The following is a 144,179-nucleotide window of genomic DNA, read 5'->3' on the forward strand; positions in this document are numbered from 1 at the left end:
TAACACTGTCTGTCTATCTAACACTCTGTCTGTCTAACACTCTGTCTGTCTAACACTCTGTCTGTCTATCTATCAAACACTCTGTCTGTCTGTGTAACACTCTGTCTGTCTATCCAATACTCTGTCTGTCTAACACTTTGTCTGTCTGTCTGTCTATCTAAAACTCTGCCTGTCTGTAACACTCTGTTTATCTAACACAGTCTGCCTGTCTATCTGACACTGCCTGTCTGTATCTAACACTCTTTCTGTCTGTCCATCTGTCTATCTAACACTCTTTCCATCTGTCTATCTAACACTCTGTCTTTCTGTCTATCAAACACTCTGTATGTCTATCTGTCCGACACTCTGTCTGTCTGTCCAACACTCTTTCTGTCTGTCCAACACTCTTTGTGTCTGTCCAACACTCTGTCTGTCTGTCCAACACTCTGTCTGTCTGTCCAACATGCTGTCTGTCTGTCCATGTAACTGTCTGTCTGTCTAACACTCTGTCTGTCTAATTGTCTATCTATCTAACTGTCTGTCTGTCTAACTGTCTGTCTGTCTAACTGTCTGTCTGTCTATTTAACACTCCATCTGTCTAACACTCTGTCTGTCTAACTGTCTGTCTATCTAACTGTCTGTCTGCCTATCCATCTGTCTGTCTAACACTCTGTCTATCTAACACTCTGTCTGTCTATCTAACACTCTGTCTGTCTATCTAACACTCTGTCTGTCTATCAAACACTCTGTTTGTCTGTTTATCTAACACTCTGTCTATCCAACACTCTGTTTAACACTCTGTCTGTCTGTCTGTCTGTCTAGCTACCTGTCTGTCAATCTAACACTCTGTCTGTCTATCAAACACTCTGTCTGTCTGTTTATCTAACACTCTGTCTGTCTATCTAACACTCTGTTTAACACTGTCTGTCTGTCCAGCTACCTGTCTGTCTGTCTAACACTCTGTCTTTCTGTCTGTCCGTCTAACACTCTGTCTGTCTAACACTCTGTCTGTCTATCTAACACTCTGTCTGTCTAACTGTCGTGTATCTAACTGTCTGTCTAACTGTCGTGTATCTAACTGTCTGTCTAACTGTCTGTCTGTCTAACACTCTGTCTTTCTGTCTGTCTATCTAACACTCTGTCCATCTAACACTCTGTCTGTCTAACGTTCTGTCTTTCTAACGCTCTGTCTGTCTATCTAGCGCTCTGTCTGAATGTTTATCAAGCACTCTGTCTGTATGTCTATCTAGCACTCTGTCTGTAAGTCTAACACCCTGTCTGTCTATCTAACACTGTCTGTCTATCTAACACTCTGTCTGTCTAACACTGTGTGTCTGTCCAATTGTCAGTCTATCTAACACTCTGTCCATCTAACACTCTGTCTGTCTGTCTGTCTAACGCTCTGTCTGTCTAACACTCTGTCTGTCTAGCTAGCACTCTGTCTGAATGTTTATCTAGCACTCTGTCTGTATGTCTATCTAGCACTCAGTCTGTATGTCTAACACCCTGTCTATCTAACACTGTCTGTCTATGTAACACTCTGTCTGTCTAACACTGTCTGTCTATCTATCTAACACTCTGTCTGTCGATCTAACGCTCTGTCTGTCTGTGTAACACTCTGTCTGTCTATCCAATACTCTGTCTGTCTATCTATCACTCTGTCTGTCTGTCTGTCTGTCTATCTAAAACTCTGCCTGTCTGTAACACTCTGTTTATCTAACACTGTCTGCCTGTCTATCTGACACTGCCTGTCTGTATCTAACACTCTTTCTGTCTGTCCATCTGTCTATATAACACTCTGTCCATCTGTCTATCTAACACTCTGTCTCTCTAACACTCTGTCTGTCTGTCCAACACTCTGTCTGTCTATCTAACACTCTGTCTTTCTGTCTATCAAACACTGTCTGTCTGTCTCTCCAACACTCTGTCTGTCTGTCCAACACTCTTTCTGTCTGTCCAACACTCTGTCTGTCTGTCCAACACTCTGTCTGTCTGTCCAACACTCTGTCTGTCTGTCCAACACTCTGTCTGTCTGTCCATCTAACTGTCTGTCTGTCTAACATTCTGTCTGTCTGTCTAATTGTCTGTCTATCTAACTGTCTGTCTGTCTAACTGTCTGTCTGCCTAACTGTCTGTCTGTCTATTTAACACTAGTTATCAGTCCAGCCCTCCTTCTCTGCATTCCTAAGCTACTGAATCGCATCAATAGTTTCTGTCATGGTCTAGCCTTTATGTCTCCATGTAAAAGAAATACTGTATTAATATTCATAGAATATTCCTCGTACATGCAATACATGTAGAATTATGCACGCACCAGTCTTAGTGTCTAGTAGCCTTTGCCCTGATAACTTTTGGATTCTATCAATATGTACTCCAAACACCAGATACCAGATATGCCTTAGGTACATGTCGCTCTGACACTCCAGACTTTAGTCTCCTCTTCTAGCACAGAAGTCATAGCCCCCAGTTCTCTCTGGTAACACGTCATTGCCCGTTTTCGCGCACCACTAGGTTAAAGGTCCCAGCTGCTCAGGTAGCCCCCTCCATGTTTCCGCCCCGTTTATGACACTTCTGTTACGTTTACATCACATGTCTATGTATATGCCCTGTACACGCCTTCTTGTTACATCATTTTGCCCTTATCTTTCGCGACTGCTACGAGTCACGCCTACTGCTACGCCTACTGTATTGAATGTAATGCAATTGTTTTGATATATATATATTGTGCACTGTTACAAAAAGTTACCCATTACCGCCTGATCCCCAGTTTCCCTTGTCCCTTCCCTGGCAGCTGCCATCCCGTACTATTGCAGGCTGTCCTGTTCCTGTCCTTATGCCTGATTAAAGCCTGTCGACTCAAGATACCTCAAATCCTGACTCTTATTTATTGAGCTACCTGTTTTATTGATTATATGAAAAATAGTACCGGTAATTAATTATTTATTTACCACATAATGGCGCCCGAATAGGGACTTGCCCTTTCCCCACGCGCCGGCGAAGCCACGCAGGCCCCCTGATCCTCTGCAGCCGTGACGGAACCATACCGTGCACGTGCAGATATTTCTGCTTCAAGTATCCCTCAGGCCCACGGAGGAGACGGAGGTTGCGGTCCAGCATCCAGACGAGGCGGTGAGGAACGCGGCGAGTCCCGACCAGAGCCCAAGCCGAGAGTCCAAGGTCCGAGGTATCCGGAGGCCCACCTGTAACTGAAGTCCGAAGTTCGTAGTCCGTCGTCGTAGCAGTCCAGTCCAGTCCGAGGCCTTCCGTTCTTGCTGCCCGGTGAGTACCGTTGCTGGGGTAGTATCTAGACAGGGTCAATTAATTTGTCTCTGGTCCGTGGGTTTGGGTACACAGATCCAACACGAAGTGTCCACCTAGGTGGATGCGGGTCCTGACGTGTCTCTTTATGGGACCGGTAAGTTTCGTACTGTTTAGCAGTGCATCTAGTAATTCTAGTAAGTTCCGTTCTCGAGAAATTCATGTGTTCTGTTCTCAGTATATCAGGTAATATTCTGTCCGAACTGTTATTTTAAATGTTATTCCATGTGTTTTCAATGTCGTGGTATGAGTGATTTGTTTTCCCAGTTATTATTGTGTTTATCGTGTATTGTATTGTGTCCAGACTCCAGCCTAAACTATGCCTCTATTCTCGAAGTTACGTCAGTTAAAAACCAGAAAAGGGTTATTAGAGGAAGCAGTTCCTGTCCCGCCTAGGGACAGTCCAGGTCATTTTATGTATCATAAGCATGGCTTAAGTGCCATATTATATCTAGACTTATGGGTGGAGTATACCAAGGAATTAGACGAGAAATATAGATGGCCCGTATCAGGTACATGGGATGCCGAGTGCATCATGCGAATAGAAGAAGCATTATGGAAAAAGAAATCCAGACAGTCCCAGAAAGATGCCATCGAGTTATGGCGCAAAGAATCTCATAGAAGAACCGAAAAAGAAATCAGAAAAACAGAATTAAGTAGAGAATCCTCGGAAAGAGCCCAAGAAAGGGAATTAATCGAAGTAGGTGAACGAGTTAAAGCCGAACAGTCAGACAGACAGAGAAATGCCCTTATTAAGGGGTATGTATCCTCTTCTGGCCGAGGGCTTGCCGAGAGCAACCCCAGAAGCACCATGTAATTTTCCGCCGCCATTAGTTCCGATTAAGTTACGTCACAAACCGACCGCAGCTGATATTTTTCTCTCGTCCTATTTGGACGACACAGTCCCAGCGTATGCAAATCCTGTTCCGCCGGCTCCCGTAAATAATGTAATTCCTGTTCCTCCAGCCACCGGGGCACCCGTTGCAGCATCTGTTACGGCACCCCCGGTCCAGCCTACAGTACATGTACCCGCTACATCAGTCACTCTCCCAGCACGTACAATACCCGTCGACGATTCTAGTCTAGGGGCCACGGGGGGAAGTCCTCCTGGAACCCCGCCTCAACACAGACGTGTAACATTACTCGAGCTACATGCATGAGCGTTACAGCGTTCGCCCAAACTTCAGTCAGTCGCAGATATCAAGCGAGCACTTACCGAATGCCGTTATGATCCGGTCCCAGGCGATGATGATATGGTCCTGTATTCATTACGTGTAAGACGGGTGACCGAATATTTGGACACCCTACCGAATATGAAAGGTTATCTAGACAGAATATATTGTTTCATCCGTACAGGAGTAGATCCAGGAAGTATTGGCGACGCCATGATTCAAAGAAAAGTCGAGATTCAGCTCATGCTTTTAAAGTTTCTAATAAATTGTTTAATAAGAGAACAAGATTATCCGGATAAAGATCCGGAAGAAATGAAAGTTCTGACCAGGTGGAGTGACCATATAGCCGAGGGAAGACACAAGACACAGAACTGTATAGAGAGTATGTACAAGAAAATCCGTAAGGAAATAATAAAGATACACGAGAAACGAGAAGCAGCACAAGTAACCGAGAAAGAAGACAACTCTTCTACTGAAGAGGTAGACGACGAGAATCCCTCCAGAATAGCGTATGTAGGTAGAACTAGACTTCCCGACCGACATTCACGCCTAGAATACAAGAAAGTTTTCCCTCCTCCAGCACCAGAACAAGGTTCTCTTGAGCAAGTATTCCAAGCTACCGATCACATTCTGAAATCACGAATAGGTTATAGTGAGCTTAGTACCATGTATGAACAAGAATTAGTCCGATCAGCAGTCCGGTGGACTACTGATTCTACCACTTTTCCAGACGAAATAGTGGCACAAATGTTTCTGAAACTGCCCCCAGCCGAGCAGCGACTGGTGGGTATGTATATGATCCAGCACCTCATTACACTGTATGAGGGACAGCATTCTGATCCAGGTCCGTTACATGATGTATTGAACGAGTTACTCCAGTATAGATGGAGAGGTCTAGGTACCGATTTAATTAGTATCATTCTAGAACAGCGCCACAAATATCGAACGTTTTTGAATCCGCATTTTGTTCATGTCTCACCTCCAGAAAGTAAATCATTTTACATAGATAGACAGCATCCGTTACGAGAAGTACACCCAGTTAGGACAGCGGGTGGTGAACTAGAACGAGTATTTGTCTACACCCCTATCACAAAGATGGAACTCTTAGAGATGAAAAAGTTAATTCCCTGTCACGACAAAGATCCAGCAGGGTTCCATCGAGAATTAAAAGACATGCTCTGTATGGGAGAATACACTTATCCTGATATCATTAAAATGTTAAAGGTCCTGTTGCCCGCAGGGGTATATGAAAAACTCAAGGAAAAAGAATGGGAGGTGGGAGAGAAAAAGATAGATTGGACAGCTCTAGAAGCTGAAGAAAATTCACGAGTACCAGGTACCGGTCTTGGGGGTAAAGTTAAAGAATTGCCCGAGTTATTGATACAGGTTTTGCCAAGGTTACTAGCCATGAAAAAGGAAGATTGGGATGCAATCTCAGCCTGTAAACAGAAACAAGATGAAGATACTAGTGATTTTTATTCTAGATTCGAAAAATGTTTTATTATTAACAGTGGTCTGAAAACAAGTAGTGAATCGTACCCTCATCTTTTTGTTACCAAACTAGTCGAGAATTCAAGTCCACAAGTTAAAAATCGAGTATTGAAAGTCGAAAGTAGTTGGCAAGCTAATACTCCGTCACAGATGCTTCAAATGCTCCAGTATCACCAGAACAGAATCAGGGAAGAGCAAGAACACGAAAGGAGACGTATGAAAGACACGAAAATGAAAGTATTAGTTGCACAATCTGTTCCACAAGACAGTCAGAAGAGGGGTCCGAATCAAGCCAGTCATCCTACAGCTCCCGTTAAAGGGACCTGCAATTACTGTAAACAGCCAGGTCATTTTATAAACGAGTGTGCAGTTCTGAAACACAACATAGCTACTGGTAAGACTAAAGAGAGACCACGTCCGCCTAGACAAGAACAAGTTTCACAGACTTCTCAGTCACCACAGAATGCACAACACACAGTTACAGCACCGCAGCCTATAGCTGCCACACAGCACGTTACACAGCAGATGTACCAGTATGCTCAGACAGAGTATCCAGATTATCAGCCGTATTCATGAAACAGCCTAGAGAGGGAGGTAGGCTTGCCTCTCATCGAGATACCTGTAGATCAAGAGGGTCCCTATGTACACAGTCAAGTATTAGGGAAAGACAGAAAGTTTTTGATTGATACAGGGGCAAGTAGGACTACTATCAGTCATGACGAGGTTCCAGGGGCTCCGCTCTCAGGCTCTAAAAATGTTTCCCTTGGATTTTCAGGAAAGCCGATTGTTAATGAAATTTCGAAACCAGTTACTCTAGAAGTTGGTCCATTGTCCCGAACTACTGATTTGTTACTCACGAAATCATGTCCAGAAAATTTGTTAGGCATTAGGACACTAAAAGAATTAGGAGCGGTAATTTGCTGCTCCCCAGAAGGGGTCCGATTGTTTTTGAGAGATTTTAAAGGTCACTATGTATTACGTGATTTTGATCCAAGATTATTGAATGTACCACAGCATTTATGGGCGCAAGGTCCAACTGATGTAGGTTGTATGCATATCACACCCCATCGTGTGACTCTCAAGCAAGGTATAGTTTTGCCACGAATCAGACAGTACAGATTGCCACCTGAGGCTGTAGCAGCCTTATCCAGAATTATTGATGAACTTATTGCTCAAGGAGTGGTTGTAGAAACTGACTCCAATGTATGTAATTCTCCTATCATTCCAGTCTTGAAACGTACTGATCCAAATGCGCCCCCAGTATATCGATTAGTGATTGACCTTCAAGAGCTTAATAAATGTATCATTCCTCAGTATCCAGTAGTCCCAGATATTTCATCCCTTTTGACAGTCCTTGATTCTGAAGCTACATTTTTCACAGTTATCGATCTCAAGAATGCATTTTTCAGTGTTCCCGTTCATCCAGACAGCCAGTACCTTTTCGGTTTCTGTTTAAATGGAAGAAGCTATAAATTCACACGAGCTCCTCAAGGTTTTACAGAAAGTCCTAGTATTTACAGTCAAGCACTTAAGAGACAACTAGACAATATCCGCATGCCAACTGACACTGCCCTGCTCCAGTATGTCGATGATCTACTGATCACAGCCCGTTCTGAACGTGACTGCGAGCGTGCGTCACTTACAGTTCTGTATTTTCTGGCCGAGCAGGGGCACAAGGTGTCCCCTTCCAAACTACAATTCTGTGTCCAGCAAGTGGTATACTTAGGACACTTACTGTCCAAGTGGGGTAGGCAGTTGACACCAGACCGTATCCAGTTAATAGCGAGTCTTCCACAGCCCAAGACACAGAAGGAGGTACGAGCTTTTATTGGCCTCACTTCTTACTGCAGACAATGGATTCCACAGTATGCATTTCTAGCCAAGCCACTGATACAGTTAACGACACAGGAGGCAGCCGTATCGACTGTCCTCCCTTGGACCCAGGAACATACACTTGTATTCAATGAATTAAAGAAAGCTTTATGCCAAGCACCTGTTCTAGCGACACCGAACTACAGTAAGCCTTTTACACTTTTTGTTACAGAACGTGATGGTACTGCATTATCTGTTCTCACACAAGATCAAGCAGGACAGTACAAGCCCTGTGCTTATTTTTCGAGCACATTAGATTCAGTGGCCCAGGCTCTGCCTGCGTGCCTCAAGTCAGTTGCAGCCACAGCTCTAGCTATCAGACAAAGTGATTCCATAGTGTTAGGACATTCCCTGACAGTACAAGTTCCACACTCCGTGGAAGTTCTTCTAAACCGAACACAGACTCAGCACTTGACAATTGCACGTTTAACAGGTTATGAACTGACACTGTTCCAGCCACACATAGAAATCAGACGCTGCAACATTCTAAATCCTGCTACACTGTTACCGTCAGTTACTTCAAATCCTGCCACACATGACTGTGTGGAAGTTGTTAACACTATGACAAAACCAAGACAAGACTTGACAGATATTGCATTACCTGATCCTGACCTGACACTTTATGTGGATGGTTCATGTATGAGAACAAGTACAGGAGAACTAGTAGCCGCGTATGCAGTGACTACTGAAACCGAAGTTATAGAAACACATCGTATTGACACCTTGTCTGCTCAAGCAGCAGAGCTAGTAGCTCTGACCCAAGCCTGCATACGTGCCAAGAACCTGAAAGTAAACATATATACAGATTCACGTTACGCATTCGGAGTCGTACACGACTTTGGAGTGCTCTGGCAGGAGAGAGGTTTCATGACTTCTCATGGAACCAAGATTCAGCATGGTCTCCTCATTCAAGCTCTGTTAGATGCAATACATTTACCGACAGCTATCGCTATCATGAAGTGCAAGGCACATACGAAAGTCACTGACATCATTTCCCAAGGTAACGATCTAGCAGATCGAACAGCCAAGCTTACAGCTCAGATTCCAGACATTCCAGTTAACACGACACAGACATTCACTCAAGATCAGACTACTTGTATGACAGTTAAGGACCCTACACAAGATGTCATAGACATACAGTTACATGCTACTCCCGAAGAAATCAAGAAATGGTCCGAACAAGGAGGGGTCCAGACAGATCAAGGATGGTTGACGAAGGGAAAGGCCACATGGTTTCTCCCCGACTCTATGGTTCAAGTCATTATTAATACCGCACATAGTCCAGCACATCTAGGAGAAAAAGCTATGTTAGACAGTATCCAGAACCTTTGGTTCAACAAGCATTTACGAGCTGCAGCCAAGCAGAAAGTCCGTACCTGTATGATATGTTGTCAGTTCAACCCAGGTAAAAGTGTCCCGGTGGAACAAGGTGGATTCCAACCTCCTGACCACCCTTTTGAAGTCCTCCAGATGGATTATATTCAGATGGAGCGATGTCGAGGTTTCAAGTATGTCCTCGTAGTTGTATGTGCTTTGTCCAGGTGGACAGAAGCATATCCAGTTCCAGACTATACAGCCGCGACCACTGCCAGGCAGTTGGTTCGTGAGTTCTTTCCCCGCTATGGACTCCCTAGGGTCGTGTATTCAGATAACGGCCAGCCATTCTCATCCGAGCTTATGAAACATGTTTCCCTTCTGTTAGGGTACCAGTGGAAGTTCCATTGTGTACGCCATCCTGAAGCAGCCGGTCTCGTAGAGAGACATAATCAGACTCTGAAAATCCGCATAGCAAAAGTATGTAGAGAAAAAGGTGTAGACTGGCTAGTAGCTCTGCCAGTTGCTTTATTTTATATGAGGATGGTTGCACATTCCAGATCAGGTCTGTCCCCGTATGAGGTCGTATTCGGCCGCCCCCCAAACATGTGAGGTACACCTAGACCCCGCAGTATTACAGATGTTTCCAGTAATATGTTGACAGATTACCTAGCTTCCTTGATGTCTGCCCTACACTCTTGTCGTTCACAGGTTGCCGCCGCATTTCCAGACAACACCGAGGTGAAACCGCATGAAGTCGTCCCCGGTGACTTCGTATTCGTCCGAAATTTTGATCGTTCAAGTCCGCTGGAGCCCCGCTGGAAGGAGCCTCGGATGATCTTACTAACAACAAGGACCGCCGTAAAGCTCGAGGGCAGGAAGGGGTGGGTCCACCTGAGCCACATAAAGAAGTTCCATGGAATACGTAAACAGACTTTTGCTAAGGACTGCCTTATTCCGAAAGACTGCCTAAAAACAGACTCTGAACTTGACTCTGAACTCAAAGTTCCCCTGTTAGAGAAAACTCCGCAACAGGAGTATAAACAGAAACTCCGGTCTAGTAAAATAAGTCAGCCAGTTTAATTGTCTAAGTCCCTCTCGGGTGAAACGATTAGACAGGTTCCTGACATGTATGAGATAGACCCCCACAGTGAGAGAGTTAGTCGAAACTCTAAAAGATGTATTATTGTTCTATGTTTCCTATTATTTTTGAGTCTTATGGTTACCTGCACAAGTTATGCTTTACATTTATGTTTTCCAGTTTCACATGTACATATGTTTTCTAATGATACAGTAGAGCACACATTTAGTGATCTGCCTCCTCACGAGCTATCCTATCGTCTCGCTATGCGTAATAACACATTCATCCGAATGTTACACTATTCACACCAGACCAGCAATGCCACTAATTGTTGGGTATGTGGTCGACTCCCCCCTTTCCAGACACCGAAGGGAGTTCTGCCACTCTTTCCCTATCCGTTTTCACATAATGGTTCGTGTGGAGCATGGTCCACTTTAACGTCATCCTCAACTGATATGTCCCTTCTGAATAGAACATGTTTTCCAGACAAGCAAGGTCTTTCCCATAGAACAGGGTTAGATCTAGAAAATGAAGTATATGATTTAGGTAATTATTCTTCGAATTTCATGGTCCTGAATGTTCAGTCCGATACTACTCCAGATTTGCCTGCTATTTCAGTACTACCAGTCAAAGGCGAATTATGTGTCAGAAAGAATGGTTCCGCACATGTAGGACATAGTGATTGTACTACTATTGTCGAGTATAGTGACAGTGGGAAATCTATTTTCAAAGCCTCACGTCATTCTTATTTTGTTTGTGGTCAGACCGCATATGTTCGTCTGCCCCTCGATTGGGATGGAACATGTTACATTGCCTTCCTACTGCCACCAGTTTTTCTAGCCCCATCTGATTATCACAGAAACACACATCTAGTGCACACCAGACATAGAAGGGAGATCGAGTCCCCGATTGTCGATCAAACTGAAACTACTCTAGAACAGTATCAAGACTTCAATAAAGGTTTCTTCTTTTTTATAGGACCTATCCAGAATAGTAAGTTAATACGTAGGTTAACCAGAACCCTTGAAGCTGTAGTAAATGAGACTACTTCTGCTCTAGGTAACTTAACTGAAGAGCAATCTGCTATGAGATTTGTCGTGCTCCAAAATCGTCTCGTTCTTGACGTCATACTGGCCGATAGAGGAGGAGCATGTAGAGTCATCGGATCTAGTTGCTGCATTTTCATTCCTAATAACGCGCCGTCTGTTTATTCAGCTATAACCAGACTTCATAAAATTGCCCATCAGTTGCACCAGAATCCAGGCACCTGGACATGGTCCGGTTGGCTCTGGAGTATCATATCTGCCTGGGGATGGAAAGTATTGTCATTCCTAGGTATTGCAGTAATGATCATATTCAGTTGCTGCCTCTGTATACAATGTGGCCCTGCGATTTGCGGCATGTGCGCTACCTCTTGTATTCCTAGTCCTAAGTCCCGTTCCAAGACAATTCGAGACGAGCAAATGATGCTATATGAAATGATAGATGGTATCATGAATATTGATGTTTCCTGATGGAAACGTAGGGCACAAGGAGGGAATGTGGAAAAGTAAATTTTGCCATGTTATATGTGCCTACGTGTTCCCCATCTTATGCTATATGTGCATGATCGATATGCATGTATACCCCTCTGATCGATTAAAGACGCAATTACAGTTGTGTCCATCTCTAGTATGCCAGTTTCCAGTCCTTGTGAAGGCAGCGAATATTAAGCCTATGTAAACCTACGTTGCCACATTTTACAGTGTGCACGTTAACTCATTGAATTGTCCCCGTTTCTAGGCCTCAAAAGGGCCCGGACACCAGATTCAGCTCCTGTCTCCTGAACCCTCTCTGAGGAGCGATACAGCCCCCACCTGCATCCCTGACCCTTCGCTTACTTTCTGCCTCACAGTGCCCGGCTCGGCCTGGCTCTGCCTGCCAGTCTGCCAAGAGTATGTTATGCTTCTAGTTATCAGTCCAGCCCTCCTTCTCTGCATTCCTAAGCTACTGAATCGCATCAATAGTTTCTGTCATGGTGTGGTAAATAAATAAATAATACCCTATTTTTGACTAAGCATATAGCATAACAGATAGCTCAATAAATAAGAGTCAAGATTCGAGGTAGTAGGAGTTTCTGCAGGTTTATTACAGCATAAGGACAGGATCAGGACAACCTGCATAGGAACAGAGTGAGAGTGACAGGGCCCGGCAGCTGCCGGGGCTAGGTCTGGGATGAGCGCGCTAACTTTTAATAACAATACATCAACTTATATACATAGCGCAAACACATAGCATTACATTGCAGTAGGCGTAGCAGTGGGTGGAGCAGAAGGCGTGACGCGTAGCAGTCGCGAGAGATAACAGTAAAAGTAGGTGTAACTGGGAGTATACATAGACATGTGATGCAAACGTAACAGAATATGTCATGAATGGGCGGAAACATTGGAGGGGGCTACCTAAGGAGCCGGGACCTCTAACCTAATGGTGCGCGTAAACTGGCAATGACGTGTTACTAGGAGAAGCTGGGGGCTACGAACTCTGTGCTAGGAGCAGAGACTAGAGTCTGGAGGGTCGGAGCGACATGTACCTAAACCCTATCTGGTATCTGATGTTTAGGGAACATGTTGATATAAACTAGAAGTCATGAGGGGAAAAGCTAACTTGATTCTAAGACTGGACCATACATTATTCTACATGTAGTGCGTGATGAGGAATATTAAATGACCAGTAAATACAGTATTTCTCTAACGTGGAGACGAGAAGGCTAGACAATGACGGAAACTATTGATGCAGTTCAGTAGCTTAGGAATGCAGAGAAGGAGGACTGAACTGATAACTGGAACTATAACATACTCTTGGCAGACTCAGAGGCAGGGCCAAGCTGCACCGGGCACTGCGAGGCAGGAAGTAAGTGAAGGGTCGAGGATACAGGTGGGGGCTGTATCGCTCCTCAGCGAGGCTTTCAGGAGACAGGAGCTGAATCTGATGTCCGGGCCCTTTTGAGGCCTGGAAACGGGGACTTTACAATGGAATAACGTGCACACTGAGAAACGTGACAACATAACTTTACATAGGCCTGATATTCGTAGTATTCACGAGGACTGAAAACTGACATACCAGAGGTGGACACAACTGTAATTGCGTCATTAATCAGACATGGGGAATAACATATGCATATTGGTCATGCACACATAACATATGATGGATGAGGCGTAGGGACACAGAACATGGCAAAATTTACTTTTCCACATTCCCTCCTTGTCACTACGTGTCCATCAGGAAACATCAATCTTCATGATACCATCTATCATTTCATACAGTATCATTTGCTCGTCTCGAATTGTCTTGGAACGGGATTTAGAACGGGGCTTGGGACTAGGAATACAAGAGGTAGCACAAATGCCGCAAATCGCAGGGCCACATTGTATACAGAGGCAGCAGCTAAATATGATCGCTACTGCAATACCTAAAAAGGACAGGACTTTCCATCCCCAAGCGGAAATTATATTCCAGAACCAACCGGACCATGTCCAGGTGCCTGGATCTTGGTGTAACAGATGGGCAATTTTATGGAGTCTGGTTATAGCTGAATAAACAGACGGCGCGTTATTTGGAATGAAAATGCAGCAACTAGATCCGATGACTCTACAGGCCCCGCCCCTATCGGCCAGTATGACGTCAAGGACGAGACGATTTTGCAAAACGACAAATCTCATAGCAGATTGTTCTTCGGTTAGGTTACCTAGAGCAGAGGCAGTCTCATTTACTACAGCTTCAAGGGTTCTTGTTAACCTACGAATTAGTTTACTATTCTGGACAGGTCCTACGAAGAAGAAGAAACCTTTATTGAAATCTGTATACTGTTCTAGAGTATTTTCAGTATAATCGACAATTGGGGACTCCCTTCTATGTCTAATGTGTACTAGATGTGTGTTTCTGTGATAATCAGATGGGGCTAGAAAAACAGGTGGCAGTAGGAAGGCAATGTAACAGGTTCCCTCCCAATCGAGGGGCAGACGGACATATGCGGTCTGACCACAAATAAAATAAGAGTGACGTGAAGCTTTGAAAACAGATTTCCCACTGTCACTATACTGGATAACAGTAGTACATTCACTATGTCCTACATGTACAGAACCATGACTACGGACACATAATTCGCCTTTGACAGGTAGTACTGAAATAGCAGGTAAGCCTGGAGTAGTATCAGACTGAACATTCAGGACCATAAAATTCGACGAATAATTACCTAAATTATATACTTCATTTTCTAGATCTAAACCTGTTCTGTGGGGGAAACCTTGCTTGTCTGAAAAACATGTACTGTTAAGAAAAGACATATCTGTTGCGGATGACGTTAACGTGGACCATGCTCCACACGAACCATTGTGTGAGAATGGATAAGGAAAAAGTGGCAGAACTCCCTTCGGTGTCTGGAAAGGGGGGAGTCGACCACACACCCAACAATTAGTGGCATTGCTGGTCTGGTGTGAATAATGTAACATACGGATAAATGTGTTGTTGCGCATAGCGAGGCGGTAAGAATATTCGTGAGGAGGCAGATCACTAAACGTGTGCTCTACTGTAGCATTAGCAGACATATTTACATGAGGAACTGGAAAATACAGATAGAATGCATAGCTGGTGCAGGAAATCATTATGCTGATGAATAATACGAAACTCAGAAAAACGATACATTGAATTGAGTTATTACTGACTCTCTCACTATGGGGGTCTATTTTATACATGTCAGAAACAGTCTAACCGTTTCACCTAGGGGAGGACTTATACAATCAAACTGACTGACTTATTTTACTAGACCTGAGCTTTAACTTATACTCCTGCTGCGGAGTTTTCTCTAACAAGGGAGGGGTTGTAATAATGTCTTTTGCGGGACAGTCCTTTAAAACAATGTTCTGGCAATCTTTCGAATCCTGGGAAATGTTTTTAGAAACGGATTTCAATCCTTTAAAAAGTTTAATATGAGAAAGGTGGATCCATCCTTTTCTGCCTTCCAACTTGACGGCAGTACGGGTGGTCAAGAGGACCTGACGTGGCTCCTTCCAACGTGGTTCCAGCGGACTTGATCTGTCAAAATTTCTGATCATCACCAAGGAGCCTGGAACGATCTCGTGCGGTGCCACCTCGGTATTGTCTGGAAATGCGGCGGCAACCTGTGAACGACATGAGTTGAGGGCAGACATCAAGGAAGCTAGGTAATCTGTCAGCATATTACATGAAACATCGGTAATACTTCGGGGTCTAGGAGTACCCCACATATTAGGGGGGCGGCCGAATACGACCTCATACGGGGACAGACCTGATCTGGAATGTGCGACCATGCGCATATAAAACAAAGCGACTGGCAGAGCTACTAGCCAGTCCACACCTTTTTCTTTACAAACTTTGGCAATACGGATTTTCAGGGTCTGATTATGTCTCTCGACCAGACCGGCTGCTTCAGGATGGCGTACACAATGGAACTTCCACTGGTACCCTAACAAAAGGGAAACGTGCTTCATCAGTTCAGATGAGAATGGCTGGCCGTTATCAGAATATACGACTCTAGGGAGTCCATATCTAGGGAAAAACTCACGAACCAACTGCTTGGCAGTGGTCGCGGCTGTGTAATCTGGGACTGGATATGCTTCTGTCCACCTGGACAAAGCGCATACTACTACAAGGACATACTTGAAACCTCGACATCGCTCCATCTGAATATAATCCATCTGGAGGACCTCAAAAGGGTGGTCAGGGGGCTGGAAACCACCTTGTTCCACCGGGACACTTTTACCTGGATTAAACTGACAACATATCATACAGGTGCGGACTTTCTGCTTGGCTGCAGCTCGTAAATGCTTGTTGAACCAAATGTTCTGAATACTGTCTAACATAGCTTTTTCTCCTAAATGTGCTGGACTATGTGCGGTATTAATAATGACTTGAACCATAGAATCGGGGAGAAACCATGTGGCTCTACCCTTCGTTAACCATCCTTGATCTGTCTGGACCCCTCCTTGTTCATACCATTTCTTGATTTCATCGGGAGTAGCATGTAACTGGATATCTATGACATCTTGAGTAGGGTCCTTAACTGTCATGCATGTAATCGGATCTGGAATATGTGTCAGGTTAACTGGAATGTCTGGAGTCTGTGCTGTAAGCTTGGCTGTGCGGTCTGCTAGATCATTACCTTGGGAAATGATGTCTGTAACTTTCGTATGTGCTTTGCATTTCATGATAGCAATAGATGTCGGTAAATGTATGGCATCTAACAGGGCTTGAATAAGGAGACCATGCTGAATCTTGGTTCCATGAGAAGTCATGAAACCTCTCTCCTGCCAGAGCACCCCGAAGTCGTGTACAACTCCGAATGCGTAACGTGAATCTGTGTAAACATTAACTTTCAGGTTCTTGGCATGTATACAGGCTTGTGTCAGAGCGACTAGCTCTGCTGCTTGAGCGGACAGGGTATCAATACGGTGTGTTTCAATAACTTCGGTGTCAGTAGTCACTGCATATGCGGCGACTAATTCTCCTGTACTAGTTCTCATACATGAACCATCCACATAAAGTGTCAGGTCGGGATCTGGTAATGGAATGTCTGTCAGGTCTTGTCTTGGCTTTGTCGTAATATTAACTACTTCCACACAGTCATGTGGGTCAGGATTTAAACTAACTGATGGTAACAGTGTAGCAGGATTCAGAACGTTGCAGCGTCTGATTTCTATGTGTGGCTGGAACAGAGTCAATTCATAACCTGTTAAACGTGCAATTGTCAAGTGCTGAGTTTGTGTTCGGTTTAAAAGAACTTCTACTGAATGTGGGACTTGTACTGTCAGAGTATGTCCTAAAACTATGGAATCACTTTGTCTGATAGCTAGTGCTGTGGCTGCAACTGACTTGAGGCACGCAGGCAAAGCCTGGGCGACTGGATCTAGTGTGCTCGAAAAATAAGCACAGGGCTTGTATTGTCCTGCTTGATCTTGTGTGAGAACAGATAATGCTGTACCTTCGCGTTCAGTAACGAAAAGTGTAAAAGGCTTACTGTAGTTCGGTGTAGCTAGAACTGGAGCTTGGCATAGGGCTTTCTTTAACTCATTGAAACTAAGTGTATGTTCAGATGTCCAAGGGAGGACAGTCGATACGGCTGCCTCCTGTGTCGTTAACTGTATCAGTGGCTTGGCTAGAAATGCATACTGGGGAATCCATTGCCTACAATAAGAAGTAAGGCCGATAAAAGCACGTACCTCCTTCTGGGTTCTGGGCTGGGGAAGACTCGCTATTAACTGGATACGGTCTGGTGTCAACTGCCTACCCCTCTTGGACAGTAAGTGTCCTAAGTATACCACTTGCTGGACACAGAATTGAAGCTTCGAAGGTGACACCTTGTGCCCCATCTCGGCTAGGAAATACAGAACTGTAAGGGATGCTCGTTCGCAGTCACGTTCAGAGCGGGCTGTGATCAGTAGATCATCGACATACTGGAGCAGGGCAGTGTCAGTTGGCATGTGAATGTTGTCTAGTTGTCTCTTGAGTGCTTGACTGTAAATACTAGGGCTTTCTGTGAAACCTTGAGGAGCGCGTGTAAACATATAGCTCCTTCCATTTAAACAAAATCCGAAAAGAAACTGGCTGTCTGGATGAATCGGAACACTGAAAAATGCATTCTTGAGGTCAATGACAGTGAAAAACATGGCTTCGGAATCAATAGCAGTTAACAGGGAAGAGATGTCTGGAACAACTGGGTACTGAGGAATAATACATTTATTAAGCTCTCGTAAATCAATCACTAATCGATATACTGGGGGTGCATTTGGATCAGTACGTTTCATGACTGGAATGATCGGAGAATTGCATACATTGGAGTCAGTTTTTACAACTACTCCTTGAGCTATGAGCTCGTCAATAATTTTGGATAAGGCTGCTACAGCCTCAGGTGGCAATCTGTACTGTCTGATTCGGGGTAACACTACACCTGGTTTGAGAGTCACACGATGGGGTGTGATTTGCATGTAACCTACATCAGTTGGACCTTGCGCCCATAAATGCTGTGGAACATTAGACAATCTTGAATCAAAATCTCGTAATACATAGTGACCCTTAAAGTCACGTAGGAACAGACGTATTCCCTCTGGGGAACAGCAAATAACTGCACCTAACTCTTTCAGTGTCTTAATGCCTAACAGATTTTCTGGACATGACTTAGTAAGTAACAGATCAGTAGTACGGGACAATGGACCTACTTCTAGAGTAACTGGCTTGGATATCTCATTAACTATTGGCTTTCCTGAAAATCCAAGGGAAACATTTCTTGAGCCTGAGAGCGGAGCCCCTGGAACTTCGGCGTGACTAATTGTGGTCCTACTTGCCCCTGTATCGATTAAAAACTTTCTGTCTTTCCCTAATACTTGACTGTGAACATAGGGACCTTCTTGATCTACAGGTATCTCGATGAGAGGCAAGCCTACCTCCCTCTCTAGGCTGTTTCATGAATATGGCTGATACTCTGGATACTCGGACTGTGCATACTGGTACATCTGCGATGTAACGTGCTGTGTTGCAGCAATAGGCTGTGGTGCGGGAACTGTCTGTTGTGCATTCTGTGGCTGAGGAATCTGTGAAACTTGTTCTTGTCTCGGCGGACGTGGTCTTTCTTTAGTCTTACCAGTAGCTATATTATGTTTCAGAACTGCACACTCGTTTATAAAATGACCTGGCTGTTTACAATAATTGCAGTTCCCTTTAACGGGAGCTGCAGGATGACTGGCTTGATTCGGACCCCTCTTCTGACTGTCTTGAGGAACAGATTGTGCAACTAGCACTTTCATTTTCGTATCTTTCATACGTTTTCTCTCGTGTTCTTGCTCTTCCCTAATTCTATTCTGGTGATACTGGAGCATCTGGGACGGAGTATTTGCTTGCCAGGTGCTTTCGACTTTCAAAACTCGATTTTTAATTTGTGGGCTTGAATTCTCGACTAATTTAGTAACAAAAAGGTGAGGGTATGACTCACTACTTGTCTTGAGACCACTGTTGATACTGAAACATTTTTCAAATCTAGAATAAAAATCACTAATATCTTCATCTTGTTTCTGTTTACAGGCTGAGATTGCATCCCAGTCTTCTTTTCTAGTTGTCAATAATCTGGGTAAAACTTGAATCAATAATTCTGGTAAATCTTTACATTTATCTCCAAGACCGGTACCTGGTACTCGTGCCTTGTCTTCAGCTTCTAGAACTGCCCAATCGATCTTTTTCTCTCCCACCTCCCATTCCTTTTCCTTTAACTTTTCATACACCCCTGCGGGTAACAGAACCTTTAACATTTTAATGATATCTGGGTAAGTGTATTCTCCCATACGGAGCATGTCTTTTAATTCTCTATGGAACCCCGCTGGATCTTTATCATGACAGGGAATTAATTTCTTCATTTCAAGAAGTTCCATCTTTGAAATCGGAGTGTATACAAACACTCGTTGCATTACGCCACCCGCCCCTTGGACTGGGTGGACTTCTCGTAACGGATTCTGTCTGTCTATGTAGAATGGTTTACTTTCTGGGGGTGAGACATGAACAAAATGCGGGTTCAGGAACGTTCTATATTTGTGGCGCTGTTCTAGAATGATACTGATTAAATCGGTACCTAGACCTCTCCATCTATACTGGAGTAACTCGTTCAGGACATCGTGCAACGGACCTGGATCAGAATGTTGATCCTCATACAAAGTAATGAGGTACTGGATCATATACATACCCACCAGTCGCTGCTCGGCTGGGGGCAATTTCAGAAACATTTGTGCCACTATTTCGTCTGGAAAAGTGGTAGAATCAGTAATCCATCGGACTGCTGATCGGACTAGTTCTTGTTCATGCATAGTACTTAATTCGCTATAACCGATTCGTGATTTCAGAATGTGATCAGTAGCTTGGAATACTTGTTCTAGGGAACCTTGTTCTGGTGCTTGATGATGGAAAATAGACTTGGGTTCTAGACGTAAATGGCGATCTGGAAATCTAGATTTTCCTACATACGCTATTCTGGCGGGATTCTCGTCGTCTTCCTCTTCAGGTTCAGAGGTACTTTCTTTCTCGCTTACTTGTGCTGCTTTACGCTGTTCGTGTATCTTTATTATCTCTTTACGGATTTTCTTGTACATACTTTCCATGGCACTGACGGTCTTGTGCTTACCCTCGGCTATATTATCACTCCACCTTGTCAGGATTCTCATTTCGGCCGGATCTTTAGACGGGTAATCTTGTTCTCTTATTAGGCAATTGATCAGGAACTTTAATATCATGAGCTGGATCTCGGCTTTCCTTTGAGACATGGCATCACTAATACTTTCTGGATCATCCCCTGTACGGATGAAACGATATATTCTGTCTAGATATTCTTTCATATTTGGCAAGGTGACTAGATACTCGGTCACTCTCCTTACACGTAAGGAATATAAAACCATATTATATTCGCCTGGAACCGGATCATAGACACATTCGTTAAGGGTTTGCCTGATCTCTGTAACAGACTGATGTTTGGGCGTACGCTGTAACGCTTGAGCATGTAATTCGAGTAATGTTAAACGCTTGTGTGGCGGCGGGGTTTGAGGAAGACCTCCTTCTGCGGCCCCTAAACCAGTATCATCAACTGATGCTTTCCGACCTGGCAGGGTCGGTAATTGTAAAGTGGGCTGGACTTGTATGGCGGGCTGACCCGGGGGAGCTGTTAAGGGCACCCCGGTGTCTGGAGGCGCAGGAATTACCTGGTTTACAGGGACTGGCGGAGTGCGAACAGGATTTGCATATTCAGGGACTATATCGTCCAAATAGGACGAAATAAAAATATCAGCTGCGGTCGGTTTGTGACGTAGCTTGGTCGGAACTAATGGTGGCGGGAAATTACTGGATGCCTCTGGGGTCGCTTTTGGCAAGCCCTCGGCAAGAAGAGGATACATACCCTTAATAAGGGCATGCCTCTGTCTGTCTGACTGTTCGGCTTTGACTCGTTCACCTATCTCGATTAATTCTCTTTCTTGGGCTCGTTCTTGGGATTCTCTACTTAACTCTGACTTTCTGACTTCCTTTTCCGTTCTTCTATGAGCTTCTTTACGCCATAACTCGATGGCATCTTTCTGTGACTGTCTGGCTTTCTTTTTCCATAATGCTTCTTCTACTCGCATGATACATTCGGCATCCCATGTACCCGATACGGGCCATCTATACTTTTCTTCTAACTGTTTGGTATACTCTACCCATAAATCTAGATACAATATGGCGCTTATGCCATGTTTCTGATACATAAAATGACCTGGACTGTCCCTGGGCGGGACAGGAACGGCTTCTTCTAATAAACCCTTTCTAGTTTTTAACTGACGTAATCTTGAAAAGAGCGGCATTGTAAACTTGAATCGGAACACAGTACAATACACAAAGAACAATAACAATTGGGAAAACAATTCAGGCATACCACGATATTGGAAATACATTGAACAACATCATAACATAACAGTTCGGACAGAATACTACCTGAAAATACTGAGAACAGAAACAGAACAGATTTTCTCGAGAACGGAACAGACTAGAGTTACTGGATGCACTGCTGTAACAGTACGGAACATACCGGTCCCATAAAGGGACGCATCAAGACCCGTATCCACCTAGGTGAACACTTCGTTTGTGAGTCTGGGCACCACCAACCCACGGACCAGGAGTCAATTTAGATTGGCCCTGTCTAGATACTACCCCAGCAATGGTACTCACCGGGCAGCACGGAACGGAAGGCCTCGGACTGGACTGGACTGCTACGACGACGAACTTCGGACTTCAGTTACGGGTGGGCCTCCGGATACCTCGGACCTTGGACTCTTGGCTTGGGCTCTGGTCGGGACTCGCCGCGTTCCTCCACCGTCTCGTTCGGATGCTGGACCGCCTCCTCCGTCTCCTCCGTGGGCCTGAGGGATACTTGAGCAGAAATATCTGCCACTGCGCAGAAGAGTTCCGTCACGACTGCAGAGGGTCAGGGGGTCGGCGTGGCTTCACCGACGCGTGGGGAAAGGGCAAGTTCCTGTTCGGGCGCCATTATGTGGTAAATAAATAAATAATACCCTATTTTTGACTAAGCATATAGCATAACAGATAGCTCAATAAATAAGAGTCAAGATTCGAGGTAGTAGGAGTTTCTGCAGGTTTATTACAGCATAAGGACAGGATCAGGACAACCTGCATAGGAACAGAGTGAGAGTGACAGGGCCCGGCAGCTGCCGGGGCTAGGTCTGGGATGAGCGCGCTAACTTTTAATAACAATACATCAACTTATATACATAGCGCAAACACATAGCATTACATTGCAGTAGGCGTAGCAGTGGGTGGAGCAGAAGGCGTGACGCGTAGCAGTCGCGAGAGATAACAGTAAAAGTAGGTGTAACTGGGAGTATACATAGACATGTGATGCAAACGTAACAGAATATGTCATGAATGGGCGGAAACATTGGAGGGGGCTACCTAAGGAGCCGGGACCTCTAACCTAATGGTGCGCGTAAACTGGCAATGACGTGTTACTAGGAGAAGCTGGGGGCTACGAACTCTGTGCTAGGAGCAGAGACTAGAGTCTGGAGGGTCGGAGCGACATGTACCTAAACCCTATCTGGTATCTGATGTTTAGGGAACATGTTGATATAAACTAGAAGTCATGAGGGGAAAAGCTAACTTGATTCTAAGACTGGACCATACATTATTCTACATGTAGTGCGTGATGAGGAATATTAAATGACCAGTAAATACAGTATTTCTCTAACGTGGAGACGAGAAGGCTAGACAATGACGGAAACTATTGATGCAGTTCAGTAGCTTAGGAATGCAGAGAAGGAGGACTGAACTGATAACTGGAACTATAACATACTCTTGGCAGACTCAGAGGCAGGGCCAAGCTGCACCGGGCACTGCGAGGCAGGAAGTAAGTGAAGGGTCGAGGATACAGGTGGGGGCTGTATCGCTCCTCAGCGAGGCTTTCAGGAGACAGGAGCTGAATCTGATGTCCGGGCCCTTTTGAGGCCTGGAAACGGGGACTTTACAATGGAATAACGTGCACACTGAGAAACGTGACAACATAACTTTACATAGGCCTGATATTCGTAGTATTCACGAGGACTGAAAACTGACATACCAGAGGTGGACACAACTGTAATTGCGTCATTAATCAGACATGGGGAATAACATATGCATATTGGTCATGCACACATAACATATGATGGATGAGGCGTAGGGACACAGAACATGGCAAAATTTACTTTTCCACAATGGTCTAGCCTTTATGTCTCCATGTAAAAGAAATACTGTATTAATATTCATAGAATATTCCTCGTACATGCAATACATGTAGAATTATGCACGCACCAGTCTTAGTGTCTAGTAGCCTTTGCCCTGATAACTTTTGGATTCTATCAATATGTACTCCAAACACCAGATACCAGATATGCCTTAGGTACATGTCGCTCTGACACTCCAGACTTTAGTCTCCTCTTCTAGCACAGAAGTCATAGCCCCCAGTTCTCTCTGGTAACACGTCATTGCCCGTTTTCGCGCACCACTAGGTTAAAGGTCCCAGCTGCTCAGGTAGCCCCCTCCATGTTTCCGCCCCGTTTATGACACTTCTGTTACGTTTACATCACATGTCTATGTATACGCCCTGTACACGCCTTCTTGTTACATCATTTTGCCCTTATCTTTCGCGACTGCTACGAGTCACGCCTACTGCTACGCCTACTGTATTGAATGTAATGCAATTGTTTTGATATATATATATTGTGCACTGTTACAAAAAGTTACCCATTACCGCCTGATCTCCAGTTTCCCTTGTCCCTTCCCTGGCAGCTGCCATCCCGTACTATTGCAGGCTGTCCTGTTCCTGTCCTTATGCCTGATTAAAGCCTGTCGACTCAAGATACCTCGAATCCTGACTCTTATTTATTGAGCTACCTGTTTTATTGATTATATGAAAAATAGTACCGGTAATTAATTATTTATTTACCACAGTCTGTCTAACTGTCTGTCTGTCTATCTAACTGTCTGTCTGCCTATCCATCTATCTGTCTAACACTCTGTCTATCTAACACTCTGTCTGTCTATCTGTCATGCCTCGAGGTTATCCACACACTGCCCCTTTAATTGTGAACACTATTTAAGACCTCCTCACTTCTGGAGCGACGCTTTACGTTCTTGCGTCTAGCTCCTTGGTTTCCAGTGTTCCGTCCTGTATCCAGTTGCCTGTCTTCCTGTTTAGCAGTTCTGTTTCCGGTTACTGGGTAGGAGAGACTCCAGCCCTCGCGCTCTTGTGCGAGCTCCGGTCTTCTTCTCCCCCCTCTGTTTCACGGAGATTCCTGAAGTCCATTTCCCAGGCGTCCTCCGGTGTCTCGTTGCTTTTGCCTAACCACAAGAACGCTCACCGATTTGTGGAGTCCCGCCCGGCGGCCGGGTCTTTCCCCGCCATCCGGCTGGGCTCAACTTCTGTCCTTGTCCCCCATTGTTGCTCCGCCCGGCGGCCGGGCTTGGTCTCCGCCGCTCAGCCGGGCTCATCACTCCGTTCCTTCTTCATTCCGTAGTGGCTCCGCCCGGCGGCCGGGCTTGGTCTCCGCCGCCCGGCCGGGCTCACTGCTCCGTCCTTCTTCCTTCCTGAGTTGTTACGCCCGGCGGCCGGGCTTGGTCTCCGCCGTCCGGCGGGATACACTGGGACCACTTAGTTAGTTAGAGTCCCTCCCTGCTCCGGATCCGTCCTCCTTAATTTATGTGCTCCACCCGGTGGCCGGGCCTGTTCTCCGCCATTCGGCTGGACACCACATTTCCCTACTTGGCATTCCTTCACGCTATGCCAATTGCCCATTTGAGCACATCATCATTTTTTCTTATTCTTTGACAAGCCTCACATGTGTTCTGGGGTTCTTGCGTGGACCAGAGTGGGGCGCAGATTACAACCTTCACGACGTAGAATCACGGTAACAGCGCTCTGCGCTGCCTACATATATATATATTGATCAATGTTATGAGTATAATAGCAAATCTAAGTGTATGTTTTATCTCGTAGATCTTCAGGCAACGTTCATTGGTGTTGGCAGCAGCTCAGTGTTAACAGAATAGGGGATGTTGTCCAGTAGTCTTCTACCATATACAAAGTGAGAAGTCAACAAGTCAGATATTATATGTTTATGTGTAAGAAGTGAGAAAAACCGTGCTTATTGTTATTTTCTTTGTAACAGCTCAAGACGAAATCCTACCATTTTCTCACATACCAGTTCTACGACATAGACAAAACAAAAGTGGTATGTAGTAGTCGTACACATAAATAGACAGGGTATATGTAGGATTGTGTTCGATCTAGAGAGATTGTATGTTTACTTTTCTTACAGCCCATCTGTTGCCAAGTGTCCATTCTGAGTTGCCATCCATCCATTCTGAAGAACCCCATCAAGATCTTGTCTTTTGTCCCCTACCTTTCCTTGTTTTGTCTCCCTGTTTTCCCCTGGCGAGCCATTTGTACTCTAGTGTTTGATAGAGTCGTAAGGCCGTAGGGGAAGGCTGTGGAATATTCTTCGGATTCCTGACGCTCCTGCGGAACCAGCCTGGACATCATTACACTATCTAACACTCTGTCTGTCAATCTAACACGCTGTCTGTCAATCTAACACTCTGTCAATCTAACATTCTGTCTGTCTATCTAACACTCTGTCTGCCAATCAAACACTCTGTCTGTCTGTTTATCTAACGCTCTGTCTGTCTAACACTGTGTTTAACACTCTGTCTGTCTCTCTAGCTACCTGTCTGTCTGTCTAACACTCTGTCTTGCTGTCTGTCCGTCTAACACTCTGTCTGTCTAACTGTCGTGTATCTAACTGTCTGTCTGTCTAACACTCTGTCTGTCTAACACTGTCTGTCTATCTATCTAACACTCTGTCTGTCGATCTAACACTCTGTCTGTCTGTGTAACACTCTGTATGTCTATCCAATACTCTGTCTGTCGATCTAACACTCTGTCTGTCTGTGTAACACTCTGTATGTCTATCCAATACTCTGTCTGTCTATCTAACACTCTGTCTGTCTGTCTATCTAAAACTATGCATGTCTGTAACATTCTGTTTATCTAACACTGTCTGCCTGTCTATCTAACACTGCATGTCTGTATCTAACACTCTGTCTCTCTAACACTCTGTCTTTCTGTCCAACACTCTGTCTGTCTATCTAACACTCTGTCTTTCTGTCTGTCTATCTATCAAACACTCTGTCCGTCTGTCTGTCCAACACTCTGTCTGTCTGTCCAACACTCTGTCTGTCTGTCCAACACTCTGTCTGTCTGTTCATCTAACTGTCTGTCTGTCTAATACTCTGTCTGTCTAATTGTCTGTCTGTCTATCTGTCTGTCTATCTAACTGTCTGTCTGTCTAACTGTCTGTCTGTCTAACTGTCTGTCTGTCTATTTAACTGTCTGTCTGTCTAACACTCTGTCTATCTAACACTCTGTCTATCTAACACTTTGTCTGTCTATCTAACACTCTGTCTGTCAATCTAACACTCTGTATGTCAATCTAACACTTTGTCTGCCAAACACTCTGTCTGTCTGTTTATCTAACACTCTGTCTGTCTATCTAACACTCTGTTTAACACTCTGTCTGTCTAGCTACCTGTCTGTCTGCCTAACACTCTGTCTTGCTGTCTGTTCGTCTAACACTCTGTCTGTCTGTCTGTCTAACACTGTCTGTCTATCTATCTAACACTCTGTCTGTCGATCTAACACTCTGTTTAACACTCTGTCTGTCTAGCTACCTGTCTGTCTGCCTAACACTCTGTCTTGCTGTCTGTCCGTCTAACACTCTGTCTGTCTGTCTGTCTAACACTGTCTGTCTATCTATCTAACACTCTGTCTGTCGATCTAACACTCTGTCTGTCGATGTAACACTCTGTATGTCTATCCAATACTCTGTCTGTCTATCTAACACTCTGTCTGTCTGTCTATCTAACACTCTGTCTGTCAATCTAACACTCTGTCTGTCTATCTAACACTCTGTCTGTTTATCAAACACTCTGTCTGTTTATCAAACACTCTGTCTGTCTGTTTATCTAACACTCTGTCGGTCTATCTAACACTCTGTTTAACACTCTGTCTGTCTGTCTAGCTACCTGTCTGTCTGTCTGTCTAACACTCTGTCTTGCTGTCTGTCCGTCTAACACTCTGTCTGTCTGTCTGTTTAACACTCTGTCTGTCTCTCTATCTAACACTCTGTCTGTCTAACTGTCGTGTATCTGACTGTCTCTCGGTCTAACTGTCTGTCTAACACTCTGTCTTTCTGTCTGTCTATCTAACACTCTGTCCGTCTAACACTCTGTCTGTCTATCTAACACTATGTCTGTCTATCAAACACTCTGTCTACCTATCTAACACTCTGTTTAACACTCTGTCTGTCTGTCTAGCAAGACAGTGTGTTAGACAGACAGACAGGTAGTCTGTCTGTCTAACACACTGTCTTGCTGTCAGTCCGTCTAACACTCTGTATGTCTGTCTAACACTCTGTCTATCTGTCTATCTAACACTCTGTCTGTCTAACTGTCGTGTATCTAACTGTCTATCTGTCTAACACTCTGTATGTCTGTCTAACACTCTATCTTTCTGTCTGTCGAACACTCTGTCCGTCTAACACTCTGTCTGTCTGTCTGTCTAACGCTCTGTCTGTCTAACGCTCTGTCTGTCTATCTAGCACTCTGTCTGGATGTTTATCTAGCACTCTGTCTGTATGTCTATCTAGCACTCTGTCTGTATGTCTAACACCCTGTCTATCTAACACTGTCTGTCTATCTAACACTCTGTCTGTCTAACACTGTCTGTCTGTCCAATTGTCGGTGTATCTAACACTCTGTCCGTCTAACACTCTGTCTCTCTGTCTGTCTAACGCTCTGTCTGTCTAATGCTCTATCTGTCTATCTAGCACTCTGTCTGAATGTTTATCTAGCACTCTATCTGTATGTCTATCTAGCACTCTGTCTGTATGTCTAACACCCTGTCTATCTAACATTGTCTGTCTATGTAACACTCTGTCTGTTGATCTAACTCTCTGTCTTTCTTTGTAACACTCTATCTGTCTATCCAATACTCTGTCTGTCTATCTAACACTTTGTCTGTCTATCTAAAACTCTGCCTGTCTGTAACACTCTGTTTATCTAACACTGTCTGCCTGTCTATCTGATACTGCCTGTCTGTATCTAACACTCTTTCTGTCTGTCCATCTGTCTATCTAACACTCTGTCCATCTGTCTATCTAACACTCTGTCTCTCTAACACTCTGTCTGTCTGTCCAACACTCTGTCTGTCTATCTAACACTCTGTCTTTCTGTCTGTCTATCAAACACTCTGTCCGTCTGTCTGTCCAACACTCTGTCTGTCTGTCCAACACTCTTTGTGTCTGTCCAACACTCTGTCTGTCTGTCCAACACTCTGTCTGTCTGTCCATCTAACTGTCTGTCTGTCTAACCCTCCGTCTGTCTGTCTAATTGTCTGTCTGTCTAACTGTCTGTCTGTCTAACTGTCTGTCTGTCTAAATGTATGTCTATCTATTTAACACTCTGTCTGTCTAACACTCTGTCTGTCTAACTGTCTGTCTGTCTATCTAACTGTCTGTCAGCCTATCTGTCTGTCTAACACTCTGTCTAACACTCTGTCTGTCTATCTAACACTCTGTCTGTCTATCTAACACTCTGTCTGTCAATCTAACACTCTGTCTGTCAATCTAACACTCTGTCTGTCAATCTAACACTCTGTCTGTCTAACACTCTGTCTGTCTATCAAACACTCTGTCTGTCTGTTTATCTAACACTCTGTCTGTCTATCTAACACTCTGTTTAACACTCTGTCTGTCTGTCTAGCTACCTGTCTGTCTGTCTAACAGTCTGTGTTTCTGTCTGTCCGTCTAACACTCTGTCTGTCTGTCTAACACTCTGTCTGTCTATCTAACAATCTGTCTGTCTAACTGTCGTGTATCTAACTGTCTGTCAGTCTAACTGTCTGTCTGTCTAACACTCTGTCTTTCTGTCTGTCTATCTAACAATCTTTCCGTCTAACACTCTGGCTGTCTGGCTGTCTAACGCTCTGTCTGTCTATTTAGCACTCTGTCTGAATGTTTATCTAGCACTCTGTATGTATGTCTATCTAGCACTCTGTCTGTATGTCTAACACCCTGTCTGTCTGTCTAACACTGTCTGTCTGTTTGTCTATCTAACACTCTGTCCGTCTAACACTCTGTCTGTCTGTCTATCTAACACTCTGTCTGTCAATCTAACACTCTGTCTGTCAATCTAACACTCTGTCTGTCAATCTAACACGCTGTCTATCTAACACTCTGTCTGTCTATCAAACACTGTCTGTCTGTTTATCTAACACTCTGTCTGTCTATCTAACACTCTTTAACACTCTGTCTGTCTGTCTAGCTACCTGTCTGTCTGTCTAACAGTCTGTGTTTCTGTCTGTCCGTCTAACACTCTATCTGTCTGTCTAACACTCTGTCTGTCTATCTAACAATCTGTCTGTCTAACTGTCGTGTATCTAACTGTCTGTCAATCTAACTGTCTGTCTGTCTAACACTCTGGCTGTCTGTCTGTCTAACGCTCTGTCTGTCTATTTAGCACTCTGTCTGAATGTTTATCTAGCACTCTGTATGTATGTCTATCTAGCACTCTGTCTGTCTATCTAACACTCTGTCTGTCTAACACTGTCTGTCTGTCTGTCTATCTAACACTCTTGTGATGTATTCCTATAGGTTCTGAATCGATCCCCCTATTCCTGACCCTATTCTGGTTAAACAAACCAACAAGTTAACTAGCAGTCAGCCCATGAGGCAGAAAACCCCCATGATGCAGATACCGTTATCTGACGCAGTCACACTACGGCACAGGAACGTGTTATCTGATTAGGTCATAACGCTTGCGATCTAATTAGACAAGCGATATTCCTCCAGCCCCTGATAAGGCATACGGAGTTCTCATAACAAATCAAACCTATGACAACCTGGGCAAAACCCTGCGGCCATTGTTTTGATTTCACCGAGAACTTCAGTTAAAGAATGTGCTAACGCGCAAGTCATATGACATCCTTATTGACGTATCTATGTCCATCCTTACGTCAATCTCGGCACCTTAAAGGTATAAATATTACCGATCTTGCCCTATGCAAACACACGCGTGGTGACGAGACGGAGCAGCCATACTTGCCGAAGCCAAGAGCAGAGCAGACCCCGCTGGCAGCAGCCCCGCCTTCCTGACGCGCTGAGAGACGCGCTGCTTTCTCCTGCCGAGAAATCCAGCCCCGGCGTTTCGCAGGCAGCCTGGAATATCGAGACCAGGGAAAGAGATACCATTCCTCATTCATCCTAAACTTCCAGGTACAGAACTGAATAACCCCTCACAGAGAATTCTTTAGTTATTCACTTGGCAAAAACAAACTTAACTTAAACTGTAACTTTCTATTCCCGCCCACGTATTAGATTTCGGTCAGGTACACGGGGTAGGCGTATTTAGAAACACCAGTTGAGTACGTTTAGTCAAATGTATATGTGTATGTAATATATTTTATTCATTTTAAAACATCTTATGGCTTAGAAACCATATCAATGTTTTTACAGTATTATTTTATACTATTGCTTTTAATGTATGCACTTTACTTAGCTATAAGTATTGCAATAATATCGATCCATTTCTCTTGTATGAGAAAAGAGACTGATCAATAAATAACACCTTTTTATTGAACACGCCCGTCTCTTCCTTTTCTCTACAATCTGATGAGACTAAGAATGCACGTACTGACTGAGTAAAATAATTTGCCTTTTGTTCACACGACTCTCGAGATTTACTCTTGATTAGGGGAGAGCAAAGTTGTCATGTTCTATGGTTGTCAGAAACTAAATCCCTTCTTGTCTAATCAGGGAAGTTAAGTCCTTCCTGAACATTCGAGAAAGTTTCTAGTGAACTCTGAGCTAAGCTGGCAAACCCAAAACTTTAAGTCTAGTATCGACAGTAGTAGACCTAGTTAACGTCTGGTCTAGGCCTTTACTGCTGTAGGTATTATTCCAATGCGCAGAGCCTATTGGGATGATAGGAACTACACTACATGGCGCCCAACGCGTTTGGAAAGGGCGATAAAACTAACGTAAGACATTTAGAGTAACTCAGTCGTGCTTTCTCACTCAGACCCCTTTTCCCACAATACTCCAAAGACGTCTGGAGTGGGTGAAAGGTTATATCCGCCAGACCTCGCAGGAGGGAACTCCTATGTATGGTTCTTGGTATAGTCAACGTTGAAGGATAAACAGTTCCAAAATATTGTGCATCTAACCTTTGTTTCCATAAGAAACCTGATCTGCAAACAAAAGAAATAACCATCCTGTCAGTAAAATGTCAGACAATGAGGATGAAAGAGAGGCAGTTAGATTAGCAACTGAACTCGCAGCAGCTGATGCTACCATGCAGGCAGCAGACCAGGATATAATACTCATCCCGGTCATCAAAAGGAGATCTATAACTCTAAAACTTATAGAAAATGGACTGACACCTAGAGGTGGCACAGTCATATTCGTAATTGAGGCACACGAATATCGGCAGACAGAGGTATACTATTCATGGATACATTTTCCAGCAGCAAATGCTGTAACAAAGTACTTCCACTATTACAAAATAGAGGAACCTCCAAATGAGTACACTCCTTTCGAGGAGGTGGAAGTACCACTCAAATTTCAAGAGCATTTGCTCTTATTTGATGGCGCCCTAAAACATAATAATCACATCACCAGGCTCGGTCCTTTAGGTAGACCAGGAGCAACGTGGCCGGTCCTAGCCGGATACACACCACATCCAGACATCAATGAGATGCCAGCAGCAGAGCTGTTAACACAGCTAAAACAATTAATAAAAATACATAGACAATTAGTCCAGTATGTGATGCGGACTTCAACAATTCAGCCAGCGATTAAACTCCCACAGCTGACCCCTCACCAGGGGAACACAAATAAAATTACACCACAGAACATCCAGTCCTGCCTAGGTAAAGTACCGACTAAACGGGAACAAATACCATTCTGGCTAGCGCAAAAAATCACCCAAATAGAGGCGGTGTTTCCTGACACCACCCTGCTAGAAAAACACAGGATTCTGACTATCTGTCTTCCAATGGGAATCGCACCACACATTGAGGACTGTGACACTTGGGGTACAGTCTTTGCTTCCATCTACACAAAAACGCACGGTGTTCCATCCATTTCGGTAATACCAGATGTGCTAAAACAAATTCAAGATGAATATGGTCCTGAACCCGCTTTAACTCTTGGTATGAAATTACTAAAAGACTTCAAGCAGGTCTCAGCTATATTACTAGCCAACATAAAAGGTGAAGCAGCAAACGTGGCGATCCGCCAGAGGTTAAAAGAGACAGATATAGCAGACCAACCAGCTGAAATTGCCAGAATCATAGAAAAATCCTATGAGGAACTAGGTAGAGATAGTTTAGGTGGAATACCAGTAAAACCGCAACTGATTGAAAATCAAGAAATAATATTTTTTAATAATAAATCTACATCACCAAAAAAGAACTGGGATGGAAACAAACAATCCAATCCCAAAGAAAAGAAATTCCAGTCCAGAGGAAGGTCTCCTAGGCGAAGAGAGAAATCTCCGAACCAAAGACACAGGTCACCCCAGAGTGACCCCTCTGGGAATAGATATAACCTTAGAAATAGGGATAATATAAAAAAGCCTGATAGATATCAAGACATTGATACACGTCCCTCTCAATCTTTTCAGACTTCCTCGCAGAAATCGGAAAGAAGAGGACGATCAGAACAAAGAGAAGAGCACGCCAAGTCCAAAGACAAGGAACCTGCTCAACTAAAAAAGAAATTACAATTTCCAAAAAAGAAGGTAGCCAGTATCAAGGTAGTTAACAATGCCGAGAATACTGAGGACACAACTGAAAAACGGAGAGTGGGCTCAGACAATGCTAGACAGTGCAGCAGAAGTGAGCATAGCTCGCAAAGTCCTTATGAATCATCTGGAGACAGTGGACACGAATGAATATCTTCAAGTGGAAACTGCGGACACCAGAGTTAGCAAACCTCACAAAATATACGAAATAACATTGCGTATAGAGGGAGATAAGACTAGGAAAATAAGGGGACTATTTTGGGATAATCTCTCCAAGGGCTATGATATCCTTCTAGCTGAAAAAGACTGGCCACCAGAGTTTGTCAGGGAGTGCCCTCATGGCGAAGAAATAATTATGCCTGCCTTCTCAAATCAAATTCCAATTCATAAAAAATACACACTTGCTAGAAAGTGGGCAGTGGCTCTAGCTCCTGCTTTATATAAAAATCACGTGGGATGGGATGAGGATTCTCCTCCTCACAAAATCCAGTTAAAATCACAACCAACTGCACAAAGGCAGTACCCAATTAAGCAAGAAGCTAAAAAACAGGTAAATGAAATACTAGATCAGCTAGAATACCAGGGGGTGATTGAAACTTGCACCTCACAAATGAACAACCCTTTGTTTCCGGTCTCCAAACCAGACAATTCATATCATCTAGTTTTGGATTACCGACACCTTAACACATGTTGCAAAACTTTTGCAGTGCAAAACTCACATAGTGCTGCACTAATGAATAACATAGTGCGCAAAAAATACAAAACAACATTAGACATCTCTAATGGATTCTTTTGTCAAAACATAGCACCAGAGAGCAGATATTTAACTGCGTTCTCAATAAATGGCACTCAAAAACAATTCTGTCGGTTAGCCCAGGGGTACAAGAACAGCCCGGGAGTATTCTCAGCGAGAGTAACAGAATTACTACAACTATATGATGATGAAGCGTTATCTTATGTCGATGACATTTACTTAACAGATGATGACTTGGAGACTCACTTGAAAAGAGTGAACACCATAATACTTGGGTTCGCTGCAGAGGGTTACAAATTCAACTTTAAAAAATCCAGAATTGCCCATCTAACAGTCTTGTACGTAGGATATGAATTATCAAGTATAGCCTGGCTGACAATTTTCTAAGAACTAGAAGAAATGGAAAATCTAGAATATGAAAAAACATACCCTCTGCCAATCGACATTCTGCCTTTACGACATTACGCCTGTGTAATCTATACAGACGGACATGCTCAACCCTCCGTTTGGGGAGAACAAGCATACAACCCCACATGTGAGATTACAAAAGAAGTGTGGCGCGGAGGTAAACTAAAACCTCTATTAACAAAGACACACTCAGTAGAAAGTAATTCAGAACAACAAACTGAAATATTAGCTTTGAAAATGGCGCTAGATAATGCGGATCGCGAATTCCAGACACTTATAGTGTCAGATTCATATTACTGCGTCAAATCATATAACAAGGATTTGCAGACATGGATTCAAAACGGTTACAAAGATAACACAGATGCACCAATAAAGCAGAAACTGCTCTGGGAACAAATAGCTCTTTTACAAAAAGAACTACCAAAGACTCACGTGACTCACTCACTGAGTCATCAGCGTGATGGCGTTCACGTTGCAGGGAATTCATTGGCTGAAACAGCTGCAGCGGCAGCCACTAAATCGGCTCCCGTAGTTCGAAAAAAGCGTACATTAAAATACATTGACGGTGAAACAGTGCTGGCGGTGAAAACGTCATCAATAGGCGACTGCTCAGCGTTACCGATCAACTATCCACTCAATTATACATACATAATCGATGCAAACTCCGTCCCTTTTGCTCGAATCCCTGGAGTGGGGGATAGAGTGATTCCAAACATGGACAGGAGAAACTTGTTAATCGCAGACGCACATATGGGCGAGGGTCTCAGACACCTCAAACTAAAAGATTCTCTGGAAGAATTACAATCAAGGTACTGGTGGCCAGGCATGAGACTGCGTCACACCATGTTTGTAAAAAACTGCCCAAACTGCAACAGAGATCGCAGTGGGGAGAGAAACAGTTTAATACCTCGTCGTTCTACTCCAGAAAAAATCAGGAGTAAAAAGGAAGGGTTGCGATTAACATATACAGGCTAGTTCCACTTATAATGTAGATCACCAGCACTCGGCTGACGTCCGGACTGTTATACAAAGATTTGCGAGTCTAAATGGCATATACGCTAAGAGCATGCTACGTTTGACCATTGTCTCCACTCTAGCCCTCAAGCCTGAGGGGAAACATGACCAAATGAGCATAGCCCAGCGGGAATCTTCTCACTTCCTTCCTGAGGGTACGGGATGGTGTAAAGAAAAAACCAAGGCATAAAGCAATCTATAGCGGAAAGGATATTAGGTTCGGGAGCTGGGTGGGTCAAACATCTAATAAGTGTCCAACGTAGTCTCAATAACTTGCCAAGAAATTCTCTGAAGGGATTCAGTGCGTACGAATTATTATTTGGAACTAGGATGATGATCTCTGACATTGATAGTCAGACTTCAGTGGTGAAAGAAAAAAGCTTTGATATCAAAGACCGTTTGGCTATTTTGCAGGACTTAAACAAAACAAGAAAAGACCTGAGCAACATAAAATTGAAACAACAGCCAACAACCACTGAAGAACCACCACCTGTCCCAGCAAGACCTGTCTGGATTCCAAAAGTCGGGGATCTAGTCAGGGAGAAGATCGCGGTAAAGAAGGAATTTGGGCCTTCTTACAGAAAAGCAGTTCCTGTCTTGTCTGTCAACGGGACAAGATCAGTTGTGCTACCGCCACTTGCTGGAAAAAAGGAGAACCGAGTTGTATCCATCGACCTGGTTAAACCACAACATGTGGCCGATAACAAACAGTAGGCCAAGTGGACTCCCAATAAGTAGCAGAACACCAAGGTTTGCTACCAGTACAGAGGTCCTAACAAAGAGGCTCATCACATTCGAAACGCCTACAGAAGAACAAGAAGGACTATGCAACAATGCAATAGAACTCAGACCTCTGAAAACCCAAATAAAAACATTTAGCAGAGACACACCAATCTACAATGAAGTACCAAGTGAAAATGCAAGAAACAAAAATGCTGAACCGATTGGAACAATTGACAGAACTGCATCCGGCTACTTCATAAACTTCGATGATTCCTCTGAAGGCTTCAGTGAATCAAAGACACAGCCATCATCAAAAACCTTTAAAGAGAAAGCTAAAGAACTTTTGAAACAACTGAAAGAAACATATCTGATTTCTCCATGGATTGAATTTTGGGTGGGTTTTGGTGCATTTATCCTCATACTTTGGCTCATCATGGTACTTACTTTGGGACGCTTCATTGAGGGAAAATATGCTAAAATGGACACAGCAAGTCAGAAAATCAACTTGATCCTCAAACCACACACATCTTCACACGTCGAGAAAAGAGAACTTTCTTCAGCCAACTTCACAGCCAATCCGATACCTGGTGGGGTAGCTTGGGACAACACTGACTATGAAATTTATGGTCCGGTCGAGATCCTGAAATATCCACACCAAATTAAGATCTCCTTGAGTGACTTTGTAAAACCAAACTCATTTGCTGATGATTGGGACTTCGAAAGCATTAATAATATGATGTCTGACTTAGTAATGTCTGCTAAATTTACTAAACATGATTATTTGCAGGGTTCTACAAATTATGATAGTATGTACTGTTATAACCACTATGGTAACCATTTTCTACATAAATCTGCACAACCTAGAAATGTTTTAAATTATAATCAATGGGAACATTGTGCAACACCTCCAAAGGGGAGCTCAAGAACCATCTATGACAAATATTCATACTTTTCAGGTTTTAACACAAGTAATGCTGAAGCATTCTATTTTAAATTGTCAAACAAGACAGGAACTAAAACCATGATAACCAACACAAAATTGATATATTCAGACTCATTTTTTGAAAAGATGAATACCTTTGGTTTCGATTATTGGGACAAAAATGTTGAATTGAAAAGTGTTTGGGGTACAAAAGAATGGCAAGTACAGGGTATAGAAGCTTTGTTTAGAGCCTGCATGATCCCAGAACAAATGATATTTTTAAATGACACTGTTCAACAAACCACCTGTCTTGGCCTAGCCAAAATCAAAGATTTAATTAAACCGTCTATTCCGAAACCAACAATGTTTAGCAACACTTCTACAGATGAAGAGATAGACGTAAACCATATATTAAACCAAAACAGAACACATCCTGATTGGAAACAGTGGTTGATCTGGCCCACAGATACTAATAACTGTCAAGACAGATTCCTGAACAAAACACAGGGGTTCAAAATGACCAGGCCAGACCCTAGATATCCCCAAAGACATCACCCAGGGATAATAACAACCTACAGTGTGGGCAAATTATGCCTTCAATGGCTACAAACTTCCACACTGGCAGAAATTAAGCAACACCTAACTTTACTTACTGATGGTGCTGACTTGCGTGATTTCACTTTGGGACCACGCAAACAGCGTCAAAAGCGTTTCATAGCAGCCTCTGTATATGCAGCATACAATGAGGCCTGGAAGGTTACTCAAATTGAAACAGCAGAGAGAATACGGGAAATTGACCGTATTAATTTGGAAAAATCACTTTCTGTAGTGGACAATGGGTTAATGACTCTGTCCTCCAGAATTTTTTCTTTGGACAGATTGTGTCTTCAGCAATCGACATATTATCGCAAGACTTACTGTTATTACAACACGGTCAGTCACAATTGCTCTCTATTGTACAGCTTGGCTGGACGTTACAAAATCTGCGTTCAGGCTATGTGCCTTGGCGTTTAATCAACACAACGTCACTATTCCAAATCTTTAACCTTACTGATAGACAAATCAGTATGGCACAAAAGGGTGCTGATTATACAATCCTGAGCATTGAGAAACTTGAGAGATTACCAGTGACAATGTCAGAACGACCTGTCAGTGAATGGATAATACATGGGATAATAAATATTCCAATCTCAACCTTCAGGTTTCAATACTGCCAAAAATATATACAGGCTGGCATGTACGAGAAATTGGGAAAGGGGTACCTTAAAACAACTTGGAACCTGCCCTATTCACATGCATGTGTCAGTAATAAAGGACAGAAAGTGTTTCTTAGTGGCAACAATTGTGCGATGTCACTAAGTGGCACACTTCTGTGTAACGGAATTAGTTTGCATGGAGCCTGTGAAGGGAATTCATACAACCTTTCATGTCACCAGCAAGGCGCACCTGCAACAGAAATAGAACCATTCTTTCAAAGACTCTATAATGGGAGTTACATTCTTATTGTAGACCGCAGATGTTGTAGTCTTATGCCCGGGACTCCTTATCTAGTAACTACGACTGCGAAGGTCAAGTGCTGTGGACGCTCGTTGTTCCCCAGCTCCTTTCCAGACAGGGAGGCAAGGGCATGGCCCAATTTGAAAATTACTTCTATTCGAATAGATACTTTAAGCAGAATGAAAACAGTGCTTCTTCAGACGCCTACCAGGCTCTCGTCTTCAAAAGAAACGTATGATCTACAAGTCGCAAGGACGACTGCAGAGATACATACATTATTATCAACTAATTCCCCCGTACATTTCGCGGAAATCCTGAATGAAATCTTAAATATTTCTGATACCAATGGGGTCTCAAAGGTATTTAAGACAGTATTTTCGATGGCATTAACACCATTCAAAGCCATACTGGGTATTTTTCCAGATTTCGTCCATTCGATTTTTGGCGGACTTCCCCTGATCCTGGGACTAATTGCAGGAATCCTATTCTTAGTCCTTATTTTTCGTTATGGCAACCCATGTCACAGACAAAACTTTTGCGACAAGGGAAGAAACAATCCTAGCCATTGGATACCGGGACCGGATATCAAAAATCCTGGGACTCTCCCGGCTTAGAGACCTGAACATGACTTGGTTTCTATAATTTCGACCAATGTGGCAAAGATGTGTTTTACCTGTATTGAGGTGTCTGCTATGCGGAGAAGAATGCGTGTTAGACACCTGTCTGACGCTACAATCGGATGCGCCAATGGATGCAGAAACATTGTTGAGCCCGATCAAGGTTCATGCTTTGTGCTGCCCTCAAAGGCTACCAATCCTGATGACGGCATTCGTGGAAGCTTCACCACTACGATTGATGGGTAGTGAGGTTCAAGATGAAAGCAGCATCGAACAGGTACGACCTTCTGTCAGTAATGCAAATCAGAATGTCAATGGAGACAATCATGCGCAAGAATGCATGATTACACCTATTTCCGAGTTAGTGGAACTTTCCCAGGAAGCTGTTGACAGTTTTTTCGAAAGCCTGAATGATATGATGTTCTCTCCAGAACAGAAATAGAGACTTTTGAGCAAGCTCGCACACGGCGTTCCCTGAATTCGGCCTTCAACTTTAAAAATAAAGTCACATGAACAGATTTTCCCTCCAGTTCACGGACAGCAATTTTTCAGCAGCCCCAAATATTTTTGCATATTTTTTGGGACACTATCTTCTGCTTAAAGTAAGAACTATTCTTAGAGAACTAAGGTTTCTAAATTTTAGATAGCTTATAGACATTAGCTGCCCGCTGATACGTTCATAAATATTTTATTCTGTGATGGAATGGTCTCGAACCTTTTTTCTGTATTAAGAAGCCATTTCATGTGTAATTCTCATATACCAAATAAGCAATAATGTATACAAATGCGATTACTTTGGCATTATTCTACAGCTTGAGTGCATACAATACATTTGTCTGCAACTTTTTCCGTATATTTGAAAAATTTCAAAATGCATTTATGGATTTTGGGGTGGTAAGGTATACACTATACTCTATAGTATGTTGTACTATGTTATACTATGCATAGATTAGTAAATATGTACATAGTTAGCGTGGAGTGGGTGTGATGTATTCCTATAGGTTCTGAATCGATCCCCCTATTCCTGACCCTATTCTGGTTAAACAAACCAACAAGTTAACTAGCAGTCAGCCCATGAGGCAGAAAACCCCCATGATGCAGATACCGTTATCTGACGCAGTCACACTACGGCACAGGAACGTGTTATCTGATTAGGTCATAACGCTTGCGATCTAATTAGACAAGCGATATTCCTCCAGCCCCTGATAAGGCATACGGAGTTCTCATAACAAATCAAACCTATGACAACCTGGGCAAAACCCTGCGGCCATTGTTTTGATTTCACCGAGAACTTCAGTTAAAGAATGTGCTAACGAGCAAGTCGTATGACATCCTTATTGACGTATCTATGTCCATCCTTACGTCAATCTCGGCATCTTAAAGGTATAAATATTACCGATCTTGCCCTATGCAAACACACGCGTGGTGACGAGACGGAGCAGCCATACTTGCCGAAGCCAAGAGCAGAGCAGACCCCGCTGGCAGCAGCCCCGCCTTCCTGACGCGCTGAGAGACGCGCTGCTTTCTCCTGCCGAGAAATCCAGCCCCGGCGTTTCTGGGTAGCCCTCGCAGGCAGCCTGGAATATCGAGACCAGAGAAAGAGATACCATTCCTCATTCATCCTAAACTTCCAGGTACAGAACTGAATAACCCCTCACAGAGAATTCTTTAGTTATTCACTTGGCAAAAACAAACTTAACTTAAACTGTAACTTTCTATTCCCGCCCACGTATTAGATTTCGGTCAGGTACACGGGGTAGGCGTATTTAGAAACACCAGTTGAGTACGTTTAGTCAAATGTATATGTGTATGTAATATATTTTATTCATTTTAAAACATCTTATGGCTTAGAAACCATATCAATGTTTTTACAGTATTATTTTATACTATTGCTTTTAATGTATGCACTTTACTTAGCTATAAGTATTGCAATAATATCGATCCATTTCTCTTGTATGAGAAAAGAGACTGATCAATAAATAACACCTTTTTATTGAACACGCCCGTCTCTTCCTTTTCTCTACAATCTGATGAGACTAAGAATGCACGTACTGACTGAGTAAAATAATTTGCCTTTTGTTCACACGACTCTCGAGATTTACTCTTGATTAGGGGAGAGCAAAGTTGTCATGTTCTATGGTTGTCAGAAACTAAATCCCTTCTTGTCTAATCAGGGAAGTTAAGTCCTTCCTGAACATTCGAGAAAGTTTCTAGTGAACTCTGAGCTAAGCTGGCAAACCCAAAACTTTAAGTCTAGTATCGACAGTAGTAGACCTAGTTAACGTCTGGTCTAGGCCTTTACTGCTGTAGGTATTATTCCAATGCGCAGAGCCTATTGGGATGATAGGAACTACACTACACTCTGTCCGTCTAACACTCTGTCTGTCTATCTATCTAACACTCTGTCTGTCTATCTAACACTCTGTCTGTCAATCTAACACCCTGTATGTCAATCTAACACTCTGTCTGTCAATCTAACACTCTGTCCGTCAATCTAACACTCTGTCTGACTATCTAACACTCTGTCTGTCTATCTAACACTCTGTCTGTCTATCAAACACTGTCTGTCTGTTTATCTAACACTCTGTCTGTCTATCTAACACTCTGTTTAACACTCTGTCTGTCTGTCTAGCTACCTGTCTGTCTGTCTAACAGTCTGTGTTTCTGTCTGTCCGTCTAACACTCTGTCTGTCTGTCTGTCTAACACTCTGTCTGTCTATGTAACAATCTGTCTGTCTAACTGTCGTGTATCTAACTGTCTGTCAGTCTAACTGTCTGTCTGTCTAACACTCTGGCTGTCTGGCTGTCTAACGCTCTGTCTGTCTATTTAGCACTCTGTCTGAATGTTTATCTAGCACTCTGTCTGTATGTCTATCTAGCACTCTGTCTGTATGTCTAACACCCTGTCTGTCTATCTAACACTGTCTGTCTATCTAACACTCTGTCTGTCTAACACTGTCTGTCTGTCTATCTAACACTCTGTCCATCTAACACTCTGTCTGTCTAACACTGTCTGTCTATCTAGCACTCTGTCTGGATGTTTATCTAGCACTCTGTCTGTATGTCTAACACCCTGTCTGTCTATCTAACACTGTCTGTCTATCTAACACTCTGTCTGGCTATCTAACACTCTGTCTGTCTATCTAACTGTCTGTCTGCCTATCTGTCTGTCTATCTGACTGTCTGTCTAACACTCTGTTTTATTTATTTTATTTATTTTATTTAAAGAGTTTTATATAGCGCTGGCTAGACCCGGAGGTGTCAGAGCGCTTTATATGAGAATCAACAATGTAACAGAAAAAGTTCAACAATTACACAATAAATCCCAAAAAATAGGCAATACAATATGGAGAGGAGAGAAAGGAGAGAGAAATGTAGTGGAGGGGTCAGGGGAGGTGAGAAAGGGAGGATAAGGGAAGAGACAATACGGAGAGACGAAAATAAGTCGGTCTAAAGACCGACTGGGTAGGTGATGACCAAGGAGGGAATCCACGGTCCATCTCACCTATAGCTAAACCAGGTAGCTCCATCGGGCATCAGACAAAAAAGTTCAATCTCAATACATTGAGAGAGGGGAGAAGGAGAGACATAAATAGAGGGAGGATGCGGGAGGAGATGACTGGAGGGACAAAAGGAAGTGCAACCATGTAGTTTAACAGTATAACAGAAAAAGATCAACAATTACACATTACATCAAACAATCAGCAATACATTAGGAGAGAGAAAAGAAGTGGGGGGTAGGTGAGGTGAGAACGTGAGGATAAGGGAAGAGACAACAGTAGAGACGAGAGGAAGTCTGTCTAAAGACCGACTGGGTAGGTGACGACCAAGGAGGGAATCCACGGTCCATCTCCCCTATAGCTAAACCAGGTAGCTCCATCGGGCATCAGACAAAGTAGTTCGGTCTCAAGTGTCGAGGGAAGAGGTTCGCAGAAAAACAGGATGGGAAGGAGGAACGGCAGAAAGACAAAGGAAAGTATGCCCAAAGACCGGCTGGGTAGGTGACGGTCGAGGGGGAAGTCCCAAAACCCATCTCCTCTATAGCTATCAGGTAGCTCCACCGGGCTTTGGCCAAATAGCTAGGTCTCAATGGGAAACATTTAAACAACATGGAGGGCAAAATAAATGGAGCGTAGAGGGGAGGGAACAGGGAAGGTGAGAAAGGGAGGATAGGGGAAGAGACAACAAGGAGAGACGAAATGAAATCTGTCTAAAGGCCGACTGGGTAGGTGACGACCAAGGAGGGAATCCACGGCCCATCTCCCCTATAGCTAAACCAGGTAGCTCCATCGGGCATCAGACAAAATAGTTCAGTCTCAATACATTGAGAGAGGAGAGAAGTAGCGATATAAATAGATGGAGGAAGCAGGAAGAGACAACATAAGAGACGAAAGGAAGTCTGGCTAAAGACCGACTGGGTAGGTGACGTCCAAGGAGGGAATCCCCGACCTGTCTCCCCTATAGCTAAACCAGGTAGCTCCATCGGGCATCAGACAAAATAGCTAGCTCTCAAATGACGCGGGAAATTCACAGGTAAACAGGGTGGGGACTAGGGCAAGGACAGGTGAGGGAAAAGGTTAGTAGCAAGAAAGAGGAGAGGAGGGGTAGGGGGTAGGTACTTCAGTAAAAGTTCCTATGGATCTGCTGCGAGGCATTCAGAAAGCAGGTCCGTTTCTTCACAGGCACCACACTGGAGTTCTCCTTGCGGTGCCGCTGAGCGGGGTCCGGTGCAGACACTTCCAGGCTCCCCTCCTCCTCGGGCCGGTTCGGTGTTTGAGGCATTGCCCGGGGGTGTGGGGGGGTAGGTTCGGTGTCTGAAGGGGTGCGGGAGGTTTTTTTTTGGTGTCTGGGGCGTTGCCCGGTTGAGGGGGTTGGTAGCGGTGTGTGAGGTGTTGCCGGGGGGGTATGTTCAGCATTGCCCCCCCCGAGGGTCTTAAGATTCCTGCACGAGATGACGAAGACCTTCCCCTTGAGCCTCAAGCAGGACAGAGAGTGAAGACCGTGGTAAAGAGGGAGCGACGGCCATGTTAGGGTCAGGCACTCTGGATATATGTGTATCCAAACGTAGTTCTTCATCCGGTGCCCCCGATGCTTTCCATAGCCCTAGTGAGCCTCTCTCTGCCTCAAAACTCCCCTTTGGTGGTTCTATATCCCCCCACAAACATCGCCGTTATCAGTCGTGTTGCTCATTCGCGATCTCCGCCATGTTGGGGACAGGCGTTGTCACAGCAAGGCACTTCCATCGTCCACTTACGTTGGCATCCCCGAGGCCCGGTGAGTCTCCTCCAGCAGTGTTATGCGACGCGGTATTAGCCCAAGGAAGGATCGGAATATCGGATCTTCGTCAGCTGTAATCAGCCCCGTAACCAGTCCTGCAGGGAGACATCTCCGCGCCACTCAGAGGCTAAAGGTAGGGTTTCTAGCAAAGTTCTCTTTTTTTTTTTAATCTATTATTGCAGTCCGCCTGTACCGAACTAGAAGCTGAGGTGGCTTGCATTCAATCACGCTGGCCCAGGCATGTTCAAGGCAGGGTTTTTGAATCGCTGTGAGACTGTACATGGCGCCATTTTCATAGTCCGTCTCATCCTTGAGTGATCCTTCAGGTGTTCTCCCAAATGCAAAGTTACTGTTTAAGGGCACTTCCTGATGGACTACGACAAAAACCCTTTAGACGAGGACACTTCGAAAGTCAAGACCCACGGGAGCACCGGAGTACTCGTGTTACCTCACCCAGGGAAGCCGGGTGCATAGGTGCCTTTTGGTGTCGGGTTTCGTCGTTGTTTTCAATGGAGATCTGCAAAGAAGTGCTGCAGGTGACCAGAAGAAAAGTGTCCGGGTGGATCCAAGGGTGGATCGAAGATCTGAAGAACCTGAAAGTAGAAGGGACATAGTTTGGGTCACTAGCCAGTGACCAGGAAGAAACCAGGAAGGAACCAGGCGATGTTGCGATGATCTCAGGTGAAGAGGTGAAGCTTGTCTCTGCAGCCACGAGGTCCAGGAGGTGTCGACGATGACCAGGAGTCGGATTCCAGCTGTGCTATAAAGAATCTAGTTGACTGCGGTGTCGGTATCCGGATTGGACCCAACAAGCCTTGGCAAACGAAATCCATGCAGGAAATGAAGATTGGCTTTGGTGCAGACCAGCAAGGTCTGTGGCGCTTCTCCTTTGCAGGGAAGCTGGAGCAAGCCTGGAGCAACCAGGAAAGCAGTTTAAGTTCAAAGGAAAATCTTCAGGGGGCTCACTAGCTAACGGACTAGGAACTGGGAACAGGCATCAAGCTGAAATGCAATAGCAGGCCACACGGGACACTCGTGGAGTGTGGAGGGCTGAGCTTCAGTGAAAATGGTGCGCAGGTGTGGGTCTTCTCGTACCCCAATCCACAACTGCGAGTTACCTCAGGAGTCGCTGCAGTTAGCAAAATGCAGGATGTCCAGGAGTTCCGGTCTCACGTCTCTCGTGTCCGCCAAGGGCCTCAGTTTTGCTGGGATCGTCGAGCAGGGTCAGAGATGTTTGGAAATCTGTGTCCTGTGTTTCAGAGTGTTTGAGTTCCGGCGGGAGCCTCGACAATGCAGACTGGCAAGTTACTGGTGGTGCCTGTTTGCACAGGGTGGTCACTCCTTGACCACAAGGGAGATGTCTTCTGTCTTCCAGTCGAAATGGTACGTCAAAGGTCCAGGATATATCTTTTCAAAGATTCGTCCAGGGTAATCTAAAGTCCTAGGGACACAGCTCCTATACTTATACTAAGTTTAGGGGTTGGGCTACCTGGAAGGTCCCTCCTATGGGTGGACCTGAGAAGAGGGTGGCTACACCCCTTTCCCTTTGTCCAGTTTCATGCCGCAATCGGAATATCGGATCTTCGTCAGCTGAAATCAGCCCCGCAACCAGTCCTGCAGGGAGACATCTCCGCGCCGCTCAGAGGCTAAAGGTAGGGTTTCTAGCAAAGTTCTCTTTTTTTTGGATCTATTATTGTAGTCCACCCGTACCGAACTAGAAGCTGAGGTGGCTTGCAGTCAATCACACCGGCTCAGGCATGTTCAAGGCAGGGTTTTTGAATCGCTGTGAGACTGTACATTCGTTTGCATTTAAAACAGATGAGGCTGATCGAATATATGCTCTCATTAGGGAGGAATTTTCGCAAGAGTCTACTAAAAGGTCTAAGGAACAAAACATAAAACAACTTATATACCTCAACAAAAGACAAATCAATCAAAAATTGCATGCGAGCACTCTAATCAAATATCACAGGAATCTTCGTATACCTAGAGGCCTAAGGATTGCCCTAAAACCTTCCCTGTGCAAAAACTCAAAAACTTTTCAGGACAAATGGTATGCCATCTTAAATAAATGTTCGCTGGATCTGATGCTTTTAATAATAGAAGAACTATCAGGAATACTCGACGATCTTTCTAAAGAAATCTCAGAAATATCAACAGAATTATCCGACATGATGTCTGAAGATGAATTACAAAAAACTTTGGATGACATACAACAACAAATGGAAAAACAAATTCAAATTCAAAAGCTTTATTCGACAGCATTGTCATAAAAGCATTAACACCCTAACCTATACATCAATAAATACTATTCTAAAATACAGGCACATTTTAAAACACGCATTAAATACAGAATGCTGACGAATCATAACTAAAAGGAATGCACTTAGTACTAAAAGCTCCAGTTCACCAAACATGATTGATTAAATAGTTAATCTACATGAAATCACGATACATTTCTTCTTACTCCACTGGCTAAAGTGCGAGTGCGAATAATCCATGCCCATCCTAGATATTTTGCTACTGCAATTGCTAAAGGAGGGGAACTATTTGATACCAAGATTCTAAGTGCTTCCTGGCACCTACGTGTCCCTAAATTCTGGCACGCTGGTTTTAACCACCTCCTTCTTGGAGAAGCATAAAGAGGGCAGACAAACAAAAAATGCGAGATGTCCTCAACCAAGTCTTTACAATGGTTGCATACATTAACATTACCAGGCGACCACTTTTGTGTAAAAGCGTTGAGGGGCAAACTACCAGCTCTAAATTGGAAGTACAATTTTCTATCCATGGGTTTTGTAATAAAGTCCCAGTATTGTTCACAAAATGGGGCAAATTTGATTTCCAAATACCGGGCTGTTAACATGGAATGCGAGTTAGAAGTCAACACAGATTGCAAAGTCATATCCCAATACATTTTTTTCACAATCTCCTTTGATGGGAAGGCAGTTGGATCAGTGTTGGACCATAGATGGACTAGGTTGAGTTTTATTAATAGGTTCCGGATCTCGTTGAGCCATGTTATTACATGGAATCGGTCCTTCTTGATAATGTCCATGAGGGCGGAGGCATAATGACCTAGCTCCGGCGTTGACATTATTCGCCTCCAGAATAATAATGGGCGCAGTCGAGCCAGGTCATCAATCTTTTTCCTCCCCAGGTCATACAACAAGGGGATTGTTGGTGTGCTCTGTGGAACGCCGATCAGGCGTCTCAAAAACTTGTTCTCGGCAATGGACAAAGTGCTCAAGTTAGTAAAACCCCACAGCTCTGAACCATACAGACAGGCATTTAGCACCTTCGTACTATAAATCTCCAACACCGGATGGATAGGTTTGGTTAGTGAAGATTTATGTTTAAGTGCTAGAGCCCCTGCTAGTTGATGGAACTTTAAGACTGCTGAATCAATATGGGACTTCCATTTCATATTGCCCTGTAAGGAGATACCAAGATATGTAAAAGCATCCACCTGTTCTAAGGCGGCCCCATTGAAAGTTATTGCGCCCCTGTATGGCTTGGCTGGATTCATGCACATAAACTTAGTCTTTGAAGTGTTTAATTCCAAGCCCCGGATCTGGCAGAAATCCCCGAAAGCATTAATTGCCTTCTGAAGGCCACTAGGAGTTCGTGATACCAGCAACGTGTCATCAGCAAACATTAATACTGGCACACGAACCCCGTCAAGTATTGGGGCATCCGTAGGGGATTTCTTCAGATAGTCCACTATGCCATTGATATATAATGAAAATAAGGTGGGTGCCAGGACGCATCCCTGTCTCACCCCACGCTCTACAGGGAAAGAATCAGTTACCTCGCCCTGGGCCCCCCACCTGATCCTAGCGTAATTATTTTCATGCATGCGGACTAACAATGACAATAGTTCGGGGCTGATTCCCATTTCCGCGAGGACGCTCCACAATTTTTGTCGCGGGACTAGGTCAAATGCTGACTTCAAGTCAACAAATACTGCATACAATGGACCATTGATCAAGGTCACATTTCTCCAATACAAAGTTAGAAAATAGAAGACCTGATCAATAGAACTGGTTAGGGGGCGAAAACCAGCTCATCTATCCATGCTTGTAGTTTGTTTTGTATCAGTCGACCCATCAGTTTTTGTGCAGAATCAATTAAACTGATAGGTCTGTAATTGCTTGGAAGTGACTTATCACCTTTTTTGAAGATTGGGATGATCTCCGCACCCTTCCATGAATTGGGAATGGAAGCTCCATGGGCGATGGAATTTGCTAACCAGACAAAGTATTGGCACCATGACGCCCGGTCGCTTAAAAATACATCGGCCGGTATTCCGTCCATTCCTGGTGCTCTCCCTCCAGTCACCCCATCCAATGCTATGTTTACATCACCCAAGCTGAACACTTCGCCTTTAAAGAAGGGCATTGGGGGAGGTAGATGTTGGCCTGTGTCCAGATTACATGCATATTGTGGCTTAAAGAAGTCAGTCCATAGGTTCTTTGCAACATTGTTTTGTGGACGCTCTGCTGCCCCCCCCATCCCATTTTATGATTGCCCAGAACTCTTTTTGCTTCTTAGCTGCACATGCTGACTTGAGGTCAAGCCAATGATTTTCGTCCCAGAGCTTTTTAGCTTTGATTTGTACTTTTCTATAGACATGCCTGGCCTTCCTCACTCCTACTCTGTTTTGGCACTTTAGCTCAAGACTAAGTTTCTGGCGTGCACTTCTACATGTTTGATCATACCACCCCTGTTTTGTGGGTGATTTTGCCACCTTTTTTTGGCCTGCTGGTTTTAGAAAAAAGCCCTGAATTTTGGAAAAAAACTCTGAGTGTGTCTCCTCCATAAATCTGGAGAAGTTGGGATCGGTACAATGTTCTTTCATAATGTTAATCTCAAAGACAACTAATTTCTTTAGGTCTTCTAACATCTCTGGCTTCTCTATCAATCTGCCCCACCTTACGTGGCGTTGATTGTTTGTAGAGATAATATCCAAAGTGACAGCGCCCCTTTCCGGGCTTGGAGCCGGCACCCCCTGGTTGAATTGTATGATCAGGCATAGTGGATTATGGTCACTCTCTAATCTCGATGTGATGCTCATATCTACCAGCCTGTGCCAATCCCTCACGTCTACTAGGATATAATCTATTCGACTTTTTGCCCTTCAATTATCAAATGTGTGAACACCCCGTCGGTCAGACGGGGTGCGACCATTAGCTGCTCTTAGGCCCCTTGCTAGGCACAAGCTCTTGATTTGAATTGCTACCTCAGACCATCTCTTGACCAATGGTATGTCCAACTGTGGGATTCCCCATTTATTATCCTCTTCTAAGGACATTTCACCGTCCTCCGAGCCCAAAGGTTCGATGGTCGTATTCATGTCTCCACCCACCAAGATAGAAAGATGAGGTGGAAGGAGCTCAAGATCATTTCAAGTGCTGTTATTACCTCAGAGGTTTTTCCCCCTGCCACTCCCCTAGCATATATGTTATAAATGGCCATCTCATGGCCATTGGCCCAGGTGAACTTAATTGATAGTATGTCACTATTATTGAGGGATCTTTCCTGGATATTACAATGCAAGGATTGACGCACCCAGATAATCAATCCCACTGATGGCCGCCCTTTGGGGTTCTTTTTTGCTGGGACATAAAAATTTAAGAATCCATGCCGATAAACCGGGTTCACTGCCCAGGTTTCCTGGAACATGATTATATCATGGTGCTCTATGAACTCGCACCATTCTGGGGAGATCATTTTGTTAGAAATTCCAGCAAGGTTCCATGATAGGAGATTTAGACTTCTGTTATCTAGTATAACTATGTCCTGACACGACACTACATTTTGCCTACTGGGTACTAGCCCAAAATTAGATGATGAACTACGTGTCCTATAACTACAGGGATTATTAGAAGTAGGATCGGGGATGCCCTTGACACTACTTGGCTTTGTGCTTGTGAGGCCTTGCGAATTGCAAACAACTACCGCTTCTGTCCCATAAAGTCAATCGCACTCATTGAGATCTGAAAGTGCTGAGTATCTATTTTCAAGGGACACACCCCAACTGTTTTTTGGACCAATCGTATTTCCCTTTTTTCCCACAGTGTTCCATTTGGTTCTTAGGCTGTTAGGATTCGAGATGTTACCTCGACTGGCATAAAAGAAGTCTAATGTTAAAGGGATAATCTCAGCGGTTCGGCGTTGGGGAGGAAATATGTTCGACAGAATGTTTGGCAGAACTTCCGGATCTGTAAAGTGCAACACCACGCAGTCCCCCCTAAATTTTTTATGGCCACCCCCAATCCATTCCACTCTCCTTGCCTTCACTATCTCTTCTGCCAACTGATGCATACCCCCGGGTGAAAATGACATGTTATGAGATAACCAATGCAGGGCCTTACTTATTAGGGAGGGTGTATTTTCTTTTTGCCCAGGTTTCAAATGGGGGACGTTGGCCAAGACCAGCACTAAGGGGGAGGCCTCCACTATTAGCTCTACTGGGCCCTTCTCTGTCCTAGAATCTCCAATCTTTTCCCTTGGGCCTAATCCTGAGGGTACCCCATTATCTAAATCCTGACCTCCTCCCCCCAGGTGACTAGTCATAGTTGGGAGGGAAGCTACATTCTCAGTTGGCCCCGAACAGGGAACTGTTGGAGTCTTTTTAGTCTCTACTATAGATACTACTTGATTAGGGATATTTGCCACTTCTTCTAATGTCTTCTGTAAGAGCACCCCTAATCTATGCACCTCCTCTGTGAGATGGTCAATTTTTGCCAGGAGAGGTTTTGTAATGGTCTTAATCTTGGTATCTAGGATATTTACTAATTTCTTAAGCTGGTCTTCATCCAGGAGTGTTTTTCTCCCCCTTTCATCATCTATATCCCTTTTGGGGGGTGGGGTCTCTAGACTTTTTTTACTTGAGCGTAACCCACCCCGTTTGGGTTGGTCCTTGACCCCCCCCTAGTGCCTCTAGGTGCTGGGACCGGTACCGGGGGCTCATCCTCTAAAAACACTAGTTCTTCTTCATGTGTACTCTCTGTGTCCGACTCTGCTAAGGCCACTATTAACTGTGTTAATGAATTGTTATCGTGCTGATCCTGCAAAAACACCTCGTTATCTGGCTCGGGTACAGGCGTGTTTTCTGCCATAGACAATGGAGGGGATAGGCTCAAGCCCAATGAAGATCTTCTATCATTGTTAATTTTGGCAACCACCTGAACTAGATAGTTGTCGAGGGTGTTTACTGCTAGGGTTTTTTTTGACTTCGACATGCTACGCAACCGCAGTAGGTAACCTTTTCCCCAAAGAGACACAATGAATAATGAACAAAGACGATGGTAGAACAATGTGTTGCGCTAGTGTTAGATAGCAGTACTCAAAGGGTTCCACAATAATAACTAATAGAAGGCAACTCACAGCTCGTATTTAGGGCAGCGTTCTTGGCCCAGCCCAGTCTCTACCAGTCTCGGACTGTCGCAGACTGTCCCGCCCTTGTCCCGGGCTGCTCCCGCGTTGCGGGGTACAACAGTTCCTAATAACGGATGGAGGTGGTCAGGGGGCGGGGCAAACAGGGAGAGCGTCCAGGTGCAGGTAATGATCACACAGGGACTCCTGGGAAATGGAGTCCTTGTCCTGGCGCTCGCAGCCCTGCTGCTCTACTCCGTTATGATTTCCCCTATGAGGTGGGCGATGTGGGACCCGCGCAGCGGGTACCGCGAGGTTCAGAGGTTCTGAGGATACAGGAAGGCAGCAGCCAAATGAGACTCTCCACAGCGTCCTTCTGTGCGAAAGGTAGGGCTTCTCACAGCAATGCAGGAGGCAGCAAGCACTTTTCACTCGGCGGTCAGGGGGCGGGGAAAACAGGGAGAGCGTCCAGGTGCAGGTAATGATCACACAGGGACTCCTGGGAAATGGAGTCCTTGTCCTGGCGCTCGCAGCCCTGCTGCTCTACTCCGTGATGATTTCCCCTACGAGGTGGGCGATGCGGGGTCCGCGCAGCGGGTACCGCGAGGTTCAGAGGTTCTGAGGATACAGGAAGGCAGCAGCCAAATGAGACTCTCCACAGCGTCCTTCTGTGCGAAAGGTAGGGCTTCTCACCTGGAAAAACACACTCGCGACATAAATGATAGAAAGGTTCGTAAATTCAAGAGGGATACTCTTGACTACAAACTGGGAGAGGTGTATACATGGGCTGAAGTTTATGCCCAAAATAGAAGAAATCGTCCATATACACCCAACACGGAAACATCTTCATCTGGAAGTGACACGTCTCACAGATTCCAAAAACCACCTCCACATAGCAATATTCCTGATGTATCACAACAAATACAACCAACTGAAAAAATACCAACAAGTAACATTTCTGAGACATCTGAACAAGAACAACCAACTGTAAGCAATACCAATGAACCACATCCTTTTTTAGATCAAGGTCAAGCCCAAAAAGGAGACCCCGGAGGGGACAAAACAAAAGAAAAGGAAAAGGAACATCCCAATACGAGAAGTACGTCGGTACCAGCCAAAGACAAGAAAGGGAAGAAGACGACAACACAGAACAACTAGTTATCAACATTAGCGACTATGAACTAAATCCCCACGAAATATCGCTACTACAACGAGGTACATCTTTTGTACCAACCACGGACACAGACCCATTAGAACTTGAAATCAGTTTCTTCAAACTCATGCGGAAACTTCGATTACGCCATTTTTTTGACAACGTTCTCCCTAAACAAGACAAGGAGGAAATAGACCAACTACAGGGACTAAAATTACATAGCACATTTCAGGCACCGGTCAGCCATAAAACATTGGATATTTTTGAGAAATTAGTAAAACACGATTTAACTCATCTAAAATACAAAACCCACACGACAAGAAACATCACTCAAAAGGACTTGGATAATCTCAAACAATTAGCCTCTAAAACAGAAATAACATGCACAAAAGCGGATAAAGGGGGTGCTTTAGTTATTCTAAACACCTCCATGTATGAGCATAAAGTGATGGAACACATAATGGATACTGATACCTACATGAGACTGGAGTGTAATCCCACCTTGGAATATATGAAAACCTTAACAAACATCGTAGAAAAAACTCATGAGATGGGAACCATTAATGATAAAACAAAAAAATTCCTCATCAAAAATAATCCTAAAAGTCCTGTCCTTCATATGACACCCAAAATTCACAAGAATCTCAAAAATCCTCCACTACGACCGATTGTTTCCACCTGTGGAAGCCTGCATGAACCTGTTGGTCAACTGATTGATAAATATCTACAGACAACAGTCAAAGAAATGAAAACCTACATATAAGACACGACTGACTTCTTGCTGAAATTAAATGAAATTACGATTGAGCCAGAAGAAAACCTGATACTTTGTACTGCAGATGTATGTTCCTTATATACATCCATACCACATTCTTTGGGTTTAGAAGCAGTGGAAAAAGCTTTACTCAATACAGACTTAGAACTCCAATTTCAAACATTTCTAATGGAATTAATGGTATTCACACTATACCAAAGTTACTTCCGATACAAGGAAACCTGGTACCAACAATTAGTGGGAATGGCGATGGGCAATTCAGCAGCACCAGCATATACTAACATCTTCATGCGAGACTATGAGGAAGCTCACATCTTTTCTAAAACGACATGGCAAAACAATCTTAAATTGTTTATCAGATACATAGACGATATATTTATTGTATGGAAAAGTTCACAAGAAGAATTACAATCTGCTCTCACTGAATTCAACAACACGGATGATCGAATCCAACTAACTTGGGACATTTCAACCACTTCAGTTACCTTTCTAGATGTAAAAGTATCCATTACTGACACAGGATTTGAAACAGATCTCCATATCAAAAACACTGATCGTAACAACATGTTACATTTCTCCAGTTTTCACGAACACAACCTAAAAAAATACTTACCGTTTTCTCAAATGGCAAGAGTAAAACGCATAGTGTCAGAAGAAACCAACTTACAAAGAAGACTTAATGAAATGTCAATCAGATTCAAGAAAAGAGGTTACTCTGACCACATTATTGAAGAATCTAGAAAGAAAATAGATTCCATTCACAGACAAGAATTATTAAAAGCCACCAAGAAAAAGGAACAAACCAGGATGGTAGTAGTCTCAAAATTTTCTACAGTCAGTACAAAATTCAAAAAAATCATTCTAAAACACTGGAAGATATTGAATCTAGAACCTGCCTTCAAAAAGGCATTTGAAACACCACCAGTATTCGCCTACACAAGAGCACATAACCTAGGTGAAATGTTACTACAAAAAACACCCAAAATGGAAATTTTTAAAGGAACCAAACCTTGTCTTAACTGTAGAAGCTGCAACAGCGTAATTAAAGGTAATAAGATCAATCATCCGATGAAAGGATTTGAGATAAAACTACATGTGAATGCCACTTGCGACACCACCAATGTCATCTATGCATTAAAATGTCCCTGCGGGAAATTGTACATTGGAAAAACAGAGAGACGCATGAAAACCAGACTTACGGAACACAAATCTAACATACGGACCAAAAATATGAAATCGTCTATTGCTGTCCACTTTTTAGAAGAAAAACACAACATATCTCAATTGAAATTCATCATTCTGGAAACCATTGATAAAGTGGAAGGAAGAGACAACACCAAGCATCTCCTTAAAAGGGAGAACTATTGGATACAAAAACTATCGTCGCAGAAGCCTAATGGTCTTAATGACCGAGTTGAATTATCATGTTACTTATGATTAATGATGAAATGTTCCACGACTGATATAGTAGCAATTGCGAATTATTTAATCTCAGTTGATTCAGTTCATGTGTGTTTATTTCGTTAATATTTGATATTTTATGCCTTATTGTTCATATGCATAAACATTGCTTTACATTTTCACTTCATGTCACAGCTCTACGTTTAGAGACACTGGACTCCATTGACAATAATACCTTTGTAATATAAGGGGTTCGAGCCCGAGCTCGACTGCGCATTTTTTCACATTTTTCTCATATATTTTTTCTCATATCCTAATATCATCGTTCCCACAATATTTTGTTCGCCTTTATACTAACCGTATTCAATAAGACTATAGATAGACGACTTAATAGTACTACCTTTATCCAGCTTTAGCCACGTGATCAGAAATCGTTTTCTCACTCGCGTAAGCGGACTAATAAATAGATCCGGTAGACGCCACCGGCGTCACCACACTGACGGACGGACAGGAACTAAATACTTCCTGATTAAGGTTAGTTTGCAAAATTGTGCGGAATATCCTCAAATCATGGCACAACCTTACGCCACGATAGAACTCCTTATTGACTCCTGACGATCTGCATTTTTGTTTTAGCTCTCTCAGTGGACACGAACTTCACATTGACACATACAGACATGTAAGTGAGGCACTGGTCGCCAGTCATGTTATCTATTAGTATTAGATCTGTCTAAGTGTTAGTCACAACATATCGTATATGAGGAAATTACCAATCAGCGGTCACAATGTATGATTATTTCATTGAACAGTATCAATCACAAGATGTTATAACCTTAATAGTTCATTTATGGTATTTATTATTTCATTATCTCATTTTTATTTTCATTTTAGTGTTATTCCCTGATGAAGGGCATAACTAAAGGCCCGAAATGCATTGGATATATCATATAACAATGTCGAACACTGTACAGATATAAAAGATATGATTTAAGATGAAATTGAATATTACAATGATTATAAAGGATCACAAGTATGAATACAAAATACTGAAGAACTTGAAATAAAAATTGCGTTGGAACCCTCATTTCACACTGGGGGAAATAGAAGGTGTGCGTACAGGTATGGGTCTAGTGCTTCACTAGAAACACAATTTTTTACATTACATTGACGTCCTGGGACGTTGGACGCCTCCTGTGTGGCACCCTAAACCTACAAACTAAACTTAAAAGAACATTAACAAAAGACTAACAGCTGTGCGTTTGCCTCAACAAATAGACTGTACATGGCGCCATTTTCGTAGTCCGTCTCATCCTTGAGTGATCCTTCAGGTATTCTCCCAAACGCAAAATCGATCGCCAGTCAGAGTCACAACAATGTGCCCAGCATGACCTCCGGTTGCTGATTTTCTTGCTTCAGCACTGCTTTGCTCGGTATATCCGCTGGTTTTAATCAAATTGCTGCTCCGGCCATCAGAGCAGCGCTAGCAGGCGTCTGTCTAACTGTCTGTCTGTTTAACACTCTGTCTGTCTATCTAACACTCTGTCCATCTGTCTATCTAACACTCTGTCTCTCTGTCTAACACTCGGTCTGTTCAACACTGTGCCGGTCTGTTCAACACTGTGTCTGTCTGTCTATCAAATCGTCTGTCTATCTAACTGTGTCTATCTAACTGTCTGTCTGTCTGTCTAACACTCTGTCTATTTAAAACTCTATCTGTCTATCTGTTTGTCTGTCTGTCTAACACTCTGTCAGTTTGTCAGTCTATCTAACTGTCTGTCTATCTAACACTCTGTCTTTCTGTCTGTCTATCAAACACTTGAGGTAACGGGTTTTTAGGAACCCGTTGGTGCCAGGGGATAACACCCGAAGACCTCTGAGTTCTCCCTTGTTCCGGACCACAGAAACACTGAGTCTTCTAGTCGCAGTCAGAGATCGAATTTTATTGGTAGCTACCAAGTAACAGGTGTCCTAGAAGCACGACAAACACGGGTCATGTGTTCTCAGGAGACTGTTCGTTTTTACAGAACCAGCCTTCTCCTTATATACAAAAATAATAGCTGCAAGCAAGAATTCTTGAGTTTACAATATGGCTATACACATATTTCTACAATAATACAAAAGAGCGAAGTCATGTAGGCAAGCCCGTATTTTAGACGTCTAATTCGTGATAGATTACCCAGCCAGGCCCGGAACTCCCATCAGATATCGATGAAACCCCAATAAAGGAAGGCACCTCCTAGTCATAAAACTGGTCATAAACAGGGAGCGTGGACAGGTGTGTATGTGTGTAGAAAACATGATCTGGATGTAGTGAATGGTTTGTGGCATGTTATGCATTGATGCTATCGTATTAGGCCCCTGGGCGAGGAGCTGCCCAAACAGGTTCGGCTGGAGGCAATGGAGTCAGTTGGGACGGGTCAGGGGGAAGTCAGGGAAGGTGGACGTGTCCTTTTAGATCAAGCTCGACCTTTAATTGACTTATCATGAGGGCAAGACACAAGATGGATACTGTTTACAAAATGGAGTCTGAGGGGTCGGGACGGAAACTACGATTCAGGGGTGTTAGCATACCTCGATCATGACGCAAATGCATAGGAATGATGTCCTAATCATTATCGGTTCGTCGACACCAAATTCGTCATGGTACGTTGATGTTTCGGGACACGGGTATTGGACCTCGATACCGAGACAACAGTAGGGTCCAGAATTTCAGAACCACAGACCCTCCTTTTGCCCTCATATAAGGCAATAATTCATGTTAATCCGAGTCTCAATCTGTATGAAGGAATTCGTGGAGATGCTGCTGTAGCATCATTCTGTTGCTCAGTTCGTCCCTTGACACAGGCTTCCGTACACATGAGGTAGCACAGAGGCCACATAGTGCAGGAGCGCACTGTACACACAGGCAGAACATAAACAGAAGTGCTAAGATCATCCCAATGAAGATCAGTGTTTTCCATCCCCAGGTGGCGATCAGTTCCCAGAACCACCCTAGTAAGGACCAGTCCCCTTTTTCTACGTGAAGGGAACCAGATATCTCATGTAGCTTAGAGATGGCCTGGTACACTGTCGGTGCGTTTTCAGGGATGAAAATGCAACAACTGGATTGGATCACTCTACACACACCACCACGATCGGCGAGTATGATATCTAGGGCAACTCGGTTCTGAAGGGTCATAAGTCGATCCGACTGAAGCTCGGTCGTCAAATTGCCAAGGGCTCCGGCCGTTGTAATCACGGCGGATTCAACTATCCTCGATAACTGGCGAATATTCCTGCTGTTCACCATAGGCCCCCAAAATGGCAGAAAACCCTTTGCGAAGTCAGCGAATTCCTGACCCGCGGTGTCGTCGTTACTCACGACACCCCTAGCTGTCCTTGTCCGATGGTAATCTGCCCTGGCCGTGTAGGTGGGAGGCAGCAGAAATGAGATAAAACATGTACCTGAGAAATCAGGGGGCAACCAGGTGTAGGCTTGGTCATGGCAGACGAAATACGTGCCTTTGGCTGCTAATAGTATAGGGGAAGTTCGGGAAGCGAACACATATGTTTCCCTGCATATACTCTTTCCTAATTGTGCTTTGGGATCCCTGCCGATACCTTGTAAACATAAGTGACCTCGGTTGGGTACTATCCAAACTGGGCGGGATTTCTTTGCTGTCTGGCTCTTACTCAGGTAAACCCCATATTTAGTTACGTTCCAACGAGTGTACGGAGTGAGTTCATCTTTGGGAATCGTTAGATATGTGTCGAACTCTCTACTCATATTTCTTATCCCTGCTACTAGTGCCTTGGTACTGGAATCACTCTCAGTAGAACGGGTCGGGTATGGTTCTAGGGCGAATAGGCTAGGCAACCTAAGATATGAAAGACAGTAATTGATGTGAAGGGACACAGGCTGTCAATTATTATGAAAGCAGAATTTTATTCTCAGATTTAAAAACACAATAAACAGTGACATAAAACAGATTTAAAAGTATATTAATCAAAAATTGTTACAGAATAAAAATTCATAAATCCGACATAGTACATAAAGTAATTTATACAATAATTAATACATAGTATGAAACAAAAGGAAACAAAATGTAACCAATTCCAAAATATTAAAAAATGAGTGGCCTAATGGTTCTCATGGGCGAGAGAGCTGAAAAATCAAAAATAGTTCTATGGGGAAAAGAAAATCACATTAGTTTGCTTTTATTAGTCTCTTTGTTTAGACCTTAAATTGTACCGTCGTTTTCCTGGTACGGTGTGGTCTTCAAACAATGTCTCAGGTTCGGTAGTGTCCAACTGCATAGACGGTGGCACAAGTCCTTGTAAAATATGATCACTCTCCTTTTCGGTACCAGTTTCTTTCAAACGTGCATCGCTGAAAGGGAGGAAGCGAGGTATGGATTCTGTCTCAGAGTCGGCAAGTCCTTCCTTGACCCACCGGTCGTATGGGAGGGGTAGAGGGACCCGTTTACAATGGGTCCCGTGCACCCAGTTCTTTTTGCCTTCCACCCGAACAGCTGATCTCGTGGAAAGAAGTACCAGGTACGGTCCGGTCCACCTCGGCTGTCCGTTGTTTGTGCGCTGGAAATTCCGCACCAAGACCCACGTGCCGGGTTCGATGGAGTGACCTGGATCGTCAGAGGCTGGCGGAGAGGAACTGTGAACCTGTTGGTGTAAAACACGCAATTTAGTTGTTAATTCGCACAAATAGTCAAGCAGTACGGGGTGCTCTATTTCGCTGAGTTTCTTTGGCCTTGGCACGCCCCAGACGTTGGCTGGGCGGCCAAACACTATCTCATGAGGACTAAGTCCTAACCTGGAATGGACGGTCATTCTGGTTGACAAGAGTGCTAGGGGCAAGGCGTCAGGCCACTTAAGACCTGTACAGGCTTGGATCTTGGCTAATTTGAGCTTTAAAGTGCCATTGTAGCACTCTACTAATCCAGCTGATTGGGGGTGATTCGCAGAGTGAAACTTTTGTTGTATGCCTAAACACTCACACACTCTCTTCATCACGCGTCCTATGAATTCACTTCCATTATCACTCCAGACGATTCTAGCCATACCGAATCTAGGGAAGAACTCTTTGACAAGGGCTTTGGCAGTTGACAAAGCAGTATTGTCCTTAAGCGGGTACGCTTCCACCCACCTGGAGAAAGCGCAAACAACAACGAGCACATACTTTTTTTGCACCTCTCCATGTGAATGAAATCGAGCTGCAAAACCTCGAACGGATACGTTGGAGGCGCAAAATGACCAGCTGGAGTTGGGGTTCCCCTACCGGGATTGTACTTCAAACACACCATACAGTTTCTGACCACATTCTCTGCATATTTCGGGATATTACCATTTTGCCATACTGGGGCCAATAGTTTGCAGATTCCTCTCGAACTGATGTGCGCAACTCCATGAGCCATTGTTACTACTGCAAGTACATATGCGTTAGGTAATAGCCATCGCTGGTGTTCTGACAGTTCGACCCAACAACCATTCGCGTCTAATCTACCTTTACTTTCTCTCCATTCATTCACCTCTTTCTCAGTTGCCTCGGCTTGTATAGATTTCACGCTTTCAATGGTGTCCTCACACATTCCTACATCCATCTAGCGGGACCTACAACATACATCCGACTCATCGTGTTCCTTGCAGTCTCTTTCGCAACCTCGTCTGCAAATGCATTCCCGCGGCCAACATCATCCTGAATCTTTTTGTGGGCACTGCATTTCACAATTGCAACTTGTAGTGGCAGGGTCAATGACTCGAGGAGTTCATTAACTAACTGACCATGTTGTATCTTTGCACCATGTGACGTAAGGAACCCACGTTCACGCCATAATCTCCCAAAACTGTGAGCCACGCCAAAGGCGTATTGGCTGTCAGTGTACACATTCACTCGCTTTCCTTTCGCTAACACACATGCTCTGGTAAGTGCAATCAGTTCTGCGGCTTGTGCAGAATTGTGGGAAATACGCGCGGTCTCTATAATGGTGTGTAATGTCGTTACGGCATATGCTGCAGTCGTATCACCATTCGGCAGCTTGAAACATGAACCATCAACCCATAAAGTATCGTTGCATTCAGGAAGGGGAGTGTCCTGTAAGTCTACTCTCCCTTTTGTCTCTTCTTCTGTCCTAAAACAGCAGTCATGGTTATCAATCTTGTCTGTTTCTGTCGGAATGGGTAATAACGTTGCGGGGTTCAGTGTATCACACCTCTTTATGTGGATGTGACTTGCTAGCAGTGTAAGTTTGTAACTGGATAGTCGAGCGCTAGTAAGATGTTGTGTCTTCGTCCTGTTTAGTAAAATGTCTACTGCATGCGGGACCATAACGATCAGAGTATTATTCATGACTAATCCAGCGGACTGTCGAATGCAGACAGCTGCTGCGGCGGTGGCTCTCAGACAACTTGGTAGTGCCTTAGCCACAGGGACTAGAGTTGCCGAAAAATACGCGCATGGGCGCTGTCTGTCCCCAAAATGTTGTGTTAAAACTGATAATGCACAACCTTCCTTCTCATGGACATATAATGTAAAAGGCTTACTGTAGTTGGGGTTTCCCAACACAGGAGCCGAACATAATGCGTCACGCAACTTGTGGAAACTCGTTTGGCAATCTTCAAACCAGGGCATAGGATTTGGCGTGTCTTTGCAGAGTAGTGCCAGCAAGGGTTTAGCTAGTAGTGAGAAATTCGGTATCCATTGTCTACAGTACGATGTAATGCCCAAGAAGGCCCGAACATCTCTCTGTGTCCTTGGGGCACTCAGTTCTGCAATTGCCTGTATTCTTTCTGGTGTCAGTCTCCTTCCCTCCTTCGACAAGATGTGACCTAGGTAGGTTACTTCTTGTCGGCAAAATTGGAGTTTGGAAAGAGAGACTTTGTGCTTCATGTCACATAAGTCACGTAATAATGATAACGTAGCTTTCTTGCAAATCTCTTCAGTGTCTGCAGCGATCAGCAGATCGTCTACGTACTGAATCAGAGTTGAGCCATTCGGCAGAATAATCGTGTCTAGTTGTGTTTTCAGGGCCTGACTGAATATTGATGGGCTTTTGCAGTAGCCTTGAGGAGCACACTTGAAGCGGAAGCTTCGTCCTCCTAAATTGAAGCCAAAAATGTCTCTACTTTCCTCGGCAATCGGGATGCTGAAGAAAGCGTTCTTCAGGTCAATCACCGAGAACCAAGCTGCTGAAGCTGGAACCATTGTCAATAAAGCAGTAATGTCGGGGACAACTGGAAACTGTGGGATAACTACCTTATTTACTTCTCTGAGGTCAATCACGAACCTGTACACAGGCGGTTGTAAAGGATCAGTACGCTTTAAGACGGGCAGAACTGGACTGTTACAAACATTACCTGTTGTTTCTTCGATTACATTTTTATCGATCAGATCATAAACGATCGTCAACAATGCATTTTCGCATTTGCTAGATATTTTGTATTGGGGAATACGTGGCAACCTAACGTTGGCTTTCAAAGTTATGACATACGGTGCTATCTCCAAACGACCTACATCATTAGAGCCATTAGCCCAAAGTATATCAGGAAGTGATGACAATTCAGTTGGAATATTGTCCTTTGACAAATACATAGGAGAAATGACTTTCTTACCTAAAGTAAGTTGTACTCCCAAGGGGGAACAGTACAAAGTCGCATATAACCTTTTTAGCAAATCCAAACCTAACAAATTTCACCGCAACCTGTTGTAAGAATGAGGGGTGCTTCTAATTCGCACGGGCCAATAGAAAGCGATATAGGACTAGAGATCGGGTTTCTAACAGGGGCGCCAGAGAAACCTACTGAAACATTCATTTCGCCAGACAAAGGTGCGCCAGGAAGTTTCGAGTGCATGATAGAACTTTTTGTAGCACCAGTATCCAGCAAAAATGGCTCTGACACTCCTGAGGTAATTACCTTGACATAAGGTCCATTCTGATCTACTGGAACTGAAACAACTCCCTCTCTTCGTCCATGGCTGTCCTAGCAATCGTTACCCTCATTTTCGTGTTCGGTGTAATAGTCGTCAGCATAGTACTGAGCTGACCTAGACGATTCATTATTCTGTTGGTCAAAGCTGTTCATCGAATTCTGAGGCGGAAAAGAAGTTGTATTCTGGGTGAAATTTCCACGGCCCCTACCTCTAGGGGCGTGTTGAACACCTCTTCCCCTTACACCTGAAGCACCGCTCAAACGTCGCGCAAGAGCCGGACAATTACCTTTAAAGTGACCCTCTTCCTTGCAATACGCACATTGATTCGGGCCATAAGCAATACGCTGATGGGAAAACTCGTTTCCTTGCGCGTTTCTCGAATACTGCTGTTGTTGTTGATAATTGGGCTGACTAGCCGTACGAGGCGGATAGGCTTGCTGGAGAAGAACTTTATTTTTTAAATCTTTTGTCTTTTTGTCGACTTTATCTAGCTCGTCTTTGCGCCTATTTTCATAGTACTGGGCTGTAGCTAAAATTTTCGCTGACGTAGAGACAGCCCAAGCACTCTCTGAATCTTTCAGTTTATTACACAGTTCAGGAATTAAATTATGTACGAATTTGTCTACAAACAATCTTTGACCACCCTCGGTAGCCATATCCTGACCACTATGATCGGTGAAAGTCTCCTCAAATCTTGTGAAAAAGTCAGACACATTCTCATCTTTCTTCTGCTTGCACGCAGATAGCTTGTCCCAGTTTACGCGTACTTCAGGCATTATTGTTTTCATGTACGCGATAATCCTACCGGGAAGTTCAGCTATTAACGGCTCAGGTTTAAAACCACCTATTTGTCTAGCATCCATAGCAGTAATGTTCGCCCATGAGTCACCTAGTTCTTGGTCATGGTTCGTATGACGGATTTTGCTCCATAAAGGATGTGGAACAACGTTCCCAAACAACATGTCTATATCCGCTAAATTCATTATACATGAGCTTGCAGTTTGCGATAACTCCTTATAATACCCAGTCGGGTTTTTACGAGGATCAGGCAGTGTCTGCTTGAGTGCTAAGACTTCGGATCGTTTCCAGGGGACATGTACCCATACACGCTGGAAATGAGGCAGAATTGGTAGATTCGCATTCGCATCACCTTCCCTCCAAACCGGAGGAACCTCTCTCATGGGGTACTGTCTCGCTCTTTTCCCACCTGGTGCATCGTCTTCGTGACATGATCTAGAGACGTTTCCCTTACTCCTATAAGAGAGCAATAACTCTATCGCTTTCTCAACATCTGCACCTATAATCATACCTTCATAGAACTTAAAGCGTGTACGCCATAGTTCGTTCATTGTGCATTTGGAATCATTTGTCTTCACATCTTCGCACAAATATACACACATTTCTTCGAATACGTATCTCTGGGTGGGTGCATTCCATTGACGGAAAACGTCCATAACAGACTGAACATCATATCTAACAGTATCCGTAATCCATTTACGGGCTAGTTCATTTAGCACTCTTCTTTCCTCGTAATCAGGCAGTTGACTACGGGACTGTCTATGTTCTGTTTTAGGCGTTGTTTTAGGCGACCCAAAGAAAGGTGAAAACAGACTAGTGACGGTACCTGTCACTCTTTGTCTAATAGAAGGAGAACCTTGCGGAGGGGTAAGTGCATCGGAAAAAACAGGCTGAGGCAAAGAAGAAGTAGAGGCAATAGCAGAGGAAGTTGAAGTAGTAGCAGACGTAGTATCATAGACAATAGCTGGAGCTGTAGGCAAAGTCGTAGAAGTAGATGGAGTAGGTAGCAGAGACGGCGGCCTTTGAGAAGGCTGCGCCGGAGAAGTAGGAACCAGCTGAACAGTAGCTGGAGTTTGTGCAATAGCTGTGTTCCGTGCGCCGGGGCGCGGTATAGTAAAATGCTTTGGCGGTGTAGTAGCGTCTAACGCATACGGTGGAGGTGAGCTTAATAAGTGGGACATTAATGGATCTTTCTCGGATTTCTCCTCTTGACCTTGTCCCTTATTTGGTAACATCGGGTAGCATTTATCTACTGCTAGTTTCTTGCTCCTAAGCATTTGTTAGTTTTCCTGCTCTTCCTCGTTATCCCTGTATGTTATGGCAGCTTGCACCATCGACATTCCTCTTTTATTCTTTTTTGCTAATTTTATTTCTTTCTGTTTGGCTTCTTTGCGCCATAAGCGGAAAGAGTCAAACATCGCCGGAAGGGCTTTTTTCTTGAATAATTTGACCTCTAGGTTATCTAATATTTCTGAGTCGAAACTACCATATTGGGGCCATTTTAAAACACCATCCTTGCGGGTGTATTTTATCCACACTTCATTATATGTGATGGGACCTACGCCGTGCTTCACATAGAGCTCATATGTTGGAGTTCCAATCGGAGGAACCGGACAGGAATCCTCTAATCGGGAGTCCTTACTATAACCAAGACAAAACAAGTTTCCAAGTCTGCTAAAACCAGGCATCTTTGCTCACTAGTCTAGCTTCAAACTTCAAAGGATTATCTGTTACGATATTTCTCGTGAATACAGAAGTCCTTCGGCTTTGGGGCTTGCAAGTACCAAATCAAAGCGTATCTCAAGGATACCAAAAACTAAGGACAAACTAAGGACTGGGAGACGCTCCACTTATACTTAACTGAAGTATTTGAAGATCGGTGACGTCGCTAGAAGACTCGTCTATCGTTTCGCTCTACCAAGGATCACTGGGTCCAAAACAAGGCGATAGTCAGGGCAGCAGTCCTTCGTAGCCGTCGGGACGCGGGGAACCTCGCAGCAAAGACCTTCGGAACCACGTCGACATACAGGGGTCGCTGAAGTGGCTGGCCGTCCTCTGGAATTTTCACACGAAGCTCCTCACGAACATCTGGCTTGGACCGTTGCTGCTTGATACCGCCCCGAGTTGGGCGCCAACTGAGGTAACGGGTTTTTAGGAACCCGTTGGTGCCAGGGGATAACACCCGAAGACCTCTGAGTTCTCCCTTGTTCCGGACCACAGAAACACTGAGTCTTCTAGTCGCAGTCAGAGATCGAATTTTATTGGTAGCTACCAAGTAACAGGTGTCCTAGAAGCACGACAAACACGGGTCATGTGTTCTCAGGAGACTGTTCGTTTTTACAGAACCAGCCTTCTCCTTATATACAAAAATAATAGCTGCAAGCAAGAATTCTTGAGTTTACGATATGGCTATACACATATTTCTACAATAATAATAGAGCGAAGCCATGTAGGCAAGCCCGTATTTTAGACGTCTAATTCGTGATAGATTACCCAGCCAGGCCCGAAACTCCCATCAGATATCGATGAAACCCCAATAAAGGAAGGCACCTCCTAGTCATAAAACTGGTCATAAACAGGGAGCGTGGACAGGTGTGTATGTGTGTAGAAAACATGATCTGGTGTAGTGAATGGTTTGTGGCATGTTATGCATTGATGCTATCGTATTAGGCCCCTGGGCGAGGAGCTGCCCAAACAGGTTCGGCTGGAGGCAATGGAGTCAGTTGGGACGGGTCAGGGGGAAGTCAGGGAAGGTGGACGTGTCCTTTTAGATCAAGCTCGACCTTTAATTGACTTATCATGAGGGCAAGACACAAGATGGATACTGTTTACAAAATGGAGTCTGAGGGGTCGGGACGGAAACTACGATTCAGGGGTGTTAGCATACCTCGATCATGACGCAAATGCATAGGAATGATGTCCTAATCATTATCGGTTCGTCGACACCAAATTCGTCATGGTACGTTGATGTTTCGGGACACGGGTATTGGACCTCAATACCGGGACAACAGTAGGGTCCAGAATTTCAGAACCACACACTCTGTCCGTCTGTCTGTCCAACACTCTGTCTATCTAACTGTCTGTCTGCCTGTCTGCCTATCTATCTGACTGTCTGTCTAACACTCTGTCGTCTGTCTATCTAACACTCTGTCTCTCTGTCTAACACTCTGTCTGTCCAACACTCTGTCTGTCTGTCCAACACTCTGTCTGTCCATCTATTTATTTATTTATTTATTTATTTATTAGAAAGTTTTGTATAGCGCGAACAAGACCCGTGGGTATCAGAGCGCTTAACATGAAGTAAGAAAAGGAAACAAGGTTAGCATATGTATAAGCAGTTAACAAGCAACCGCATTGAGGTAGATGACATATATATTCGTGACACATGTGACGTTAGCGTAAGTAAATATGCTATGATTAAATAATAACAAAACATGTATATATTACAAAAGTGAGGTAGCATGGTATAGGTTCATGTATGAGGTAGCATGGTATAAGTTCATGAAGATGCTGTTCTCCTGTTCAGTCAAATCTCCATTCCTATTAGCCTTTGGGTTGTTCTAGTATCATAGGATATGTGTTCCATTATAGTATTGCCTGTGCCTCCCAATCTAGTGGCGTACAAGATCTGTACTAAGGCAGTATTATAGCAGATCTATGATCAGTGATCTTCGCTAAGTAATGTATCTGTTCATCAGCAGGCTCTTCACTTCCCGTTTGAATGTGACCAGATTCTGGATCTTCCTGATGTTTGGAGGGAGTGAGTTCCATACTCTGGGGGCCGCTCCCGAGAACGCTCTGTCATAGGTTTTCTTCTTTCGGAAGAAGGCTGGTCGTAGTAGCAGCTCCCCAGCACTCCTAGAAGGTCGGTTGCCACCGGACAACTGAATTTTCTTTGCTAGATATCTTGGGGTGTTGTCGTGTAATGCTTTATGTGTGATACATGCTATCTTCATTTGGATTCTTGCTTCATATGGTAGCCAGTTTAATGCTTTTAGGTGCGGGGATATATGGTCATATTTCCTAGTTCCGGTGATAAGTCTTGCTGCAGCGTTAAGACAGGCTTTCAATGGTGCTGTGGACATTTTTGGTAATCCCGCCATGGTGGTGCACCCATATTCGATCCTCGAGATAACTAAGGATTGGATTGCCAATTTGAGGTCTGACTCTGTGATGAATGGTTTCAATTTTCTTAGGTAGTTCAAGTGAAAGCGGGCACTTTTCGCCATTGAGTTAATGTGGGCTTTCATGTCTAGGTTCTCATCTAAGATGATTCCTAGAGATTTGGCTGAGTTGACAAGAGTTGGGGTGCAGTTTAGCGCAGTCACGACTTTCATCCATTCCTTTATTTCTGTATTCCTCTTTGGTGGAGAGATTAGTAGGAACTCTGTTTTATGAGAATTCAGCTTCAGGTGGTTTGCCGTTAACCATTGAAGTGCCATTTTTAGTGTCTCATTCATTAATTCCAATTCTTTTATGGATCCGATCTTTACGTACATTTGCGTGTCGTCAGCATACATGTGATAGGATATTTGAGATTTTTGGAGGATTTCTGTGAGTGGCTCGACGTATAGGTTAAACAGATCTGGGGATAGTGTTGATCCTTGAGGGACTCCAATTGTGTTAGGGCAAGGAAGAGAGATTGATTGGTTGACCATGAAGCGCTGTGTTCTGTTCTGTAAAAAGGACTCGAACCATTTCAGCACTATTCCCGATATTCCCATCCTGTCCCGTAGCCTGGTCAGTAATGCTTCATGATTTACCGTATCAAATGCCGATGACAAGTCTAGGAGAATCAGTAAGCATGCTTTATTTTGGTCAAGGGCCTGTAATGCGTCATCAGTAATGTGGAGAATCGCTGTTTCAGTGCTGTGCCCTGCTCTGAATCCCGATTGGCATTCATCTAGCAAGGAAAATTTAGTGATGTGTTGACTCAGTTGGTTCTGCACACATTTCTCGGTCAACTTGGCCAGTAAAGGGATGTTGGTCACTGGGCGAAAGTTATTTGGATCTGATGAATCTGCTGTGTGTTTTTTGATTATGGGAATGACTTGGCCTGTTTTTAGGCAGTCGGGAAGGATCCCTTCTGACAGTGACGCATTTATTATTTCGGTCCATATTGGAATCAGGATGTGATTGATTTCTTTTACGCATTTTGCAGGCAGAGGGTCTTGGTAGTGGTTGTTAGGTTTGATTCCTGAGAGCGTCTTGGCAATCGTGTGTTGGTCGTACAGATCAAATGTTTCCCAGCTCGCCTTGTTTTTTGCCATAGTGCAGACCGTTGTAGAGTTGGCATCGTTAGTAGACTGAGGTTCGTTGGGAACGTTCAACGCCGAGTTTTTAAGCTCTATTTCGAGAGCTTTGGCCTTTTCCGTGAAAAATGTGGAGAAATCATCACAGCTTAGAGGTGTTTTTGAATTTTCTTGCACTGTTTTGGCCAGTTTGTATCTTCATTTAGTGCTTCGTTGAACCACGGGTTTTTAGTCTTTTCTGAGATTCGTTTCATTTTTAATGGCATGGTGTTATTAACGATATTTTCGACAGTTGCTATGTAGTGTTCCGTCAGTTCGTTAACTTTTTCCAGGTTGTTGGGTGGCTTTAAGTCTCTTTCACAGCTTTCGACCAGTAGTTCCATATTTGCTTCTTTTGTGTCTCGAGTCCATTTTTTGGTCTTGAAAGGTTGCCTGGTCCTACCTTTCCTCGTTGTGGGTATCATGAATGTTATGGCGTGATGATCAGACCAGTCACATGGTGTTATGGAGTGGATTGTTGCAGCTTTGTTTCTTGAGATTATCCAGTCTAACGTCCCTCCTTTAGAATGTGTGGGCAGTGTGCACGCTTGAGTGAGGTTTAGTTCAGTGAGGAAACCTTTAAGCATGTTGACCAGTTTGTCATTGCTGTTCTCCCAGTGCAGGTTGAAGTCGCCTAGGAATATGTTATTGGCATCGTCGTTAGAGTTGGCTGTTATGATCTCCATTAATTCTGCTGTAAACTTTGTGTTATCTCCTGGTGGGTGGTAGAAAGTATGCAGGTTGCACCATTGAGTGTTAGATGATCTTATGTTAAGACCAAGATACTCACAGGATTCGAGTGGGTCGGCCTGAATTTGTTTAACCTCTATGTCAGATCGATGAATACAGGCTATCCCTCCCCCTAGTTTTCCGTGTCTGTCCAGTCTCAAAACGTTGAATTGCGGTGGTATCAGCAGATCCATGGTTGGTGATGAGGATTCCGTAAGCCAAGTTTCTGTAAGGATTGCCAGGTCAATGTCCTTGTTTGAGGATGAGGTCCGCTATGTCCGATGCATGTTTGGTTGCTGATCGGCAGTTGAGTAGTAGACAGGATAGATGTTTTTCTCTTTTAATAGCGTTCGCGTTTTCGGCTTCGTTTGGTGTTAGCTGAATGTGCTGTAAATTGTGGGGGTTGGATGTTCTATCGTTTTTTCTCGCTGTCCTGTTAATGTCTAGCGGGACTGTTTGGATTCTCTCTTCTTCCTTGTGGTCCGATAGGTCATATGTTCGGATTAAGGCCAGCGTTTCCTCGTTAGATAGTGGTTCAGTCCTGTCTGGTCGGTTGTCTCTCTGTTTTAAACGCATGTCCGCCTCGTTGCTCTTTCTATGTGAGGAATGTACAAGATTTTGGATATCCGTGACTTTTGCGTGAATGTTCGCTGTCCTCTCTTCGATTTTTTCTATCGCCTGTATGGTATTCATAGTGGCTTGTGCTAGCTTGAAACTAAAAAATTTGAGAAGGGTCAAAGGAGATATATTTAAAGACCTATCATCCCATCTCCAACAACAGTCACTTATATACCAAAGGGGATGAAAAGGTTTAAAATGTGTGGTAACACAAGGAAACTACAAAGAAGTGGATACTAGAGTGGCAGTTGGCCGAGATATTCCCATCAAACCACCCTAACTTGGCGGAGTTTCATCATATGGGATATTTTGTAGGAGCACCCGACTCTACCGCCCAAACCATCAGCTGATGGTGCGGGAGTGGATGAAGATCTTACACTCGTGCCAAACTTACACTCATAGAGTGGTGATGAAAGTGTATGTGCAGTGCTGTGGTGAAAAAATGTTAAAATTAGCGACTCAGACAAGAGTACATTTAATAAAGAAAGTCCGAGTGTTAAAGTTAAAAACACTCCAGGTAGTTGGAGCTAATGACTACACTATGGCGCTGTGCAGGTGGTCAACATGTTTCAGCCCAATAGACGTGTCGTCAGGCTTTCGTCAGGACCAAAGATTTAAAGCTACTGCCACAAAAAGTGAGTTATAACAAAGTGAAGTGAGAACATAAATAAAATGCAATCAGCTACCATGAACTTGGAGCCCCAATGTCCATATGTAGAAGGTATTTTCCTTTCACAATCCTGAAAATATAAACAAGATTATGTGCATTACTAATATATACCACAAATTCATAGCAAAACATGTGTATACCACACCACAAACGGGATCAAAAGATGTCCCGTCCAACAGTAGAGTCTACTTACTCATTCACAGAACACACCTCTTATGTCTGTAAATACTCACCAAGCTTTGCAAGGAAGTGGACCTCACCTCATCCGGCAACCGCTCGGGAATATGAGGCCCCGCTCTAAAAGTGCATCAGAAAGCAAAATATCCATAAGAATTATAAGCTTTCCACCACTAGTTGCAACAATTGTTATCCACCACCCATAAACTGTGAACTTTGCTTAAAAAAGACCATAACGCAACTTAAAGGAGAGGCGAGGTGATGAATGTGGATGATGATGTGCTGTGGCCAAAAAGAAGAATTAGACTCAGGCCAAGACAGCTAAAACAACTGAAAAAATTTAGATAGAGACTAACAAAGGTAAGCAAAGCGCTACCACATGACAGCAGAGAGCAGCAGCGTGGGCATACAGTCTACATCAATGCAGCACACTATCAGCATGTACAGCTAAGAGTCTCACTTTACCTGTCCGTCGGTACCTCTCTCAGGCGTCCGAGAGGAAGTGGAGGTACCGACCGGATCAGGAAGCCCGCTTTAAATACTACCGTTAATTGGTAGTTTACTTGTTAATTCGCGCTAATTGATTGCCAAAAACCGCGTCTTTGTTCGCAATGCGCATGCGCACAGAACATCCGCTACAGTAGTGCGGGAGAGCATGCGCCGTGTTGTCAACCTAAGAAAGCTCGCTACCCATGCGCGCATGCGCTCACAGAGAGCCCGCTGTCCATGCGCGCATGTGCTCTACAACAGGAACTGCTCTTATGAGCCTGCGCTGAACTGTTCAGACGCATGGCTACAAACCCGGGTAAACACAGCAGCGAAGGCAGGTAATTACCGGCGCGCTGTGCCCATGCATAATGTACATACACCTAGAAAAACTAGGTAACCGCCATCTACAGATCTGATAAATTAAAATAAATCATATAGATAGACGAATCAATTACCGGATGGCCCGGAAGAAATTACCAATTACCAAACCCCTCGATTTATGAGAGGTCAGGAAAAGGAATTGGACAGGGTGAAAACTAACCATCCTTCCTGCAACCAATGAGTGTATGTGCGACAGACGCATAGAGAGGCATGCTAGAGCAACTATATTAATGACTGTCTCACCACCTGGAGCTGGTCAGTGTGTGACAGACTGGATCACCCTACCAGACTACAAATGTTCCTGTACAAAATACATAACTACTTGAAAATTCTAGTTAATGGTGGAATAACTAATGTTTAGATCCCTCATCACATAGAAATCCACGGAATGGGATCATTCAACCCTCTGCTGTCACTGCGGAGCCTAAACACCCACTTCTGCTCTTTCACAAACAGGAATTTGGATTTATCATTGATGTGCGGTGGAATGTAAGGATGTTCTAAAATCACCCACTTTAGATCTTCTACTCTGTGTTTCTTTTCAAGAAAGTGGTTGGTGAGGCCAGTTGATTGCTTATGGCAGCGAATAGTGCTCTTATGCTCACTTATTCGTACTTTCATTTTCCTAGTAGTGTGTCCTATGTACTGTAGGGAGCAAGGACAAGTGATCAGATATATAACACCTTCTGTATTACAGTTTGTGTGTTTGCGGAGTATCCAGGGTGTCCCTGTGCCTATGTCGACCTGGTCTGTTTTATAGGTCTGTGGACAGGCACTACAAGAACCACACGGAAAATGCCCACGCACTGGCTGGGTGTTCCAGAGTGTATTATGCTGTTCAACTTTCTTCATAACTGGTCTAGTATGCACCAAACTGTCTCTTATACTACGAGCTCTTTTAAAAGAGAACAGTGGTGGAGTGATAGTGGTATCAGCGGTGTTGAGAATGGCCCAATGTTTCTGCACAGTTTTCTGTATTCGGTTGGACAAGACAGAGAAGGTGCTCACAAATGTTAGTCTATCCAAAGGTTCTTTGGTAGTTTTGGTTTCCAGTAGGGCATCCCTGTTGTTATTAGACGCCCGCTTCCAAGCTCTACGTACCAAATGGCGTGGATACTGCCTGTCCTCTAAATTCCTGGATAAAATCCGAGCATGTTTGTCAAATGCTGCTCTAGATGAGCAGTTCCTGCGAACCCTGAGGAACTGTCCCACAGGGAGATTGTCCCGCAAGGCCCGCGGATGATGGCTATCGTAGGACAGGAGTGAGTTCTTCGCCATTGGTTTTTTGTAGAGCTCACATCCCAGATGGCCATCCTGCGGAAAAATCAGGATGTCCAAAAAGGGCAACTGTTGTTTGCTCCACTCTATGGTGAACCTGAGGTATTGATTCTGATGGTTCAACCACTCATGGAAAGCCTCCACTTCTAAAACGGTGCCTCGCCACACCACAAGGATGTCATCTATATACCGTTTCCACAGCAACACCTGGTGGAAAAAAGGGTTGCTGTGGTTGAGCACGATGTTCTGCTCGAAAAGGTGCATATATAGGTTGGCGAGGCTGGGGGCAAAAATGCTGCCCATGGAGGTACCAGAAGTCTGTAAGTAGATCTGGTCCTCAAATCTGAAGTGGTTTTCCATCATAGCTATCCTCGCACACTCCATGATAAAACTAACAGGAGTGATGCTCTGCAAATCACGTCTCTCGAGGAGAGATCTGATAGCTTCAAGGGTCTCTGCCTGTGGGATACAAGTATAAAGAGACTCGACATCAAAGCTGACCAATAGGTCAGCGTCGATGTCAAACCTCACCTCTGGCAGTAGTCTAAGGACATCGGCCGTGTCCTGCAAATAGGTGGGCATCTCTTTAACAAGGGGTCGTAAGAAAAAGTCTACGAAGGTAGACAAGGGCTCCAAAATAGAGCCTATACCGGAGATGATGGGACGGCCCGGGGGAGGCCGTGTCGGTTTATGAATCTTAGGTAGACAGTAGAAAGCAGGCATAACAGGTTTGTCTGTTACTAAAAATCTGGCCTCATGTGGTGTTATCCACCCCTCAACGCGTTGGTATGAGTCACTGTTGGTAAGTGCTTGAGGCAACTTACCAACAGTGACTCATACCAACGCGTTGCTGTGGACCCTACTCCCCGTCTTCTCACTGAAATCAAGAGCATGGTGGAGGAAGCGAGTACTGAGGGGTGGATAACACCACATGAGGCCGTCCCATCATCTCCGGTATAGGCTCTATTTTGGAGCCCTTGTCTACCTTCGTAGACTTTTTCTTACGACCCCTTGTTAAAGAGATGCCCACCTATTTGCAGGACACGGCCGATGTCCTTAGACTACTGCCAGAGGTGAGGTTTGACATCGACGCTGACCTATTGGTCAGCTTTGATGTCGAGTCTCTTTATACTTGTATCCCACAGGTAGAGACCCTTGAAGCTATCAGATCTCTCCTCGAGAGACGTGATTTGCAGAGCATCACTCCTGTTAGTTTTATCATGGAGTGTGCGAGGATATCTATGATGGAAAACCACTTCAGATTTGAGGACCAGATCTACTTACAGACTTCTGGTACCTCCATGGGCAGCATTTTTGCCCCCAGCCTCGCCAACCTATATATGCACCTTTTCGAGCAGAACATCGTGCTCAACCACAGCAACCCTTTTTTCCACCAGGTGTTGCTGTGGAAACGGTATATAGATGACATCCTTGTGGTGTGGCGAGGCACCGTTTTAGAAGTGGAGGCTTTCCATGAGTGGTTGAACCATCAGAATCAATACCTCAGGTTCACCATAGAGTGGAGCAAACAACAGTTGCCCTTTTTGGACATCCTGATTTTTCCGCAGGATGGCCATCTGGGATGTGAGCTCTACAAAAAACCAATGGCGAAGAACTCACTCCTGTCCTACGATAGCCATCATCCGCGGGCCTTGCGGGACAATCTCCCTGTGGGACAGTTCCTCAGGGTTCGCAGGAACTGCTCATCTAGAGCAGCATTTGACAAACATGCTCGGATTTTATCCAGGAATTTAGAGGACAGGCAGTATCCACGCCATTTGGTACGTAGAGCTTGGAAGCGGGCGTCTAATAACAACAGGGACGCCCTACTGGAAACCAAAACTACCAAAGAACCTTTGGATAGACTAACATTTGTGAGCACCTTCTCTGTCTTGTCCAACCGAATACAGAAAACTGTGCAGAAACATTGGGCCATTCTCAACACCGCTGATACCACTATCACTCCACCACTGTTCTCTTTTAAAAGAGCTCGTAGTATAAGAGACAGTTTGGTGCATACTAGACCAGTTATGAAGAAAGTTGAACAGCATAATACACTCTGGAACACCCAGCCAGTGCGTGGGCATTTTCCGTGTGGTTCTTGTAGTGCCTGTCCACAGACCTATAAAACAGACCAGGTCGACATAGGCACAGGGACACCCTGGATACTCCGCAAACACACAAACTGTAATACAGAAGGTGTTATATATCTGATCACTTGTCCTTGCTCCCTACAGTACATAGGACACACTACTAGGAAAATGAAAGTACGAATAAGTGAGCATAAGAGCACTATTCGCTGCCATAAGCAATCAACTGGCCTCACCAACCACTTTCTTGAAAAGAAACACAGAGTAGAAGATCTAAAGTGGGTGATTTTAGAACATCCTTACATTCCACCGCACATCAATGATAAATCCAAATTCCTGTTTGTGAAAGAGCAGAAGTGGGTGTTTAGGCTCCGCAGTGACAGCAGAGGGTTGAATGATCCCATTCCGTGGATTTCTATGTGATGAGGGATCTAAACATTAGTTATTCCACCATTAACTAGAATTTTCAAGTAGTTATGTATTTTGTACAGGAACATTTGTAGTCTGGTAGGGTGATCCAGTCTGTCACACACTGACCAGCTCCAGGTGGTGAGACAGTCATTAATATAGTTGCTCTAGCATGCCTCTCTATGCGTCTGTCGCACATACACTCATTGGTTGCAGGAAGGATGGTTAGTTTTCACCCTGTCCAATTCCTTTTCCTGACCTCTCATAAATCGAGGGGTTTGGTAATTGGTAATTTCTTCCGGGCCATCCGGTAATTGATTCGTCTATCTATATGATTTATTTTAATTTATCAGATCTGTAGATGGCGGTTACCTAGTTTTTCTAGGTGTATGTACATTATGCATGGGCACAGCGCGCCGGTAATTACCTGCCTTCGCTGCTGTGTTTACCCGGGTTTGTAGCCATGCGTCTGAACAGTTCAGCGCAGGCTCATAAGAGCAGTTCCTGTTGTAGAGCACATGCGCGCATGGACAGCGGGCTCTCTGTGAGCGCATGCGCGCATGGGTAGCGAGCTTTCTTAGGTTGACAACACGGCGCATGCTCTCCCGCACTACTGTAGCGGATGTTCTGTGCGCATGCGCATTGCGAACAAAGACGCGGTTTTTGGCAATCAATTAGCGCGAATTAACAAGTAAACTACCAATTAACGGTAGTATTTAAAGCGGGCTTCCTGATCCGGTCGGTACCTCCACTTCCTCTCGGACGCCTGAGAGAGGTACCGACGGACAGGTAAAGTGAGACTCTTAGCTGTACATGCTGATAGTGTGCTGCATTGATGTAGACTGTATGCCCACGCTGCTGCTCTCTGCTGTCATGTGGTAGCGCTTTGCTTACCTTTGTTAGTCTCTATCTAAATTTTTTCAGTTGTTTTAGCTGTCTTGGCCTGAGTCTAATTCTTCTTTTTGGCCACAGCACATCATCATCCACATTCATCACCTCGCCTCTCCTTTAAGTTGCGTTATGGTCTTTTTTAAGCAAAGTTCACAGTTTATGGGTGGTGGATAACAATTGTTGCAACTAGTGGTGGAAAGCTTATAATTCTTATGGATATTTTGCTTTCTGATGCACTTTTAGAGCGGGGCCTCATATTCCCGAGCGGTTGCCGGGTGAGGTGAGGTCCACTTCCTTGCAAAGCTTGGTGAGTATTTACAGACATAAGAGGTGTGTTCTGTGAATGAGTAAGTAGACTCTACTGTTGGACGGGACATCTTTTGATCCCGTTTGTGGTGTGGTATACACATGTTTTGCTATGAATTTGTGGTATATATTAGTAATGCACATAATCTTGTTTATATTTTCAGGATTGTGAAAGGAAAATACCTTCTACATATGGACATTGGGGCTCCAAGTTCATGGTAGCTGATTGCATTTTATTTATGTTCTCACTTCACTTTGTTATAACTCACTTTTTGTGGCAGTAGCTTTAAATCTTTGGTCCTGACGAAAGCCTGACGACACGTCTATTGGGCTGAAACATGTTGACCACCTGCACAGCGCCATAGTGTAGTCATTAGCTCCAACTACCTGGCGTGTTTTTAACTTTAACACTCGGACTTTCTTTATTAAATGTACTCTTGTCTGAGTCGCTAATTTTAACATTTTTTCACCACAGCACTGCACATACACTTTCATCACCACTCTATGAGTGTAAGTTTGGCACGAGTGTAAGATCTTCATCCACTCCCGCACCATCAGCTGATGGTTTGGGCGGTAGAGTCGGGTGCTCCTACAAAATATCCCATATGATGAAACTCCGCCAAGTTAGGGTGGTTTGATGGGAATATCTCGGCCAACTGCCACTCTAGTATCCACTTCTTTGTGCTAGCTTGCTCACTAGTTTCTGAAGCTTATTAAAGTCCTTCTTGTTCTGGTGAGATTTCTTTGGTCCGGCCGATCTGTACATCCGCTCAACTCTTCTCCTTTTTGGAATGGTTCTTAGTTGCGCTGCCATTTTCTTTATCTTCTCTTTTTGATTGTCTATTCCCTCACCATTAGGTGTGTCGTTGGTGCTGGGTATGTTCTGAGTTGGTAGGATCTTGTTAGAGGTTGAGGGTCTGTAAGCCGCTGGTGTTGTGTTGGCGTGAGGTGTAGGGAGGTTGGTGGAGTTAGATAGGTCCTGTGTTGTTGAGAGTTCGTTTGTTGATGGAGGTGTATACGTTGGTATAGTGCTGGCGAGCGTTTGGGTTGAAGGAAGGTTGTTGTCTTCTGTCTCATCTAATTCATGATTGTTAGGTGGCGCTACCCTCGCTGCCAGTGTAAGATCTACTTGAGGGGTCTCATGGTTCGGGAGTAGGGACGATTCTTCTCTTAGGCGCTGACAATGTTCTTTGTTTGTTTGATAGGTAGACTTCTCAGTTCTTCTAGTTGTGTTCTCTAGTATAGGCCTTACTGGACCAGTTAACTTTACCTGAGTAGTCGCTGATGTTGACGCCGGCGCATGATGGCTCCTGGTTCTAATTGTGCCTCTGATGGTGACATCGTGACTGTCTAGAGTGTCTAAAGGTGGGGTTAGGAGAAGTTGATGACTCGGGTCGTCCATTGAGTCTTTTATCGATCGGAAAGTCTTGGCAAATCTCTCTAGATCTCGATTTGCTGCTTGTATCAGCACTATTCCAGATTTATATATCGTGATGTTAAGTTCGGCTCTGCATCTTTGTGATGGTGTGGTTGACATTTTTAAGCCGTGAGGAATGTTTTTCAAAGTTTTTATGGTAAGCATCCTAGTGAAGGCATTGCGCCATTTAGCTGCTCTGAATGTATAGAATATGAGGTCATTCATTTTTGTACCATTAGTTGCATTAAAGTATAGGTCTGCGAATAGTATGTCCGGGTTTTTCCTCAGGTAGTCGTGTTTAAACTTCTTAGCTGCCTTTTTAGTTAAATTATTGGGGTATTTTATACTCTGGGCACTCAAGCCAGTAGATTCAGGGTATCTTTCGCTCATTTTTGCTCCGTTCTGCATGTATTATGGTGTTTCTTTTTCCGTTTTATTCCTGGTAGCCCCACTGCTGATGCTATTTATTGCTGTTTTTAATCCCAGATCTAGAGTTGTGCATTTATAGTTTTCCTGAGTAGTACTGGATATGGCTTCTCTTTTCCATAGTTATTCCTTATTTACCTCTAATAGTTGTACTTTCAGAGAGCTTATTAATTATTTGCCAGCTGACATTTGTTCTGCTCTATGCTGGGTGAAAAACAATCTTGGTGTAAAAACCATCCTTGTAAGATGGCTGCCGTTGTGTTTGTTTTTATACAGGCAGGGAGTCCTTTCTCCCTTTCAACTTCTTTCTCTGGTTCAGCTCCTTCGTTGATTGGTCCAATTTCCCAGGCTTTCTTTTAGTTACTTATATTGATTGCTGTTGCATATCAACTTGCAGCTATTCAGCTTTTCAGTTGTTGCACCTAGTCTAGCCGAGTTCCGCTTTTCATACAGCACCTCAGCACCTCTGCGTCATATTTTTAAATGTTTTATTGTTTATTGTCCGCCTTGGCCGCCATTTTAGGGTCAGGCGGGGCGGACTACAGACTTTCCTCGCTTTCCCGGTCTATCTTGAAGTGTGGCGGGGGGGCGGGAGGGGCGATGACTGGGCGCCGTGGGGCTGCGCCGCAGCAGCACGAGTGCCCTCACCTCCTCGTCGCTGCACTCGGTCCCCGATCCTCGTCCTGGGTCCCGGTGAAGCTGCCTCGTCCCTCTCGCAGATCGGACCTCGCCCGCACCGCCTCGAGAGTCCTCCGCTCTCCGCCCGCTCCTCAACAGTCTACAAGGAGACAGCCGATGCCGTCCCCGCCTGGGCGCCTCCGAGTCCCCTCTCGGTCCGGATGATGCAGGCTGCTACCTCTGTTTACGTAGGTAATCACAATCACTTCTTATTCGTATTGTTTCCGTGTCCTAGGTCGCCGGTCTTGGCAGGTCTTGGGCTGTAGGGACGGGATATTCAGGGATTTATGCCAGGATTGGCGATCCCAAATCCCGGAGCCCTTGCCTAGGACTCCTGGTCAGCGGCCATCTTGCTTACATCTAACTGTCTGTCTGTCTAAAACTCTGTCTGTCTATCTAACACTCTGTCTGTCTGTCTAGCTACCTGTCTGTCTAACACTGTCTGTCTATCTAACTGTCTGTCTAATTGTCTGTCTGTTTGTCTATTTAACACTCTGTCTGTCTGTCTAACACTCTGTCTGTCTGTCTAATGCTCTGTCTGTCTAACACTCTCTGTTTGTCTGTCTAACACTCTGTCTGTCTATCCAACACTCTGTCTGTCTATCCAACACTCTGTCTGTCTATCTAACACTATGTCTGTCTATCTAACACTGTCTGTCTGTTTATCTAACACTCTGTCTGTCTATCTAACACTCTGTCTGTCTGTCTAGCTACCTGTCTGTCTAGCTACCTGTCTATCTAACACTCTGTCTGTCTGTCTAACACTCTGTCTGTCTGTCTGTCTAATGCTCTGTCTGTCTAACACTCTGTCTGTCTGTCTATCTAGCACTCTGTCTGTATGTCTAACACCCTGTCTGTCTATCTAACACTGTCTGTCTGTCTAACTCTCTGTCTGTCTGCCTAACACTCTGTCTGTCTATCTAACACTCTGTCTGTCTATCCAACACTCTGTCTGTCTATCCAACACTCTGTCTAACACTCTGTCCGTCTAACACTCTGTCTGTCTAAAACTCTGTCTGTCTAAAACTCTGTCTGTCTATCCAACACTCTGTCTGTCTATCTAACACTCTGTCTGTCTATCTAACACTGTCTGTCTGTACCTAACACTCTTTATCTCTGTCTATCTAGCACTCTGTCTATCTATCTAAAGCTCTATCTGTCTAACACTCTGTCTATCCAACACTCTGTCTAACACTCAGTCTGTCTAACACTCTCTGTCTGTCTATCTAACACTCTGTCTGTCTGTTTAGCCAACACTCTGTCTGTCTAACACTCTGTCTGTCTATCCAACACTCTGTCTGTCTATCCAACACTCTGTCTGTCTATCCAACACTCTGTCTGTCTAACACTCTGTCTGTCTAACACTCTGTCTGTCTAACACTCTGTCTGTCTAAAACTCTGTCTGTCTAAAACTCTGTATGTCCATCCAACACTCTGTCTGTCTAACACTCTGTCTGTCTATCTAACACTGTCTGTCTGTACCTAACACTCTTTCTCTCTGTCTATCTAGCCCTCTGTCTGTCTATCTAAAGCTCTATCTGTCTAACACTGTCTATCCAACACTCTGTCTAACACTCAGTCTGTCTAACACTCTCTGTCTAACACTCTGTCTGTCTGTCTAATACTCTGTCTGTAACACTGTCTATCGAACACTGTCTGTCTATCTAACACTGTCTGTCTGTATCTAACACTCTTTCTGTCTAACTATCCATCAATTTTTTATTTATTTTATTTAAAGAGTTTTATATAGCGCTGGCTAAACCCGAAGGTATCAGAGCGCTTTACATTAGGTTCCACAATGCAACAGAAAATGATCACATTTACACAATTCGTCAAAAAATAAGCAATACATTAAGAGATGAGAGAAAGAAGAGGGAAAAATAGTGGAGGGGAAGGGGAGGTGAGAAGAGGGAGGATGAGGGGAGAGAAGACAGGAGAGACAAAAGGAAGTCTGTCTAAAGACCGACTGGGTAGGTGATGTCCAAGGAGGGAATCCACGGTCCGTCTCCCCTTTAGCCAAAAAAGGTAACTCCATCGGGCATCAGACAAAATAGCTAGGTCTCAAGTGGCGAGGGAAAACGTTCACAGAAACACAGGGTGGGGACTAAGGGCAAGGACAGGTGAGGGCAAAGGTCAGGAGCTCGAAAGAGTAGAGCGGAGAGAGGTGGGGGTAGGGAAAGGGGGAGATAAGGTCAGGAGAGACACGGGAGAGTTTGCCCAAAGTCCGGCTGGGTAGGTGATGGTCAAGGAGGGAATCCAAAGTCCATCTCCCCTTTAGCTCGTGAGGTAGCTCCACCGGGCACCAGTCAAAATGGCTAGGTCTTGGCTGTCGAGGGAAGTTCGCAGAGTAAAGGTCCTGGTGGGTGGGCGGTAACAGAGACGGGTGAAGGCTGGTTGAGGTCCCGACGATGATCAAAGATTATAGACCAGAGGAGGAAAGAGCATTGCAAAGGGTCTCACTGAGTTGACCATCTAGAAGTCAGGCAGGGGGAACGAGTCATTGAAAGATCGTATTCAGTCGGCCCCCATGAATCTCTATAGCCCAGAAGGGAAGTGGGAGAGCGGCCGTCTTGAGATCCGGTCAAAAACAAGACATTAGAGCCACTTGTAATATAATGATCGTCATGGAGACAAAATCGGCCCCTCAATGAGGCGCATCTCTTCATCTTCATCATAGTTATGGGGGCCATTTAAGGGAGTCAAGCTGGTAGAGAAAGGCACTCCCTGTAAAAGGGTCCAATGGCATTACCTCTTCCCATTTTGCTAGTGCCACGTTGACAAAGCACCAAGTTGCCAGGTTGGAAGGAGGAGCTCCGTGTTGCTGGTAGAGTCCCCATTATAAGGACAGATCGTGGCTTCCCGTTTTAAGTTTGCCGCCGCCAATTAAAGGTCAGGCTTTGTCTCGAAAAGAGCAGCGCTGAGTTGTTGGCAGGAGACGCAATTTAGAAAACTCTGAATCTCTTCCCAGTTGAAGCATGCGCAGTGGTAACATAGGTGTTCACATGCCTGTGTTGTAGCGCTCCACGATCTCCTCTAGCGCCTCCTTGCTCAGGCACTTGTGCCGGCGCAGGATGTCCTCCTTGCTGAGGTGGTAGCTCTCGGTGGCCCTCTTCAGGTTGGGCTCCTCTAGCGCCTGGAAGATGGCGGTGCCGATGGACAGATAGAAGATGACGGCGGAGGTCAGCACGGGGCGCCTGTCCACCATGCTGCTGCGGCGGGTGAGCAGGACCGGCTCCGGGCCACCCTCCGCCAGGGCAGCGGCATGCAGCGCCCACCTGCGGCTCCGGGGGGCAGCATGGGCGCCCTCTGCTCAAATAGCGCCAAGAGTCTCTCTCCACGGGTCTCTGGTATAGCGCTTCGTGGCACAGCCTGGCTCTCGTGAATCCGGCTGTCTCGGGGGCAGGTGAACTCAGACAGGATTGTGGCCACAGGGTTGTCTCTGATGCAGCGGGTACTCTCGCTCCCTTGGCTGTCTCTGGTGCGGTTTCTCACTAGTGCCTAGATGGTCTCTGCGCATCTCCCTGCACTGTGAATCATTATGTGGGCAGGTGCTCTTCTGGCGTGGTTCCCTGTAGCGTCTCAGTCTCCTGTACCCTCTCATGCGTAGCTCCCTCCTTGGGGGTCTCTGGTGACCCTCCCTTGGCTGGCTGTCTCGGGCACAGCTTCGTTGCTTCCCTGGCTAGGGGCAGTCTCCGGTGCAGCGCTGTCCCTGGTGCAGCTCTATCTCTGGTGCAGTTTGGTTAGTTCTCTGTTGTCCATCCCTACCGGGCTCTGGCACTGGCCCCCTTGGCACGCTAGCACTGCTCTTTATATGGGGCAGGTGCCCCCTGGAAAGCTGGGACGGCCCTTTCTCAGGGGTAGGTGTACACTGGCACTGCTTTCTTCGGGCAGGTGTACCCTGGCACCGTAGGTTCTCTGGGGCAGGTATACCCTGGCACTGCAGGTTCTCCGGGGAAGGTGTACCCTGGCACTGCTCGTTCTCCGGGCATGTGTACCCCTGGCATTGCTTGTTCTCCGGGGCAGGTGTTCCCTGGCACTGCTCTTTCTCCAGGCAGGTGTACATTGGCACTGCAGGTTCTCTGGGGCAGGTGTACACTGGCACTGCTCTTTCTCCAGGGCAGGTGTACAGTGGCACTGCTCTTTCTCCGGGGCTGGTGTGCCCTGGCACTGCTCTTTCCCTGGGCAGGTGTTCCCTGGCACGCAGCTGCTCTCCACTCCTTCCTTGTCTGTCTATCTAACACTCTGTCTGTCTATCTAACACTCTGTCTGCCTAACACTCTGTCTGTCTATCTATCTAACCATCTGTCTATCACTCTGTCTATCTAAAGCTCTGTCAGTCTGTATGTCTATCTAACACTCTGTCTGTATAACACTCTGTTTGTCTAACACTGTCTGTCTGTCTATCTAACACCCTGTCTGCCTTACTCTCTGTATTTCTGTCTGTCTATCCCTTCAAGATGCTTACAGTATGGATTGTAGGGCACAGCAATGTTTTCTGGTGCAGACAGTATGCTGAACACAGAGGTATTGACAAAGACCTAGGTTTGCAAAATGTAGATATTAAATGGATCGCAGAGAGAGGATTAAAGTGGCACCAATTGATGCCTTTGGTTAAAACCTTTTTGCATCTCCAACCCCCTGACCTCATGATTGTGCATTGTGGTTGCAATGACCTAAGCACATTGACTGGGATAGGTCTTGAAATGCTAACCAAGGATACCTTTGCACAATTGATGTTGCTTTTGCCTCAAACTGTCGTTGTATACTCTAATATATGCCAGACAGAAATGGAAGTGGTCAAATCGATTCCGTCCACGGTTTGAGAAGCCTAGGAAGAATGTCAATAAAGCTGTTTCTGTTTACCTCAGAGACTATAGGATGGGCTCCATCTGTAACAGCAATCTACGTTTCGATATGCATGATATCTACAGAACTGACGGAGTTCACTTCAGAGATGAAGGAAACAAAGTATTTTTCAAAACCCTTAAGCTGTGCGTCCGCACTTACATGTAACTCCTACAAAGTCATAATGAAAGCAAGGGCTCTTTTTAGAGCCACCCTATAACCCAACAGTAAATCTTTTTTTTTTTAAACATACATACTCTTTTTTATTTTTTTGTCGATTCACGAATCCAAAAAACAAAAGCACAAGTTCAATTTACTACAACAGAATACACTTTTCAAGTTTAATTTTTTTTATATAGTATTACTATCAAATGTAATGATATAATGTGATTATTAACGGCCATCTCACTAACTCTATAAAAAAGTTCAGAAATGCAGCGCTATCTTCTAAATTATATACTATTAAATTATTTATTTATGGAAGATCAGCGAATCCACTGCAACGTTACACTGGGGGCCACGCTGAGAGCCGCGATGGTGTCGCGACTCCTATGACAAGAGAAAAAGAAAATGCAATGCCACCCAGTTCCATTATCCAATTTCAGCCCGGGGTCCCCATCCCCTGGGGCTTGCTCAGCCTTTCGTGTTTTTGTTTAATTAAAGAGGGGGGCAGAGTGGCCCCCTTCTGAGGCCAATTATGGCCCCTGGGGACCCCATCCCTCGGGCCCCTTTTACGGTTTAAAAGAAATAGAAATGAAAAATCTAAAGACGGAGGAGGGCCTAGTGGCCCCTCTCCCGGGTCATTTTTGCCCCCAGGGACCCTATGACCCGGGGCCTGGCCTCACATTGGGGACCACAGGGATCCCCAATGCCCCTGCAGTCCCTGCCAGCTCCCCACCTCCTGCGGGAGCCAGCATCACTTTTGGACAAAGGGAGCTGCTAACATGCAGCTCCCTATGCCCATAAGCAAATCTGCTTCGCTTCATGGAAGAAAGAGCAGTTTTTCTGCTCCCACTTTCATGAACTCGAAGTAGACGTTTGCTATGGCATAGAAAACTACAATGTCCCGGGGGTAGGCACCCCGCAACATTGCTGAAGCTGGCCCTTGGGGGTGGCGGTCCCTAGGGCCAATAATTGCTTCTGGAGGGAGCAGCACGGCCCCCCTCCCATCAAGTGTGAAGCATGGGGAGGTGATGATCCCTGGGAAAGTGTGGGGGGGCAAGAGCCCTCCCCCCCACACTGGTTTTTAAAAATTAAACCCCGGGGAGGAGGTGGTCCCCGGGGCTGGGGGGGCTGTGAAGCCCACCACAGACAATAAAGAAATGCCCTGCGGAGGTGGCGGTCCACGGTAGTGCGGGCCCCCCCGTGAAATGGAAAACGTGATGAATTATGTGACCACTTTCACCCCCCTGTCCAACCAGATAAAAACATCATATTACGGAATTGGAAGATCCTGAACATGGACTCTTCGAACATCACACAACCTAGGTTTGCCTTCAGGAGGACAATTAACATTAGGGCCAATTGGTACACATGCGACCACGTCCCCACAAGAAACCAGGGGACAACACCCTCTGGAACCTGCCTCCAGTAACTGCCCATTATCCCTGCAGAACCTGCAACGCGTGTGCATCCACCAAACACACCAAGACACTGCAACTGGGGGAGTTCACAAGGGAACAAAGACAACACACAAACTGTAACACCAAATATTGTTTATCTTATCTCGTGACTGTAGGAGAGTAGGGTCTGCTTCCTATGGTTACCCTCACTTTTTACTGTGATTCTCTGGTTTTTCGACTTTAGTCTGGCTATGGCCCTGCTAATCAGGACCACAGCCTAGCTGTTCTCTCTCTAAATTGATACCATGTACTTTAGGTACATACCAGATTGGTTACTGGGTCACCCTTGTGAGCCCCTATATAGTGTACCCTAGGTACCCAGGGCAAAGGTGCACCCTAGGACTACCAGGGGCTGCAGCATGTATTGTGCCACCCCTGGTTTGCCTTCCAAACTGACACCGCAGGTCTACAGCCTGAGTAAGGTGGTGTAATCACCCCTTACTTAGATATAGTATATCTATATCTACCTTATATATAGACACATAGTAACCTATAAGCCACTCTTATGGCAGGCCTTAACAATCCTGGAGGCAGAGTGCTTGGTTGTATGTGAGAGGGTGCCCTAGCATGAGCTGAGCCCCTCTGCAGCTTTCGGAACCATCTCCTTATAGCTGTTCTATGATATAGCCATACCATATACTCTTAAGTGCATTATATTCCTTGCGGTTAATGCTAACTTTGGTTTGGCTTTATCAAAACAGGTTGTGTAAGGTGTCAAACACTTTGGAATATTACCCCCCGCCAGTCCTGGTGGCAGGGGTAGCATTCCACCCTTCTAGAGGGAGAAGACATGTAGTTACTGTACAACCTGGTTAAAGTTAAGCAGAGCCTCAGCATCACAAAATGGATGCTGCTGCCACAGACACGAGTCTGGCCTCCTGCTGCTGGACGAAACTCTGGCAGGGGAAGCCTGGACAATAGGTTTCCTTCCAGGGAGGTGCTAGCACCTCCCCAGACAGGCTTATGTGTTTTGGGGCAGGGAGGGCTGCCTTCACTCAAGGCTTTTCAGGCACTGCCTGGGGCACTCAAGGTGCCCCATGCATAGCTCAGTTCAAACCAGTTGCTGGGGCTCTCCAGCCCCACTCTGGAGCGAAACTGGACAAAGGGAAAGGGGTGTAACCACCCCCTTCTCAGGTCCACCCATAGGAGGGACCTTCCAGGTAGTCCAACCCCTAAACTGAGTATAAGTATAGGAGCTGTGTCCCTCGGACTTTAGATTACACTGGACGAATCTTTGAAAGACATATCCTGGACCTTCAACGTTCCATTTCGAATGAAAGATGGAAGACATCACCCTTGTGGTCAAGGAATGACCACCCAGTGCAAACAGGCACAACCAGTAACTTGCCAGTCTGCATTGTCGAGGCTCCCGCCGGTACTCGAAGACTCTGCGACACAGGACACGGACTTCCAGACATCTCTGACCCTGCTCGACGATCCCAGCAAAGCTGAGACCCGTAGTGGACACGAGATACGTGAGACAGGAACTCCTGGACATCCTGCATTTTTCTAACTGCATCGACTCCTGAGGTATCTCGCAGTTGTGCATTGGGGTAAGAGAAGCCCCAGACCCGAGCACCATTTGCACCGGAGCCCAGCCCTCCACGAGTGTCCCGTGGGGCCCGCTCTTGAATTTCAGCTCGACGCGTCTTCTCGGTTCCTAGTCTGTTGGCTAGTGAGCCCCCTGAAGACTTTCTTTACAAGCCAACTTGCTTTCCTGGTTTCTCCAGGCTTCCTCCAGCTTCCCTGGGGGAGGTAACACGAGCACTCCGGTGTTCCCGTGTGTGAGAAGTTGGCCTGGTATATGATGTTCACTATTCAAGTGAGCACCTTGCACCAGTCCAAACAACCCTTATGGTGATGGTTGTAAAGTCAACCTTATAGACCAGCTATCCTAGTGGTAGCATGGACAAAGCAGTCTTAGGCTAAACTCAAGAGGGCATGTGAAGCCAGCTGTTTTACCATATGCAATCCCTTTAATACCAAATGAAAGGACAGGATATATATAAAATATATAAGTATTTATTACTAAATTAATCCTCTGAACTCTTTATGAGGTCAGAGGCACAAGCACATAACAAGATACTTAATAAACATACAATAAGTTGCACAAAATACAGTAATGCCCTAGGGGCACTTCGAACCATATACTAAAATAGTGGTATAAGAACCACGTCACGAACAGAGGAAAGGCCTAGGGCCTGGAGAATCGCTGGGGCTACACTGTACTACCAAAGAATAGAGAGCAGGAGGCCCACGGGATGCACGTGCAGTGTCTTTACACGCACGCAAGTTACCATAGAGTTAGAATGGGAATGAAAGAAATGGAAACTAGTTCTTTTAGGACACTTCCGGATGGACTAGGGAAAAGCTACTTGAAACTAGGACACTAGGATAGTCAATACCCACAGGAGTACTGAAATACTCGTGTTACCTCACCCACAGGAAGCGGGTGCATAGGTGTCAAAGTGTGTCGGGTTTCGTCGCTGATTCCTATGGAGCCTTGGAGAAAGATGCTGCAGGCGACCAGGAGAGAAGTGTCCGGTTGGATCCAAGGGCGGATCAAGGATGAAGAGTACGTGAAAGCAGAGGGGACAGAGTCTGGGTCACTAGCCAGTGACCAGGATGGAACCAGGAAGGAACCAGTCGATGTCGTGAAGCAATCAGGAGAAGTCGTGAAGCTTCTCTCTGCAGCCACGGGGACCAGGAGGTGTTGACGATGACCAGGCGCTGGATACTGACTGTACCACGAAGGCTCTCGCTGTCGCCGGTGTTGGCTTCCGTATTGGAGTCAACAAGCCTTGGCAAAGGCAACCCACGCAGGAATCGAAGATGGCTTCTTAATTAGACCAGCAAGGTCTGATGGGCTGTTCCTTTTCAGGGGAGCAAGGGCCAGTCTGTAGCAACCAGACCAGCATTGCAAATCAAAGGTTTCGTAGTCACAGAGGCCACTAGCCAACAGGCAAGTAACCGGACAGACGCGTTGAGCAGGAAAATGCAGAAGGGCCCCACGCAGAACTCGTGGAGTGTGGAGGGCTGATCTTCGGTGCAGTTGGTGCTCGGGGCTGGGGCTTCTCAATCCCTAATGCACAACTTCAAGGGTGCCTCAGAAGTTGCACGGAAAGCAATTTGCTGGCCCTCCAAGATGGCCGGTCCCACGTCTCTCGTCGCCTCCACGGGTCTCAGCTCTGCTGTGACTGTGGATCGGGCTGTTGGAAGTCTGGAAGTCCAGGTCTTGTCAGGCTCTGTGCTCGGGCTCTGGCGGGAGCGTCGACAAAGCAAACCGTTGATTGCTTGATGGTGCCTGCTTGTGCAGGGTGGTCACTCCTTGACCACAAGGGAGATTCTTCAGTCGTCTTCTTGCAAAGTAGATCGTCAAAGGTCCAGAGCTTCATTTCAGAGTTTCAGTCAGGATAAATCTAAAGTGTTGGGACTCAGCTCCTACCTATATACCAAATTTAGGGGCTGGATTACCTGCTTGGTCCTTCCTATGGGTGGGACCCAGGAAGGGGGTGGTTACACCCCTTTCCCTTTGTCCAGTTTCACGCCAGAGCTGGGGCTGGAGTGCCCCAGCACCGGTTTGAACTGGACTATGCATGGGACACCTTGTGTGCCCCAGGCAGTGTCTCATTTCATTCAGCCCTCCCTGCCCCAATACACTATGGCCTGTTTGGGGTGGTGCTAGCACCTCCCAAGACAGGAAACCTATTGTCCAAGCCTCCCTCGCTGGAAGGACTCCCAGCAGCAGGAGGTCAGACTTGTGTCTGTGGCAGCAGCATCCATTTTGTGATGCTGAGGCTCTGGTTAACTTTAACCGGGATTAGTAGGAACAACATGTCTTCTCCCTCTAGAAGGGTGGAATGCTACCCCCGTCATCAGAACTGGTGAGGGGGTAGTATTCCAAAGCGTATGACACCTTACACGACATGTTTTGATAAAGCACCACTAAAGTTAGCATTTAACCGCGAGGTTCATAATGCACTTAAGAGTATATGGTATTGCAATATCATAGAACAGCTATAAGGACATGGTTCCGAAAGCTGCAGACAGGCTCAGCTCCTGCTAGAGCACCATCTCACATAAAACAAAGCACTCTGCCTTCAGGATTGTTAAGGCCTGCCATAGGAGTGACTTATAGGTGCATATGTGTCTATATATAAGGTTAGATATAGGAATACTATATATAAGCAAGGGGTGATTACACAAACTTGCCCCAGCTGAGTGATAAGCCAGTTGTGTCAGTTTGGATGGCCAGGCAGGGGTGGCAAAAGATATGCTGCAGCCCCTGGTAGGCCTTGGGTGCACCTATGCCCTGGGTACCTATAGTACACTGTACAGGGACACACAAGAGTGACCCAAATTCCAATTGGTGATGTACCTAAAGTACATGGTGTGAATTTAGAGAGAGAACAGCAGGGCTGTTGGTCTGATTAGCAGGCCCACAGCCACATCCAAGTCGAAAACCAGTGAAGCAAAAAGCAAAAAGTAGGGTGACCATAGGAAAGCAGACCCTGCTCTCCTACACCGTGGGTCTTGACTTTCGAAGTTTCCTAGTCTAAAGGGGTTTTGTCGTAGTCTATCTGGAAGTGCCCTTAAACAGTAACTTTGTAACTTCTTCAAGCCCATAGAAAGTCAATGGTAACTCGCGGCTGTGTTTAAACACTGCACGCGTCTCCTACTTCCTAACCTTTGCTTGTTTAGAGTAGCCCCAGCGATTCCCTAGGCCCTAGGCCTACTTTCTATTCCAGACGTGGTTCCTATACCACTATTTTAGTGTATGGTTTGTGAGGCCCCTCGGGCAAAACCTATATTGTGCAACTTATCGTATGCTAATGAAGTAACTTGTATTGTACTTTTACCTCTGTCCTCATAAAGAGTGCAGAGGGGTTGTGTTTAGAATAAATACATATATATTTGACATACCTTGTGTGGTGTCCTTTCATTTGGTATTCAAGTGATTATATTTGGTAAAACAACTGGCTTAATGCGCTCTCTGAAGTCTTAGCCTGATGACTGCTGGTCCATGCTACCACTAGGATAGCTTTCTATAAGGTTGACTTTACAACCACCATCAATAAGGGTTGATTAGACTGGTGAAAGGTGCCCACTATAACTAGTGGACATAATATACCAGGCTAACTTCTCACTTTGGTGTGCAGCGGATGGGATAGGAGCTTGCATTTGTTTCACCAAATAATCTTGAGATATCATTTGAAAGATCACATTAAGGTACCTGTAAGTACATATAAATCAAGTTCTTATAATACATAAGTTCTACTGAACTTAGCAGTTGTATGTGGTAAGGGCTTAGCACACCCTGACTACAACTCCTATAGAGGTTCTAGTAGGAAACAAGTAGTGTAAGTAGGTGCGCACATCACACCTCACTAGCAATGTCTTTGAGAGCAGGCACCAGTGGGGCCCTGGAGGAGGACAACCCACGGTTGCCTCCTAAGTATGACACATTCACTTTTCAGGAACTGAGAAGCTTGTGTGTAGTCAGAAAGCTCAGACAAGGACAGAGTCCAACCTTTCAACACCTGGTAGATATCTTAGTGTTAGATGATGTTGAGAAAGCATCAGACCCAGATAACCAGGGTAGTAAAGAGGGGGCCAACCTTCTACTGAAGAGGATAATAATGGGCCAGACCCATTGGATTCTGAAGAAGAGGAGTTGAACCAGGTAGAGGTTAATGAACTGAACCTGTGAAACTTAGGACTACCTGGGACTGAAGGAGGGCTAGGAAGAACTCACTCCAGACCCCCAAGTAGGCCTAATGGTGGGCACAGGAGAAACAGATCTTATTCAGAAGAATCTATACCTTCTGACTCATCAGTAGAGTCCAATGCCTCAGCTCTAAGGAGAATGCCTTCACCTCAGAGAAGAGAGCATAAAGCTAGGATGAGAGAGGCCAAGCTTAGGATCAAGAGGCAAGAAGTTGTCCTTGCAAAAGAGACCCTAGCTCTTGAAAGAGAGAAGAAATTGTGTGGGCTAGAGCCCACTGGTGGCAGCAACATCCCTAGAGATAAGGAAAGGTCTCATGACCATAGAAACCTGAACAAAATTGTGCCCCCTTATCAGATTGGGGATGACATCCACAAGTGGATCACTGCTTTGGAGAGGGCCTGCAAAGTACAGCAGGTACTCCAAAGTCAGTGGGCAGCAATTTTGTAGCTCTCCTTTTCAGACAAAGGCAGAGACAAGCTCCTCACAGTTAAAGAAGGGGATTCTGACAACTACACTGTCCTGAAGAGTGTTCTGGTAGATGGGTTTGGCTTAACCACTGAGCAGTACAGGTTGCTGTTCAGAGACACCCAGAAGACACAGACTCAGGACTGGACTGACTTTGTAGATTGTGCTACTAAGGCCCTGGAAGGCTGGTTACTAGGCGGGTAACGTAAGTGACTATACAGGATTTTATAACCTTATAATGAGAGAACAAATTCTGAATACTTGTCAGAACCAGTTATTGCATCAGCACTTTGGTTGACTCTGATTTGACCTCTCCCCAAGAATTGGGTAAGAAGTCAGACAAGTGGGTCAGAACCAGGGTGAAGCAGAAGGTACAGAACCAAGGTGGTGATCAGAAGAAGCAAGACCAAAAGGGTGGGGGAAAGCAAAAGACCAGAAGTCTTCTCAAGGTCCCCAAAAAGCATCTAATGGTGGGGGTTCCCAACAATCCAAAAAGAAAGAAGGTCCTAAGAAACCATGGTGCAAAGTATGTAAGGTAAATACTCACTGGACCAGTGAATGCACCAAGAAGGAGACAGCTCCAGCCACCATTGCCCCATAGGCAACTATTTCCCTTAGTTTGGCTACAAGTGGAGGTTCACAACAGAAGGGTGTAGTAGGGTTAACCCTGGGAACTGAGATGGATTCTGGCCTAGTCAGGGTACCAACTCAAGCTGTCCTGATCTGTGATGTGGACATACAGTAGAGGACATGGCTATGTCCTCTACTGTGAGTCTAAGTAACTTGGGCAAGTACAGACAGACTCCTTTAATTATTGATAAAGTGGCTCAGGCCTACAGGGACACAAGTACTAGTGTCACAATGGTGACACCCAGCTTTATGAACCCTGGACAGATCATACTAGGAGAAAATTACCTAGTGACCAATGCTAGCAATGTCACTACCACACACAGTATGGCAGTTGTTAATTTCTCCTGGGGAGGGGTAACTGGCCTAAAGAAGGCTGTTGTTAGCTCAGACCTCCCTGTAGAATGTTTGCTTGGCAATGACCTAGAATCTTCAGCCTGGGCTGAAGTGGAGTATAGGACCCATGCAGAAATGTTAGGAATCTTAGTACATGTCCTTGCTGTGACTAGATCACTGATCAGGCACTGGATTCTGGATCAATGGACCAGTTGCCTACCAGGAGGAGAAGCAGTAGGGTTAAGGCAGTACCTTCCCCCTTGCCTCAGAATGAGGATCAGCCTTCTCAGGAAGCTGATTGGGGGACCCAACAAGGAACTGTCCTAGAAGAGCTTGAACCTGATCAGGTTGAGTTTCTCAGGACAGGGGGACCTTCCAGGGCAGATCTGATGCAGGCGCAGTTGGACTGCCCTTCTCTTGAACCCCTCAGACAGCAAGCTGCTGCTGAGGCTGCAGGGAATGCTAGTGGAACCCATAGAGTCTATTGGGATGAAGGGCTCCTGTATTCACAGGCTAGCGACCCCAAGCCTGGTGCTTCCAGGGGGTTGGTCATACCTTTGGCATTCAGGGGCTTCCTTTTGACACTAGCCCATGATATTCCCCTTGCAGGACATCTTGGCCAGAACAAGACTTGGGACAGGCTTGTCCCTCACTTTCACTGGCCTCACATGTCAGAAGATACCAAGGAGTTTTGTCGCTCCTGTGTCACCTGCCAAGCCAGTGGCAAATCAGGTGGCACTACAAAGGCACCCCTTATACCACTACCTGTGGTGGGGGTTCCCTTTGAACGTGTAGGGATTGACATTGTTGGACCAATGGATCCCCAAACAGCATCTGGGCACAGGTTTATTCTGGTGGTAGTGGATCATGCCACCAGATACCCAGAAGCTATTCCACTTAGTACCACTACATCCCTTTTGGGAGTTTTCTCAAGAGTGGGCTTCCCTAAGGAGGTGGTTTCAGACAGAGGTGCAAACTTCATGTCTAGTTACCTGACTGCAATGTGGAAGGGGTGTGGAGTGAACTGTAAGTTCACCACACCCTATCACCCACAATGCAATGGTCTAGTTGAAAGATTCAACAAGACCTTAAAGGGCATGATTAAGGGTCTCCCTGAAAAGCTCAGGCGGAGATGGGACATCCTGCTGCCCTGCCTTTTGTTTGCTTATAGAGAGGTCCCACAAAAGGGGGTTGGTTACAGCCCTTTTGAACATTTGTTTGGGCATCCTGTAAGAGGACCCCTTTGTCTGGTGAAGGAAGGATGGGAGTTACCTCTCAAACTTCCCAAACAAGACATTGTGGACTATGTACTTGGCTCCGCTCCAGGATGGCTGAGTATATGAAAAAGGCATCCAAAAACCTTGAGGCTAGCCAGGAATTACTAAAAACGTGGCATGACCAAAAGGCTGTGCTGACTGTTTACCAGCCAGGGCAGAAAGTGTGGGTGTTGGAGCCAGTGGCCCCAGTAGCTCTCCAAGACAAGTGAAGTGGACCCCACACTATTGTTGAACAGAAGGAAGAAGTAACCGATTTGGTTGATCTTGGAACTCGCAGGAACCCCCACAGGGTGCTTCATGTCAACAGACTGAAACCATATGTTGACAGGGCTGACATGGGCTTGCTCATGGCTACTGATGAAGGACAGGAGGAAGAGAGAGCGACCCTCTCCCAGACCTGCTCTCTCAGAACCCTGACGATGGGTCAGTTGATGGTGTAGCCTTGGCAGGCAGCCTCACTGATCAGCAGCAGAGGGACTGCAGACAAGTTCTGCAGGCCTACAGACATATGTTTTCACTGTCTCCAAGACAGACTACCTGGTGAACTCATGAAGTGGACACTGGGGACAGTCTGCCTGTTAAAAGTAAGATTTACAGGCAACCTGATCATGTCAGGGACTGTATCAGGACAGAGGTCCAAAAGATATTGGAATTGGGAGTCATTGAGTCCTCAGAGAGCTTTTGGGCCAGTCCAGTAGTCCTGGTGCCTAAACCTCATACCCAAGAGGTAAGAGAGAGATGAGGTTTTGCGTGGATTACAGAGGCCTCAATGCTGTCACTAGGAGAGATGCCCATCCAATACTCAGAACACGTGGGCACCACTTTACTGATCCCCTTTAAACTGCACTGCCAAAACGAATCCAATGAATCAAGTTCATGAACCTTTTAACTTTTCCACATTTATTCCGTGCAACTTCATCTTTTTTACTCTTAAATATTTGTCAATTCATTTTATTCATTTTCATAGCCGTTCAATCTTATTCAAAGAAGGTCCAGGAATGCCGTTTATTTCCGCATGTCACGTTTTATTGGTCACCCAATGCATTTCGGGAAGATTCCCTTCTTCGGGGGTGTGCCTATAATGCAAAAGAATAAATCACCTAGTGTTTTACATATCGTGTTAAAAAAGCATAAAACATACTGCTCTCGTTACTTATACTACCATATAATTTGCTTTTTGTGTGTTCATTTCCAAAATACTGTGCTTGTCCAATGTTTTTATCAAAGGTAAATATCCTTGTTATCTTTGTTGATTTAATGCCCATATCTGCTTAGCCAACTCGCCCTTTCTTAATCTCAACATCAAATGCTGACCAAAACATTCATTACACCCTTTTAAATCAACCAACGTGCTATCCATGTTACCGTGCTAACTCTGAGTGTAACCAGCTTACCGTGGCATGGATAAATCTGTCTCTGTGTCAACCTCTCGTCAACAACTCCATTTCCCTTTCATGCTGTTAACCTTTCTTCCGCGGTGCACACCGCTGAAATACTGCTGCTTGTCTTTCCAAAGAGTGTCAATTTAACTGTCTCCGGTTTCTCCCTCCCTATTTTCAATTAAACTAGCCTCAGGTATTTTCAATTAAACTGGCCTACGGTGAACGATCACGTGTTGTCCACACACACTCAAAACCAAAACCAATTACCTATCTGAGTTTAAGAGGCCATTCTACTTCTACCAAAGTAATGAACTGCAATACCCAGAACGCATCTCAGCTACGTTAGACCAAACATATACTGCCAATTCACTGCGGTGCTGCTAAACGTCATCTAGAAAATCTACACATTTAAAAGTGATGAACATTTTGACCGAGGATGAGCTATGCATAAATAAGAACATGATAAACATGCGTTATCTTGAGTTAGTGTTCATAAAAAAGTCTGTGCTTAAATCCGATTCTTTTGCGTGATTTATCTTTAGGCGTGAATGGGAAACAGCCCTCCTGCCCAGTTTTTAGATGGTATTGGGAGTCATTGAGTCCTCAGAGAGCTTTTGGGCCAGTCCAGTAGTCCTGGTGCCTAAACCTCATACCCAAGAGGTAAGAGAGAGATGAGGTTTTGCGTGGATTACAGAGGCCTCAATGCTGTCACTAGGAGAGATGCCCATCCAATACTCAGGGCAGATGAACTCATAGGCAGATTGGCATCTGCCAAGTTTTTGAGTACATTTAACCTGACAGCTGGCTACTGGCAGATCAGGCTAGCTGATGATGCTAAGCCAAATACAGCATTTTCAACCCCTGGTGGACATTATCAGTTTGTAGTAATGCCGTTTGGTCTGAAAAATGCACCTGCCACATTTCAAAGGTTGGTGAACCAAGTCTTCACAGGCCTGGATGACTACTGTGCAGCTTATCTTGATGATATTGCTGTCTTTAGCTCCACCTGGGAAGATCACCTGATCCACCTGAAAAATGTTTTGGAGGACCTGCAAAAGGCAGGCCTAACTATCAAGGCTACCAAGTGCCAGATAGGGCAGAGTCAGGGTGTATACCTGGGCCACCTTGTAGGTAGGTGGAGGTCAGGTTCAACCATTGGAGAGCAAGATCCAGACCATAAAGGACTGGACTGCTCCCACCACCCAGACACAGGTCAGAGCTTTCTTGGGCCTGTCTGGTTACTACAGGAAATTTGTCAAGGGGTATGGTTCCATAGTGACACCCCTTAATGACTTAACTTCCAAGAAAATGCAAAAGAAAGTTCAGTGGACAGTAAGCTGTCAAAAGGCACTTGATGACCTGAAGCAGGCCATGTGCACTGCACCAATTCTGCAAAGTCCAGATTACTCCAATCGATCAATCAATCAATCAATCACTAAACTTGTAAAGCGCACTACTTACCCATGAGGGTCTCAAGGCGCTGGGGGGAGGGGGAGGGTGCTGCTACTGCTCGAAAAGCCAGGTCTTGAGGAGCCTTCTGCAGGTGAGCAGGTCTTGGGTCTGCCGCAGATGGGTAGGGAGGGTGTTCCAGGTCTTGGTGGCGAGGAAGGAGAAGGATCTGCTGCCGGAAGATGTTCGTTGGATGCGTGGGACGGCGGCAAGGGCGAGGCTGGCGGAGCAGAGCAGGCGGGGGGGTCTGTTGTTCAGGTGCGCTGATCCGGTGTTGTGGTGTCCTTTGTGTGCGTGGGTGAGGAGCTTGAAGGTGATCCTCTTGTTGACGGGGAGCCAGTGAAGGTCTCTCAGGTGGGAGGTAATGTGGCTGCGGCGGGGAGCATTGAGGATCAGTCGGGCGGAGGCGTTTTGGATGCATTGTAGTCGTTGCAGGTGTTTGGCCAGGATTCCTGTGTAGAGAGTGTTGCCGTAGTCCAGCCTGCTGCTGACAAGGGCTTGGGTCACCGTTCTTCTGGTTTCGGTCGGGATCCACTTGTAGATCCTGCGGAGCATGCAGAGGGTGTTGTAGCAGGAGGAGGAGGTGGCGTTGACCTGTTTTGACATGGAGAGGGAGGAGTCGAGGATGAATCCTAGGTTCCAAAGAATTAATTGTTCAAACAGATGCTTCTGAGTTGGGAGTGTGTGCTATCACAATTGAATTCAATCCACCTTTAGGGAGCTCACCAAGGGGGTGCCACAAGGCTCATGTCTAAGCCCTACACTATTCAATGTGTATGTGGCACCCTTGGCTGGCATTGTGAGAGAATATGGGTTCACCCCGGTGTCCTACACTGACGATACCCAGCTCCTGTTTCCTTTCCAGTCCCTTACTCCAGCAATAAGGGAATCTTTTGTGGATGGTATGAGGGCAGTTTCTAACTGGATGGCTACAAACTGCCTACAATGCAATGTAGGCAAAACAGAGGTGATGTTATTCGGAGAGGCCCAGCTTCTGTGGTCCCCAGAATGGTGGCCTCTAGATCTCGGGCCAGTGCCATGTCCTAAACAGACCGTTAAAAATCTTGGAGTACGTTTGGATCAGGCACTGGTGCTTAAAGAACATGCCACCCAGGTTGCTGGCCTATGTTTCCACACCATCGGACTTCTGTGACGTGTTTTCCCACTCTTGCCTGACTATCATCGTAAGACTCTGGTCCAGACGTTGGTGATCAGTAGATTAGACTACTGCAATGGCCTGTTCATCTCGGCCAATGAGGAACAACTGAATCGTCTACAAGTGGTCCAGAACACCGCAGCAAGACTGGTACTTAATGCTTTGCCCAGGACTCCCTCCCGCCCGCTTCTGGACAGCCTTCATTGGCTGCCGGTTCGACAGCGGGTCAAATATAAAATTTGCTGTGCCATACACAAATGTCTCTTTGGTATAGGCCCTAAATACCTAACAGACAAGTTCATCCCTTATAGTCCTGGACGTTCCCTGCGCTCAAGCAACCAGCAACTGCTTCAGGTCCCCAGGATCAAGAGGGCAAGACAGGGAGGACGTGCCCTCTCCTATAAAGGTCCCATTCTTTGGAACTCACTTCCACTTGTCCTAAAGACTAATTTAAATTTTCAATCCTTTAGGAAGGTCCTTAAAACCCATCTATATTCGACCTCATAGTTAGCTGGTAGTTCTACTATTCAGCTATCAGTCCAGCACCTGCATCTATGCGCAAGCGCGGAGATACCCCTATGGGGGTTGAATCCAGCGCTATACATAAATAAATAAATAAATAAATAAAGATGGTCAAGACCAGCCAGTAGCTTTTATTAGCAGAAGGCTGACCCCTAGAGAGAAACGTTGGTCAGCTATTGAAAGGGAAGCCTTGAAAGGGAAGCCTTTGCTGTGGTTTGGGCACTGAAGAAGCTGAGGCCATACTTGTTTGGTACTCACTTCAGGATTCAGACAGACCATAAGCCCCTCTTATGGCTAAATCAGATGAAGGGTGAAATCCCAAACTACTCAGGTGGTCCATTTCCTTACAGGGGATGGGCTTTACAGTGGGACATAGACCTGGGACTGACCATGCAAATGCAGATGAACTCTCCAGATATTTCCACTTAGAACATGAAGACTCAACTGGTCAAGGTTAGTTTGATGTCCCTGCTTTGGGGGGGGGAGGGTTGTGGAGGAGAGTAGGGTCTGCTTCCTATGGTCACCCAAACTTTTTGCTGTGATTCTCTAGTTTTTTTACTTTAGTTTGGCTGTGGCCCTGCTAATCAGGACCACAGCCTAGCTATTCTCTCCCTAAATTGATACCATGTACTTTAGGTACATACCAGATTGGTTACTGGGTCACCTTTGTGCGCCCCTGTAGAGTGTACCCTAGGTACCCAGGGCATAGGTGCATCCAAGGCCTACCAGGGTCTGCAGCATGTATTGTGCCACCCCTGGCTGGCCCTCCAACTGACACCACAGGTCTGTTCACACACCCTGGGTAAGGTGGTGTAATCATCCCTTACTTAGATATAGTATATCTATATCTACCTTATAAATAGACCCATAGTAACTTATCAGCCACTCCTATGGCAGGCCTTATCAATCCTGGAGGCAGAGTGCTTGGTTTTATGTGAGAGGGTGCCCTAGCATGAGCTGAGCCCCTCTGCAGCTTTCGGAACCATCTCCTTATAGCTGTTCTATGATATAGCCATACCATATACTCTTAAGTGCATTATAATCCTCGCGGTTAATGCTAACTTTGGTTTGGCTTTTTTTTGTTTGTTTTTTGTTTTTTTTTGTTTCCTCATATACCATTATGGAATTCTTGAAGGGAACTTAGGCAGCTCAAACAGAAAGAGGCCAAACCTGTCCGGCCCTGATGTGAAATGACCAAATTCGGAAGAAACAAAGCCAGGTCCCTCAAGTTGCCACTGCTTCCCCAATCCACTCCTGTTCACGCCGTAACTGGCACCCATCTTGGCCTAGGAGATAAAGGGACCGGCAGGGCCCAGGATAAATCATAGGAAACCGGGTTTACTGTTTACCTGTCTTGCCATGCCACCAGGGGCTTCCAGATCTTATCAATGCTTGTGGGATCGCATGCCATATCTGATTTGCTGGTGAGAATAACGTGTTTAAGGCAATTAGAAAAGGAAGGAGGTATTGGATCCTTCCAAGCTCTGCATATTTCGCGTCTGCTAAGAAGTATAACATAGAAAATTAACTTTGTATTAAGATCATTTATGTTATAGGCAGCTCCCAAGCCAAAAAGAATAGTACTAGTAGTTATACCTATCGATATTTGGAGGACTTCTTCCAAGAAACCCTGAACCAGATTCCAATAGTTCCTTATTTCTGGGCAAGCAGCCAGCATATACACATCGTCGGCGGCCAAAAATCTGCATCTCGGGCAATAATATTCTAGATTGGAGAACTTCATAAGTTTTTTGGGAGATATGTATGCCCTATACATGGTATATAAATGGTTCCGTTTTAGAGTGGCCGGCTTAACCACAGCCTGCAAGATGGTGAATGAATCAGTCCATAAACCCACAGAGATTTCATTATCTAGTGTTGGTGTATTATTCCACAGTTTTTGTAACTCAGGTTCGGAGATGTTCTCAGCTTCTAGCATAGCTTTATACCACTACGAAATTTGATTTTTCCACCTACCTCTTCTGAATATTAAGTCAAATTTAGGATTGGGTTTATTAAGATTCCAGGGTTTAGTTAACCACCATCTGGACAGCTGATGATATTTAAACCTCGTGAGGGTTCCTCCAGTCAGACTATATAATGCATCCCAGCTGAGAAGCTGTGAATCTTCCTGGAGATCCCCCCAACACTCCAGCCCAGCCGCCCTAAGAGGACGAGATAACTGGTCTTGGAGGCAGGCCGGAGTTCCAGGTGATTCCCAAATCAGAGCCTGCTCTGCAAAGTAAGGAATATCAAGTTTCTGCCTCACAAAGACCCAATTTCTTATAGCTGTCCCCAGAATCTTAAGTCTTATTTTTTTTTTATTTAGGATCCCCATACTTAAAAAGGAAATGTGATTGGCCCTGTGGTACCTCCTCCAATAGCGCTAAAAATAACAAACCTGAAGACGTTGCCTCTATCTTTCCTGCCAGAAATCTAAAGTTTTTAAAATGAAACACGTGACAGTACACGAGTAAATCGGGGAAAGCCAGACCTCCTGTTCTTAAAGTCCTCCTGAGCTTTTTCCAGGATACCCATGGCGCTTTTGAATTCCAAATAAAGGAACCTAGTTTCCCTTGCAGTTTTTTTAATCGATAAAGCATGAAAAGATAAGGGGATAGAGTTAAATAAGAAAGTGAGTTTAGGAAGGATAATCATCTTAATCAGATTGACCCTCCCAAAGATGTTTAAAGGGAGGGATGACCATCTTTGCAGAAGGGAACAAACATCCTTGGATACTTTAACCAGGTTAATTTTAGTAATATCCTCAATCTTATGGGCCAACAGGACCCCCTAAGTACCTCATTTTTAACTTGGCTCCCGCTGTGCTCACCTCTTGGTTCCACTCCATAATCTCGGTTTTATCTTTGTTTATGGAGTAACCGGAAACCTCACCAAATTCTAAATTAAAAATCTTAAAGGGTTTAAATGCCAAATCAGATCTAAGTAAATAAACAGAACGCTCCATATACAAATCAAACAACAAAGGAGACAATGGACAGCCCTGCCTAGTCCCACGAGCAATTGGTACCCACTCAGTTAAGAGGCCATTAATTAATACTTTTGCGCGAGGGGAGCAATATAGAGACCTCATAGTGGTTATGAAGTTACTTGAAAAACCAAAAGCAGACAAAACCCTCCATAGATATAGCCAGTCCACCTGATCAAACGCCTTGGCGGCATCTACTGCCGCCAAGGTTAAAGGGAGCTTCTTGCTGACGGCAACGTCTATTGCTGCGATTACCTGAAATGTCAGCTCATTTAGCTGTCTATTTGGTATGAAGCCCCGTTGATCTTGATGGATAATTGTTTTAGCTATTTTGGCCAATCTTGCTGCCAGCACCCCAGCAAAAACCTTATAATCGGTATTTAACAGCGAGATTGGCCTGTAAGATTCAATTCTTGAGGGGTCCTTATTTGGTTTTGGGATTAAGGTTACAGTAGCCTCTGCCCAGGAATCTGGAGCACTCTCCCCTGCTATAAAGATGTTATTACATAAAATTGTGAGGACAGGGACTATTTGATCTATTGTTATCCTTTAGATCTCTACAGGAAGTCCGTCCGGACCAGCTGCCTTCCCTTTCACCATTCTCATCAGCTGGGTTCTAACCTCACCTTCTTTTATTTCTGAAGAGAGGAAGATCTTGTTCTCCTCGGACAGACAAGGAAGCCGTATTTTGCTCAGCCAGTCTTCTAACAGCTGGGGAGATTGATTTACTTTGGCGGTATATAACGTTTGTAAAAAAGATTCAGCCTCCTCCCTAATTTGCCCATCATCGCTTGAGAATATACCAGAAGATCCCAGGTGTAAACTACTGATCTGATTCTTGTTCCTATCCATTCGAGTCTTCCATGCGAGGAGCCGACCACATTTCTCCCCATAGGAGAAATTTTGGAGCTTGCTGGCGTCCCATCTGCTCTTAAGAACCTTGTCCAAGCCAGCCTGATAGTCTGCCCGCAGCCCATCTAGTTATTTTTGTAGGCGGGATATAGTACTGGATTGATTAACTGAGGCGGCCTGAAGTTCTGACTCCTTTAGTTTAATTTTACTAAGCTCTTCTTCCTTCTTCTTTTTACTCATCTTGTTCTTCCCGATTGACAAAGTGGTCAACATACCTCGTAAGAAGGCTTTATATGTGTCCCAGACCACTTGCTGGGTGGCTGAGCCACTGTTGTTTTAAAAAAAGTCTTCAGTCAGAGTTATCAATTCCATTCTCGTTTCCTCCTCTTGTAACAAAGCTCTATCCAGAGTCCATCTCCTTTGCTGTTCCTTCACTTTAAAATTAATCACTAATTCCACCGTCAAATGGTCCGACAGAATAGCTGGGGTATATGCGGTTGAATCCACGGAGGCAAGTAACGACTGATCGACTTTGGTTTGGCTTTAGCAAAACATGACATGTAAGGTGTCAAACACTTTGGAATACTACCCCCCATCAGTTCTGGTGGCAGGGGTCGGGGGTAGCATTCCACCCTTCTAGAGGGAGAAGACATGTAGTTACTGTACAACCCGGTTAAAGTTAAACAGAGCCTCAGCATCACAAAATAGATGCTGCTGCCACAGGCACGAGTCTGGCCTCCTGCTGCTCGATGAAACTCCGGCAGGGGAAGCCTGGACAATAGGTTTCCTGTCCTCCCCAGGCAGGCCTATGTGTATTGGGGCAGGGAGGGCTGCCTTCAGTGAAGGCTTTTCAGACACTGCCTGGGGCACACAAGGTGCTCCATGCATAGCCCGGTTGAAACCGGTTGCTGGGGCACTCCAGCCCCACCCTGGCACGAAACTGGAAAAAGGGAAAGTGGTGTTACCACCCCCTTCTCAGGTCCACCCATAGGAGGGACTTTAGATTACCCTGGACGAATCTTTGAAAGACATATCCTGGACCTTCGCTGTTCCATTTCGACTGGTAGACGGAAGACATCTCCCTTGTGGTCAAGGAGTGACCACCCTGTGCAAATAGGCACCACCAGTAACTTGCTGGTCTGCATTGTCGAGGCTCCTGCCGAAACTCGGAGACTCTGCGACACAGGACATGGACTTCCAGACATCTCTGACCCTGCTCGACGATCCCAGCAAAGCTGAGACCCGTAGCGGACACAAGAGACGTGGGACCGGAACTCCTGGACATCCTGCATTTTGCTAACTGTATCGACTCCCAAGGTATCTCGCAGTTGTACATTGGGGTACGAGAAGCCCCAGACCCAAGCACCATTTGCACCGAAGCCCAGCCCTCCACATTCCATGATTGTCCCGTGGGGCCCGCTCTTGCATTTCAGCTGGATGCATCTTCCCGGTTCCTAGTCCGTTGGCTAGTGAGTCCCCTGAAGACTTTCTTTACAATCTAACTTGCTTTCCTGGTTTCTCCAGGCTTGCTCCACTTGCTTCAGCTTCCCTACAAAGGAGAAGCACCACAGACCTTGCTGGTCTCCACCGAAGCCAATCTTCATCTCCTGCGCGGGTTGCGTTTGCTAAGGCTTGTTGGATCCAATCCGGATACCGACACCGCAGTCAACTAGATCCTTTGTGGGACAGCTCGAATCCAGCTCCTGGTCATTCGACAGTTTAGGATAAAATCTCCCCTCCAACTAGACCCTTATAAAAATAGTTTCCAGCGCAGTTAATAAGCAGGCCTGTATAACTTAGTGATTGGCCGCTTGTTTGTATGTATGTCATCAGGACTGGTGCCCCATAAATGAAATAAATGGAGGCATCTCTATCCCTCCCCCTTTGTATATGGTGTCTACATGAATGTTTTTCATTTTGATTGTCTGTAATATGTTTTTGTACTGATGGTGTAAAATGTTTTGATAATTGTGTTTTGTTTTTGGACACACTGAAATGTTTCAAAAAATATGTAAATAAGTAAAAACGACTAAAATGAAAATGTTGCCCGCTTAGGATTATTGGCTAGGTGTGGAGTGAAAATACCAAATGAATCTATCTGGCCATTTTTGTTGTTTAATAAATTAGAGTGGTCTAGGCCAGGTAGTAACCAGACCCAAGTCTTCGTTGGTTCCACTGAACTGCCACTTTAGCAGCGGTGTTCCTCTCAGCCGCGCTTTAATACTATTTGTTCTTCTTCTCTCTCCCCCACTGCGAACCACAGCCCGTTAGAGTGCGGACGGAAATGTGATAGCCTATGGAGCAATATTTTATTTACCAATAGATAGAGTGCATGGAATGTCACGGTGGAGGCCCCTGGCAATACCCCGCACCGGCAACCTGTTAGGGGGGGCTATAGCAACTGCTGTGTGATGTAAATGAGTGTGAACTGCGCTTTGTAGATCTTGCGCTGATCCACTTTAGTGAACGTGTGCACTGAGTGTATATAACTTGGGCCTTTACTCTACACCCTACCAATGCGCCCACAGCACCTCTCTCCTGCCCTGCAAGAGAGTACATGATTAAGTTGAGATGGCATCAGTCATCTCACCATTGAGAACTATACAATAATTATGTTTTCATGTTTGTCTGTGTATCGTCTGTGGTTTTCATCTAGTCTTTACTTATCTAGGGTGTAACAAGAGCGGCCATCAATTGATCTGACACCACCCTGTAGTTTTCACAAGAGGAACTGCTTTACTTTTAATATAGAGTTCTTTATTTACTTATTTGCCTTTCACTTCTCACAATTACCTTTTTGGTCCTGATGAAGCGCCGGGGACAGTTTTGACCACTGAAGGGCACAAAACATGTCGACCTGTGTGTTCCTGGGGTACATCATTACCTAGCCAGTAACACATAACCTACGGGTTTTTAGGTCTCGTGGCGTTTAACAGCGCGAAGTGCTGTGTCTGCCAGGAGACCTATTGTTACTGAGTCTGCTTCCCAGGAGACAGCACCTGGCAGCGCGCATTTCCTCTCCAAGGAGGTGATTTGAGCGGGCCACGAGCACGCGAACGTGCTCGCTGTGGCCAGCTGCTGTCTCCTGGGAAGCTCCAACACCACACATGCATGCGCATACACACAGACACACACACACGAGCGCCCATGCACTCACGCACATACATACAGACACCCCCCCCACACACATACACACACACACACACGTGCACCGAGACCCCCCCCCCCCAGCCCTTTTGAACTTACCGGGGCCAATCTCGGGGACTCCGCTCTCAGCACGCGGCAGGGGCAGGCACCGGGCATGTGCCTCGTGCCCCCTCCGCAGAGTTCACGCTGCGGCTCTTCAACACTTGCGCAACCTCCTGCTGGCTGCCCGGGGGCTCTCCACCGCTCACAGGAGCCCCGGGCCGCGAGAAGCATTAACTCCCTGCCTCCTCTTCCGGTCCGGACGCGGCCCCGCCCCCGTCACAGGCGACGGCTGGCGGCGGGATTCCGGGGGCAGTAAGAGTTATCTTTTTTAATGTGCTCAAGAAGCTTTCAGTGAGAAAAAAAATAGTGCAATTTATTATTGTTCTCGTAGTAAGTCGTAATTCTTTATCAGCCTTATAAGTTAACCCATGCATGCCGATGAATTCAGTAGTCGCGTTTCATGCATGCTGAATGTATTGTATAGTGCGCAGTACTACATTTATTTACTCCACAGCGTCTCCTGCACACATTGTGCACTAATTGGAGGATGTTTTTTTCTTCATATGTGGTGATATCCTTGAAAGCTTCTTACTTTGCATTTGGGGTTGACTCGAGCACGTTAAGGAATAAACTATTCTTGAGAACTCTTTATTACTATACAGTCAGACCTACTAATAAAAATCTCGAGAAAGAAAAAACAGCATAGCTTTTTGGGATATTAACTGAATTGAGTGCATAGAGGAAACGGAAACCATTCTTACCCGCTGTTGCATTGTATTCTTCCCGTTCTTTATCGTTTTGGCTGTTAAGAACGGTAAATAAATCAAAAGTAATAAAAAAGCGTTCTTGCTAGTGCTAAAAAGAGAGCAGATGCACTTAACCTTTACCACACAAACACTTCTAGGACAATTTACTCATTGGCGTATTCCGGGGGCAGTAAGAGTTATTTTTTTAATGTGCTCAAGAAGCTTTCAGTGAGACAAAAAATATTGCAATTTATTATTGTTCTCGTAGTAAGTCGTAATTCTTTATCAGCCTTATAAGTTAACCCATGCATGCCGATGAATTCAGTAGTCGCGTTTCATGCATGCTGAATGTATTGTATAGTCCGCAGTACTACATTTATTTACGCCACAGCATTTCTTGCACACATTGTGCACTAATTGGAGGAATGTTTTTTTTCTTCATATGTGGCGATATCCTAGATAACCTCCTTACTTTGCATTTGGGGTTGACTCGAGCACGTTAAGGAATAAACTATTCTTGAGAACTCTTTATTACTATACAATCAGACCTACTAATAAAAACATCGAGAAAGAAAGAACAGCATAGCTTTTAACTGCAGTCCCTGCTCCGCTTTTCTTCTCCAATCATGGATACAGCTGTGGAGTGATTATATTTTTAAGGTCACACTACAAGTCGAGCAGTGTCTAGGCGCTTGTTCTTTTGTGTGAATTTAGATTTTGGGATATTAACTGAATTGAGTGCATAGAGGAACCGGAAACCATTCTTACCCGCTGTTGCATTGTATTCTTCCCGTTCTTTATCGTTTTAGCTGTGAAGAACGGTAAATAAATCAAAAGTAATAAAAAAAAAGCGTTCTTGCTAGTGCTAAAGAGAGCAGATGCACTTAACCTTTACCACACAAACACTTCTAGGACAATTTACACATTGGCGTAAAAAACATGTATACAACCTCCCCAGTGCAAATAACGTTCGTGCTGGGCCCAGAGTTCATTTTTGCACACAGTTTACACTTGGTGTATTAACATGGGGAGTAAAGTATGCAAATGATTTGTTCTTACTTGGGTACTTTCTTACCCATTTTTCATAGGGTTGTACTCTGTTACAACCATCTGAAGGTTGTTGGTAAGGGAGAATGCAAAATAAGAGGAAGCACGATTTGCCTTTAGCTAATGTACGAAAATACTTTCATGGACGCAAACCCCACTTGTTCCAGTTTTAACACTGGTGCTCAAGCCTGACTAGCACTGAATATTTATGGAAAAGGCAATCGTCCACTTCAATTTAGAAACATCCTGCAGGATGGATATTTACTAAACACAGAGCAAATGCAGGATGGATATTTACTAAACACAGAGCTAAATATAAGCTTTTTACTACAATATGTCTTCAGTGGTCTCTCTTGCGCGGACACCACACCCACTTCTGGCCCGCAGACATGTTTCACCTTTTAAACATACCCCGACCCCAGTGTGCCCACAGAAGTTTCAGATCCTCTGAGCAGCTCCAATCGTCTTACCACATCACCATTGAAGGCATCTCCTTTCAATCTGGATAATAAGCTCACAAAACTCACTGTACACACTTCAAACCGCATGCTAAGGACCAGCTATTCCTTAGCCATTCCTCACACCTTGCCACAACTGCCACTGTATTGTAAATAAATGGAATAAAAACTCTCTAAATATATGTTAACAATATTACCAAAGCGTAGTCTGTGTCATGCTACCTGGCTGTCATGCACCAGCTTACCATTTCTCTGTCACAAACCCGTTGTTGAATGTTTACTTATATACCTTCTTTAAACAATGTACAGTACATCTTTGTGAAGAACCAGACAAGCATCCAGACCTCTTCAGTACTTGTTTTACCTGTCGCCTGCCCAAGATCAGGAAGCAGGCACACTGAACCGGCACCTCCTCACCACTTCTTGTCCGCCAATAGCAACCCCCATGCCCAGCATACACAGAGAACTACACTGCAATGGCACAGCAATACCAACTGCCTGCCTTCCTGCCCCTACACTGTTACCCCGCGGTGCAGCCACAGGACAGTGGCTATATTGTCCGTGTGTGCCCCGCAACACGTTGTTCCTGCCATGGAGGTTTCCCACAGCCGGGTGCAGTTAATAAGTACAGGGACCCAAAGATATGTGGCATCGCAGAATAAGAACGGACGTGGTACAGGTAGGCTTTTTTAAATTTATTTATTAGTTTTCACTTTTATATAGCGCAAACTTTACCCGCAGGTATCAGAGCGCTTTAAATCAGCATGCTTATAACAAGCAAGACTAGCACTATATATTACTACCAACTTTGCGTAGCATAAGCAACAACTAACCATTCACAAACAATGCTTATATACCAATTGCAAATAAAAAAAGATTAATGTAAATGTACAGGAATTTATATAGCGCAAATCACCGAGCGGTTTCTAAGCGCTTGCTTAGGGAACCCGTCCTGGTATTCCCCTGTGAGATAACCCCGGCAGGGTATCCGCAAGGTGAAAGCCAGGCATCCCGCCGCGAGGGGCCGTTGTGGAGATTAAGCAAGCTATTGCCCAGAGTCGCAGAGTGTGAACCCATGAATCGAGTAGGCACCGGAGCGAGAATTGTCGAGTCCATGGACATTTTAGGACTCAAGACCCCGCCGAGCCGGGAATTGAACCCTGGTCCCGGGCTGACCTCTGCTTCCAGGTCTGCCTCCTCTAACCAGCGAGCCACACTTCTCAAACGCCAGTAACTCAAACGTTAATGCTGCGAGACCTATTGTATTGTAAATGCTTGTTTAAGTCTGTCAGGGGAACCAACATATTAAATAGCCTTTAGGGTATCCCCTAGCCAATTTTAGTCAGTCACTCACTCACCCTCCCTTTCAGTGGAAAGTCTCACACCCTCACTCACCATACCGGGTAATTAAAAGATCTCCTCCAAAGTGACCCTTCAGGGGACCCATAGGGCATTGCAGCGTCGGCCCAACGAGGAGCAATACCCAATGAAGAAGCATGACACCCATCAGGATGTGTGAGGGCAACAAGAGACAGTATCTGTGATTGTTCCGATCATTGAGGTCAGAACCTACACCCTTTGTTCACCCCTATTCTTTTTCTTTGTGGACAGTAATGGTGTCCTTATAGGAACAGTAACCCAATTTTTGCTTCTATATACTCAACTATTTCCAGGATGGAGAAGACTGTGTTCCCTGGTCACACTGCACACCTCGACCCTGGTAATTCCTAGAGAAAAGCTAACAGAATTGTACCAGCACCCGTTAAGGAAAATGACCAACTTGCTGCACCAAGCTTGTGAAAGGAGCGTGGCGGACTATATTGGCTGGGCTCAGTTCAAAGACATTTCAGAAGAATGTATGACGTTAAAACGCATATATTTACAACACATGCACTTAAAACGCAGTTTTTACATCGCAACATCCACTACGATGCATTCCATTACATCGCATGACACTACATCGCATTTTAAAAAACTACCTTTACAACGCATTCCATTACATCGCATACTACCTTTACAACGCATACCATTACATTGCATTGCATTTAAGGTAAGCATTGGATAGTATAGGGGTAAAAACTACAATTCTAACTTCAGGGGGTGCAACAGTAGGGTAAGTGTTGGATAGTGTAGGGGTAAAAATTACTATTCTAACTCCAGGGGGTGCAACAGTAGGGTAAGTGTAGGGGTTAAAAATTCCTAATGTAACTCCAATGATATGCGTTGTAATGACTGCGCTGTAGTGACATGCAATGTAGTGTCATGCGTTGTAATGGTATGCGTTGTAGTGTCATGCATTGTAAAGGATGTTGCGATGTAATGCCTGCGATGTAATGGTTGCGTTGTAAAGGTTGTTTCCCTTCCAGAAGAATTCAGGCTGTTCACAAAAGCATAGCTGGGGACAGGGGGGGTGGTTCATCTATACCATTCTTCACCCTGAAAATAAAATCTAAGGCTCGCTTGCTGCAGATTATTCGGTGGGAAATGCTCAAAATCATAAACAGCACAGAGCGAGGCCTCAATTTAATCAAGAAAAAAAACGCAAGCCATTCAACTCATGGTAATACAGCACCATTATGTACTTGATTTAATGACTGCAATGGAGGTCTGTGCCAAGATCGGTGCCGCCTGCTGCGCGTTCATCCCAGGGAACTACATGGACAATGGAACACTGACACTTGCTATTCAAGGACTGCATAATCTACAAAAAAGCATGTGTGAAGAGGGAGGTGCCCCCGAGTAGGAGTGGTTTTTTAATTGGTTCTCCTGGCTCCCACAATAGATATTCAGGTTATGTAAACCGCTGTTGTCAGTTATCATTGTGTTTCTATTGGTATGCGGGGTTATACAATTAGAGATCACCTGCTGTAAAAACAAAATCCTCAAACTAGGTAGATTGCAAGTAAATAGGGAGGTAGTGGTTCGCAGGAGCGAACTTAAGGAACAACGGGTTCCAAGTACAGTACCTGCCGAAATGCATGAGTCGGGTAGTGTCACTGAAAAATCAACTAGAATGGAGAATGTTAATATGGAAATCAATAAATACACCAATGAAAATGAAATATCATCTTTATTGACACAATCACCTGTTGAGAACTCTATATCAACCTCAACTCACAAATAAGTAGTAAGACTTCTAAGCGCAATTTCTACATTTAATCTTTCCAAAAAAATCATATCTCGACTTCTACTAATTGGAGTTTTGGTCTTGATTCATTAATAAAATTATTGAATATTTTTCTAACCTGGTGTGGAGTCATTTTGTGGTGTTCTCATTATGTTAATGTGTGTTGTGTTGCACAAATACTGTACACATTGCCTCTTACATTGCATGACTGCTCTGTGCCAAGCTAACAGAGGGTGAGCACAACTTTTAGTGTGCATCTTACTTACCATGACTAAGATTGTGGTTCCTGCTTGGACAGGGTGCATGCCTCTGACAACTAGAAAGCAAATTTCTAACATTGCTGATCAGCGGTGAGGATAGGACTTGTGGCTTGTTCAGTAGCATACAGTAGGTCAGTGTAAACTACAGCCCTATACCAAGACCAAATCGAATCCTTTTCAATTCTTCCTAACTGGCATTTTTTATTTTTTGCGAAAACCATGTGTCTGTCTGGAGAAGCAGGATCTGTACCTACAAAGATGGATTTTGAGATGGCCAAGCTGGAGACCTATACAGTGGTTCAGCTCAAACTATTTAGTAAGGGGTTGACCTGTCCTCTAAAGCCTTAACCAGAAAAGTGGTGTAGCAAAAAGCACTGAAAGCACTCGGGCAGAGGCCCAAAATGCAGGGGCTGGCACCACAGAAGAGGAGGATCAAGGAATTGAGGAGTATGAGTAGCTGACCCTGGATTCTGAGGTAGATCCGGAAGGGCCTATGGAGAAGGAAACCAGTATCCGGTCAGGAGCAGTGGTTGCTCCTAGAGTAGAGAGCAGTGTCTCATCCAAGAACCTGACCCTAGGAGAAAGAAGGATAGAAAGCTGAAGCTAGAGCTTGCCAAGTTGGACCAGGAACAAAAACTTTCCAAACTAGAGAAGGAGCAAGCTCTAGCTGAGAAGAGGCTGGCCATTGAGGAGAGGAAGCTGGCCATGAGCTAAGCCTCAGAGAGCTGGGCATAAGAGCACAGCAAGTGGAGTCCAGCAGTCATAATACAGTGTCCACTGGTGAAGTTGAGGGTCCGCATACTGAAAGACTTGCGCCCAGTTATGTGGTGAGGATGACACAGATAAATGGTTTGCAACCTATGAAGCTGCACTGAAAGTACACCAAGTCCCAGAGGAGTCCAGGGGTGGGATGTGAGTTGGTGGAGGTACATGCTTACAATGAGGAGGGATACACTCTTGACCCTGGAGGTGGGAGACCAGACACACTACAGTGAAACAAACGCCATTCTAGTCAGCAAGTTAGTACTGACCCCTGAGAAGTATAGGCAAAGATTCAGGGGCAGCCACAAGATATCATCAGAGACATGGGTGGATTTCTTAGATTATGCAAGCAAGGCACTGGAGGGCTGGGTGAGGGGCAGCAAGGTTGATGATTATTCAGTCTGTACAACTTGATTTTGAAGGAGCATATGCTTGATATTTGTTTCCCAGAGCTGTGCCAACACCTGGCTGATTATTTACAACAAGGGGTGGTGATGGACAGAGTCTCTGAATTAAGCAGAGTACTCTCACCCAGTCAAGAGATCAGGGCTAGATCCAACACCGTTTTTTAGCTCATTGCACCATCCCAGTTTCAGAACCTGGCTGTATGCAAATTAGTCTGTCCCTGGCCCAGTGCATCATGGGAACAGGGCAGACCAGACTACAAAAGCCAATTCTTACACTGGGAAGGAAACAAGCTTCCGGGGACCGGTTTCTGCCATTTCAGGCGTCTTCGGCCCGGCTTGCTTGAATCCTGATGGTGCAATGAGCAAGGGACTCACATCTGAGTATACCCTTCCACTCTTAGGGTGGACAAAATTATTTACAACAAGGGGTGGTGATGGACAGAGTCTCTGAATTAAGCAGAGTACTCTCACCCAGTCAAGAGATCAGGGCTAGATCCAACACCGTTTTTTAGCTCATTGCACCATCCCAGTTTCAGAACCTGGCTGTATAGCATGCTGACTGACTCCAGGAAGCTTGCGGAGGAAGGTGGGCACATGAGTCAGCACCAGTGTCTCAGAAGGTATGTGGGGGGGAGGGGGACTACCAACAGGGTGGTCAAGGTTCACATCAGAAGAGAGGGAGGAGATAAAAAGGATTTTTTTCAAGGACCCCAAAACCACTCACAAGAGAAGTAGTCCAAATCCCAATTCGGCCACCAGAAGAGGGGCTTCCCTGACGAGAGTTGACAGCCAAAAACTCCCAAAAGCTATACGTGTTTTGGGTATGGGCACTACCAGAGGGATCCCAAGTGACCAAATGGAACACAACCTCTCACTGGAGGAAAGGTCCCAGGGGTGCTGAGTGTAGTGCTGGGGGAGGAGTTTGCCCCAGTAAGTGTGGGGGAGTTCAGTGTCCCTGGGTGACAGTGAGATGGTTCTGAAACTCCATGTGCCATCAAATAATGCAAAGTATTGGCAATGGGTTATGCTCAATGGGCAAGGTGAAAAAAACTTGAACAGTGTGCGCAGGAATGAAAAAATATATCCAGGAATTTGCTCTGTAGTATTCCAAAATAAGTTCTTTATTGAGTATATTTCATAATTAACGTACAGCTCCGCCAACGCATTTCGTTCTCATTTGAGAACTTCATCAGGGCTCAAAGTGAACAGAACAGAGGACACACATAAATATACATAGGAATATATATATAAAATACATACACAGAACAATACAATTCAAAAAAATCTAATTATACATATAATAACGTAATAAGGCACATACCAAAAAGAAACATCTGTCACAAAAATAGGTTTTTTACCACCACAGAAACACAATACAATATACAAAGAGGACCATCTTCAAATTTCTTGTTACACCTAAAACGGATTTGGATTATACATAGATATGAAAAAATATATAACAATAACACCATCAATAATACTTGGCATAGTGAGACAGAGAAAAGAGCACCATACGAAAAGACACCAGAAAAGGAGGTTGAAATGCAAACTGTTTTTGAGGAACTCAATATTACTGAGAATCTAAACCTTGATAGTGGCCTAAAATCTAAGTCAACCATTACTACGCTCACAGCTTGCCATCCTAATATTGATATTTTTTATAGTAAGATCAGAGAGGGACTTTGTAAAATGGAAACACCTAATAGATTCAAACCTAAGACACCTATGAATCTTGACCATGCAGAAAAGAAAGCACTTGAGAGATTGCAGAATGACACGAGCATAGTGATAAGAGAGGCAGATAAGGGTGGCAATGTTCTCGTTATGAACACACAGATTATATGGGTGAAATCATGCGACAACTAAATGAAAAGCAGTGCTACCAACGACTAGGCCTGCCTCGTGACACATATATATTTTGAATATATAACCTGTGTGGTGTCCTTTCATTTGGTATTAAAAGGTTTGCATATGGTAAAACAGCTAGCTTCACATGCCCTCTTGAGTTTAGCCTAAGACTGCTTTTGTCCATGCTACCACTAGGATGGCTGGTCTATAAGGTTGACTTTACAACCATCACCATAAGGGTTGTTTGGACTGGTGCAAGGTGCTCACTAGAACAGTGAACATCATATACCAGGCCAACTTCTCACAACCTTCACCAGAAATATCAGAGATGCAAAAAACAGGTTCAAAATCCAGGGTTATGCTCATAAAGACTTAGAAATAGCTGAACAGAGAGTACTCGCCCTCGATCGAGAGGTGACTCTTTCTGATAACATTCACAAGAACAGAACCAACCAACAAAATAGGAGGGTGTGTTTTGTAACCCAGTACACCACACACAGTAGTGAGATCTTTCGTTTGTTTAAACGGAATTGGCACCTACTACAGGCAATACCAAGCCTACATGGATCCATAAGCAATAATCCCTCTACAATTTATAGAAGGGGAGTTACTCTACAAAATAGATTATGCCCAAGCTATATCACCACTCAAGGAACAGGTACTTGGTTTCCAGCAAAACCATATGGATTTTTTACATGTTGTCATTGCAATATTTGCAAATTTGGAGTAGACAAGATAAAGACCGTCAGCTAGAATGGCTCACCCCTATACTCAATCAGACAATTTATAAATTGTAATACGACCCATGTTGTGTACATTATCGGATGCCCCTGTGATTTGATCTATGTTGGGAGAACAAAGAGACAACTTAAACTCCGAATACAAGAACATAGGAGGGCCATACTGAATAAGGACAGTAAATATCCCAAGGCTGAGCATTATGCAAGATTTCATCAAGATAATTATGTATTTTGGTTCTATGGTGTGAGAAGTTAGCCTGGCATATGATGTCCACTATTCTAGTGGGCACCTTGCACCAGTCTAATCGACCCTTATTGATGGTGGTTGTAAAGTCAACCTTATAGACAAGCTAATCTAGTGGTAGCATGGACCAGCGGTCATAGGCTAAGACTTCAGAGAGCATGTGAAGCAAGCTGTTTTACCAATTATAATCCCTTGAATACCAAATGAAAGGACACCACACAAGGTATATATCAAATAGATATGTATTTATTCTAAACACAACCACTCTGCACTCTTTATGAGGTCAGAGGTAAAAGTACATCATAAGTTACTCAATTAGCATACGATAAGTTGCACAACTACAGTTATGCCCTAGGGGCCTCACAAACCAGATACTAAAGAAGTGGTATAAGAACCATGCTAGAGATCGCGGGTCACCCGACCAATAATTTCGCCACTTCTGGCTTCGGGCCCATATACTTTACTTTATCATATACATTGATCAGATGACCACACAATCTACTATCAATAATTGTAGATTCCCTTTCGATTTATTTCCAGTGTACCCAACTTACCATCCACCGTTATGGGTACCTATGACCACGATGGGTCAGGGAGCTAGCTGTAAAAGGAAAGGCAGCAAAATACAAACCCAACTTTATTGTATTTTATTTCCTAAAATGACCACGGACAACTGAGAAGTTTTAAAAGTTTATCTTAGATTTCAGATTCTGCAATCATACAGTTTATAGTAATGAGGCAATCTATAATCAGAATACCGAAGAGCACATAACCATACAGGAAAGTATACAGGTAACCATCTAACCTTATAATGAGGAATTTAGAAATAACGGAAATGAAATTCGAGTGAGGGTACTAAATGCTAGGAAAATTTTATGCACGTTTTAGGATTTTATCATTAGGTCATATTTCGAGAGAAAAGACACTAGGGAAACCTATACATCTAGTGAAGGGTAGAAAAGTGCAACACGCTATAATTCTAACGTTATTACTTCGATTCAGTATTTAAGAGAAATTTGTAAAACATTATTTAATTCATAAACAGTATGGAAAGATTTATACTAAAAAGGCAGGGGAACACAGGAACATGCTATGAAATGCAAACTGTAAATGACTTTAATGAGATGCAATGTTTTGCAGAGAAAAACATGGAAAATTAACATATGCAAAGGGTATGTCTTTATTGAAGCAAAGACAGAAAAATAGAAAGGTGCAGTTTAAGAACTCAGAGCGATATTTACCTAGACTGGTGTGAAAACCAACCCTGGCCACGGGTCAGTTAAGGACAGGAAAACCCTCAAGGAAGGATAACCCTCAGTGTGACAGCAGGTGCAGAATGGACACCCCAGGACAGGACAGGAAATCCAGATTCGGATCAGGACAGGACCACCAGGATACGACCAGCACCCGCAGTTCGGAAGCAAACGCCTGCGCTCCACCCTCTCTGCAGCTATCAGTCAGGACCCCGATTGGGTCAGCGAATTCCCCAGCAAAGTGCTCCGCCAGCACTTAAGGTTCAGTAAAACATTCAGAGTCTATGGTCAAATTTCGGACAGAGAGCTCCGCAGCACCTCTGTATCAAGTCACCTATTGAGTGCGTTGGGTCAGTGACAGGTCAGCTATTCAGACAAGTCGGACAATTTCTCTAGCTAAACCTAGGCTAGATATACTGTTTTTGGGACAGGGTACCACCCCCCAATTGTTGCAAAGTGTCAGAATCCCCAATTTGGATTGGTCCTAAGGTAGGATTTGGTTAACACACCAATCAGAACAGACTATTCTAAGGCCTACTTTGCATCCTAAGGTGCCGCCTAGCAAGATTGGGGTTCTCATGAGACTAGCCAATGGAATACAATGAATTGTTAACATTTGTTTCAATATGGGTACAGATGACTCCGTCCTGCTGGGTCGCAGGTCACTTTCTCAGGAGCATCTTGCCCATCTCTGCCAGCTGGCTGAGTTCCACTGTTCAAGGCTGAATTTCCCCGGGCTGTATGACATGCACAGAAGGGACCTTCAAGATGGTTCTTGGCTCAGTCAGACCCCCCAGTTATCGTGGTACATGAAAAGTAAGCGAAAACAAATTAATACATGAAAATAACCGAAGGCATTACATTTCATATTTTCATACTTCACGTTTATCATCATAAAAATATACTATGTAAGTTAAATATTAGTGCAATATATAATTTCACGAGAGCAACAGCACAAGCTTCACCACGTTAATACAGGGAAACGCCATCTTGTGGCTATTACGCATGCGCACCCTTTCCCTCCAAAACTATCTCTACGCGAAGTCACGTGAGTGTGACTGACGCATGCGCAGAAGAGGAAAGTCAAGCAGCGGCCATTTTAGGGACAAGAATTAATCGTATGAGTAAAACACATAAGCAAGCATCTCGATGATACCCACGCACCTTCAAAATACATAAAATTAGTAAAACAAACAATTGAAGTTACGAGATTATAATGGATTTTTCGAGGTTCTTGACTTGAGCAAGTCGCGATGCGAAATCTTGCTCTATCAATCCCCTCTTTGATGATATTTACTATCATCACAAAAAAATGGAACCAAATGCCAACTTTCTTTCAATCATACTTTGTACATTTCTATCTCTTCCAACAAGCGATTCAGCTTTTCTTTCTCAGTTTTGGTAGGGTGAGAATGTTTCACCTTTTTATAAATCTGATTATTCATTTCTTCCAATTCAAGTTCATCCGCACTCCGTTTCACTCCTCTCGCATTCACTTGGTATTTCTTTGTGTGTTTGCGACATTTGCAACAGACGAATATGAGAAATAGGATAAGACCTATCACTCCAATTGGCATCAGTACCTTAAGCAATAAGCTTTTACCTAAACTAGCAAACCAATGACCTACATTGGAGAGACCATCAACCAGTCTCTTCCAAGCACTGTCAACCTCGAGTGGATTGAGTTCCTTTTCCAAATTAGTAATGTTTTTCACATATCTTTTGAGCTGTACACTTTTGTCCGGAATGTAAGTGCAACAATGTTGCGCCTTCAACATCCGGCAGACTCCGCCCTCTTTTGCTAATAAGGTATCAAGAGCAAGTCTGTTCTGCAAAACCATTGATCTGATCGCAACCATTTCGGTATTGACCAGCAGAAATCCATGAGCTGTGTCAGTAGACAACACATCCACTATTGTGGACAATTTGCAAATTCTGTGAGTGTTCAGAACCACTCCCACTCCAGGTATCAGTGCACTAAAAATACTACCCATTATTTCACCTACGCTTTCTCTTTTACTACGCGCTAAGCCATTAGTGTTTTCACTGCTTCCAGCAATTTCATTCACATGGTATATTCTCGGGAAAACAATGCCAAAGTAGCAGCTTCCATACCAGTGATCCGGCAATTTGAAAGAAGCCTTGTCTCCACATATATAATAAATTCCAGGAAACACAGGCTCTGACCCATTTTTGAATCCCCAACCTCCAATTACCTTGTAATTGTGCTCACATTGACTGGAACCAATGAAAATGTTATTATAATAACTAGTCTTCTCGCGATGAAGACAGAGTTTCCCTTTCTTCTCGAAATCCAGCAACAAAGCAGGTCCTGCCCCGCCATTTGAGGTGCTTTCTATGTTCTCAGCCCATTTAGGTGTTTTCTGCCTTTTGTCATTTGCCTTTCTTTGGAAACTCTCCCTTCTCTTCTCTGCCATGTTCAAAAATATCTTTTCTTGTTCATGTAATGAACAGGTCAAGTTGTCTCTGTGTGCTTCATTTAAATCTATGGTACCTATAGTCAGAAAATATTCTCCCATATAACGTGTAACGTCACTTTTGGTATGTACAGGATTCAGATTTCCACGTATAGGAAGTTCAGAAAAGATCACGTCATTGTTAGAGTAATAGTACTGTAACGGTCCTCTTTTGTAAAATAAGCTTGCTAAAATACTACAGGAGATTCCATAGGTCAGAGGTAGATGATGATATGTCACGCCTTCAGCCACAGAAGTAGGTAGCTTCATGCAGACATAGCAATCTTCTATTTCCATAGTTTCTACATAATGCACTAACAGGTTTGCGAAAACATTTAAATGAGTCTGGTTTCTAACTCCGTGGTAATGTAGTCCTTCCTCATCTGATGATTCTAAGTCTCGTTTTGTCTGTCTGAGTGCTTTTTCACGTCTTTCTACACTTCGTGTTGTCAGTTCTTCAGTATCAGTAGTCTTGGTAGGATCAACATTAGTATTTTTGCTTACCATAAAAGGTATGAAAACTGTTAATCCTATCCAAATTAATATAACTATAACTATACTACATATACACACCTTGCAGCACGTTTTGCAACAACTGCGGCTAGGTCTACCACTCACGTTTGTATCAGACATTTTGGCTCAGAAGAAAAATTTTAACCCCTCTTTGTAGCTTTTCCCAGGTATCTTTATTGCTGCGCAATTTCACGGCGGTTCTTCCTCTTCCTCTGCAGAGTAATCAGTAATCTGTTCTCCGTCGCTTTCGTCAGTAATATCAAGATCTTCAAAGTTTTCCAAGATTAAGTAGGTCCACTCCGGATCCTTGTATTTTTCGTTTTGTCTTTTTATTCGCTCACTCCTTCTTTTAGAGCTATCTTCAGGTATTTCTGCAATTCAGGGACTTCTTCTTATGTCTGCAAGCTTCTCTTGGGCTGTTTTTATTCTTAATTTTAGTCTCTTAATATACCTTGGCTCAATGTGCTTCTTTTTCTTGAATCTTTTAGATGGCACTGTTATTTGGCTTTCTTCTAATGTCCTTTTATTTTCACTTGCTTGTGGCACTTCGATTTCTGCCTTCTCCCTTTCTGTCTGACTAGTCCCAGGTCTTGTATCTATTTCTTCTGCCTGGTTACTAAGCTGGCCTTGTTCAGGTATATTTTGCGTTTCGTTTTCAAATGTCTCTGTTTCTACGTCCTGAACATGTTCTCCTAGTTCTGCCTGATCCTGCTCGAGCACTTCGATCCCTTGATTTTCTTCTGCTCGAACTATTACACTATGTCTAGTCTGTCCCTTTTCGATATCAGGAGTCAGTGGAGGAGTATCGATCACTTGTTCTGTCCCTGTCTGACCTTCTTCTTCGTCCTCAGATTTGATGTGAATCTCAATGATCTGAGGGTCTTCGCCTGTGCCTTGCTCGACCTCTCTATTCCACTCTCTGTCTTCTCTTATTCGCTCTCTTGTTCTGAGTGGGTCTCCAGGAAGGTCGATTATGGGTATCCAATCTTCTGGCCAAATCCTCTGCAGCTCGTCATCAGCTACTTTCGGACCAACATCTGTGCGATCCTCAGCAGTACTAGTGCTTGGCCATACGTCATCGGCTACCTCTGGACCAACGCTTACAGGACCCTCAACGGGACTGGTGCTCGGCCGTCTGATATCAGCTACTTCAGGACCAACGTCTGTAGACCCCTCAGCTTGACAACCTTCGGCTCCAGGTTCCTCGTCGGGTATCACCTTCTGGGTATGGCTGGCATGGATCCACCTGGGAACGCCTGCACACTTCACCGCTGTCGTGGTGACCAGGATTACTTGGCGCTTTTGTCCCCACCTCGGTTCAAGGCAACTCGAACGAGTATGCTTCTTTATCTTAACCCAGTCACCAGGAACCAATTTGTGAACTGGTGTTGTCGGATTGGCGACGGCGTCTGCCCCAATCTAGCGAGAGATAGAACGCACTTGGTCACCCAGTTGCTTGCAGTATTCAAGTACTAAATCATCAGAAATGCTTAACAGTTTGTATCCTGGTACCCACGCTTGTCTCATCACTCTTCCCATCAATATCTCATGGGGGCTCAAGCCTGTTCTTCGATCTGGAATGCTTCTGAGTCCCATCAGAACAAGAGGCAAGGCATTTATCCAATTCAAGCCAGTGGAATCACACATTTTTGCCAATCTATTTTTTATAGTGCCATTTATTTGTTCTACCACTCCAGAAGCCTCTGGATGATATGCACAGTGCAGCTTTTGGGTGATCCCGAATGCTTTGCAAAGCTGGGCCAAAATTTCATTCTGAAAATGTCCGCCTCTATCCGAGTCAATATAGACTGGAACCCCGAATCTAGGTATCAATTCTCTTAGTAGGAGCTTAGCTACCGTTATGGCGTCATTCTGTGTGGCAGGGTAAGCTTCCACCCACTTTGAAAATAGGCAGACAATGACAAGGACATACCTTTTTCCCTCACAACGAGGCATGGTAATGAAATCAATTTGTATTCTCACAAAGGGACCCCCTGATCTCCCAAATTTCATTAGTTCAACTACTGTTCTTTTGCCAGCGTTGAACTGCTGACAGGTCAAGCACCTCTGGCAGAGAGATTCTGCTATTTTCCTGAATTTCTTGTTGTACCAAGTCTGTTGAAATACCAGAACCATGGCGTCCCTCCCAATGTGTGATCCCTCATGTATCAATCGAGCCATTGGGGCAAGCAGATGTCTGGGTAACACAGGCATACCATTTGGGCCTACAATGACACCATCCTCACGTCTCGGTTTACAACCTTGTTCTTTCCATTTCTCTTTCTCTTCCCAGGGCGTCACATGCTGCCATTCTCTCACTTCATCCCATGTAGGCACTTCTTCAAACATTCTAAGTTGGCAGCTGTTTCCAACCCCAACCCTGCTGAGATGTATTCTCATTTGTTCCATAGCACATTGTTTTGCCACCCGATCAGCAAAATCATTTCCCAAAGATACAGGGTCAAGGCCCTTCTTATGAGCAACACATTTGACCACTGCCAATTCTTTTGGTAATTGGATTGCCTCTAAAAGGTCTTGGACCACCTTTCCATTCCGAATGGGGGTACCTGAGGAAGTCAGGAATTCTCTTTGTAGCCATAATTGGCCAAAGTCATGCACAACCCCGTAACAGTACTGACTATCAGTATACACTGTCACTTTTTTGTCTTTTCCCAATTTGCAAGCTCTTATCAGGGCGATCAATTCGGCTACTTGTGCAGACTTTACTCCAAATAGATAAGAGGCTTCTTCAATTTTGTTTAACGTGACCACAGCATAGGCAGCACTCAGGCCTCCGAGTTCATGCCTTAGGCATGAACCATCCACGAACCATTCCTCATCATGTACAGGCAAAGGAGTTTCTTTAATGTCTGGGCGAGGTTTAGTACTAAACTCTGTCAGGTCAATACAGTCATGCTCATGATCTCCCTTATCTTCCATTACCATTGAGTCAGGGAGTAGAGTGGCAGGGTTTAAAATGTTACATCGGGTAATGACAATATTTGCAGCACCCATGAGAATCCTCTCATATTTAGTCAGCCGACTAGGGGTGAGATACTGAGTTTTTGTACGAGTCAATAGGATTACAACTGCATGTGGAACATACACAGTTACAGGATGTCCCATAATAATAGACTCACTTTGTTCTAAACTGGTGCAGGTTGCAGCTACTGCTTTTAGACATCCAGGTAGTCCAGCAGCCACTGGATCCAAAGTGGCAGAAAAATATGCCACAGGCCTTCTGGTCAAACCATGCTCCTGAGTCAGGACTGACAATGCACAATTGTCACGAGTGTCACAGAATAAGTCAAACTCCTTGGAGTAGTCAGGCATTCCCAGAGCAGGGGCTGTACACAGGCAATTTCGCAACTGTGTGAAAGCTGTTAAGCTCTCGTCATTCCATTCAACTGGGTCCTTTGCTCCTTTCTTTGTCATTTGTATCAAAGGCTTTGCAAGGACTGCGAATCCCACAATCCATTGCCTGCAGTAACCTACAACTCCGAGGAACATTCTGATTTCTTTCTGAGTACGGGGTAACTGCATATTTTGAATTATTCTGACTCTCTCTGAGGTGACTTTTCTGATACCTTTTTCTATCTGGTGTCCCAGATATTTCACTGATTTCGAACAGAACTGTAATTTCTCAGGGGCCACTTTATGTCCCTTTTCACTCAGGTGATTCAGTAGGGCAATGGTGTCAACCACGCAATCCCTATGGCTTTTAGACACCACCAATAGGTCGTCAATGTATTGTACCAAAACAGATTTTCCCGGTAAGACTAAAGTTTCAAGGCATTTTTTCAAGATCTGATTAAAGATAGAGGGGCTTTCTGTGTACCCCTGGGGGACCCTGTTCCAGACATACACGTTATTGTTGAAAGCAAATGAGAAAATAAATTTGCTATCTGGATGCAATGGGATCGAAAATAAAGCATGACATAGGTCTATCACAGTGAACCATTCAGCATCCCAGGGGATCTGATACAGAATCACTGCTGGATTCGGGACAATAGGGCAGCAAGGGACCACTATCTTGTTTACCTTTCTCAGGTCCTGCACTACTCTGTACTTGCCATTAGGCTTTTTGATGCCCATAATGGGCGAGTTGCACGGGCTACTCATTACTTCCTGTATGATGTTTGCTTCTAGCAATTTCTGTATTTCAATAGCAACACCTGCTCTTACTTCTGCACTCATTCTGTAAGGCTTGGTATTGGGGTATACTGCATTTTCCTTCATGGCTATTTGTATGGGGTCTATGTTTTTCATTAATCCCACATCCTTTCCTGTAAAGTCCCACACTTCTGGTATCACCGTCTGCTGGAGTTCTTCAGGTAAGTCCTGTATAGTCAGTCGTTTTATTTCTGAGTCGGGTCTAATTAACATTAGCTTGTAGATACCGTCTTCATCTGGGGTTTGAATTTCGACGCCCTTTGGTGTGCAAAAGATGGTACAATTCATTTTGCACAGCAAATCACGTCCCAGTAAATTTACCGGACTGGTATCACAGACAACAAATCTGTGCATTTGTTTAAAGTTTCCAATTGAGATCTCCATGGGTTCGGTAACAGGTGTACTAATCAATTGATTAGATACTCCTACTACTTGGATTGCTTCTCCCGAGAGGGGTAGGTTTGGAACGTCCACTGTTCTCACAGTAGAACGGGTAGCACCAGTGTCCAATAGAAAGGTGACATCATTTCCATCAACCTTTCCTTCAATGTATGGCCCTGACTGGTCTACTGGCAAAGAGGCGCCAAGTACGCACTCCTCGTCCTCCCCTCTCAGGCCCCGTCAGTACTGGTCATCACAGAAAAAAGTGTCGTTCAACAAATACTGCGAAGTTGCTGTATTTCTATCTTCATTGCCTCCCCAGATTTCTACATCATCACCCTGTGGTGACTTCCCTTTAAAAATAGGTTTTGGCGCTCGAGGCACTTGAATCGTTTTTACCTGCTGCTGGGTCTTTCTTTGCTTTTCATTCGGCGTCTGTGGAATTAAATCAGGTGTTTGGGCATTATCACCTTGTAAATACGGACACTCGTCTCGCCAATGTCCAATTTCTCCGCACTGGTGGCAGGGAAATTTCTTTTTCGCTTCTTCTCTACTCATTTTAGGCCTAGGTTTTCCTCCACCCCCCGCCCCAGGGCCTTGGTTCTGAGTAGTTTTGTTTAACTTACTCAATTGCTTTTCCTGCTGTTCTGCGAGCTTTACTTGAGCCCACATCACCTTCTCCTTGAGGGCCTTTTTCTTTTCTGCCATTTCGTCCTCACAGTACTTTGCGTACCGTAGGACCTCATCTATCTTTTTGGTATGCCAACAGATTTTATTATCCTTTATCCACTGACAAATTTCGGGTCTTAAACCGTTTACAAACCTGTAAATGAAATGGGTCATGTCCTTCATCTCGATGTTATCTATACCACTGTATGTTTTAAATACCTGCAACAGCCTTTCATAAAAGGAATGCACAGTCTCGTCCCTTTCCTGCGTGGTTCTATCTATCTTGGTCCAATCAGTTTCCTTTGCAGGTACTTTTATTTTCAAATGTTGAATTACTTGTTCATACTTCCTCATCACTTCCTTCGATGGTTCCCCTGTTTTGTCATCTCTCGGGTATTCCTCACTAGGCCAAGCTATGGCTATCTTACACTCAGTCCACAGATCTACAGGGACCACTATGTCGAAGAACCCATCCAGGTCCTTCCACAAGCACTTTTGCACTTTTACGAATCTTTCTACCTGCCGGTACCAATCGACTGGGTTTTCTCGCAATTTCGGGAAGTCATTGGTAAAGGACACAATATCCTGTCGGGACCATGGAACATGTACATATTTTCCTCCGGGCACTTCCCGCATAGGGCATAACTGTTCTGGTTTGTCTACCTCCTTTAGGACAAATTCAGGAGTTACCTGCCTAGACCTGGCCTCATCTTTTTCCCTAGCCCATCTGGCTTTCCATTTTTCTACGTCTCCCCATTTCTGCAACACTGTCAATAGTTCTTTGACCTGTGCCTTTTTCCCTGATATATTCAGGTTTTCCAAATCTTTGTCTGAAAATTCTGCTCGGTATGGTTTCTGCAAGGGTTTCGATTTAGAAATGTCTATTCCCATACTAGCAGCAGTATCTGTCAATTTTTCATGAAGTACTCGGACATTGCGGGTAAGACTTTTGCACATAAACAACAGCTTTTCTTCAGAGTAGGTATTTAATCTGTCTAATCCTACGTTTCCTGCCATTAATTCTTCTATTTCTACTCTCAGCTTGTAGAGGTCTAAAGGTTTTGTTTGCGAAGTTTGTTTCTCTAATTCTTGACTCCATCTTTCGATTTCCTCAGGTGTGACCAAAGTGACACTTCTAGTACCCGAAGTCGATTCCATTTGAATCTCCCTCGCATTGAAAGGATTATGTCTTTTCTGCATCCTTTTCCCTGTATTTCTAATGGGCAGATCCATCAGTGAGACCTCAGATTCACACTCACTCGTCTGTTCATCTATAATTAATGGTTCTGGTCTGGGCTGTGCTATAACGGGAGTAATGACTGGAGGTTTTGGACTTTCATGCCGATCCCCGTACAATGAAACTACGGGTCCGATTGTTACTGGGATTGTCAATGCTTCAGGACTGGTATTTAACTGGGTCATTTTCTGAATGATCTCAGCTCTCTGTTTTGCTAGAACCTCCCGCTCCTTTTCGTCCAGTGATCTCTCTATGGATTTGTCATGTAACACCTGCGGGGTTAGTGTGGGAGCATAACTTGGGGCAGTGGGATGAGTCTCACTAGGTCCTTCACCATAATTTGGTCTTGGGAATAAACTTCCTGTACCTAGGGATCTTCGTTCTTCCTCATACTGAGGCTGTAATAACGGCATTCCTGAACTTGAGGGTCTCATCTCGCCTCCGTAGGGAGGTCGAGAACAAAAATCTCTTTCATGGGAATATCCTATCTCCCCACTAGCTGACATTCTGGGGTAAATGTTTCTGGTATCCACTGGTCCTAGACTCTCGGTATAGGGAGGTATGTGGTAACCCCCTCCTACACTTGCGGACCTAACTTCTTCCTGAGGAGGAAGTCTTCGGGAAATATCTCCTGCACTGGAAGGTCGATGTCCTTCATTATAAGGAGGCGGACTCCTCGTACATAGGTCATCTAATAATTCATCATCCGACTCTCCGATGGGTACCCAATGTTTAGATTTTTCCAACCGTTTCTTTCCCCCAGAAGGATCATCTGCTGGCAGCATGGGAAACAATCCCTCCACTATCATGTTCTGCCTCCACTGTTTCATCTTTTTAGCTCGTGCTTCCTGCTTCAATTTTGGATAAAATTTAGTTAACCCTTTATCCATCCGTGGCTTATCCCTTTCGAAAGCCTCGATTTCCCATTCCTCTAGCGCTTCATACTGCGTTAATCTAGGTCTGGGATGTAAATCATTCATTCGGGTTCTCAAATTGAATAGAATTCTGCTGTTAAATGTTCCATCTAACGGAAAGGCCAATACTCCGTCATCTTTCGTGTATTCCACCCAATTCTCCAACAATACACATGTGTTGTACCCTTTATCGAACATCATGAAAGATGCGGGAGTATTTGGTTGCGGTAAGACACCTTCTCTAGTTTTAATCGGCTTGTCCTTTTTGAAATAATTCTTCACTTTATTTACAAGAGACACTTTTCTCTTAGTTCCGTACATAATGTCGTTTTTGACGCCTTTCCACTGATCGTTCTCAAATCCCATATAACGTGGATCAGGTCTGGTATGCGGTCTATACGAATGCCACATACGATTTTACGAGTGATTTTGTTTACAAAATCACTTCCAATCCGAGTGCGTCTATTATTTTCGTGCGACCAATGAAATGCACGAGTTCAAAAAATCTCGACCAATGGGTGCGCTGCCTTTTTCGCGAGACAGTTCCCACGCTCTGGCGCTCGCCCCTCCTTTACAATTCTTCAGCTCTGTTGCCAGTTCGCTACGCCTACCAATCCCAGCGCGGCACGGAATGACGTCAGAGCCGCTTCGCGACTGACTCCCTCCTTCACAAGGTAACGAAAACTTTCTTACTTTCTAAAGTGTTCAGTGCTTAGTTATTTAACAACGAATACACATTCGCCACTGTGCTCAAGTGTCTAGACAAGAAAGATTTGTTTTACTGCAAGTAAACTACTTCCATTTACTTTTCACTCACTACGAGTAGATCTCTTCTGCCTACCCTTCACACTAGCATTGGAGAACCTGTTACTCCCCTAGACTCATCCACCTTTCCGGGATATATCAGAGCCTAAAGTTTCCCTAGCGAACCCCTTTGCTTTCACTCGAGCTCCGATGAACCTGCTACTCTTCCGGTGAGACCCTCACTAGGTTATGCCACAGTAGGAATTTTGCCAATGAACCTCGTCACTAACATTTATTCAATCATACATTCAGGAAAACCCTAGTTAGTGCTTCCAGTTCTGCCTAACCTGCACCAACTTTCCTTGGGCCAGGGACCTCAAAGCAAGTGGATTCTATTCACCACTCGCTATTCAATTCCCCGGGGATTCTTAACAACATAAAAAACGGTTTACATACGAATGGATTAATACATATAACAATATAATAACAAGAACAACAATTTGAAAACATTTCATAATTTTTTCAAAGTAAACAATTTTCAAGCGAGTGATCAATTCTTTTGAAGCGCCTACTCTTATAGCAGCATCCGACTTAGCTAGACTAACTAGTCCTACCTAACCTTTAACTATTCCCTAACCATCCCCTCTGCTACCAGAAAATTACTGCTAGAGATCGCGGGTCACCCGACCAATAATTTCGCCGCTTCGGGCCCATATACTTTACTTTATCATATACATTGATCAGATGACCACACAATCTACTATCAATAATTGTAGATTCCCTTTCGATTTATTTCCAGTGTACCCAACTTACCATCCACCGTTATGGGTATTCTATGACCACGATGGGTCAGGGAGCTAGCTGTAAAAGGAAAGGCAGCAAAATACAAACCCAACTTTATTGTATTTTATTTCCTAAAATGACCACGGACAACTGAGAAGTTTTAAAAGTTTATCTTAGATTTCAGATTCTGCAATCATACAGTTTATAGTAATGAGGCAATCTATAATCAGAATAACTAAGAGCACATAACCATACAGGAAGAGTATACAGGTAACCATCTAACCTTATAATGAGGAATTTAGAAATAACGGAAATGAAATTCGAGTGAGGGTACTAAATGCTAGGAAAATTTTATGCACGTTTTAGGATTTTATCATTAGGTCATATTTCGAGAGAAAAGACACTAGGGAAACCTATACATCTAGTGAAGGGTAGAAAAGTGCAACACGCTATAATTCTAACGTTATTACTTCGATTCAGTATTTAAGAGAAATTTGTAAAACATTATTTAATTCATAAACAGTATGGAAAGATTTATACTAAAAAGGCAGGGGAACATAGGAACATGCTATGAAATGCAAACTGTAAATGACTTTAATGAGATACAATGTTTTGCAGAGAAAAACATGGAAAATTAACATATGCAAAGGGTATGTCTTTATTGAAGCAAAGACAGAAAAATAGAAAGGTGCAGTTTAAGAACTCAGAGCGATATTTACCTAGACTGGTGTGAAAACCAACCCTGGCCACGGGTCAGTTAAGGACAGGAAAACCCTCAAGGAAGGATAACCCTCAGTGGGACAGCAGGTGCAGAATGGACACCCCAGGACAGGACAGGAAATCCAGATTCGGATCAGGACAGGACCACCAGGATACGACCAGCACCCGCAGTTCGGAAGCAAACGCCTGCGCTCCACCCTCTCTGCAGCTATCAGTCAGGACCCCGATTGGGTCAGCGAATTCCCCAGCAAAGTGCTCCGCCAGCACTTAAGGTTCAGTAAAACCTTCAGAGTCTATGGTCAAATTTCGGACAGAGAGCTCCGCAGCACCTCTGTACCAAGTCACCTATTGAGTGCGTTGGGTCAGTGACAGGTCAGCTATTCAGACAAGTCGGACAATTTCTCTAGCTAAACCTAGGCTAGATATACTGTTTTTGGGACAGGGTACCACCCCCCAATTGTTGCAAAATGTCAGAATCCCCAATTTGGATTGGTCCTAAAGTAGGATTTGGTTAACACACCAATCAGAACAGACTATTCTAAGGCCTACTTTGCATCCTAAGGTGCCGCCTAGCAAGATTGGGGTTCTCATGAGACTAGCCAATGGAATACAATGAATTGTTAACATTTGTTTCAATATGGGTACAGATGACTCAGTCCTGCTGGGTCGCAGGTCACTTTCTCAGGAGCATCTTGCCCATCTCTGCCAGCTGGCTGAGTTCCACTGTTCAAGGATGAATTTCCCCGGGCTGTATGACATGCGCAGAAGGGACGTTCAAGATGGTTCTTGGCTCAGTCAGACCCCCCAGTTATCGTGGTACATGAAAAGTAAGCGAAAACAAATTAATACATGAAAATAACTGAAGGCATTACATGTCATATTTTCGTACTTCACGTTTATCATCATAAAAATATACTATGCAAGTTAAATATTAGTGCAAGATATAATTTCACGAGAGCAACAGCACAAGCTTCACCACGTTAATACAGGGAAACGCCATCTTGTGGCTATTACGCATGCGCACCCTTTCCCTCCAAAACTATCTCTACGCGAAGTCACGTGAGTGTGACTGACGCATGCGCAGAAGAGGAAAGTCAAGCAGCGGCCATTTTAGGGACAAGAATTAATCGTATTAGTAAAACACATAAGCAAGCATCTCGATGATACCCACGCACCTTCAAAATACATAAAATTAGTAAAACAAACAATTGAAGTTACGAGATTATAATGGATTTTTCGAGGTTCTTGACTCGAGCAAGTCGCGATGTGAAATCTATCAGGTATATATCAAATAGATATGTATTTATTCTAAACACAACCACTCTGCACTCTTTATGAGGTCAGAGGTAAAAGTACATCACAAGTTACTCAATTAGCATACGATAAGTTGCACAACTACAGGTATGCCCTAGGGGCCTCACAAACCAGATACTAAAGAAGTGGTATAAGAACCACGTGAGAGTTAGACAGCAGGCCTGGGGCCTGTAGAATCGCTGGGGCTATACTAAACAACCAAAGGGTAGGAAGTAGGAGGCCCATGGGAGACGCGTGCAGTGTCTAAACACAGTCGCGAGTTATCATTGACTTATAATGGGAAAAGAAGAAGTTACAAAGTTACTGTTTAAAGGACACTTCTGGATACACTACGATAAAACCCCTTTAGACTAGGACACTTCGAGAGTCAAGACCCACGGGATCACCAGAGGATTTGTGTTACCTCACCCAGGGAACCCGGGTGCATAGGTGCCTTTTGGTCTCGGGTTTCGTCGTCGTTTTCTATTGAGAGCTGCAAAGAAGTGCTGCAGGCGACCAGAGGAAAAGTGTCCGGGTGGATCCAAGGGTGGATCGAGGATGTGAAGAACCTGAAAGCAGAGGGGACAGAGTCTGGGTCACTAGCCAGTGACCAGGAAGGAATCAGGAAGGAACCAGGCGATGTCGCGTGCTTGAAGGTGAGGGTGAACTTGTCTCTTCAGCCACGAGGTCCAGGAGGCATCGACGATGACCAGGCGCTGGATTCGAGCTGTCTCTCGACAGATCAAGTTGACTGCGGTGTCGGTATCCGGATTGGACCCAACAAGCCTTAGCAACCGCAATCCACGCAGGATGACGAGATTAGCTCTTTTGCAGACCAGCAAGGTCTGCGGTGATTCTCCTTTGAAGGGAAGCTGGAGCAACCAGGAAAGCAGTTTAGTTCGATAGAAAAATCTTCAGGGGGCTCACTAGCCAACGGGCAAGGAACCGGAAAGACGTGTCGAGCTGAAATGCAAGAGCGGGCCCCACCCGGCACTCGTGGAGTGTGGAGGGCTGAGCTTCGGTGCAAATGGCGCTCGGGTCTGGGGCTTCTCGTACCCCAATGCACAACTGCGAGGGTACCTCGGTAGTCGAGATGTTAGCAAAATGCAGGATGCCCAGGGTGTCCGGTCCCACGTCTCTCGTGTCCGCCACGGGTATCAGCTTTGCTGTGGATGTGGGTCAGAGTTAGAGAAGTCTGAGAGTCCAGTTCCTGTGTCGCTGAGTCTTCGGATTCCGGCGGGAGCGTAGACAAAGCGGACCGGCAAGTTACTGGTGGTGCCTGTTTGCACAGGGTGGTCACTCCTTGACCACAAGGGAGATGTCTTCCGTCTTCGAGTCAGAATAGAATTTCGAAGGTCCAAGAGTTCTGTATCAAAGTTTCTTTCCAGGATAATCTAAAGTCCTGGGGAACACAGCTCCTATACTTATACTAAGCTAAGGGGCACGATTACCTGCCTAAGTCCCCTCCTATGGGTGGACCTGAGAAGGGGTGGTTACACCCCTTTCCCTTTGTCCAGTTTCACGCCAGAGCTGGGGCGCCCCAGCAACTGGTTTGAACCGGGCTATGCATGGAGCACCTTGTGTGCCCCAGGTAATATCTAGATGCCTAGATGCATTCATGCAGCCCTCCCTGCCCCAATACACATAACCCCTGCCTGGGGAGGTGCTGGCACCTCCCTGGACAGGAAACCTATTGTCCAGGCTGCCCTTGCTGGAGTTTCCCCCAGCACCAGGTGGTCAGACTCGTGTCTGTGGCAGCAGCATCCATTTTGTGATGCTGAGGCTCTGTTCAACTTTAACCGGGTAAAGCAGTAATATACATGTCTTTTCCCTCTAGAAGGGTGGAATGCTACCCCGCCCCCGCCAGAATTGGCAGGGGGGGTAGTATTCCAAAGTGTTTGACACCTTACACGACATGTTTTGATAAAGCCAAAGCAAAGTTAGCATTAACCGCAAGGATTATAATGCACTTAGGAGTATATGGTTTGGCTATATCATAGAACAGCTATAAGGAGATGGTTCCGAAAGCTGCAGCTCATGTTATGCCACCCCCTCACATAAAACCAAGAACTCTGCCTCCAGGATTGTCGAGGCCTACCATAGGAGTGACTTATAGGTGCATATGTGTCTATATATAAGGTAGATATAGGTATACTATATCTAAGTAAGGAGTGATTACACCACCTTACCCAAGCTGAGTGATCAGCCTGTGGTGTCAGTTTGGAAGGACAGCATAATACATGCTGCAGCCCCTGGTAGGCCTTGGATGCACCTATGCCCTGGGTACCTATGGTACACTATACAGGGGCTCACAAGAGTGACCCAGTAACCAATCTGGTATGCACCCAAAGTGCATGGTATCAAATTAGAGAGAGAACAAGTGGGCTGTGGGTCCGATTAGCAGGCCCACAGCCACACTACAATCATAAAACCAGAAAATCACAGAAAAAAGTGGGGGTGACCATAGGAAGCAGACCCTACTCTCCTACATATGGTATTGACCATATGGTGCCCAGTAAGAGGGGTGGTAACCGAGAACTTACTCTGAGACAAAATGAGGCGAGATGGATATGCAAATTGCGGGCTACTACACTTGGTCATAATACTGATGATGAGTTACATTTTTTTCTTAGGAACTAAGTGGTATTTGACTACTGCTAATACTGTCTTTTCTGAATCATTCTCATGGAACGATGACCCTAAAGGGATATAGGGAAATGCACCTTGATTGGTTATGCACCTTTTCTTTGAAGTTACTAAAGTTACTAAATTAGAACGCTGTATCAATTTAGCAACAAAGTGGTCTTATTGTCACCAACTGGACATTTATTGACTATTGAGGTTGAGAATTTTTGCAATAGTTTGCCTTACATTGACCTCATCTAGGAATAGTTGTATAATACCCTGAAATAGAAGTTGTATATGGATGAGGAATGTCTCTCTGAGGCCTACCTGGGGGGTGCAATTACGGTTGACCTCTTGTACTAACCACAACGGCATTGCGGGTTTAGTACATATGTTATTTGGTAGGTGTTATGATTCATTCACCTAGCACAGAGTACTGTTGTTTTTTGGCCCTCCGCTTCATGGGCTTAGTGCACACGTCACTTACGTGGCTTTGGAGTTGCCCAAACAGCAGCTGCTGCGATGTGTGTTTAAAACTCCACACCTGAATTTGATTCCAGAATTTCTGGCATTTATAGTTTTCTGTGGAAAAATTGTTTAGGCACTTAATTCAGGCGCGCTGATGGTTTAGTCATTCACCTAATTTCTCGTCAGTGCGAGTAGAGCGTTTAATTTATGTATATTACTGTGGAACTTTCTTGTATGTTCGTTTTTTGTGGTGCGCGCATATAAATGCAGAAATTCTTTGCCATTTTCGTTTCTCTCACCATTCGCAGCTACTGGTTCGTTTTTACACGCTTGCGAACTCGGTATAGGTCTGGCTCCGCCCCTGCTATTTACCTAGTGATTATACGCCCCATTTTTAGGTCTCATGCGCATTGAGCGAGACTATAGGGGCTTAAATAAGGTTTACCTAGACTGGCGATTTGATGCTGTGCCCGTGCGCTTTTAGGTCAATGCGCAAGCACATTGACCTAAAATGCGCGTGCACATCATCAAATCGCCATCTGTTCCCCAGCAGCACTCCTCCAACACCTTTGAAGTGAAGCTTAGCTTCACTTCAAAGGCCCCTGCTGCTCTCCCCGCTCCGCCCCCTGCTGCGGCCGTGTCGCATTTCTCCTCCCCCCTCCCCACAGCAATGCCCTCCGTCTTGTTTACCAAATGGTCCCTCCCACAGCCTTTTGCTTGTTTTTAAGAGTTTGCGAGCCGTCTATTTTTTTAGGTCGAGCCTGTCCCATTCCGCAGGAATGGATAGGATCGAATTCATGTCGGCAAAATCCTCTTCAAACTAAGGGGTTTCAGCCCGGCGTTTTCTTGCAGTTCACGTGAACATGCACGAGCATTCACGGCCAGGGCTTCTCCTCCCCTAGCAGCACTCCTCCCACACCAGCAACTCCCCCCTCCCACACCAGCACCTCCCCTCTCTCTCCCCGCAAACACAGCCTTGCCGTAGCAGCACTCCTCCCACACCAGCACCTCCCCCGCCCACACCAGCACCTCCCCTCTCTCTCCCCGCAAACACAGCCTTTCCTTTCATTTCTCCTCCCCCTCCCCAGCCCGTAGCAGCACTCCTCCTTTTGTTTGCCTTTTCCCACTCGATGCTCCTTATAAACATTCCATGATGTGCCGTCTTGCATAGCATGCAAACACCACATCAGTGCATTTAAAAATACATTTGTAAAATAATAAATATGATGAAAACATTGTAGTCACGGGATAACCATATACTGAGGAGCTGCAAACAGTGCTGTATCAGCTACTTACAATAAAATTGATGATTTCTATAAGCAGGCAAAACAGACCCGGAGCTCACACTACTATTGCTCGGCAGCAGGAGGCTTACAAATAATTAATGCAAACATAACGTCATTGCGGACTCCGCAGGGCCTAGATGTAGGATTAGTGCGCATGGGGCCTCTAGACGTGCTCGCGCACAGCACGGGGATGTTGCAAATGGCGGCCTACTTTGTGGAACCTTCTATTCGACGAGTATCAGTGGGGAGAAACGGCGCATTTGCATTTTCCAGTGGGCGCAACAGTAGCTGGCAGGGCAGGGCAGGGGAGGGGATGAGCAGACAGCAAACAGAGCCCTCTCTGGAGCAGGCACGCACGCATTCCCCTCATGCCTCCGCGAGGGTACCCGCCAATCTGCCTGAAAGACGCTCTATTGACACAGGCACTCAACACTCGCCTTGCTGTGTAAGCAGTCAGGGGGCGGGGGCCTGGGGGGAGGCAGGCACGAGCTCTCAAACACTCCATTCATGCCGGGTGCTTTCCCAGTGCGCGCCCAGGGCCCAGGCCGTGATACGATCTCCTCTTCCCGCTGTGATATTCCGACGCGTCGTCCCAGCTCCATTTATTGTTGCGTTTGTTTTAAAATAAACCGATGGAACAATAATTAAACCCATACGGTGGCTTGTGTGGTCAAAAAGTAGACTCCTGAAAGCAAAGCCATTAATTATTGACATAGCATGGGAGAGTTGCGGAAGTTAGGACACAGTCATTTCGTCATGAGAGAAGGCAAAGAATTGAGATGCGATGTACTCATAAAGCATCTTTAAACAAGCATTGGCATAGCCAATAGGTCTCACTTGTGGGACCTTATAAGTATTTAGTTACAAGGATATTGTGCTGCAAAACAAAATACTTATAAGGTCCCACAAGCGAGACCTATTGGCTATGCCAATGCTTGTTTCGTCTTGTGTGCAAACGTCTTATCTTTTGCCTTTTGAAAGTATCATGTAAAATAATTATTTTCACAATGTTTTCATAGTCCGTTTCAAGACCCTCAAATTTAATTAGCTGCTTAGATAGCCGTTCAATTTCGCTCTTTTTAAAAAGCGCGCATGAAAACTTGTTTTCCTTTGGTGGCACCCGTAGAAAGTGTGACGCCACTATGGTTGCGCCCAATCCGGAAATCTGTGTACTATTTGAAGCCGGGTGCGGGAATGCTTCTGTTCCCGGCATCTCGGATGCCGTCGAGACACCTCGAACGTCGTCGTCATTCATACAGGTATGCACGGAGATAGCTCCTTGAATTTTAACTCTTTGTGCCGTAACTGGTAGATACTTGACAATATTAGAAGATCGCAAATATGCTTCGCTCTTAGGTTTGGCTATGAAATGCTTTTTAGCGTTAACCTCAATTCCCCAAATGTAGGGAATGTACATGGACGCTGTATTTGTTTATGTATACATTTTAATTGATGTCTGTATGTCATGAACTAGGTCGTTGGTTATTTTCAGTATGGAGAGCTAATATGAGAATGACGAGCATTTCTGATTGCCACAGCTCTTTCGTTCGTATGCCTGACTTCTAATTAGTTTACTTACGTCGTATTCGGGTTTCTTTCGTTTAAGATATTAACCATAGGTTACAAGAAAGACGATACAGATGGTGCCTTTTTCGCTCTTGTAACCTTTTCATTGCTAACCCGAATAGGGATTGAGATATATATGCTGCTTCACCCTTGTCATACACATGCATGTTTTTTAGACACTACATTTAGACAGCACGATCTTTGATAGAGAACGTGCCGGGTGCATGACTCCAGTAATTGTTTGTATGTTCGTGCTGAACCACATCATGAGGTTTTTAATATATAGGTTTCTTTTAGGCTGTATTGAGGCCTTGGGTTAGTGCCCACTTTTTACCTTGGAAATATTGCCCTGATAACCTTGAAGAAGTGCTGATTTGAAGACTGGTGATTTCTCTTTTCGTCAGGTAATTTTATCTGTTTCTGGGGTATCCCATCTGTGAAGAGAACTCCCTTTTTGGCTTCATATTTCTGAAGAGGTTCTCATGTCTGTATTTGCCGACATTTTCGGGACACCAAAGAATATCTTGTGTATGAAAACCCTATCCATCTAAAGACAGACTGGTCCAAACTTGCCCCAGGTGAATCCTTGTTTTCTTCCAGTATGGTTGAATAAATTTCCTTTAATTGAGATGACTTTATAATAATCTTCTTCTTTTATTTAAAATCATAATATTACTGGAGTCTGTCTTCATGTGGCTTGGATTGTGACCTTTCCCTACCGGAAGTATTTAACCCAGGTTAGATTTAGGTTTATGAACGCTGTCAGCGTGCCTCGCCAACACAGTCCGCTATGTTCGCTTCTCATTGAAGTATATGTTCTTCTTGATTTTCTTGCTGCAGAAATACCATCTCCAGATATTTGAGGTCACGTCCTTGGACCCCTTGAGATTATTGGATCTGGAACCACATTAATAAATTGTTTTAGGACCGGATTACAGGTAATCAGGTTTCTATACATATAAGTATCTTTTAGGTGAAGCATGGGAACTTTTCTTGCGTCTTTTTTAGATAATTTTTATTGGGATTTCTTTGGGGCACGAAGTAATAGCTGTACTTACGGCATATGAGAACATAGTTTTCTCTCCTTCAATACGGGCATTACCCTGAGACGGTGAGTTCCTTTGATTTTGCTTTATTATATCTCCGGTCTTATAACTTGGTACAGTCTTTTTCCTCCAAGAAAGGGGAGGGGGGACCATATGGTTATTTGGAATGTCATCTCTCTCATGCATTGTGAAACTTGGATCAGGAAACCTCACAGGGACGTATTATTGTCTTGAGATGTAGAACTTTATCCCTCAATGTGCTTATCGACTTGTCGGGGAGTCTGAAGGGGAAGCAATTCATCTATTCTGGTGTCTTTTCATATGGTGCTCTTTTCTCTTTCTCACTATGCCAAGTATTATCTATGGTGTTATTGTTATATATTTTTCATATCTATGTATAATCCAAATCAGTTTTAGGTGTAACAAGAAATTTGAGGATGGTTCTCTTTGTATATTGTTTTGTGTTTCTGTGGTGGTAAAAAACCTATTTTTGTGACAGATGTTTCTTTTTGATATGTGCCTTATTACGTTATGTGTATAATTTGATTTTTTTTGTATTGTATTGCTCAGAGTATGTATTTTCTAAATATATATTTCTATGTATATTTATGTGTGTTCTCTGTTCTGTTCACTTTCAGCCCTGATGAAGTTCTCAAATGAGAATGAAACACGTTGGCTAAGCTGTACGTTATTTATGAAATATACTCAATAAAGAACTTATTTTGGAATACTACAGAGCAAATTCCTGGATATATTTTTTCATTCCTGCGCACACCATTCAAGTTTTTGGACCTAGGATCTGGGATACAGTGACACCACAGGACTGTTGGTGTTTGGTTTTGTTGCGCGGGACTATCATATGTTATGAAACAGGTTTAGAGGTGCAGGAGAAACAGTCCACCATCCCTTGTGTTCTTGCTGTCAATGGGCAAGGTGTTAAGGCTCTGAAGGACACAGTGTCAGTATGACTATGTTAAGGAGTCAGCTGGTGTCCCCAGAGCAGGTGATACTCAATGAATTCCACCAGGTTGTGGTGGCTGACAACAGGGAGGGTCGCTATCCAGTGTCCCTTGTTCTATTTGAGTAGTGGGGGTGTTCAGGTCTTCTGGAAATTGGAGTGAGGCCCGCAATGCCTGTGGACTGTTTGCTAGGTAATGACCTTGAGCACACTACCTGGAAGGAAGTGGAGCTCAAGGCACACCTGGAAATGTTAGGGTTGGCTGAGTGGTTCTGGGCAACCACCAGGCCAATGGCTGGCCAGGATGTGAGTCAAGATGGACTGGAGCCTGTAAAAATGGGCCACTCATCTGCAAAGAAGGAAAAAAAAGGCAGAGGACATGGGAAACCGCCCCAGAATGTCTTCCAGTTGAGGTGAATGGGGCACCTGCGGTGGCCGCCCAGGAGTCCACTGATGAGGGCATTGCTCTTCTTGGTGACCTTCCAGAGCTTGTTGGATGGCAAGTGGAGGGAGGATCCAGGAAGGAGGAGTTCTGTAGAGCACAAAGTGAGTAGGGGCTGATGAGGGAAGGGTCAGATATCGCTTTCTGTACTTACACAAAACAGTGTTTATCATGAAGCAGCCTATCATGCGACTGTGGATCATGACAGCAGAGTTACTACAATGGGCTGTAAGTCATGTGTGTCTTTATTTAATCAGAAATAATCAGCAGTGCACGGGATAGCACGATCACTAATGCTGTGCAGCCTTTGCTTCTAGCGCAACTGAGGAGGTCGAGGAACGCTATGATTTGCATGACTAATGCATTTCAGTGCGGTGATGCAGACACCAGCATTAAAATGCTCTAGTTTAACCCCAGACGCGTGGTACTTGACAGGGTTGATTGAAGTTGCGTAGACACAGATACTCGAACCTGGTTCATACAACCCTCACAATTCAGGTGGCAGACTACCGAATTCAAAACTAGTAGAGTCTCCTGCATGCAAAAAGCATTTGCTATGCAATAGGTCTCGCATTTGCGAGAGTTTAACCTATTGGCGCTGTAAGTGACAATGCCTTTTATCTGTTTTGATAATTAACACATAAATAAAAGGCATTTTAATTTACAATGCCAATAGCTCCAACTCTTGACTAAAGACTTATTTAAATTCAAATAAGCGGCCACCATTGCCCTAGGCTGCTTAGAAAGTGAAAGCATGCATGGCACACTGAATGTTGCAAGAAAGAATGTCATGCCTGCAGTAGGAGAAACTCATTAAAGAAAATAGTGCTTACAACAACAAAAGTAAAAGGGCCAGTCCTCATGGGAAGTTACCAAGGAAGACAAGGTGGTACTAAGGGGAGACTAACAAGCCTATTAACAAATCAGAAGCCAGCATTTACAAAGGACAATGACACAAGCCATTTAAAAATATGTGCGGAGCTTCAAGTCCATACTCCAATACAGAATGCCTTGCAGAGCAGCATTTATTTTTTATTTATTTAATGCAATTTTATATAGCGCAAACTTTACCCGAAGGTGTCCGAGCGCTTTACATAAAAACCAGTTGCAAAACATAAGGGCTTAGGATTACATGCGTTACATAAAAGATACAAACAGAAAAATTGCAAATGTACAAGATGTAAAGTCACACAAGGAAGAGATACAAACAGAAAGAAAAATTGCAAATGTACAAGTAGTAAAGTCACTCATGGAAGAAATACAAATGGATATACTTCAAGAGTCACGGTTACACCAACCCCAGATTCAGAAACGGGCAGTGAACTCGACTGATATTTTAAGGTCTTACATTACTCAAACACTGAGGTCAAAGTAAAGTATTAACAGGCTCGACCTAAAAACATGATTCCTCCATGGGCTTCAGATAGCACGGAGCTGGTCTTGTGTGACTCGATTAATGCACTACCAGTAACCTGCTCCTGCAAGCAAGTGAACATTTGTGTCACACTTTCTCTTTTAAAAAATCTCCCACTTTCCTCTTTTGAAATGTTGTAATGTATGCTGGTTCCCCCTTTCCAAAGTCGGCGACTGTGCAAACCACTCGACTCATCACAAACCGTGGCGTGGCCATACCTTCCGGAGCAATAATGATGTCATTTCCGGTTCAACATTCAAGAGAGATTTCTTCCGGGTGCAGTAAGGTTTCCTTGCTGATGTGATACGATATTTTGTAGGGGCGGGTCTTTTTTGTCCAACCAGTCGCAAGGCTTACTGAGTAAAGCATCCCCAGAGGCCTTCCACACTGTTGGTCATTAGCCTGTCATTCAATTTAAAGCTAGGAGTTAACCCTTTGGCTTCGGAAGCAAAGCAGAGGCACTTGGATGTGAAGTCTGTACTCAGCCTGAGGTAAGGCTCGCATTGAGGTATTTTCAGCATGATGCACAACCGGGATGGGGTGAGGTAGAGCAGACGTAAGACATAAATCCTAGTGGGAGTAACAGCAATGGAGTAGGGTCCGAAACGCCTTAAAGAGGGAGTATAAGCCTGGATGATTAGAGTTACTGTATGGGGTGGGAGAAGTGCACGACGAACCCCTACCCCCCGTTCTCATTTGTACTTTTCAATTCCATTTACTCCATAACGAAGCAAAAATGCTACCATTTTCCCGTAGGCTTTAATATTTGCAAACAGGAAATACGCTCCTAAAACCGTTTATTTTCACAAATTTCAAGGGTTTACATTCTTTAAATTACCATGAATTGCCATTGGGAGTAATAGCAAGGTTTCACTTGGCTTATATGAGACGTTTCGATGTTGTATGCGTAATACTTTGACTGAGGTTTTATAGCGAACTAACCTTGTCGTAACATCTGGTAAACAAAATGAAACGTGTTTGCTGCGTGTGTGTTTATGAAGAAGTAAATGCTCAAGTAAGAACTGGACACACGGAAACAGGAAGCCGGTATGAAGTTAAATTTAACAACATACTTGGTATTTATGAGTCCACTTCAGCGTGCACAACTTGAGTAAAATGAACAACTGTTGCAGGAGGCGGCGCTGGGAGCCGGCGACATAGTGTGTGTGTGCCAGCGTGCTCCCAGCTCGGAGGGTGCCCCTTAGAGTGGAGAGTCGAGAGCCACTTTGGAGACTCCAGAGGGGAACATGTTGTGATTTATTTATTTATTTATGCATTTTGTTAAAAAGGAAGATCATCCTGGAGTCATTCTGGACTGATCTGATGATTACAGTCAGGCTATTCCTGCAATTATCTGGGGGAAGTCATCCCAAGCCATCCTGAAGTATGCCTGTAGGACAAAAAATGTAAATGTGATGACGAACCTAGACTCATCACAAAAACTACAGTAGGATGGTGTTCTGATGACTTCTACTGGCAGGGAGTGATTACCTTTTACAACTACACGAATACTAATTGACAACTTCAGGACGAGGGAGAATTACTCCAGGATGATCCTATAACCGCTCCAGGATGGAAGTGGATTACTCTGGAATGATCCCATGACAATTTCTGGATGAGTGTGGATTATTCCTTGATGATCCTATGACAGCTTTAGGATGGCTATGGATTATATGGATTACATCAGAATGGCCCCATTATATTTTCAGAATGAGTGTTAATTACTCTAGGATGACGGGGTGAAAGGGAGGCATGTTTTTGTCCTTGATATTTGGATTTAAGCGGGGACTCCAAGACAAGTTCATTTTCACGGTCTGATGCGTCATTTTTAGTTGTGGATTTTTGATGAAGGACACTAGCCATCCCTGCTAAAAGGGCCAGGTTTTCAAGTTTCTGCAAATTCACCCGCAAACTTGCATCACCAGGCTGAGAAGTTGTGCTTTCAGCATGAGCTTTGTTACCAACTCTTATATAATCCAGTCCACTCTGCTTGGCTTTTTTTGTCCTTGCATCTTTTCTCTGCAATTTCTTCCTCTTGTAGTTCACGTAACACCCGCTTAAGTCTACCAGCGCTTCCCCGATTGCCACAGTCCCTTAACATCTGCTTTTTCTCCAGTGCCCTTTGAAGTAACACCTGTTCTAGACCCTCTGTTGTGCCAGAATAGCTTGCAATTATCTCTTGAAAAATATCCTGAATCATTAGACGCTGTTTCTTCACTAAAAAAAGCAAGAGAAAAAAAAATATATTTAAATATAAACTTCAAAACAGAAAAGAACAAATTGACCACTTGCAATATATCTTCACGCTCTAGCCATAATATATATATATATATAACAAATGTACAATCTATCCATAACCAAGTAAGTAAGTTTTCCTTAATAGACAGTACACATTGTAAGCCTGAACTTGAACCTCCTGAAAAAAGTTGCCTAAATAAAATAGTTTATCTAAAAATGGCTGCCTTATAGTAGTGCCACAAGCTAAACGTTTCAGTCCTTTTCATAAGTGTTACATTTGTCTCTGGAGAGAAATCCAAGGCATATGTGGGGACATGCATGTTCATTTTTACTGTCCGTTATTGGATTAATTAATCACAAATGTAGGTTTTTACTGAAACAGGTTGGTAATTTGTACCGTTATCCTGCAGTTACAAACTTATTATAAAGGTTTACTTATTGTGCTTACCAGATGATTGGAACAGAATCATAGCTTTAAAATCTCTCTCTTCGGTGATTGGCCGACCAGCTTCATCTACATTTTCGACCAGCCATTTACAAAGAACTTCCCCGGGATTGTCCAAAAGCAGGAAGTCACCATCTTTTCGAACACACACAGAACGATCGCAGGTGAAAAACAGGACGTTGAATGAAACCATGATTATGTCCTGCTAGATATAAAAATCAGGAATTAGTTTGTGTGTGGTTTAAGTTTCAGAGGTAAAATACAAAGCATAACAAACTGATTAACAGATTTAATTGGAGAAAAGCACCCCAAAAAGTACACTGACCTGGTGCAATGTCTATCTAATATGCCTAGATTTTGGACTACAAAGAAGTGTTTGGGTATGCACTAAAGGCCATTGAGGAAATTACCCAATAATCAACTTTATTTTTGGAGAGCCAGAGTGTATGCTTAGGTCTTGCTGCGCAGGACAAATAGTAATAGCAAAGTAGAGGCATTATGAGAGAAATAGAAGAACTATCAATAAGTGAACTTTCACACTGGGGTTTGTGACGGGAAATCAAATTACCTATCCCCACAGATGCATAGAGAGTCAGATGCCTGCTACCCTATGCCCACCAGTCAAAATACTTTATTCGATTTTAAAAGAAAATCATAAAAAGACATCCCATACATAAAGAGCCTAAATACATTTTACAAATTATTTCAGCAGCAATCATATTTAAAAAGTTTAAAATACATATCCAAAGTATTACAATACATCCTTAAAAAAAAAAAAAACAAGTAGGCAGAAGGCTGTGCAAAATATCGATGT

At 44.5% G+C, this 144,179-nt stretch overlaps 1 long non-coding RNA gene across 2 annotated transcripts in view; it reads right to left on the reverse strand.

Annotated features, from left to right (window-relative positions):
- Nucleotides 1–140,275: 140,275 nt before the first annotated feature.
- Nucleotides 140,276–144,179, reverse strand: part of LOC144768546 (uncharacterized) — a 13,955-nt gene continuing 10,051 nt past the window's right edge. The window contains exons 2-3 of one of the 2 annotated variants that reach the window (XR_013598566.1): nucleotides 143,369–143,570; nucleotides 140,276–142,899 (exon numbers count right to left, since the gene is read on the reverse strand). This is a non-coding gene — a long non-coding RNA (uncharacterized LOC144768546). The remainder of the gene's footprint in view (nucleotides 142,900–143,368; nucleotides 143,571–144,179) is intronic. The other variant, XR_013598567.1, reaches the window with a different exon arrangement.

Source organism: Lissotriton helveticus, chromosome 7, assembly GCF_964261635.1.
Source record: "Lissotriton helveticus chromosome 7, aLisHel1.1, whole genome shotgun sequence".
Taxonomy (NCBI): Eukaryota; Metazoa; Chordata; class Amphibia; order Caudata; family Salamandridae; genus Lissotriton; species Lissotriton helveticus.